The sequence below is a fragment of the Taudactylus pleione genome, unplaced genomic scaffold, assembly GCF_031769625.1.
Source record: "Taudactylus pleione unplaced genomic scaffold, aTauple2 ptg000040l, whole genome shotgun sequence".
Taxonomy (NCBI): domain Eukaryota; kingdom Metazoa; phylum Chordata; class Amphibia; order Anura; family Myobatrachidae; genus Taudactylus; species Taudactylus pleione.
The window spans coordinates 28,550,038-28,694,216 of NW_028284442.1; the positions used below are offsets into that span (position 1 = coordinate 28,550,038).

The window sequence follows — 144,179 nt, forward strand, 5'->3', positions numbered from 1 at the left end:
TTCTATAACAAGCTTTCAAAACTTGTACCTCCTTTTTGTGGCTTTTTTTTTTTTTTAAATTGTCAACTTTTTTTTTTATTATTAACTTTTTCTTTATAGTATACATTTGTAATCGCATTTAAAGATCGTAATAAGGTTTTTCTTTTATTTGTATTATGGTGCAGACTTGTGATTTGAAATAAAAACTACCTGGAATTAAGGAAAAAGTTAAATAAAAATATAAAGCAGCAGCCTGTGTGTGATCTTTATGACACGGACATTATCAGAACATACAAATGTTTTCTCGTCAGTTCTGTACATTGAGAATAGAACCAGTGTTCTGCAAAATTAGTCAAATATACAGTTAACAAACAAAGTGACAACAAGAGCAGCTGCTGAACACAGACATTCACCTGGATAGTTATAAATGCCATAAATATACTGGCAGAGCAGTACCAGAAATAGAGAAAGGCTAGGTTATTTGTCAGGATACTGTCTTATGGAAGATGTGATTACAATTTCAACTTCTTTAAATAGTCATAAAAAGCTACATGGATAGCTTACATAGAGCCTGCAGTGATGCATGATTACTATATTTAAATAGATTAAAGATCAATATACAGATGTCTCTGGTAAACGAACATCCTATTACATACCGCACATGGCCATCATGGGCATATTTACTAAAGTGAAGCTTTTAGAAGCTTGGAGATGTTGCCCATAGCAACCAATCAGATTCTAGCTATTATCTTCTAGAAGGTGCTAGATAAATGTTAAATAGAATCTGAATGGTTGCTATGGGTTAAAATGAAAGCTTTATAAAACAGAAAGTTTAAAACAAACCTGTGTTTATCATTATTCACAGTAACTTTACAGAAGTTACAAAAAAAACAAATGAGCAAGAAAAAGAAAAAAACACTTCATGTTAACCAATACACTTTGTTTAATCCGAAGTAAGTTGACACAAGGATTTTGTAGAGGCTTGTCGAGAACACTGCTGCAACACTATTGGTGTCTTGACGTCGGTATAAAACAATTGGTGTCTGAAAGGCAGGGGCGGCACATTTTCAAGTTGCTGGAAGCCATTGTCCAAAGATGTGCAAGTCATTCGTTATCATCAGGAGTCTGTGTCGGAGCCAGAACTGCTCTCCCGGCTAATTTCAATCTGTAAGGAAGGGAGGTTGTCCAGGCGGCTCTTCTTTTGCCGGATCTGTTCCTTCTCTTTGATTATGTCTCCCCAGGCTTTCTGCAGCACAGAGTCCTCCTCTTCCGCAGTCACAATGGCCTTCTCTCTCTTCTCTACGGTTTTAGCTTTGTCTTTCGGTGCTGTTCCCAAACGATTCCATAAGCTTCCTGCAGTGGAAGACACACAGCCAGGGGTCAGTGATGCCATGTTATGAGGATTGGGAATAAAACACAAATGCTTTGCATTTTCTCATTACTTTATATAATGTGCTTCAGTGCTGAATGAAAATGCGATGGATCAAACATATACAGATGTGTCCGCGCGCTACATAACGTGCGAGAGCCGTGCGACTCAGTAGTGCATCTTTTTGTGCAACTTTTTCCCTTAAGATGCATCTTATTCAGCGGTTGTGACACTAACGTAGCATTTCACATGTAGATACAGCCGCAGTCGCACACAGAATACAGGCATGCTGCATATCATTGTAATCAGCAGAAGCCGCTTGTACGTCCTCATTGCATTGCTTTGCAAATTAGACACATTTTAGAGGGAAAAAGTCGCACTAAAAAATGCTTGGCACTACCGAGTCGCGCCACAGCATGATGCAACTAGAAGGGCTGTTTAACACGCAAGGAGGCTAGATGTATGTGGACATATCTGTAAGCAAATCACTGCGTTCTATTAAAAATTATTTTGATAAAATAGATATGTACCATCGTCATATAATTAGCAACAGACAAAGGCAAAACAGACAATGTTGAACCAGTAACTCAGCTGAACCATTTGTAAAGTGCAGTTCTTGACACATTGAATATAGCCACTTCATGTACGGAACCACCAGTCACAGGTCTGAAGCCCGGTAATTCCCTAGGAAACGTGAAATCAATGATGCACCAATAGTATTATTTAAAAGATATGGGTTCTGCACAAACATGGCGGTCTTCTATGTGCATCAGTAGCTGGTACGCTATTAATGCTGCCTCTACCCCAGGACTAGGAAATAACTTAGGTGTATGTACTAAATTTTGGAGAGAGATAAAGTGGATGGAGATATAGTAACAACCAATCAGCTCCTGACATTTTTCAAACACAGCCTGTAAAATGACAAGAGCTGATTGGTTGGTACTTTCTCTCTCTCCAAGGCTTAGTATAAAGACCGCTTAGTAGTCGACATTGTGCAATGACGAGTTAGGCTGCGGGAGGGGAGGTTAGGGTTTAGGCTGCGGGAGGTTAGGGTTTAGGCTGCGGGAGGTTAGGGTTTAGGCTGCGGGAGGTTAGGGTTTAGGCTGCGGGAGGTTAGGGTTTAGGCTGCGGGAGGTTAGGGTTTAGGCTGCGGGAGGTTAGGGTTTAGGCTGCGGGAGGTTAGGGTTTAGGCTGCGGGAGGTTAGGGTTTAGGCGGCGGGAGGTTAGGGTTTAGGCGGCGGGAGGGGAGGTTAGGCGGCGGGAGGGGAGGTTAGGCGGCGGGAGGGGAGGTTAGGCGGCGAGAGGGGAGGTTAGGCGGCGAGAGGGGAGGTTAGGCGGCGAGAGGGGAGGTTAGGCGGCGAGAGGGGAGGTTAGGCTGCGAGAGGGGAGGTTAGGCTGCGAGAGGGGAGGTTAGGGTTAGGCTGTGGGAGGGGAGGTTAGGGTTAGGCTGTGGGAGGGGAGGTTAGGGTTAAGGCATAAGGGGGAGGGTTAGGCATACTCACTGCCAGAAGCACTTATCAACTGACCGCCAGACCGAGAAGACTTTGCTGGAACCACTGTATCCGCCTGTTAACAGGTTAGTCTCCACTTGGCCATCAGGGACCATTTATCAACATTCTAATCATGTCGACATTTAATCAGTGTTGACATGATGAGAGTCGACCTGGTCAACATCAACATTTTTTCCATGGCGACAAAATATACCACACCCGGAAACGCTATAGAAAGGGCGGACATTTACTCTCATTTTCTATACAGTACTAACAAATAGTTGCAATCTGATTTATTGCTACATTTACCTGTACAACAATATACATATATGTCCGCCGCCATGTAATATTTCTAGTTGTAGAGGAACCTACATCATCAGTCCTCAGTAATTACCCTTGTGACTTAGCTTGCAAGAATGGCACCAAGCACATATTCCAGGTCTTAACCAAATGTTTATAATTAATAGCAGATACCAATCACACCTATGTTCCAGCCTTTAAAAATGCCCAGAACCTCTAGTTACAGTCAACTAGATGTAGAAAATGGTTAGTAACCCTGCAAATATGGTGCACTCTATACTATCCAATACATTGAGCAACCTACAGGGAACATGCATAGAAAATATGAGATATGGTAAGAACTTACCCTTGTTATCTCTATTTCTACGAAGTCCATAGGGTTCCACAGGATACCTTGGGGTATAGGTGTGACGTCAGTCGCAGGGCACCAAAGAGTTAAGCTTTCAGCCTCCCAGGATGCACTAGGTCCCCCTCCTATACCCCGCCCCCGAGCCAAGGCACCTCAGTTAGTTACCAAGCCATAGGCCGGAGGAGGAGAAGGAAGAGAGAGAACAAAGATCTGGACACATACAAGAATCACATTCTCACCAGAGGGAGACGGAAAACCGGTGACCAGAGCAAAGCCCATCTGCAGCACAGGTGCGACAGGGCGGGAGTCCTGTGGAACCCTATGGACTTCGTAGAAATAGAGATAACAAGGGTAAGTTCTTACCATATCTCATATTTTCTACTTCAGGGTCCATAGGGTATCCACAGGATACCTTGGGGATGTCCCAAAGCAGTATCCTTTAAGGGTGGGGACGCTCCTGTGCAGAAAGGAGAATCCGCCGCCCGAAGGAAGCATCCTGAGAGGCGAAGGTGTCAAACCTGTAATACCTCACGAAGGTATGGACAGAAGACCACGTAGCAGCCTTGCAGATCTGAACTGCCGAGGCACCACGTCGAGCTGCCCACGAAGGACCCACAGACCTAGTGGAATGAGCCTTCAGAGAAGGAGGGACCGGTAGGCCTTCATGAAGATAAGCTTCAGAAATAGCCATACGGATCCAGGCTGCCAAAGTTTGCTTTGAAGCAGGCCAACCCTTTTTACGGAAGCCAAAGAGGACAAACAAAGCGTCCGACTTCCTAAACGAAGAAGTGCGGTCAACATAAGTCCTTAAGGCCCGCACAACATCCAAAGAGGCCTCACCCACGGAAAGACCCGGTGAGTTAAAGGCCGGAACAACTATTTCCTCGTTAATATGAAACTGGGAAACAACTTTGGGAAGAAACTCGGGCCGAGTGCGGAGCACTGCCCTGTTCCCATAAAAAACCAAGAAAGGGGGTCTACAAGAAAGAGCCCCTAACTCAGAAACACGTCTGGCCGAAGCAATGGCCAGAAGGAAAACAGTCTTAGCTGTTAGCCATTTAAGATCCACTGAGCCCAGTGGTTCAAACGGCGGTCCTTGGAGAGCCCTCAGGACCACAGCCAAATCCCAAGGCGCCACAGGTGGAACAAAGGGCGGCTGAATGCGGAGAACACCCTGCATAAAGGTGCGCACATCCGGGATTGTAGCAATCCTACGGTGAAACCAGACAGATAGGGCCGAAACCTGTACCTTCAAAGAAGCAAGGCGAAGCCCATGATCTAGTCCCGCTTGCAGGAAGGCGAGAATCCGAGACAGACGAAACTCCCGCGGTGCATAACCTCTCGGTCGACACCACTGGAAGAACGTATGCCACACGCGATGGTATATCCTCGCGGAAGACGGTTTCCGAGCTCGTAACATGGTACGCACCACAGAGCTGGAAAACCCCCGGGACCTCAGCATGGCCGTCTCAACAGCCACGCCGTCAAAGACAGCCGAGTTAGGTCCGGGTGAAGGCAAGGACCCTGAGACAGAAGGTCCGGTCGTAGCGGCAACCGCAGAGGAATGTCCACGGACAGACCCTGAAGGTCTGAGAACCAGTGCCGTCTGGGCCACGCGGGAGCTATCAACAGGAGCGTCCCTCCTTCCTGTTTGAATTTCCGGATTACCCGTGGAAGAAGGGAGACCGGAGGGAACAGGTATGCGAACCGGAACGTCCACCGGACGGACAGAGCATCCACCAGAGACGCCCCTTCGTCTCTTGTGCGAGACCCGTACACCGGCAACTTGTTGTTGTGCCGGGACGCCATGAGGTCGATTTCTGGAAGACCCCACCTGTCCACCAGTAGTTGAAAAACGTCCGGGTGCAGGGACCATTCCCCCGGATGAACGTCCTGGCGACTTAGAAAGTCCGCCTCCCAATTGAGCACTCCCGGGATGAAAACCGCTGATATGGCCGGAAGATTGCGCTCCGCCCAAACCAGGATCCGAGAGACCTCTACGAGAGCCGCCCGACTGCGAGTTCCTCCTTGCCTGTTTATGTAGGCCACGGTGGTAGCGTTGTCCGACTGGACCTGCACCGGGCGACCCTGGAGAAACCGCTGTGCCTGCTGGAGAGCATTGAAGACCGCACGGAGTTCCAAGATATTTATTGGAAGCTCCGCTTCTGTCGGCGTCCACCTGCCCTGGAACAAGTGTGGACCCGAAACTGCTCCCCAGCCCCGAAGACTGGCGTCCGTTGTCAACAGGACCCAATTTGGAACCCAGAACGGACGTCCCTTGTTGAGGTGGGTCGTCTGTAACCACCACGTAAGGGACAGGCGAACCTCCTGGGTGAGCACAATCGTCTGGGACTTCAGAGACTGAGTCAGCCCGTTCCACTTGGACAGGATCAGGTGCTGCAGAGGTCTGGAGTGAAACTGGGCGTATTCCACCATGTCGAACACCGACACCATGGAGCCCAGTAACCTCATCGCCGAGTGTAAGGACACCCGGCGGCTGTGCAGACAACTGCGCACCCTTGACTGTAAAGCAGAGATCTTGTCCTCCGTCACGAAGATCCTTTGCTGTCCCGAGTCCAATAAGGCTCCAAGATGCAGAATCCTCCGAGACGGGATTAGAGTGGACTTCTGCCAGTTGATTAGCCAGCCGTGCCGTTGCAGCAGTGCAATGGTCAGGTCCAAGTGGCGTAACAGGAGCTCTGGAGATCCTGCCACCAATAACAGGTCGTCCAAATACGGCAACATGCGGACTCCCTGCAGCCGCAGAGAAGCCGCCATGACCGCCATCACCTTGGTGAAAACACGTGGTGCTGTTGCCAGGCCAAAAGGTAACGCCCGAAACTGGAAGTGGTCGCTGCTGATTGCAAACCTGAGGAACTGTTGATGGCGCCAAAGAATAGGGACATGCAGGTAAGCGTCCTGTATGTCCAATGACACCAAGTAGTCCCCAGGTTCCAGCGCCAGAATGATGGACCGTAGGGTCTCCATCCGAAACTTCGGGACCCGCAAAGACTTGTTGAGTGCTTTGAGGTTGAGAATCGGACGATATGACCCATTGGGTTTCTGTACCAAAAATAGATTTGAATAGAAACCCTGGCCCCTCTGGGAGAATGGAACCGCCACTATAACTCCAGCCTGGAGCATAGTGTGCAATACCTTCCGCAGCTCCGTAGCCTTGTTCCGGTCTGATGGGAGACCCGTGGTGAAGAAGCGAGCCGGGGGTCTGTGCCGGAAGGAGAGGGCGTATCCGTGGGAAACCACCTCCAGAACCCAAGTGTCTGTCGTAGTAGTCGACCAACACTGGGCGAACTGTAGCAGGCGGCCTCCCACCCTGGGATCCCCCAAAGGGAGGCCCGGACCGTCAGGCCGCAGGCTTGCCATCTGGCTTGGGGGCCGGACGTCTGGTACTCCATGCCTGCTTCCGGGGCTTGACCGATTTCTTAGGGCCAGCCTGTCGAGGAAACGACTGAGGTTTGGGCCTGCCCTGGGCCCTAGATGACCGAAAGGACGATGGTCCCGAACCAGAAGGAGCAGCGGCCGACGGGAGACAGGCAGATTTGGCTGCCGCCAGCGTGGCCACAATCTTATCCAGATCCGGACCGAAGAGAACTTCTCCGGTAAACGGCAACGCTTCCAGACCTTTCTTGGAATCTGCGTCCGCCTTCCAGGATCGCAGCCACAAGGTGCGACGAGCAGCTACCGCTGCTGAAGAAATTCTAGACACCAGAGTACTAATGTCTAGAGCCGCCTCGTTGATGTAGGTGGCCGAATCACGGAGATTGCCAATCAACTCCGCCTGATCGGCCGGACAGTCGGATTCAAAAGAAGCCTCTAATGAATCCGCCCAGCGCTCCATCGCTCTGGCAACCCAGCAAATGGCCATAGCCGGCCGTGCTGCCCCCCCTGCAAGGGAATAAGCGGACTTCAGGCAGATTTCTACCTTGCGGTCCGTAGCATCCTTAAGGGAGGACATGGATGGCATCGGCAATGTGGCACTACGGACAAGACGGGTCACGTGAGAATCCACCTGTGGAGGGGATTCCCACTTCGCAAAATAATTATCCGCGAACGGATAAGCCACCGCCAGGCGTCTCTGCGGCTGGTATCTTTTGCCAGGTTGTTTCCACGCCTCCTCTAAATGGTCCACCAACTGACCCGAAAGAGGAAAGACTGTGGCATCGCCCTTCACATCTTTGAAAAAGGCATACTTAGATTTAGCCGCTGGGGGAACTTCGTCCTCAATCACCAAGGCTGTGCGGACCGCCCGAATAAGTCCAGGAATATATACTTTGGACTTAGCATCAGCGTCCTTAGTATGGAGAGGTTCCTGATCGTAAGGATCTAGAATCTCCCCATCATCAGACGTCCCTTCGTCATCCTCATAAGGAGCGGACAGAGACGCCACCGGCCTTTTATGAGACCGCATCACAGACTCCCCTTGCAACACATCCGACAAGTGCTGTACAGAACTCGTCAGGGAGTTAACCCACGCTGGCTCCTGAGAACCCGGGAGCGGGGAAATAGGGAGACTGTGGGGTACCACCAATTGTCGTGGGAACCCCTGCATGGGTGACGACACCACAGACTGCTGGGACAAACCCATCGGAGTAAACGCGGGCTGCGGAGCTAACTGGCCCACTAAAGCTGTTAACGCCTGAGCGAAACAAGCCCAGGGCGGCTCCTGTACCGGTGCTGTAACCGTAATAGGCCGCGCCATGGACAAACACTGCCGGCAAAGGCCCTCCGCGCTACCCTCCCCCTCCGCTAACGGTACTTTGCACGTGGTACACTGTAGCCGGAGGGGAAAATCACTTTCAGACATGATGGCACCACGTATGTGACCTCTCTCACCAATTAAGTATTAAATAGGCGAGAGACCACCCTGCAGCACCGCACCGCAAGGGCTTTAGCAGAAAGAACAGGGACAGTAATAAAGCTGACAGTTTAGAGAGAAAAGATTACAGGCAGCAGCGCTAGCACAGTCACATACAATGCAGAAAAATAACAATTCCTGCACTAACAGCGCTGATCACTCAACTACGCAGACACAGGGCCTGGTAGGACACAGCGCTGCATACACAGACCTGACCACAGCGGAGGAGAGGTATGCGGGGGGACCCAGACCACGATGCTTCCTTCCAGCGCTTCCAGCAGCGTTCACCATGCGTTCTGGAGAAGATGGCCGCCGAGGAGCAGAGAGGAGGCTGGCCTGGGGGAGGAGCGCTGCCACAGGACCAGTCGGCAGCATGCAGAGAGGGCTGTGTGCAGCGGGGGAGGCGCCGGCTGTGAGACAGGGAAGGCGCGCTCCCCTGGCATGCATTTAACCCCTGGGACGCCGCAGCGCTACCGCTCTGCTGCGGTCCGCTGTCCCAGGGGGTAGTGGAAGCGCAGGTTGGTCGCCTGGCTCCACGCTGCAGCCAGTCCCCAGGGAGCCCCCTGCCTGGGGACTTAGGACCATGTGATCAGCGGGGACCCACCGCGGGACCCCGCTGCTTACCTCTGTCCCCCTTGAATCCGGCCATGGTCCGGAGCATCTGGGGTCACCGCTAGCTGTGACCCCAGACGCCCACCAGCATCCCCGGATCAGTACCGGCGTTCTGGTACCGGCGGGGTGTAGGGAAGACAGCATGGACGTCAGGACTGACTGTCCATGCTGTTCATCCAGTTGTGCAGCCACAGCTGCATGAAGAATAAGCTTCAGGGGCTCTTCTAGCCCCCACTCCAACAGGTGCACCCGACTCCGGCCGGGCACCAAACTAAACTGAGGTGCCTTGGCTCGGGGGCGGGGTATAGGAGGGGGACCTAGTGCATCCTGGGAGGCTGAAAGCTTAACTCTTTGGTGCCCTGCGACTGACGTCACACCTATACCCCAAGGTATCCTGTGGATACCCTATGGACCCTGAAGTAGAAATGAACGTACAATACAGAGGAATCAAACCATTTTAGGAGCCTAATGCTTCCCACACAAGCAGTAGGATCGCTAACCTGTTTTCTTCTCCTTGCTATCAGAGTATAATCCTTTTCCATCCATTTGTTTTGGCAGACCAAGTCGGCTGTGCACATCAGAAACAGGTTCTCTGCGAGATACGGATATATTGCTTGAAATCTTCCTTGGTTCAGGCGAATGTGGCCTCTTCCCCAGTCTCTGCCGTACATCTGCAACAAAAGAACAAATTTACAAAGATGTCGTTAAACACTCCATTGCCATACAAGTCCCTGTAAGGACCTCAAATTGCAGGCTTCTAAATTGTTCCTTTTTTCTCTGTACATTCTAAAACAGCTTTTCATCAGTGTCTCCCAATGAGTCATTATATCAGTGCTTGAGGGCAGCTGGGGTAATTAGTGGTGCAGATTCTCTGCATGTTAAAGGCCCCCATACATCAGCAATTGTGCAATTTGCAATCGATTGTGTATAAAAATCTTTCCCTTTTTCAATCGATTATGGCAATTCTGCAATCGATTGAAAAAGGGAAAGATTGCAAATTGCACAATTGCTGCAATCAATTGCTGATGTATGGGGGCCTTTAGAGAATATATATATATACTAATGTAATAATAGTCACTGAGCTGGTCATGGAGTTTCAGTGGCCCGGGCTGAGAAGCACTGCTATGATCTTCTACAGCAGGGATGGGTAACCTCGGGCCCGGGGGCCATATAAGGCCCTGGAATCATTTGGTCTCTCCCTCTGAGCTTTTTCTGCTAGCCTCATCTGAATGAGCACCCAGCAGCCAGAATCTATGCAGCAGTGCCACCTGGAGCATCTTTAAAACGCTTCAGACTGTCACACCACTGCCCTTGCAGCTCCCCAAAGCATCCTCAGGATCCATCACTGTAATCACCTGCGAATGTGGCCCTGCCCCTGTGTGACATCACATGGAGGGGGTGTGGCCTGCACTGGGCATGCAAATAATGTTATATATATCAAAATGGCCCTCTGCAGAAAAAAGGTTCCCCACCCCTGTTCTATAGATATGCACATGTTGCCTGGTTACCTAAATGTCTGTCCTCTACAGCTCACATGTATCTATGACTTTTATGATGTGTTCAAATGGAGTCATAGCACCTTATAGCATTTAAAGTGATAGGTGTACAAACACATGGGAAGAGTAATGCTGTGAGAAGGGAATGGAGGAAAGCAGTAGCTACAGACTAACTCACTACGGATCGCAATTGCGATTGCAAAAGCGATTACTAGCAAGACTGGTACAATCGAGTACCATCACAGCCTAACGCACACTTACACAAGCTCTGACCTTACTCAGGAATTGATAACATCGCACGCTATGAGAGCTCAGGCTGCGTACGGCATCGCAGTGGCTAATTGATGCACGCCCCAGCAACGGCGTTGAAACACCCTGGCACGCCTGCGTTTCACCAACCCCCCCCCCCTCCCCCGTCACCACCCACAAACGGAACTTCCTGTCAATCGCTCTACGTGGATCGCAGTCCCGATTGCAGTGGCTAGTTCGCGCACATGTACTGCGATGCATACGCAGATCGCAACGAGCGGCCGATTGAATAATGCCCTACGTTAGATAGAGAAAGCAGCAGGGCCTCCATTAGTACAGTAGTGCAGTGGGGCTCCTGCAAAATGATTATGGTGTCAAATGTACCGAACGAACCAAAGCAAATAGCATAATGAGTTGGATATATGAAGACAAGAGTTGAGTCTACCATACATCATCCAGAAACAGTTTTGAAAATGTTTCCAGCACTATACAGACAAAAATAAATTAATCAAAAATAGGACACAAAAAGTTTCATTCTTCTTTCCACAGTAACTTTAACTTAAAAAAAATAAACAAAATAAAAATCAATGAACTCTCCTGAGTATAGAAATAATGAATAAATGTATTACATCTGGAGAAGGACAATTATAGGGCATAGAAACTAAGATTTATTTTACATTTAACTTTATTTTCATTTTAGTTATTTTTCTTAAGCTGGTAAACTGGTAAACTCAGTGTAACTTGTACCTAACTGTAATTGGCAGCCAGTTACAAGCAGCAGAGTGCAGTCAACAAAGAGCCAACCTTAGTTAACGTTGTCTGCTGTCAACACAAACCTAAGACCAATGCTCAGGAACAGATGAAGACCACACGGTACATGTATTACCATCACAGTCTTACCTGACTTTACTCCAGTCACTGCAGGTCTACTCGCTGTGCTCTGTCTCTTCTCCTCCAGTAACAGCCGGACATCAGCCGGCTTCTCAGAATGGGATTTACTTCCAATTCGGTTTTTCACGCTACTTGTAGAGTCTGACTTCATTGAGTTCCTGTACAAAAAAAATAAGGACGAGAACTTAATAACTAAGGTTATTTTATACCTCGGCACCCAGCTTAAATTGTTATATTTCGCCTTAAATAAGCTTTTCATTACTTTGTACATCTCAGTGCAGTGATTTTATATTCCAAGACAGATAAGCATTATAGGTGCGTACACACTTGCCGATTTTACTGAGCGATTGTACAATTAAGACATCGTAATCGTGCAATCGCGCAGTAATTGTGCACTATAATGTTGGAAACGATCAGCGACAATAGTTTGGCCCACTCTTCCTGAGCAAACTGCCCCAGCTGTCTCAGGTTTGGTGGGTGCCTTCTCCAGACTACATGTTTCAGCTTTTCCATAGGATGTATGATAGATAAGAGCTCATAGAAAGCCACTTCAGAATAGTCCAATGGTAGCCAGGTGCGTCAGGGCGGGTGCCCTGTGGATCCTATGGACTTCGAGAAAGAATTAACAAGGGTAAGTTTTACCATAACTCCTTTTCTTCTTCAGGGTACACAGGGCTCCACAGGGAGACAATGGGGATGTCCCAAAGCAGTTGTTCAAGAGTGGGGACGCTCCTGAGCTGAGAGTGCGCCTGAAGGAAGCACCCTGAGAGGCAAATGTATCAAAGGCATAGAACCTAAGAGAGGTGTGGATAGAATACCAAGTAGCTGCCTTGCATAGTTGTTCAGCAGAGGCGCCACGGCAGGCTGCCCACGAGGGGCCCACAGAGCGAGTAGAATGAGCAGATACTGTAGCTGGCACAGGAAGGCCAGTCTGCACGTAAGCCTGTGAGATAGTCATGCAAATCCAGAGTCTGTTTGCTAGCTGGCCATCCCTTCTTATGGAATCCATATAAGATGAAGAGGGAGTTTGATTTCCTAATGGAAATAGTGCGGTCCACGTAGATCGCAGTGAGCCACTTGACATCCACCGATTCCAAGGGTTCGAATGGAGGTTCCTGAAGTGCGTGGAGAACCACTGACAAATCCCACGGAGCCACAGGAGGGACAAAGGGAGGTGTGAACATCCGGTAGAGGAGCAATTCTGCGCTGGAACAAGATGGACAGAGCAGAGCCGTGCACTTTCAGAGATGCTAGGCGGAGTCCAAGATCCAATCCAGCCTCAAGAAAGGCAAGTACTCTAGAAACCTTAAGAACCTGAGGGTCATAGATTCTAGGAGCACACCATTGGAAATACATATGCCATACCCAGTGGTAAATCCTGGCAGAGGCCAGTTTACAATCTCTGATCATGGTCTGGACCACAGAGCTAGAAGGTACCTTAGACCTTAGGAGGGATGTCTCAAGAGCCAAGCCGTTAAAGAGACAGGCCAGGTCCGGATGTAGACGGACCCTGACACAACAGGACTGGTCATAGAGAAAGTAGAAGAGGAAAATCTATGGAGAGACTTTGAAGGTCCCTTCCTGTTTAAATTTCTGAACAACTTGAGGAAGAAGGGATATTGGGGGGGGGGGGGGGGGGGGGGGGAGGGGAGGGAGAAAGAGGTATGCCAACTGGAAACTACACCTCACAGATAATGCATCCTCGAAGGCCACGTTGGGTCCCTTCTCCTGGCTCCACACACTGGAAGTTTGTGGTTGTGTCTTGAGGCCATGAGGGGTCTACCAAATGTGGATATCTGGAAGACACCATTTCTTCACCAGAAGCTGAAAGACTTCTGACTGCACGCACATCGTGACGACTGCAGTGTTCATCCCAGGAATTCTGAATTGGGAAGCGTAATTTCTCAGAGATGGCGTTTATTCCATGTGAGAATGCGGGACACTTCTGCCATTGCTGCCCGACTTAGAGTGCCTCCTTGGTGATTGAGGTAGGCCACTGCCAGGCCGTTGGTGGACTGTACTTGTACTGGACTGCTCTGAAGGATATCCTGAGCCAGAGTGAGAGCTCTGTAGATGGCTCGTTGTTCTAGGATGTTGATTGGCAAGACTGCTTCGGGTGGAGTCCAGCTGCCCTGGAAGGAGTGCTGTCAGGTCACTGCGCCCCACCAGCAGAGGCTTGCGTCCGTGGTGAGGAGTACCCACAGTATTCGGGATCCAAAATAACAAACATTGGCGCAACAGGATTCTAAGCTGCCTATCTCTAGTCTGTAGCCACCAGGCTAGGGACAGGCGAACCTCCGGGGAGAGAGAAACTCATCATCTGGGATCTGAGCAGATGAGCCAGCCCGTTCCACCTGGAGAGGATCAGGTGTTGTAGGGGCCTGGAGTGAAACTGAGTGAACAACACCATGACAAAGGTGGATACCATGGATCCCAGGGTCTGCATTGCAGAGTGAATGGACACTCGGCGACTGTTTAGTAGTCTGCATATCCGATGCTGTAATACAGAGATTTTTTCTGTTAGGAAGATTCTCTGAACCGGAGAGTCCAGGAGGGCTCCCAGATGTACCATTCTTTGAGAAGGTGTCAAGGAAGACTTTTCCCAGTTGATCAGCCAACCGTGCATTTGTAGAAAGGCAATGGTTATTCTGTAGATGGCGGTGAAGAGTTTCTGGGGCGCTGAGAGTCTAAATATGGGAGCAGTCTGATCCCTAGAGCAGAGGGTTTCCATAAGAAACCTGGGCACCCTGATAAACTTGTTCAGAGACTTGAAGTTGAGGATAGGCAGATGAGACAAATTGGGCTTCTGAGCTAAGAAAAGGGTAGAATAATAGCCTTTCCCTCGCTGTGCAGAGGGGACCGGAATTATTACTCCTGAGAGCAGTAAGTACTAAATGGCCTTTTGGAGCAGCAGGGTCTGATGGAGGGCCTGTGCAGAAGAACTGCTAAGGAGGGGGAAGTCGCCTCAGGAAGGATAGGGCATATCCGCGGGAGACTACTTATCTTACCCAGGCGTCTGTTGTGGTCTGACGCCAGACCTGGGCAAATTGAAGAAGTCGGCCTCCCACCCTGGGAGTCCCAGGGAGAGGCCCATCCCTTCAGGCTGAAGGCTTGTCCTCAGATTTGGTAGGTGGATGTCTAGTAGCCCAGGTCTGTTTGGTCCTAGGCTTGGAAGCCTTAGTTGAAGCTTGATGCCTTGAAAAGGACAGACCTTTAGCTTTTCCTTGAGGAAAAAAGGACGGAAAGGATGATATCGGGGGCTTCGTATTATATGTAGAGGGCAGGAACGCTGTCTTGGAAGCTGCCAAGGCAGTCACAATTTTGTCCAATTCTGGGCAAAACATGATATCCCCTGAATAAGGCAGACACTTCAAAACCTTTTTAGAGACCGCATCTGCCTTCTATGAGCGGAGCTAAACAATACGGCAGGCTACTACAGAAGTGGCAGATGCCTTGGAGGCTAGAAGAGCCATATCCATAGCTGCTTCACCCAAATAGGAGGCTGCATCTCTAATGTGAGATATGTAGGACAGCTGTTCTCACGAAGCATCAGAGGGAAATGTCTCTTCTAGGGCCTCTGCCCAATTCTCAATGGCCTTAGCCACCAAGGCCACATCCCTAGAAGGAAGAGTAATAGCTCCTGTTAGAGAGTATATAGATTTTAGACAAGCTTCCATCCTTCTATCCGTAGTCTCCTTCAAGGAGGTTGCAGTATGGATAGGTAAGGTAGCATTTTTGACTAGACGTGTCACGTGGGAATCAACAGCTGGGAGAACTTCCCATTTAGTGCAATCAGTAGTAGGAAGAGGGTAAAAGGAACTTAAACACTTAGGCAGCTGAAATCTTTTACTGGGCATATTCCATGCCTCACTCATATGATCAAATAGATGATCAAAGTGAGGAAATTCTGGTAAAATTACCTTCTGTCGTTTAAAGGATGGCTGTTTTGCCTTAGGAGCAGGTTCGGTCTCTTCTATTTTAAGAATAGATTTTACAGCTCTTACGAGTGCAGGTATATTCAATTTAAAGGGGAGTCAGAGTGAGAGAGGTCTGCATCTTCTGCCTCCCCTGATGATAAAATCAGAATCTGATAGCTAGGTGGACTGGGAAGATAACACAGCACGCTTAGAAGGTAAGGGTCTCTCTTTTTGCAGAATTTGATGAAAAGCTGTAGAGGTATCATCCAGACTCTGCACTGAGGTAGAAAGTATGTCTACCCATGGGGAGGCAAAGGATTTTCAGGGAGTAACCTGCTGTGGCCATCCCATAGGGGGAGCTACCACAGTGACCGTTAGATGCTCCGCAATTTTTGCCAGCACTTGAGAAAAAGTAGCCCAGGGTGGGTCCTGAAGAGAGGACACCGTGGCTGATGGGCCTGGGTGCACAAAGACCATCCTGAATGAGGTCCTCTGAAGTCAAGCCTGCTGAGAAGGACTTACAAGACACCAGAGTGGGAGGAGTAGTCTGCTTGTCAGTCTTGCCTCTGCTAGACATAGCTGCAAGAATAATGTAACACACAATCTGGCACATTGCAGTGAGCAACTCCACTGTATGTGTAATATGGCACAGTGCAGTGCTCAACAGCGATATATTGTATGTGATAGCCCTCTCAAATACATGGAGATGTGAGGTACAATGAACCCCCTATACCTTTAGTATGCCAGGATTATAGTAGAAGAAAGGGAAAGGTATAAGCTGACAAGTCATTGAAAAAGAATACAGCAGCGCTAGCATAAGTGACATACAATGCAGAATACACAATATAACTGCAGTTGGCACTAAAATCAACTATACAAACCGCAGTGGCTGGTCGGCTATAGCGCTGTATAACCTGGCCCTTGAGAGAGGTATACAGGGAGACTGAACCCAGTGTTCCTGGAGACCTGAATGCAGAGGGGGCGGAGAGTGAGGGAGAAGCAGAAAGACCACAGTGGAATGGTGCCCTGAGCTGGGGGAGGGGCTGCAGGGAGAGTACCTTCCCCCCTATGCTGACTTTAACCACCGGGTACCCTGGCCTTACATATGCCCTCTGCCAATGCTTGTAATGCCCTGGTGGTCTAGTGCAGTCCCAGACAAACCGGTGTCCACATCAGCGCCTCTGGTCCGTCTCCGGAGGTAAGACTGCGCAAAGACGTGGGTCCCCGCCTTACCTGTCCCCTGGATTCCGGGCTGCAGTCTGGGGTCCGGGGAGCCTTGCTAGCTAGGTCCCCCTTAGAGCCCCACCGAGAGTACCTAGCTGAGTGCTGGTGTCACGGCGCTGCGGAGGGGTGATGGAGCAGCAAAGGACTGTCTCGTGCTGCTGCTCATTGCAGAATAAAGCTAAATTTAAATCATAAAAATAAGCTTGGGCTGCTTAATAGCAGCCCCGGTGTTCCAGTTCCTGCCGGATATCAACGAAACGGAGTTGCTCTCAGGCTGTGGGCGTGGTATAGGGGGAAGGACTGGAGCATTCTGGGATTGAAAAGCGTTGCTGTTGGTGTCCGGTCCTCCTAGTCCAACCTACACCCCATTGTCTCCCTGTGAAGCCCTATGGACCCTGAAGAAACTGGACACGTTTGCAGCACTTTTTATGTCCTCTGCAGCGACTGTTCAGCATCACAGGGACTTCCTGCAGAGTTTGTCCCCAGGCGACACTGATTATTCTTTGCGGTCAATGGACCTTGATTGTTCAGTAGGGTTCCGTAATGTTTACCTGGCACAGTCCTCCAAGAGAGGATACTGACTTCATGAATTTAGATGTTCACTTCTGGAAATGTCCTGGGCACTGCCTTACACAAACTCTCTCAACTACCCTACTTCCTTTCATAAAAATCACAGAGAGGAGGGATCTAATTCACCCAGCTTGAATCCTTCTAATTGTAGTGTTTAGTGTTCTTAACATTTCTATTCCTTCTCCTTTTTCCTAGCACACCTCGTCATTCAGCAGCCTGTCCTCCTAGACAGAGCTCCTGGGTTTCCTATAAGAACTCCTCAGGGCTTCGGCTGCCTATGTTGGTTCCACTCAATCTTCTGTTTATGTGAGGACACCTGTGAAATGTAACTGTTGCGTCCCTCCCTATGAGTTAGGGTGGGTTCACATTAGAACGATATCTGCACAATTCGCCGTATTGGAATGATAAATCGTGCATATAGTCTAATGTGTATGCACAATTGCGCGCTCCCACGGATGACATACCGTGCTGCACGGTCAAACGATATGTGTGCTGCTGTGCCTTTTAATAAAGGATGGAAAAAGGGATTGTTCAATTAAATTTTGTAGTGTGCACGGCCTTAAGCCGGGTTCGCAATTGGCCGTCGTTCTAATGTGTGCCTAGCCTTAAGCCACACATCGCTCAGTGTGTACCCAGTTTAGCTCTCTCTTAGGATACTGAAACCTGGTCATATATAACAACCAACTTCGCAACATTTGCGTCCAGTGTGCACATCACCAAGGTTTGATTAGACAGTACTTATCTGCCTCCCATGTACCTACAATATTCCCTAATGCCTTATGTTGGCAGCTTTGTGGAAAGGAGGGGAACTTCACTCAACAATTCTTAGAAATATCCGAAGAAATCTTCTCTTCAGAAAATATTTGATCTTATTTAAAAAGGTCTAATTTTCGGACGTCTTTTACAGTTATATTCTCTACTTCTTTGATCCCTTCCTCATACACCCAAAATCAGGAACGGTCATGGTGGATGCCCTACTGTGGAGAGAATGTGGTTCTCATATGAAAGGAAACCCATTGCGTGCGTTATTGCCAACACTATGCTTTATTATACTTTTTATTTTTTCATTGTTGTATAGTTGTTGGTTCCCAGTCCAGTATCTTACGTGAATTTTGTTCTATGGGCTGCCCTGCTCTCCTAACCTTCCCCTTCTCTCCTTATTCTCCCATCTGTAGGAACCCACATACTTGAAAGATTAAACTCCATATAAAGTCAATGAACACTTAGCCCCAGAAAAACATACGTAAAGAAGGTTTCTACCTGATGGTCTTCAACTGCGACTCCACTTCATCGGCATACATGGTCATCTTCATGCTCTTTTTCGGGGAGGGAGTGGAGATCATCTTTAGCTCCAAGTCGTAGTCCATCTCATCGGAGTCTGACGTGCTGGCTGCGGACCGCCTCGCCCCCTCCCGCTCTCGTTTAAAAGCTTGCAGCTCATCTCTGTACTCTACCACCACGCGATCATCTTCATCCATATCCTCTTCCTCCTCCTCCTCTTCTATGGGCTCCTCTGGAACATTCACCAGGCCTACACATCAGGCAAATATTCAACTCATCAGCCAAACCATAGAGGCCAAAGGCCATCACACGCTACTCACAGACAGTGTAAAACTGTCTTTGTAGAGGATTACTGCTGCAAATACAACACAGGGTCATACTGAGAAGAGTATTACAGTAAAGTTGCAATAGAACTTGTAGTGCTTTGAAAGAATTAAGTTACAACCAAATACAGAAAAAATTATGTGAAAGTACAACTGTATATAAACGATAAGTCTGTTAAATACAATGAAAAATCTGAGCTGTTTTGCAACAGTTCATGTTTTAGATCATGTCAGGGTACAGATATTCTTAGTTTTTTTTTTATTCTCCATTACCTGAATGAAGGTGCTGGTATGCAGGAGCATCATCTCCAATAAATGTCCTCTTTTTTGTCACATCTCTCTGGACGCGGCGAGAATGGTATCGCCTCTTCCTGCACGCAAACAGAATAACTCACTAACACCAGACTATTTCCTGTAGGCTTTGTAAGGTATCTACCAAAATTAGCGATTTAGGTTTAGAATTAATGACCTAAGATACAAACATGGTTTTTCCTAAAGTCCACAAGGCTTGGGCAACGTATTGCTCTACAAATCTCAGGATGCCCTCCCAGCTTCCATTCCCGCAACAGTTGGAAAGAGATTGCATTTTACTGTTGTTGGTCAATAGCATACACTGTAAGATGGTCTACTCCTAGTGGAGCCTATAAAAGTCCCTCATGTACCAAGAGTTGCTGAGGATTCCCTTCATGCCTCCGTAGTTGGGATTTCCATACTTCATGTAATATTGGCTCCTTCGTGCGGCTCCTAGCTCTTTCTTGTCATCTAAGAAACAATGAGCACATGAAGATCTCATGAACAAGTTATGGGGGCTTTCAGATTTCAGAGACAAAACGCAACCTGAAAGAAGGCTGCCAGATCCAATGTTCCCCACTGGACCATTAATATACTCAAGACAGGCAGAAAAATTGGAAAAAGGTTCCCCTAATTCATTCTGCTGCCCTGGCTCCTTTCACTAATCTTACTATTAAGATGATCCACATGGAATCAATAGTTTGTTACTGTAGAGATTATTTCCCTTCAAGCATACAGTGACATCACTTGCTCCTGTGTGAATCCATTTATTGTTCCTAATCTCTTGCATACCTTCAGTGGCAAATCTCATGTACAGTTGGTTTCCCTTGACCAGTTTCACAGAGGATCGAAGATCATTTTGCATTAGAGAGTCTTGCTCTGCCTGAGAGAGAGTGTCCATCTGTATGCAAAGAAATTAGAAATTCAACAAACCTGTCTAAAAGTAACCTTGCCACAAGCATATTTCAAAGTGAATAGTAGCAAACTATTGGGCAAGCAGTAGAGTAACCTGTTTTGATTAATTGGATCAAAATGTTTGCGATAAGCAATCTTATAAAGATCTATGGGTTTGGAAACTGAATACTTTTCTCTGATTCCTTTGGGGGACACTGGAGCAGGTGTGGGGAACATTTTTTTCCAAGGCCCATTTTGATATATGTAACATTAATCGCGGGTCCAGTGCAGGCCACGCCCCCTCCGTGTGACGTCATACGGGGCAGGGTCACAATCGCCAGTGATTATAACAATCCTAAGGACGCTCCAGGCGGTGCTGCTGCATAGATTCTGGCTGCAGGGTGCCATTCTAGGCACCCTGCTAGCCAGATGAGACTAGCAGACAATAGCTCCAAGGGCCAGACCAAATGATTCCGCATGGCCCCCAGGCCTGAGGGTCCCCATCCCTGGTGTAAAGGCTTTGGGCACTTATTCAATATATTATTGCTCCTTCTCTATAACCCCATATTGCAAAGAACTCTTTAATAAGAGCATAATCAGGGTGGACACTCAAAGGTCCCCAATGTTTACAGAGAAATGAATTTAACAAGTATAAAAACCCCATTTTCCCATTCATCCATTTGGGGGACACTTGACACAGCAGGGGTTTATGGTCTGGTGCTGCAGGACTTTCCATATGGAGGGTGGGCTGTATGGTCTGGTGCTGCAGGACTTTCCATATGGCGGGTGGGGTTTATTGTCTGGTGCTGCAGGACTTTCCATATGGAGGGTGGGGTGTATGGTCTGGTGCTGCAGGACTTTCCATATGGCGGGTGGGGTTTATTGTCTGGTGCTGCAGGACTTTCCATATGGAGGGTGGGGTGTATGGTCTGGTGCTTGGAGGGTGGGGTGTATGGTCTGGTGCTGCAGGACTTTCCATATGGCGGGTGGGGTTTATTGTCTGGTGCTGCAGGACTTTCCATATGGAGGGTGGGGTGTATGGTCTGGTGCTGCTAGACTTTCCATATGGCGGGTGGGGTTTATTGTCTGGTGCTGCAGGATTTCCATATGGAGGGTGGGGTGTATGGTCTGGTGCTGCTAGACTCTCCATATGGCGGGTGGGGTTTATTGTCTGGTGCTGCAGGACTTTCCATATGGAGGGTGGGGTGTATGGTCTGGTGCTGCTAGACTTTCCATATGGCGGGTGGGGTTTATTGTCTGGTGCTGCAGGACTTTCCATATGGAGGGTGGGGTGTATGGTCTGGTGCTGCTAGACTTTCCATATGGCGGGTGGGGTTTATTGTCTGGTGCTGCAGGACTTCCATATGGAGGGTGGGGTGTATGGTCTGGTGCTGCTAGACTTTCCATATGGCGGGTGGGGTTTATTGTCTGGTGCTGCAGGACTTTCCATATGGTGGGTGGCAGCATCATGGCTGGGATCCCTACCTGCGGTGCAAGGAGTGGGATGCCGCTGTAGGCGGCACAGAAAACAGCGTCTCCATAGGCTAATGTAAAGAGCCACAGACAGAAAGCTATATAGATGTCAGTCACGTTACTAGCTTGAATTGAAGGAGATTGAAGTACATGGAGAGCAGAGAGATCTCAGCATGAGGCACAAGAGGTGTCCGCGAATTCATACCGTGCTTACGACCTTCTTCACAGGCTCTTTTTCTGCATCACTAGGATTATCTTCATCCACTTCTCCTTCTTCTGTCTCATCCCCAGAGCTGTCATTGTATCTGTCTAGAGATACAGGAAGCAGAAGCATTTCAATAAATACGTTGTCTCTGGTGCATGGTAACAAATGAGACTAATGCTCCAGTATACAAATAATTGCACACACACATATTGACATCTACCTGAACAGAATAACCACCTAAACCTTAGCTTAATGACAAATTGCATCATAATCGTTCACTAAAAAAAAAAAAAAAAAACAAACAAGCGCATCAGTCCTCTGAGTAGTACATTACATTTAGGGATGGTTTCCCACCCCAGTGCATGAGAACATTGCTGATGAGAAAAACAGCTGTATTACAAACATAAAATGATGACCACTTTGGTGGGAAAATTTGTATTAAAATCCTCCACACAGCAATCTGGTCCGTCCAGAGGGCTATTAACGATAGACTGTGGCAGGTGCAATTAGTTGCCTATAATTCAGTACCAGATAACATTTTATTAATTGCATGAGGGGTACTAATGTATACATATTTAACTGGAAATTTTAAAAAATCCAAAACAATCCACCAAGCCTAACGTGCGATGTACCAAAGCTATTCACTTAAGCCTATTTCACACCTCCCGGTTTTGCCCGGCCGGCAAAAAACCAGGCGGAAGCTGGCCGTTTTTTTCAGGCACTCAGTGCCTTTCACATGCAGCGGCTTTGAGCAGTTTTTAATGTTTTTTTTTATTAATATTATTTATCTAATGGGTATGCGCAGCAGCAGCTGTTGTACAAGCCAGCCGGTGTGTTTAAAGGAAACATTGTTTCCTATACTCCACTGGCTTGCAGGGACAGCACGGTCACGGCACGGCAGCAGTCCTTCTCAGTGGATATTCCCGGCTGTAACACGGCGACCGTGCCGTGCGAAAGGACCCACTCGCTTCCATCTATCACTAAATTTCACACCATGCAAAAGAACACCCGGATTTTTGCCGGCAGGTGTGAAATAGCCCTTAGTGTGCCTAGACCGTAGTACAGAAAATCCCTCTGATCATCGCCTACGAACATTAGGCTAGACATACTGTAAAGTTTGTAACTTAAGGGACAACATATGTCCACCCGAAACAATGCTATACATTAGAGTAACAAATGGGGACCTAAATTTGCAGTAAGATATAGAACAGAATATCATTACCGGTTTTGGACTTGGCAGAATTGCTCTCTCCACCTGCTTTGTCCTTAGATTCTGATGGCATAGCGCTCATATTTATCAAGGCCCGAGCTGCGGTCACTTCATCAAGCCACACTACGTTGCCTAGATGGAAGAAAAATATCATGTGATGGCGTGAGAGGACTCAAATAGATGAATAAATATCAGATATGGTTCTGCACAGTAGTTAACAAAAATAAGTCACCAACAGGAATAGTTCCCAGGTGAGAATAGGGAGGGGTCCCGCACCTCACCTAGCAGTATTGTGGTACCCCCACAAAAAGAACTCACACTGTTTTGGGTTTAATTAGCCTTTAAAAGTGGTTATCTGGTTTTAACCTTGTCACTGCTAATTTCGATTAAAGACATATGTACAGGGCATTCAACTTACAAGAGCTGTCATCTAGCCATTCGATGTAGCCAGGAGGATAGGGTTTGAAGAAGCCAAAGATATCCTCTGTGCTCATGTCATCCACACCAATAACATGAATGGTCTCCAGCCGGAGTTTGGGGATCACTGCAAAACATGAGCCATTAACGCTTTCTATTTCTCTGTAATCGGTTTCTACAGCATGTTGTAGTAACTAATTATACCACTGAGACAATTATGTCATTTCTATCAGAAGACACTTTTCTCCTGAGACGCCCTAGGGAATGTGTAAGCCAGCTGAGTCCTGCACTGCACAATGTGGTACTGAAGCATGGTACACATTAATAAAGAAAAAGAAAAAAAAAAACACACATAAAATAAATTCCATAGGGATCACTTAGATCGGATTAAATCCAGTAGAACAAGTGTCACACGCTAAATCACCACCTACTAAACTTATACAAATATTTGTACACAGGGGAGAATTACTGCATGATATTACAAAGATAACAGCACAGTATTAAATATGTCACACTGACCATATCCAGGGAGATTAATATCACCAAGAGGGAAATTATTACACAAAGTAGATAGAACTGCGGTCATGTAATTACTAACACTCTAGCAATTTTCAAACACACACACATTATATATCTATATACACAAATACATATACACACAGTGTTTACCGCTAGGCTGTTTTAGCAGGGTGTAATGCCCTGCCCGATTTTAAAAACTGTATAATGTGCCCAGCCCTTATGGCGGCACCCTGCCGGGCCCTAGTGTACCGCAGATGGGAAAAGTTACGGTGAAACATTCACCGTCAGGCGAATAGATGCATCTTTTCACTATGCAGGGAGAACTTTGGGGCTACCCTGACAAGTTTGATCATTTTGTGCCATCACAATGGATTTGAGATTAAGCAAAGGAGATGCAATTGAAGTGCAGACTTTCAGCTTTAATTCAAGGGGTGAACAAAAACATTACATTTAGGAATTGCAACCATTTGTATACACAGTCCCCTATTTTCAGGGGCTCAAATGTAATTTGACAAATTAATAATCAGAAATAAAATGTTCATATTTAATACTTTGTTGAGAATACTTTGCAGATGACTACCTGCAGCCTGGAACCCATGGACATCACCAAATGCTGGATTTCCTCCTTTGTTATGCTTTGTCACGCCTGCGGTCTTTAAGTGAAATACATACTCAGTTGGTTTTGGGTTGAGATTAGATGATATACTCACCCATTGCAGAGTATTCCACTTCTTTGCCTTGCAAACCTCCTGGGTTGCTTTTGCAGTATATTTTCGGTCACCGTCAACCTGTACTGTGAAGCGCCGACCAATGAACTTTGTTGACTTGGCTGAATCTGAGCAGACAGTATATAACTATACACTTCAGAATTCTTCTGGCAGCTTCTGTCACATCATCAATAAACACTAGTAACCCAGTGCCATTGGAAGCCATACATGCCCATGCCATCACACTGTCTCCCCTGTGTGTTACAGATGATGTGGTATGCTTCGGATCAGGAGCCATTCATATGTTTATTTGTTCAGATTTTTTTTTGGCAAAGTCTAATCTCGCCTCTCTATTCTTGAGGCTAGTGAATGATTTGCACCTTGCGGTGATTTGCTCTTGTGAAATCTTCTCTTTATGGTAGACTTGGATAATGATATGCCTACCTCCTAGAGCGTGTTCTTCACTTGGCTGGATGTGGTGAAGAGGTTTTTCTTTACAATGGAAAGCATCCTGCGATCATCCACCACTGTTTTCTTACGGAGACGTCTAGAAATTTGTGTGTTGCAGAGCTCACTCGCTGCTCCTAAGGTTGCCGCTCTCTCTATGATGGATTATTTTTGTTATTGCAGCCCAAGGATACTGGTGTCACTTGCATTGAGAGCTCCTTTGACCACATGTAGCTTCCAAATGCAAATGTCACACTTGGGGGTATATTTACTAAAGTCAGAGTTTTCAGAAGTGGAGATGTTGCCCATAGCAACCAATCAAATTCTACTTTACATTTAATTGGCACCTTCTAGAAGATAATAGCTACAATCTGATTGGTTGGTATGGACAACATCTCCACTTCTGAAAACTCTCAGTTTAGTAAATTTACCCCTTGGAATCAACTGAAGACCTTTTGCCTGCCTAAATGATAAAGAAATAATGAAGCAATATATAGCTCACACCTGTCCATGAAACAGCTTGGTCCCTTGAAAAAGAGGGGGCTAAATATTAAATAGCTGTAATTCCTAAACCGGTCTCCAAATTTGCATTAGAGGTTTTTTTTTATTAACATCACCAAATAATTGACAGGGTGTAAAACACCCTCACAAAGCAAGGTACAACCAATATCAGAAAAATATACAATAGCAGCTTTACCACAATGACAAGAACAAAATAAAATCACACCATAGGCGCCAATTTTTCAGAACAGTTAGTGAGAATAACAGCGTAGAAAAGAGAAACAGAGGGAGGGAAGGAGAGGGGGAATCACCCAAGGAGTTGTTCATGTAGTTAATGAAGTCAAAAAGTGCCTTAATGGCCACCATGAACATTACTGAGCTAGGAAGAAGAATCTTTAAACAAGAGCCAGGTTGCACTAAACTCTTTCAATTTAGTACAGGACATCATGAGATCATCCATGGTCATATAGAACTCCAGGCTGGTGAACCATTCAACCAAAATACAGGTTCTGGACTAACTTCCTGGCCCAACATATACCTAGACAAAGATATAATTAAATTCCAAAGGGGCAAAATGCTACACAGTCCCATCAACTATGAAGCAGGCAGCCTACAGCTGAGGCACATCGCCAACAAGTTGCAGGAACCCCTGGGAACATTTTGGCTAGCACCGAAAGGGCATCGGTACCAGCTAGCAAGAACTTTAAACTGAGTCTCCACTACCGAATCGCTAACCGAACATGGCATGGTGATCTGGAAATCTTGTCCCAATACTTAGGTTCAATTGTATACCAATAGCTCTCTCCCAGTCAGCCGTGAAACGTGGTAGCATATAAAGTATCTTCTAAGAGGATTTAGTAGCCCAAGAGAAGTGTTGAGATCGATCCTGGGGTTGGCGAAGCGATTAAAAAAAAGGTAGGAAGTCTCGCGTATCAATTTGCAAAGTGTTTAATGGGACAGTACCTCCACATTTTGGAGGTGGGGAGGTCCCAAGTCATTCTGACCTGGCTAAAAGAATACGCCAGGTCATGACACTAGCTGGCCGATACACACAACTCCGGCCTTTAACCAGAGATGAAAAAGACACAGGGGTAATACCAGGGGGAAAGTCAAAATTATGAAAGAGTAGATCTGAAGAAACACAGGGTCATTGCCATAGCGATATCCATATAGACAGAGTCGGGCCCACAGTGGGGTGAGCAACAGAAGGGAGGGTAGGTAGCCATGACGCAAGCCCAAGGCTTACAGGAAGCTCATGATTTTCAATCCTCACCCGCTGTTTGTCTGAATCCAGTCTAGAACACCTTAGAACTCCATTGAGAGACACAGCTTCATAGTAAGTAGGAAAGTGGGGTACCTGGAAGCCACCTAAATGTCTATGTTGGAAGAGGACGTCATGTCGGAAATGAGGTAGTCGCTCACCCCAGACAAAATCCCTTACCAAACGGTTAACGCTTTGAAACCATCTACTAGGCACATGTATAGGGAGGATCTGAAGCAAGTAGAGCAGTCTTGGGAGTATGATAATTTTAATAATACTGGCTCTACCCAACCACGAAAACGTTCCGACGCCAGTCACGAAGCTCACCTCGGATCTTTGCAAGGAGGGGAAGGATGTTAAACGCCAACAACAAGCATTTCCCTCCTCTCACTTCACATTGAGAGTCTTTTTCATCTACTTTAATTTCTGACAGCAAAATAGTCCTTCCATTTTAGGGTGGTCTTCATTATACATAAATACTCTTGGTTGTTAATGGTCTGGGTAGATTCTGTGGGGTACTTTGCCGCCAGGTCCGTTAGCTCAGAGTCTAAATATATCTCACTGACGCGGACGTGCCACCAAAGCACCCCACACCTTTCACAATATTGGGACCAGTTCATTTATTGGTTCTCGCTATTTAAATGGTATATCCCTATGATGAAGTGAAAAAACCTATTTGTATGGCCTCTATGCCTACAAAATACTAATTCCTCATCTACTATTGGCTTTTATAGTTCTTAGAAGAAATATTATCTCCATCAATGAAGATGATTTTTTCCTTCTCTCTCATTTCTTCAATTTATTAAGGTACACGTGTCTCAGCCAAATTGCATTTTGGTATATTTGTTATGTTGAGTTTATTTTTATTCTTTGGTCCAGTTTATCAATTTTATTCTTATGTAAATTAAACATGTATTTTTACTCAATTCTTATGGTGTAATTGTATATTATGTGGACTGATCTAATTGGTGATTTAGTAGAACTACTTGCACTGACACACCTGTATGGCATCTATCCAATTAAGGTGGGGATCTATTTGTTTTCTTAGAGAGCGAGGTTCATGCCTTCTGATGAAACGGCCAAATTTATTCAGGCCGAGAAATGCGTTAAAGCACTCCACTGTTATCTTTGCAGAGTGGGGTTCTACAGTTTCACACTCTAGAGCTCTCAGAGATTGCCTTCCTGTACTGTAAACCTTTTATCGCTGCTGCGAATGTGTCACAGCTGCGGAGGACTCTGCAAGCAGTATTGCCTGGCCTGTGTCAAATGCATATACATAATATAGCCACCGCCATGAATAGTAGCGCTACCTAGCCAGCACCTCTGCCCTTCACTGGGAGACAGACGGGGCCACTATTAACAGGTATCGGCAGTGCTGCCATCCTATCCCTGACCAACACTTGCTGGGAATGAGATGTGGCAAATGCCCAGCAATGGGAGAATGACAGCGCTGCTTCGTTATTGCTGTTCTATATAGCTGGGAATACTATACGGCAACTGTTGACTGTCATGACCAGCACAATTTAATCTCTCAATTGTCATCATGCCCGGGTTTCTTTCCAAGTGCAGCGGTTACCAAGGGCAACAGCCTCTAATAAACGATGATATATTTATGTGAGTACGCCTAGCCGACATAGGCCCTCAGTCTAATTATATACTCTGAACATTGTTCATGGGTTTTACAGAGACAAATACGTAATTGTGTCAACTATTTATTTCAACAGCCATCCTACAGGTATTATCACTTGTGATGCTTATTAGTGTGAAATGGTTTCCTCTTTTGATATTGCAACAATATACCTTCTGCAGTCTGGAATATTAATCATTGATACAGTGTCAGGAGGCACCAGTGCTTATTTATTCGGTTTAAATTATTTTTATTTGGTATTGTAGAACCTTTTGTGAATATTTTTATTCATTGTGGATTTATTGTATTTTGTGAAATTATTTCTATCGTATTCTCGTTGCACTTCCATTCTCTTTCTTCCCGTTAGTGGAAATATCTTCCGATACACCTCAGATTGTTATGTCTGCCTCTATTATCCAGATTATCCATCCGCTTGGGCACGGCAGCAAGCATTGACACCTGACAAGCAACCACCTAAAAAAAGCCATTATATGATTCCATGGATACATCCCGAAAAATCCTCACACTGTGACACACTCACCTAGATGTGAAATATCTGATTTAATGTCCGCCAGTTCCAAGCGTATGGTATCATGTAGTCTGCGCTCCAGAGAATCAAAGTCCTGGCAAGTAGGCATAGATCATAGGAGTTGAAAGACTTGAGAGAGATTCCCCTTCTGTGGAAGCCTGGGCAGATCGAGGATAATTAGCAGGAGGGTCAAGGTCAGTAGAGGGTTCAGGAACAGGCGGGAGTAGGGAGCAGAAGTCCTCACTGGGGGGGCTAGGGACCTATCGGCTTAAGGAACTGGGGCATATCAGGTCAAGAAGCAGTTTGAGTGGAAGGGCAGGACTCTTTCTAGACAGAGGATCTTCTATTCTTCCCCATTATGTGTTAGAGATGACATGCTGACATAGAATGTAAACAGGCCTTCTGAATATAATAAAGACAAAGGGATGGGAAAACCCGCGCTAGGATTCTAGGGGGTTGTATGTGATTCGTGCTTGCTGCGGACCTTAATGGGAATACCCAACCCACTATGGAACATTAAGTACAATAATCAGATTAGGTCGGCGCTACACTGATGCAATATGAAAAATGAATTCCAATTAAGATGAATACACTACACAAAGTGATATGGATCAGCGCTACACCAAGTCAGCGCTGCACTAAATGTGATGGAGAATAAAATAAGTGGTTAACCCCTGAGGAAGGCTGTATAGCCGATATGCGTTGGGAAGACACCCGCTGTTTCACCAAAGAATATCACATACATCGCCGAGTCCCACTCCTGAAGTCTCGTCGCGTCGCCGAGTCGAGCCACCGTGAGGGAACTGCTGAGCCCGGGCAAGTGCACGATCTCACGAGAGTTCACTACCCGGAAGTCTCGCAGACCCACGGTGAGGACTTTGCTTCCCAGTCAGCGCGTGTATCCACGCGCGCTGGCAGTTATAGCAGAACGAGGGACTGGAAGGCTGAAGACCGATGAAGTGGACGTCGCCCACCCGGAGGTGAGCGGTAAAGGATGCTGAGGGTAAGTTTGTGCACCTGGGGGATACGGGACGCCGCCCCGCCAGACACAATCTTGCAACACCCCGCGTACATCAGACATTCACCATCTGTATATCAGAGAGACTACTGGTGACTACAAGTAGTCTACCATTTCAAAATACTATTAGAATACCTATTGTATACCCAGGACATTGATTAGATCATTATTCCAACTGATACCTACAGTCCTGGTCCATCCATAGGTATCTACATTCACTCACACCAGTGCACTTCACTTCTAAAAATAACATATAAGGGCATTGTGACCCTGATTTTTACAAATAAATATATACGAAGTATATTGGATTAAATCAGTCTGTGCAGCATACTTATTTTATTCTCCATCACATTTAGTGCAGCGCTGACTTGGTGTAGCGCTGATCCATATCACTTTGTGTAGTGTATTCATCTTAATTGGAATTCATTTTTCATATTGCATCAGTGTAGCGCTGACTTAATCTGATTATTGTACTTCTGAATATAATGACAAATAAAACAATTGTGTTGTATGCGTCAGGGCGACCTTCGGCCACATTATCCCATAATTAGAAAGGCTAAGCAACATGGTCACTAATTGTATGCGCTCAGATCAAAATATTCCATCTTGGGACCATGTCCAGGACAAGAGAGGAATACCACAAGTAGGTCAGGATAGTTAGTGATTCAGCAGACAGGGCCTACCCTAAGGAGGACTATGTGGAGGAATCCAAACAGCAGCAGAATAGTTGTAAAAGTGGATTGTTAAAAAGAATAATCTGTGTTAATCCAAAGACCTACTAGATGGCGCTGACAGAGCTCAGTAGACCATAACACAGTGTAGCACAAACTGTGAAATGTGCAATATATATACACCCTTGGACCATCAAACCACATCTGCAACAAATTTTGAGTGGCGTGGCACCTTCTCTGGACTGTAGAAAGAGGGGAGGTGGTACCCCAAGATACTCAGGCAGTCCCTCTGGTTATAAAGATGGCCCACACCTGGGTGAAGTCAATGGAAGCAATCAATAAGTAGAGCTGAAGCTGTTTATCCTGGCTCTCAACACTGGAAATGCTGGGGAGTTGCTGGGTAGCAATTCCCAAAGGTAAGGATTAATAACAAAGCAGCAGGGACAAGAGGTATCTTATCCAGCAGCAGCTGCAGGAGGTATATGTTCTCTCCGTGTGTCAGCTTCTCTAAGATAGCGGCCCTCCCAGCAGCCGGTCAAGAGCCTGGAGTATTATGTATAGTTGCAATATACTGCTGAGGAGCCAACAGGGCACTTATCCAGAGGTGGGAGTGCACACTGCAAGCTCCGGTCGCTGTGATTCAGCCCAGAAATCAAGGCCGCGGCTTTGCCAGAGATGCAAGCCTCAAACCGGGTGCGCAGCTGGGGCAGCGTCCTGGACCACCAGCGGAGTCACTGGGCATCAGGGGGTCTGTAGACTCCTTAGGGGGCTGGTTGAAGGTGAGGTAGCCCCTTTTAAATAGGCAAAGTAGCAGCATGGATGCAGAAGCATTGACGCTAAGCCCCCCTCCCTCCCCACCCCTTCCTCCAATTTGGTGAAAATGGCCTCAAAATGAAAGCGGATTTTGAAGTTACAGTTATACAATGGGTGGGGGAGAGAGCGAGTGAGACAGACTACATACACACAAAAGAGTGAGAGACTCTACATACTCACACAGTCTCCATTCTAGCACCCTGCACCTGTCACATCCTGTGCAGCTCCTCTCCCCTGCCAGAGGTGTTCAGAGCAGGGAGAGACTTCCCAGGCAGGAAAGAGGAACTGCACGGGTTGTGACAGGTGCAGGGTGCTAGAATGACAACTATACACACACACACACACGCAAACAGACATATAATAAGAATTTTATTTATACAGCACATTTCTCCAGCAGGACTCGTAGCTTGATCATTTGGCAGTAGGAAGCCTGCTTAGCTGTATTGCAATCTTTATGATGTAATACATCGTTTTTGTTTTTTAAATCATTACCACAATAAGTCATTTACCACTAATAAGGGTAGTGTTTCCATGACTTTCCATTACTAGCTTTATCAAAGTATCAGTGAGAAGTTGCACTGGAAAATAAGGCTTACAGAGCAACGTTACTCTAAAAGCAGATGGTTAGTAGGTGTCCGTTTTCCTCACTCTGAAATCAGTAGGCGTCATTAGGATTAACATTTCTTTTGTAACCCATCTATACTTTTGAAAATAAATTCTCCAGCTTGGTGTATTCCTGTACATTTTGTGCTTTGAAGCATAATATTGTCAGTACACCTTATAATCATGTGTGCGGGGTCCTGCCGGTGGTGACACTGTAGTCTCACTAACATGCAGGTTTATAAAAGCAACATTTCATCACTATTTTGTCCAAAATGCTTTACCTATATAGATGTTCTATGTGCAAGGTTACTAAGCAACATACCAGGTTATAGGTGCATTAGGAAGGACGATATTTACCTTTCCTCATAATCTCTAGGTCCAATACAACATTTCTCCGGTCCTCGCTGACTTCGGCACGGAAATGGAAACGCTTTGCCCTCTGCTCCTTTTTCTCAATAGCTTCCTGACAAATAAATACAAAAACTTATTTAGCTTTAAGATTCGGACATCACCCTGAATGCCCCATGTGCGCATTTAGATCTATAGCAGCTTCAGAATACAAATAAAATGAAAAATTTAAAAATAAAAAATTAGTTTCGACCTTTTTAAAACATTCAAATGACCTTCAACGTATGTTTCAAATATGTTCGATACTAAAGAATATATCAGCACAAACCACTACTGTAAGTGCAACGAAAATCAATTCTACATAATAGCCACTATATAAAAATCAGGTAACCGATTTATAATACCTATTATTCCAGCGTTAGTTGTGCCTGGCAGGACGCATAGATTTTACCAAACATATATGAAAATAGCCCTTGCTGGGATAGCTGTGCACAGGACGACTCACTATTGCCAGGCCTGCGTACGAGGCAGGTGATATATACACAAATATTTACATATAAAAGAGTATGCTAAGGGCCCCACTCACTACATGCAAAGACATCATGCCGATTACGGCTTAAATAACTCATGTCGGGCAGTAAACTCTGAGGCTTAAGTGTGATAATGCCTCATGTCTAAACACAATTACAAGCACTCATTTGATCTGTGGCACCCAAGAGCACTGATATAAGGTCTGTTTGATGTTCGTTAATGTGACCATAATTAACTAACTTCTAGACAATTTCTGAAAAACTGTGGCATCCAGACACAGTGATATAATACGTCCTAAACAGTACATTGATGTAAGGTGCCTTGATAGCACATAGTCTTGTTTGATGTTAATTAATTAATTATGGTCACATTAACTATCTCTAAGAAATTCTTGGAAAAACTGTGACATCTAGATACAGTAATAATATGCTCTAGAAATATATGTATTGTCTACAATAAACGCAATAGGCATATTTTTTGATATAAACAGTAGTGAATCAGTGTTGTGTAAACACCCAAAATACCTTAGTGGCACTTAATAAATCATTGTGCCACTCAGATGTTAATAATTGTGATTATAATGAATGGACTCTGAGAGATCCTCTCGAGAGATCCTCTCATATTAATGGTGGCTTCTAGGAGTGCTATTCTAATATGTTCTGGCAATAATAACACTATTCAAATTAAAAGAGTGGTGATCCAGTGACAAATAGAAATATCTGAGTAGCTTAATAAGCACTGATTTAACTACTGTGGCAACAAAGACAAACGCAACATATATAATCTTGATCTGTCCACACTCACTGAATAAGAGAGTGATGTTTGTTTAATCTTACGTCAACCCATATCTCCTGGTGACAAAATAATAAGCATGGAAGGATATCGCACTTATTTATAAGAGGATAGATGGGATATAATATGCTCTGTAAACACACATTGTGTTTGTGTTAATGGATGTGACTTATGTAATTATGTGAATTAATCACGAATTAATATACTTAAATAATCTTGTAGCACTAATAAAGACAGGTGTCACATAAGGAATAACTTATAACTGACTATATTGCCTGTTGGGAAAGGGACACTTGATGTAGTCAGTGTCAACCTATACTTCCCGTTTATTTAAATAAGCAATAAACAGATAATATAAATTGATCAGAGACATTCCTAATGCTGGCCATACACGCTGCAATTATCGGAACGATCCACCCGATATCGGCGGATCGCCGCGATAATTGTAGCGTGGGGGGGGCGACCGAGGGTTAAATATTGCTCGGTCGGGCATGCTGGATTGTCCAGCATGCCCGTCCGATGCGATATTTACCCGGTAACTGTCGGCCGCATCGGGCAATGTATGCCCAGTGCAGCCGACAGACAGACATTTCCTGTGTTCCTTCCTACGGAAGGAACAGGGAAAGGTCTCCTCCCCCGGGGGCAGAGCGCAGATGTCGGGCTATACACTGAGATTTCTCTCACAGTGTATGCCGCGGACATCTGCGGCTGGCAGCCGGCCAGATAAAATGTCTGTCGGTCTGACAGACATTTTATCTGGCAGTGTATGCCCAGCATTACTAACATCCAGAGTACAGTGGAGACAGATTGATACAATTGTTGCAAACACGGCAGAATCAGATTGCAACATTTTTGGATGTAACTACGCAATAGCCAAACTGCTACTATTTATTCAGCAGAGATCTGCTAGTAATCGCAAATGATATTCATTGGCAGCATAGAGCTATCATTGTGTTTGGGTATTATTGTCCATAAGATATAAAGAAATGAGACAACAAAGTATTTGGACAGTTTAATATAATATTATTTTTTTTTTTTTCTCTTATTTTTTTCTTTGAGCCACATATACATGAAAAGAATAAGAAGACTTCACACGTTGAATAACACAAACGTATAAACTATACCCACAGCAATAATCATTGATTTGTAGACAGGAGTATCTGCCCATTCAAGTGACATGACCCTTAGCATATTATTTTAAATTTTCATTTCTTTCTTTGAATCTATATTTTTTAATACTTCGCCGTCCATGATTTCTTAGAGGGACTATATTTTTAATATACTTAATAAAAGTAAATTTTTAGTTATTCATTATATAATACTCGATCAGTGCACCTATATACTACCTCTTTCCCTTTCTGTTACATCTATAACTGGTAGTAGGTAGCACACCTCCTTGACACATGAATTATTAAGACAGAATATCTATATATTTATATTCTCAAGGTGGTTATCGAGCAGTCTGTGTGGTGTTCTATCTTCATACTATATAAAAGTGTAAGAGAAGAGTTATATTTGTACACTGAACCCATTTGTTAAAAAGGAAAGGAAAGGAAAAAAAAAAAAACCCAAAAAAACTTAATATTAAGCTCTTAGAAGCTCTTAGGGGGCCTATTCATCATCACTTAAATACTAATTTTTAAAAATTATTCATGTTAAATTATAATTTAAGTTATAGACCCATATATCATTCATGTAGCACAGGAGATATCGCCGATATCTCTTAATTACAAACCAAGTGTTCACACTAAGCTGTTTTAGCAGCGTGCCGTGCTCTGCCCGATTTTTAAAGGGCAAAATGCGCCCTGCCCTTTTTAGCGGCGCCCTGTTAAAACAGCCTGGCCACTGCCGTCCTGCCGAAGGTCTGCAATGCTGTAATTGCTGCAAAGGGAGCATTCTTTGACGAAAGCACAGTTTGAAGGACAAAATTATTATTTCAAATAAAAATCATTATTTCTAACCTTGCCAATGTCTTCACTATATGTTCTATTAATTTTCCAACTCATTTGATAAATAAAAGTCAGTTTTCATGCAAAACACGAAATACCCCAAACTTTTGAACGGTAATGTATAATAATAAAATATATATATATATATATATATATATATAAACATACATACATATATATATACACATACATACATACACACATATGTATAGGGAAGTTGCACCTCTTGTCTCAAACTATTTTCACTTTTACTCAGCTACGCATTGGATTTTATTTATGTCTATTTAAAGTGTTTTTATGTTTGCCCCCAAAATAACCTATATGCTTTTAGTCTATGTCCTTCATGAATTTGTTTTTATCCATTGCGGCTTAATTAAATGCATGTGTTAATTTCAAAAGACTATTTTATGCATATTTGCACGGCACTTTGATACATATTGCATGAGAAGCAGATGGTATGCCAGGGAGGGTAAAATATATAATTGTGAACATTGTATGTATGTTTGCACATACAGAGTGGTTACATGATCAAACATCTTTCAAACATGCTAGTCGCTAGAGATATATACAGACAGAGATATATATATATATATATATATATATACATACATACACACTGAAAAACTGCACATCCAGCTTGCAATATACAACGGTGAGGTGCTCTACTAAGGGCCAACCAAATGGACCAAAATATAAACCATGCACATGGATGGGCACTCTCAATGCAAAAAAGTAGAAAAGTTTTATTTTAGCTCACATATTCAAAAGTCCATTGAATAATAAAAATATATATATTTATTATATATATCTCAATAGCGGTACTCTCAGGACTTGAAATAAATATGACTCACGACTCCACAAGGTCTGCGTTCAACATTTCAGTCGATGTGACTTATCAAGAACGTTCTTGATAAAAGTCACATCGACTGAAACATTGAACGCAGACCTTGTGGAGTCGTGAGTCATATTTATTTCAAGTTCTGAGAGTGCCGCTATTGTTCTGTCTACATGCTTGGTTGTTTAACCATTTTGAGGGCACCCAGGCCAGTATTGTTTCTATAGTGGAGTGCCAGCGTTATAATATAATATATATATACATACACACACACACACATATATATATATATATATATATATATACATACATACATATATATACATAGAGATAGATATACAGTCAGGTCCATAAATATTATAATATTGGGACAGTGACAGAATTTTCATATTTTGTCCTCTATTCACCACCACAATGGCTTTGAAATGAAACAAACAAGATGTGCTTTAACTGCAGACTTTCAGATTTAATTTGAGGGTAATTACATCCAAATCAGGTGAACGGTGTAGGAATTACAACGGTTTCTATATGTGCCTCCCACTTTTTAAGGGGCCAAAAGTAATGGGACAAACTAAACAATCCTAAATCTAACTTTCACTTTTTAATACTTTGTTGCAAATCCTTTGCAGGCAATTACAGCCTGAAGTCTGGAACGCATAGACATCACCAGACGCTGGGTTTCATCCCTGGTGATGCTCTGCCAGGCCTCTACTGCAAATGTCTTCAGTTCCTGCTTGTTCTTGGGGCATTTTCCCTTCAGTTTTGTCTTCATCAAGTGAAATGCATGCTCAATCGGATTCAGGTCAGGGGATTGACTTGGCCATTGCATAACATTCCACTTTTTAGCCTTAAAAAACTCTTTGGTTGCTTTTGCAGTATGCTTCGGGTCATTGTCCATCTGCACTGTGAATCGCCGTCCAATGAGTTCTGAAGCATTTGACTGAAAATGAGCATATAATATTGCCCGAAACACTTCAGAATTCATTCTGCTGCTTTTGTCAGCAGTCACATCATCAATAAATACAAGGGAACCAGTTCCATTGGCAGCCATACATGCCCACGCCATGACACTACCACCACCATGCTTCACTGATGAGATGGTATGTTTTGGATCATGAGCAGTTCCTTTCCTTCTCCATACTCTTCTCTTCTCATCACTCTGGTACAAGTTGATCTTTGTCTCATCTGTCCATAGGATGTTGTTCCAGAACTGTAATGGCTTTTTTAGATGTTGTATGGCAAACTCTAATCTGGTCTTCCTGTTGTTGTTGCTCACCAATGGTTTACATCTTGTGGTGAACCCTCTATATTCAGTCATGTATATGTGTCAAAGTCAACAATCAAGAGAAGACTTCACATCTACCTCCTGGAGACTGTTCTTGATTTGGTCAACTGTTGTGAAGGGGTTTTTCTTCACCAGGGAAATAATTCTTTTGTCATCCACCACAGTTGTTTTCTGTGGTCTTCCGGGTCTTTTGGTGTTGCTGAGCTCTCCGATGCTTTCTTTCTTTTTAAGAATGTTCCAAACAGTTGATTTGGCCACACCTAATGTTTTTGCTATCTCTCTGATGGGTTTGTTTTGATTTTTCAGCCTAATGATGGCTTGCTTCACTGATAGTGACAGCTCTTTGGATCTCATATTGAGAGTCAACAGCAACTGATTCCAAATGCAAATGTCACACCTAGAATCAACTCCAGACCTTTTACCTGCTTAATTGATAATGAAATAATGAGGGAATAGCCCACAACAGTCCATGAAATAGCTTTTGAGTTGATAGTCCCTTTACTTTTGGCCCCTTAAAAAGTGGGAGGAACATATTGAAACTGTTGTAATTCCTACACTGTTCACCCAATTTGGATGTAATTACCCTCAAATTAAATCTGAAAGTCTGCAGTTAAAGCACATCTTGTTTGTTTCATTTCAAAGCCATTGTGGTGGTGAATAGAGGCCAAAATATGAAAATTCTGTTAATGTCCCAATATTTATGGACCTGACTGTGTGTGTATATTATATATATATATATATATATATATATATACATATACATACACACACAGCGCATGTGCGAGATGTTAAAAAGGTACATGCGCAGTCTGAAGACAGGCTGGGAATATCAACTCAACAGCGGCAGATGAGGAAGTGTATCAGACTTCCGAAAAGAGGTCTTCCTCTGAGGAAGCCGCTCATATAGTAGGCGGGGAAATGAGTCAGAGAACAGACCAATGACTGCCAACCAGTGCTTATGTTCTCTAAAGCGTTGATGGATTTTGGATGACCATCTGGATACAGCTGCATAGTGGGAGTGCTGCCAGCAGCTGGAAGGACTTCTACATATCACATAAAAGGAGATCACCACTGGCATTTGCACATTTGCACTATTACCTACCATCAATTGGACTCTTAAATGGATTTAAGTACTGTTTAAAAGTACGGTTAATGAATATTTTAAACTACTAATAACTAATATACAAAGGACTGCATCTTGACACCTAAAATGATTAATCCTAATGTTGATATAAACATCAACATTTCCATACTAACCAGCATTTATATATTAACAAAATTACTAATCAGTAGTATTAAGAGCATTTGCTTTTGTGTGGACGTATTTGCAATATTGCCCCATGGTGATGTGGTTTTTATTTTAAAGTTACTATTTGCCAGCTGGTAATTTATTATTGTTCTTAATAAAATTATATATATTTTATTGTCATCAGCCAATCAGCGCTTCTAATTTTTATTTATTACGCAGAAAGAGCAGCATTTCGGAAGTGATAATTAGGTAAAAGAAGATCATTGAATTGGTCTGAAATATCGCTGTTTTACACAGGGAGTTTAATTCTACATTTTAACGTGATGAATGCGCCCCTTAGTCCTTAAGCCATCCTGAAGAGGTTTTCAACTCCAGTCCACCAACAGGTCATATTTAGTGGATTTCTGTAATCATGCACAGGTAGTGATACCCCTTTCACACTGCCATCAAGTAACCCGGGTTATTGCACATGAAAGCGCAGCGACCCGGCATTTCAACCTGGGTAACGAGCAGGGTTGAACACGAGTTCAACTCGGCTCGTGGTATGGTATGAACGGCATAGGGAGAGCCGGCGCTTGGAGACAAGATCATCTCTATGCATGCCGTCTCTCTTGCCAACTGATTACTTCCTCCCACTGCCGCATCCAAGATTTTGCCCGTGATGCTCCTCACCTTTGGAATGCTCTCCCTTCTCAGACTCTCCACAAATCTTCAAACAGGCTCTCAAGACCTACAGAACTACTTCATCAAGGCCTTCCAGCTCTCATCCTTACCCACCTCATGCGCTTTCCTCCCTATCTTCCCCTTCTGTGTCACGCCTGCCTGTCTGCCTCTCCCCTTTAGAATGTAAGCTCTCACGAGCAGGCACGTCTTCCCTCCATGTGCTTCTCTTTACATTTTCTTCTACTCTTTACTCCCCATAAGGGCACCTAACATGTGACTGCCAACTCCCTGCTGCTTATTGCGAGAGCTTAAATCGCTATTGCAGCAATGTATATATGTATCGTGTCCTTGTCCTGCACTGTAATGTACTGTAAGTTACTTGTTCACTTATTAGTTCTATGTACTATGTATAAGGCGCTGCGGAACACTTGTGGCGCCATATAAATAAAGGAGGATAATAATAATCTCCAAGCTCCAGCATTATTCCTGGGTCGATGCGTCAGTCTTAAAGGGGTCTCAGGCGGGTCGCACCCAAGATGGACCAGTGCACAAATCCTGGGTGCGACCCGCAATCTGCGATCTGAAAGGGGTATTACTCTATTTTGCTGGGTCAGACCCACCTGCTTCCACAGAAATCCTCAAAACATGTCCTGAACTTGATGGTTGAGAACCACGGTTTAATGTAAATATGGAAGGATGAATTTTCAAAAACTGTCATTTTGCACATTATATATTCTTCTTTAGTCCACTGGGGGACATGGGAACAGTGTGGTGCAGGCTCTACCCTTTGGAAGCTTAGAAACAATCTAAAAAAATATGAACTCCTCCTACTGGCCACACCCCCAGGTCATGACACTATACAGTTATACAGCTTTCACATCGCAAACCTTGCTCTAACCCGGGATTTTGAACATGGGTCCAACCTGGCTGCGACCTGGGTCAGACTCCTTTCACACTGCACCTTCGACCAGGGTTATTCCCGGGTTCGCCCTGTTCCCGGGTCAGCCCTGTAAAAGCCTATGAATGTCCTTAAAATGTTCAGGCTCACAAAGATAATATCACAAAAGGGAGCATAAGGGAGGCGTGGGGACTGCTCCCAGCATTGCAGGAATCACGGCTGATGGATTATTACTGTGTAGCCCTGAGTTCATGTGTTTGTGCTTTACGGCTGTTTGATTCAGCCATTGAGAGCATGATGCAGCTTCTGACACCATAGTGTACAGTTCACTTCTTCATCACTCTAATTAGCCATGACTGTAATGACAGTAGTAGTATTAATCCCTTTCAGACTGCCAGAAGGCTGCCTCTGCTGTTGTCTGCAGTGTGCTGCCTGTGTGTCTGACAAGCGAGACCCAGTAACATCCAATCAGCTGTGTTTGCCGAGTCCCGGGTTGGATAACCCAGGTAGGGCCTATTCACACTGCACTTCAACCCGGCTTGTTCCAGTGTTCAACCCTGCTCGATTGCAGGGTTGAAATGCCAGGTTGCTCGACCCGGAAATTAGTTTGGTGGCGCGTTCACACTGCACCTCGACCTGGGTCGACCGACAATATCCCGGTTTATTTTTGTGATGTATTAGGATATTAGTTACAAAAGGAGCACAGAGATAGATAACAAGCCAACCATAGGGAATACAAATAGCAATGTAATGGGAAAGCCCTGAGAACTGCAAATAGAAAATTTACATTTTGCATTGGGGCACAGAAAATGGTGGAACATTTCAAAGAGGCATACAGTATCAACAGAGAGGAAACAAACATGTGTTTCCTTCAAAAGACATTGATTATACACATTGGACTGTGGATAAAAAACAATCTGCTGAGTTGGAGAACATTCAAATATATGTTTGCTTTTTATAGAACGGTCAGTTTTTAATTGGCCCCATTTTGAGCATTATATGAGATTATAGTTCAGTCTGGTACCAGTAATTTGCAGTTTTTATGTTGGTGTGTGTATGTAATATATAATCGTGATCTACTTGAGAGAACAAGGACATATCAGGAGAAGACAATTGAAAACTATACAAATCCCTTAAGTCATCAGTATTTGACAAAATGCATTGAACGCATATAGTGTTGGACCGACCTCTATTGGGATAACGATATGCTGTCAAGACATCAGACCCTGTAAGGGGTAAGGACAGCAAAGGGACAACATCTACCCCAGGGTGAGGTCATAATTACACAAATATATACTCGTCATGTAAATAATGTTACTACTTTGTAATTGTGAGAGGCCTATTGCCATTTCGGGTGTCTTTTGAAGTTGGGGTTGTTATAGAAATCAGAAGAGAGAAGTACTAGTGCATCGTCCCTCGGATCCGTTTGAGAGAGAACTTTTAAAGACACACAGGCCCATACTTTTTCTAAATTGGTAAACATAGTCAATGGACATTAACCATCTACAACAGTGGCACCCCCTGGGAAAGCCCTTTTTTCCCCTAATATCCAACTAGATCCTGTGCCAACGAAGGACCATCCTTTGGGAAGCAGCCCAGCATTGTGTTCAGATTGAATATTAACTATTATTACATCACGCATATTTACATCTCCAGCAGTAAATAACCATTTAAGAGGTCTTCTTCTTGTCATGAGTCAAGGGAAGCATTAAGTCATTGCATGAATGTGCAGATTTAGGTTTGTATGGCAAGCACCACTTTCAGGGAGTCTAAAGCCACATCCCAAACATGCAACAGAGGTACCCAAGATGGATAAAAACAAAAAACCTGTAGACAAACACTAAATAATGTCTTGAATGAAAAAGGACACTAGATACATTCCTGGCAGATGTGATAAGGAAGACCACCTTTTATTTCAGCATCTCAAGAGGGATGTCGGAGAAGAATTTGAAGGACCAAGTTAAGATCCCAGGAGTGTGCAGGAGAGGAACATGAAGGAGCCACAAGGACCACACCTTGGATAGATGTTTGAGCGTGATGAAGGGAAGTCAGAGGATGCTGGAAAAGAATCATAAGCAGAGTCCCAAATCTTCAATGACTTAAGCCTCATACACAGAAATTCACAAAAAATTGGATGAGAAAGTACCTGGTTTTGTAGAACTTCCTTTCTTACCATGAGAAGTAGATACCTCAGACACTATGGCACTATCATGCAGACAACTGTTTACTTGGACTAATCATGGCTTGAATCAGAACTTCACAAAAAAAACTAAATCATTAAAGAAAGGAAAAGACAACCTCCTGTTTAATCCTCTTGATTGTCCTGTGGAGCCCTCACGTCTGGAATGCTTACCATCACCGACCAGACAGACTTGCATCTGTGGACATCAGGTTGAACATAGGGGCTAGTTTAAAGTGTCCTAAGCATCCACTAGGAGAGGGATGATTGCACATAAGTCAATGACATGTTCTATGAATCTGAAGTCTCCATGATCGTCTAGGTAGGCTATCCATGACCTCCACAGAGACGTTGTGCCAGAGTATGGAAAGAAGCATTGTCAAAGTCCAGTCCCAAGAAAGGATAAGGGGGGGGGGGGGGGGGGGCTAAGGGAGACTAATCTCTTCTCTTGCAAGACAACTGTGAAGGGAGGAGCGCTAATAATTCACCTGCTACGTAAAGTACACATTGCTGAGTGAGTTGGATGATTTTGAAGACACTAAAGCCCTCTATGAACTGCATGACAGGCTGGCCCGCACATGCTGGAGTTTGTAGCTGAGGCAGGAACAGTATTAGAGTTAGAAGTGGTCATCATAGGTTACAGCTATGCACAAGCAGTGCACAATATGTTTTGGTCAGAAGGCAAATTGGCTATGCAGAGATGACAAGTATCCTTACCAATACAAACGCGGAAATATTCCTCTCTGGGACAAGACCTGTTGCCTAGAAGGAGGATGAGCCACAGACATATGGAGAAAAAGGCTCCAAAAATTAACCAGATGTGGGAGAGAGGAGTATGAGAAACAGGGGAGAAAACAGGGTTGTTGGAGTCAAGAAGTGACAGAGAACCATCTGAATTTGCAAAACAAGTGCAGAGGAATATGATATAAGGGATGTAAGGTGACAGGTAATAATAGGTCCTCAAGAGAGCCCATCCATCAGGATTTGGCACAAAAGGTGCCAATGAGGAACAACTCTACGGTGTCAGGTGACGTGATTGCTGCTACATGCTTACAGCCAGTTCTGACATCAAAGTCCTGGTACTGCAATAAACATCCTGTAGCAAGGAGCAAAAGGGGTGACACAGGGCAGGACCAGCAGAAGCACCACAATGGAATGTTTGTAAATTCTCTCTAGTCTCTGTGAAAATAGCTTCAGCAGTCACTCCAATGGGGTTCCCACTGGTGGTCGTCTGAAGCATGCCAGCAGTTTAAACACTGGTAATTACTTGCCAGGGGACACCTGATGATAAGTGAACTCACCCTGGAATGGTTACAGAATGTTTTTAAGTAGCACAGTAAGTGCCAATAAACATGAATCTCTCTGTGAAAATGTTGCTAGGTTATAAATTTGCTAAGGTAGAAAGCATATATAGCGTCATTCCAGGGTGGTATGGCCTGCGTAACTATCAACTTTTTACTTACTTCCAGGAGGGGCGTCCTATACCAACTATTCCTACATTGTCCACTGTAAATCATGAGGAAATGTTACCTAGTAAGTCCGCTTGCAGAGCTCACCAATCACTAATGATGCCATGGTTTCTCTTTCCACCTAACCAACTGCAGCGATATTGGGCAACTGACTACTTCCCAATTTCAACTGATAATAAAGTGGTAGATCTCCATTAGGGATTTATAGAATATCCATGGCTAGATAATCCAGACACAGCTGCACCTTCCCTCTGAGTCTCCCACCTATAGCAGTCTGAATGAATCCAAATATTTTAAGACACATCTGGTAACTTCCCTAAGTAGATAATGTCTGGTTACATACTAATACTCAAAAGATGCACATAAAAACAAAATTGGAATTTAGTAATGATTGATATCCTCTTATGTAATGTGGTGGGAAAATTCTATCCACATGTATGAGATAAAACTCATTTGTTATTTAAATCTTAATATTACTTTAGTAAAATTGTCTGTCACTCGCGATAAATGAAAAAAATGTATTCTTAAATGTTTTAAGCAAACGGGGCTGAATACTATTCTATAGAAATGTAGCGCAAACATTATATACTTTCCTATTTCACTATTTTTAATACATTTTTATAAATGCCTGACATTAATGCTTCATTCAATCAATTCTGAAAACCCCCATCCACACTTAATAAGTCCACCCTGGCTCCAATGAGGAATTCTGAGCTGGGTACAAACTATACTTAGTGTTTCCGCTACGCTGTTTTAGCGCGGCGCCGTGCCCTGCCCCATTTTAAAAGGGCAAAAAGCAAACGGCCCTTTTAACGGCTCTCCACTACAACAACTTACCCTAAGCATTCGGCGCACGCAGAAGATCACTGATGTCACCTCCAGTGTCCCCCCTGCCTGCAGCCTTGCGGGAAGGCTATATACGATATATATTGTCAGCGTTGGTTTGGAAAGACCATCGTATTGTATGTATCCTGATGAATTTGGTGGTCGAACTTTCCCTTCAGATGTGCTGCACATCAGATGGGACGATGCAGTATAGTTGCATTAGACCTGCAATGATATATATCACACTGTCGTACAGTAGATCATGCAGTATTGTACGGCAATGTGATATTGTTACATTGCATCGCTGGGTTGCCCTTTACGGCTAAAGAGTTTAGGAGTACATAAATACTACAAATATTCATTAATTCCTCCAACTTCTAGTGCCATATAGTGGTTTATAGCTGCAGCGCACCAATTATATATTTGTTCCATGAAACAAAAATACAATAACCAGACAGAAATGACTGTGATATGAAATCATCTTTTCACAAACATATTCTGAATTTACCTTGGAATTGACATCAATTCCAGTGACAAAGGCCCCAGCTTTATTTTCGTATCGCCTGGCATTGCCCTAAAAAAAAAATAATTAAATGTTATACACTAGATGACTCAACAGCCATAAGCGTTAAGATCACAAGACATAACATAGACTAATGAGATGTTAAACCACATCCTGATAGGAGATCTCAAACCACTATAGTAAATATGCACAGAAATACAGGCCGCCACACAGTACAAGGTCTGTAAATATGCTAACTTTTTTTTTTTTTTTCAGAAATAACTGTAAATGTCATGCTCCAATTAAAGGGGTCAATCCAATTAGCCGCGATGATCTCAAGGGTGCGAGTCATTGCGGCAACAGACGCGTGGGGTGCGAGATGTGGTGCAGTTTCCGATGTTTTAACAGCAACTCACACACTTTGCGGCTGATTGGATTGAGCCTAAAGGGTTGATTCAATTATGTGCGATGTGCAGGCGATTCCCACGATGTGCTGTTGTGACGGCGTTGGAACACTGGCATCGGCACCCTCCATCTCCCCTAAATAGCTCCAATTTCGCCACTAAATCACAACAGTTACATAGGGATGATACTACGCATCACACGGGAACAATGAGATTTGCTTTGCTTCTAATTGAAGTGACCCCTAAGAAAAGTGATCGTCAAAAGGTGTCAATAGATAAATGTATCCCCAATTCCAGTACCCTCAAGAGCTCATGTTGAGGATTAATCTAATCATAAAGAAGTGAGATATCTATTTGGTTACTAATTATACCCCCCTTTCCCCACAGACAAAAATCCTTGAATCAGGAGATAGATGGGTGTACTGAGGACTGGAGTTGGGGAAATTCTACAATAGATAGGTGGCAGCTGTCTTGATGACTATAGCGTTCCCGCTAGGCTGTTTTAGCGGGGTGCTGCGCCCTGCCCTCCCTCTGGAGGGCAAAAAACGCCCTGCCCTCACCGCACAGCACACCGCTAAGACAGCCTGCAGGTGCCGTCTTCAGCCGTGACACAGTGTCCCACGGGCGGGGAAATTCACAGGCGATGACCCGGTCATCGCCGGTGAATAGACGCTGGGCGCATGCGCCTGGCATCTATTCTAAGTGTCAGCAGCGCTTGGGGGCTGCCGGGCGTGTCCGTAAGTGCCGGGAACTCCCCCAAGAGTGACAAAAAGGTGACGCATCTTATAGACATGCCCCCTTTTCAATGGCCACGCCCCTTTTCAGGTGCGCGCACCGACTGCCGCCGGAGCTAGAGTGAACACTAGACTACTGGGGGAATAGGGAGGCAACGCGCACCAGCTATTTCCTAGCCAGCTACTAGAGCTGCCTTTAGCCCAGGATGCTGGCAATTCTAAGTAGGGCTGCTAGATCACAGCAGGAAGCAGCAGACACATTACGTTTTATTGTGACAATCACAGAAGATTGTTATTCCTCATCTATACAGTTAACAATATATTTCCACCCAAATGGGATTTGTATTGTACAGGTTGAGTCTCCCATATCCAAAATGTTTGGGACCAGGGGTATTTTGGATAGTGGAATATTCCGTAATTTGGAATATTTGCATACCGTTATTAAATATCTTGGGAATGGGACCTAAATCTAAACACAGAATGCATTTATGTGTTATATATGCACAGCCTGCAGGTCATTTTATAGAATATTTTCAATCATTTTGTGGCTCACACAAAGTTTGTGTACATAAATTAATTTCATGTATGTTTCATATACACAGAACCTGAAGGTATTTTTATATTTTGTGCCTTAAACAAAGTTTGTGCACACTGAGCCATCAAAAAGCAAAAGGTGTCACTATCTCAGTCATGCTAAAAAAAAAAAAATCTGTATTTCGGAATATTTGGATAAGGGAGGCTCAACCTGTAATGGTTTTTTTTTTTTTTTTTTAACCAAAACTCTCTAGTGTAATCCCCAACAGTGATGTCACTAGACTTTAAATACTTAATTCAACCTATTATTGATAATATTTTCAAGCTTTACTTATATCAGGACTGGACAAAGTCAGGAACTAACAATACTGCAATAGCCTGCAGGAACCAACTGCAAATATTGTTTCATGTCCCCTTGCTGGCTAGAACAGAAGAGGGGTCTCTGTACTGCAATCACACTTGCTATAAGAGTGTCAAGCTATGGAGTTTAATGCAGACCAGTGATTATTTCCAATCTCACAATGGTGACAGTGAAAGTGCGTATCCACTAGCCGATTTTACCAGGCGATTGAACGATAACGACGTTATCGTTCAATCGCTTGCAAGTCGGGCATTTTAATGTCAAAAACGACCAGCAATGCGCGCGCCCGTTAGTCGATTTTGACATCTATCATCGCCCGAACATGGTGGTCAACCTGACGACGTTGGCACATCACAAACTGTGAAACGACGCACGATTACCATGTCGTAATCGTGCACTCGTTTAACAGTCGTCAAATGGATACGCACCTTAAGACTAATCAGTGTGTGTGGTGTGGTGTGGTGTGGTGTGGGGGGTTTAGTGGACCGAGGACAAAGTCTTGTTTCTGTACATAATCACATATGGAAAGAAACATTGGGCTGACATATGTCCAACACTCTAAAATGAGCCAACGCCCAAGAAAGGAAACGTGTTCTGGCCGTGACACCCCAATTCTGGGTGCCCAGACGACTGAGCGACTGCATGTTTTCCACCCGTGCACACGATACACCAAAGTGTGCTGTGTAGGCAGTCTGTATGTACAGTCATGATAAAAAGAAGGAACAAACTCTTCAAACCCGACTCTTTACATATTAGGGGAAAATAAAAAAAAACAGTCAGTCATGAAATTTGATCAATTGAATCTAAAGCGTCACAACACAATACATTTTACTTTGTCAATTTATTCAACTGAAAAAAGAATCCATCTGTGAAATAATAGATAAAGCTTCCATATCAATAAGTATAACAACTCTGTAGGAAATAAGCTAGGCCTTTCATTGAGTGGTAAACACAAGACCCTTCTCTCAAATTAAGAAACAAAAAAATAAACTAGGTTAGGTTTAGGGCACCCGGGGGGGATTTAGGATTAGGCACCCCCCCCAGGGAGGATTTAGGGTTAAATTAGTTTATACTTACCTATCGACGATCGGGATTTCCAGCACTGTCGGACGGCGGTATTTCATACAGATTCCGGCAGTAGGAAGCCTGCTTAGCTGTATTGCAATCTTCATGATGTCATACATCGGGGTTTTTTTTTAATCATTACCACAATATGTCATTTACCACTAATAAGTGTAGCGTTTCCATGACTTTCCATTACTAGCTTTATCAAAGTATCAGTGAGAAGTTGCACTGGAAAATAAGGCTTACAGAGCAACGTTACTCTAAAAGCCATGCGGCCGGCGGTATTTCATACCGATTCCAGCAGTATCAGTATGAAACACAAGTTTCTGGAGTATTAAGGTACATACACACGGTCAGATATGTCAGATGAACGATTGAACGATTTCAGCCTGTATTAAAATGAATGGAATCGTCCAAATATGACTGCAAAACACATCAGATGTCAGATATCGTTATCTGACCATCGGGAACGCGCATCGTTCAGACATGTCAGATTTTCCTTCAGATATGAACGATTTTTTAAATAATTATCATTCAGATCTGAAGAAAAATCTGACCGTGTGTATGCACCATTACCCTCTGGATAGACAAGACAAAAGTTAAATTGTATGGTCTCAATTGACATTGTCATGCTTGATGAACACCAAACCGCCTCTCAGTCCGAGAACCTCGAAATAAGCTTCAAGAAAGGTGGTGTAAGGGTGATGACTGAGTTTATTTTCAGAAAAAGGAGCGGGACGTTTTGCAATCACTGAATCCACCATGAACTCCTAGCAGGGTATTACAATGGAAAATATGAGGCCATCTGTCTGACAACTGAAGCTCGCCTGGACCTTGTAACAGGACAACAATACTAAGCGCACTACCAAATCTACAACAAAATGGCTGAACCCCCCCTTATCTCACACAGAAAAAATTAAAATACAAGTTTTTGAAAGGTCAAATCAGTCAGGACCCATTGAAATGATGTGGTTGGATCTTAGGTGACATTTGCCCATAAATGAATGCCTGTAAAACATCAATAAACTGAAGCAGTACTGTATTAGGAAGAGTGGGCCAACGTTCCTCAAAACACATCATTAGACTTATACTCCTACAGAAAATGGTTAGTCCACATTATTGCTGCAAGCTGAAGAATCAGATAATTCTTATAGGGCCCATACACCTACACGATCAGCTTCCGATCCGTTTTACATCAGATTACCCTGCAGTGCCATCGGCACATGTTTATTTTTTTCTTTGCACAGGATCAGACGTATGATCGATCCTGTGCTTCGCGCTCATTAGGGAATAGGGACAAACAGTCACTGAAATAACTGAATTACCACACGATGGATTGCATGTAAAAAATAAGAGTTATGGTATAACATACCTTTGTTAACTCTTTTTCTTCGAGGTCCATGGGGTCCACAGCCATTACGTTGGGGTATGAATCCCGGTCACCAAACAGTTAACACAAACTAGCTCTCTGCTCCCAGGATGCACTGGGTTTCCTCCTCATATACCCCACTCCCTGCCTCAGGTAGCCAGCTCGTTACAAAGCTCAAGCAGGCAGAGACAAACAAAGGGTAAGAAAGAAAAGACCCATACTTACGAGTCCAGACTCTCAAGAGAAGAAACTACGGAAAACCTCCCCCAGAACTACAGGTGCGTCTGGGTGGGTGTCCTGTGGACCCCATGGACCTCGAAGAAAAAAAAAAAAGGAGTTAACAAAGGTATGTTATTCCTTTCACTCATTTTCTTCTTCGGGGTCCATGGGGTCCACAGCCATTACGTTGGGGATATCCCAAAGCACTAACCCTACGGGCAGGGACGCTCCTGACTCTCGGAAGAGAGGAGAATCTTACGCCCGAAGGAGGCATCCTGAGAGGCAAAAGGGTCAAAGGCATAAAATTTGACAAAGGTATGGATGGAAGACCATGTGGCTGCTTTATATAATTGCTCAGCAGAAGCACACCGGCGGGCCGCCCATGATGGACCTACCGCCCTAGTAGAATGTGCCGTCACTGAATCCGGCACACGCATACCAGCCTGTGTATAAGCCAATGAAATTGCCATGCGAATCCACCTGGCCAGTGTCTGTTTATTGGCTGGCCAGCCACGCTTATGACAACCATAAAGCACAAAAAGTGAATCGGACTTCCTCCATTTGCTCGTGCGTTTAACATAAAATCTCAATGCACGGACCACATCCAGGGAAGCCTCACCTTGTGAGAGACTTGTGCCCTGAAATGCTGGAACTACTATTTCTTCATTAATATGAAATTTAGACACCACTTTCGGAAGATAACCCTCCCTAGTACGTTGTACTGGTCTATCTTGATGAAATATCAAGAACAGCTCCCGGAAGGAGAGCGCAGCCAAATCCGACACTCTACGTGCAGATGCCATAGCAAGGAGGAATACCGTCTTTGCTGTTAGCCACTTGATGTCTATTGAATTTAAAGGCTCGAACGGAGGAGCCTGTAAAACCTTCAGAACTAGAGTCAGGTCCCACGGAACAACCGGGGAAACGAAGGGAGGTTGAATCCTCAGACTGAAAGAGCTGACACCTGTACCCTTAAAGAGGCCAGGCGGAGCCCTTTTTCCAGACTTTGAAGAAAATCAAGCACTCTGGAAATCAGGAATTTATGTGGATCATACCATTTCAGTTCGCACCACTGAAAGAAAGTATGCCAAACCCTATAATACATACGGGCTGAGGATGGTTTCCGTGCCTTCAGCATCGTCCGTATAACAGACTCGGAAACGTCTTTTTTTCTCAAGACGGAGGCCTCAAGAGCCATGCCGTGAAAGATAGCCGATGAAGACCCTGTAGCAACAGATCCGGTCTCAATGGGAGAGGCCATGGAGTGTCTATGGAGAGAGACCGTAGATCTGTGAACCAGTGCCGTCTCGGCCATGTCGGAGCTATTAGTATGACGGTGCTGCCCTCGTTTGAGCTTTCTGACAACTCTGGGCAGAAGAGCAAACGGTGAAAACAGATATACCAGCTTGTAACGCCACTTTACTGTCAGTGCGTCTACAAACTCGGCTCTCGTCCAGGATCCATACCTGGGAACCTTGTTGTTCCTTCAGATCTATTTCTGGTAGACCCCACCTGTCCAAAAGGTTCCGAAAAACCTGAGGATGTAGGGCCCATTCCCCTGCATTTATCTCTTGACGACTGAGAAAATCGGCTTCCCAATTCAGGATTCCTGGAATGAACACGGCAGATATCGTGGGCAGATGAGTCTCTGCCCATACCAAGATTCTTGATACCTCTGCCAAGGCGGCCCGACTCCTCGTGCCCCCTTGATGATTTAAGTAGGCGACCACGGTGCGATTGTCCGACTGTATCTGCACCGACCTGCCCTTTAAGATTTCCTGAGCCTGCACTAAAGCTTTGAATATAGCTCTTAATTCCAGGATGTTTATCGGTAGCCAGCTTTCTGTCACTGACCACTTTCCTTGGAAAGTGTGTGACCCCGTCATCGGCCCCCAACCTTGAAGACTGGCGTCGGTTTTGACCAATGTCCAATCCGACACCCAAAAGGGGCGACCCTGTCTGATATGCTTTGTCTGCAACCACCAGGTCAGGGACAACCGTACCTCTGGAGAGAGACACAGCAGCTGAGACCTGATCATGCGATGATCCTTGTTCCAGTGAGACAGAACGAATTGCTGCAGTGGTCTGGAGTGGAATTGAGCGTATTCCACCATCCTGAAGGTGGCCACCATCGACCCCAGGACCTGCATGGCTACTAGAACAGATATCTGCCTGTTGCGAAGCAACATGCGTATTCGTGATTGTAAGGCAAGGATCTTCTCCTCCGGCAGATATATTTTCTGCACCACGGAGTCCAATCTCGCTCCCAAATGGCACATCTGTTGTACCGGACAGGGTGACGACTTTTGCCAGTTTATGATCCAGCCGTGACTGTACAGACATGATACTGTCAGCCTCAAATGATCCTGTAACTGCTGTGGGGACTGCCCCAGCAACAGGAGGTCGTCCAAGTAAGGCAAAATCCTGACGCCTTGGCGTCTGAGACATGCCATCATCAGTGCCATCACCTTGATGAATACCCGAGGGGCAGTGGACAGGCCAAACAGCAGGGCCTGGAACTGCAAATGTTCCTCCCCTACCGCAAAACGAAGAAATTTTTGATGAGCCTGTGTGATTGGGATGTGAAGGTAGGCATCCTGTATATCTAAGGACACCATATAGTACCCCTGCTCCATTGCCAACACAATCGATCGCAATGTTTCCATCCTGAACCCGGGGGCTCGAACGAATTTGTTGAGCTCTCTCAGATTCAGAAGAGGCCGGTATGACCCATTCGGTTTCTGAACCAGGAACAGATTGGAGTAAAACCCCTCTCAGAACTGGTTCTCTGGCACCGGAATCGCTACTTCTGATGCTAGTAAGGCAAGAATAGACTTCTGAAGGGCCAAAGCTCTTTCTGAACCCACCCGTGGGTTTACACAAAAGAACCTTTGAGGAGGAGTCCTCCAAAACGTCAGGGCATACCCTCGGTAAACAACTCCCCGAACCCAGGCATCCTCCGTCGTGAGGTGCCAGGGCTCTGAGAACCGAAGCAGTCGGCCCCCCACCCTGGGATCCCCCAGGGGGAGGCCGTCCCATCAGGTCACTGGTTTATCCTGGACCCTAGATCCTGGACGTTTGTTCTGCCAGGGCTTCCTGGGTCCTGCCTTTCTTGGTGGAAATCTCGCTGAGGGCTGACCTTTGGCCTTGCCCTGCGGCCGAAAGCCATGAAAGGACGCCGTCCTCAATTTGGACGAGGTTGCTGATGGCAAACCTGCCGTTTTTGAGGCTGCCATGGAGGATACAATTTTGCCCAGTTCTGGACCAAAGAGAACACCTCCTGTGAATGGAAGGAATTCTAGGGCCTTTTTGGACCCGGCATCTGCCCTCCAATCCTTCAACCAGAGGATCCTACGTGCCACCACGGACTCAGCTGGAAAGGATCCCTGCATCCAAGGCGGCATCACCCAAATAAGAGGCCCCTTCTCTAATAAAGGAGATCATATCCAGTTGCTCCTTAGAGGCATCTGGTAAAGACTCCGTTAGAGTCTTAGCCCACTCCTCAATAGCTCTTGCTACCCAGGCAGTGGCAAGAGCTTGGGCGGGTGGCCGTTCCTGCCAGCGAAAAAATAGATTTGAGACAAGTCTCCAATCCGTGGTTTCCTTCAGCGAAACTGATGGGATTAGCAAAGTGGTACGTTTAATCAGCTGTGCCACATGTGCATCAACTGATGGTGGATTCTCCCACTTGGCACAGTCCTCTGCTGGAAAAGGATATAGAAGCGCCATTCTTTTAGACGAATGGCTTATCTTATCCGGACGGACCCAGGCTTCCTCCATAAGTTCTGATAAATGTTCAGACTTTGGGAATTCTGCCTTAACCACTTTCTGGCGCTTAACAGGGGGGCTTTCCTAAGCGGAAGATCCCCTTCCTCAATATTTAACACCGATTTTACAGCCCTTATCAGAAAAGGGACATCGGCTACTGGGAAATGATCATCACCCCCCTCGGAGCTAGACTCCTGTGAAGAGTCCTGCGCTTGTTCCTCCTCGGAGGAGGCACTGGAGTACTCACCCATGTAAGGCGGTACATGGCGCCTAGATTTAGGCTGCTTTGGCTTGACAGCCTGAGGCTGAAAAACCCCCGAGGATGATTCCATAACCTTACCAGCACCAGGGTCCATCCAAGGCGGCCACATCATGGGCATAGGATGCATCTGCTGAGGCAAACCCCAAACCGGTGGTACCGGGGCAGCCAGCCGCTCCGCCACCTGAGCCATAACCTGAGAAAATGATGCCCAAGGAGGCTCAGGGCCTGAAACAGGCAAACTTAATTGGTGTGGTGGCTGTCTGACACAGTTCCCACAAAGCCCATTTTGTAGAAAGTCCTGTGGGGACAATCCTGCCTTGCAGGCTACACAGGATATCAGCTCCCGCCACCTGACCCTCAGACTCCTTAGACATAACACTATGCCACTGGTTCTGAGTGTATATGTGCTGCTTTCTACTCTCAACCCACACACCTGTAGCAAGGGAAGGGGAGAGACAGTGACAGTATATAGGAATTACAGTTCTTTTACTGTACTTGGTAAAGAACAAGATGATTTAATGATGTCTTAATGTGTACAAATTAATTTGTAAGAAGCCATTTTTTCCACATGACAATATATTTGCAAACAGAAATAAAATGTATGATAAAACTGAGGCATGCAGCACCAAAAGTGGGGAGGATGTGGGGATAGTATTAAGCCACATATTGCTCTAACCTCTGCTGCATCATAGCGTTACTGCAATATAAGGAAGGGTTCCCCAGGGAGGGCAGCTGAATAAATGAAGTCCCAGAACGATTACATAGCAAAATGCAGGCTGGCTCTCAGTCATTAGCATACAGCACAGCACACAGTAACTTCCTATGCTTTCTCCTGAGCCGCAGGAGCACAGAAAAACCTCTTCTGTGTTTTTCTTATACTGCCATAAAGCACTATATTATAGAAAATATATATATATATAAATAAATCAAGTTATCTTAACAACTACAGGTGTTTTTTTTTCCCCTTTTGATTAAATACAACATACTTAAATAGGATAAATGGAACACAACGCCTTAACTCCTTCATGACTGGAGGCAGTTTGCATTCCAATGACTAGAATATTTTTCTAAGCTAATTTTAAAAGGTTTTCTTTCCAGAAAAAAAAATATTTTGTAGTATAATTAATTTTCTTATATTATGAGCAATAATAAAAAAATTTCCAACATTGTACTCAGGGCCTGATTCAGCAAGGATCGCTATTGAGATCGCAGTTGCGATTACGCACGCAGTCTCAGTGCGAAAATATTCTAATGATTGCTATCGCAATGCAGTCTCAGCCAAACATAAGGACACCCACCTTACCTTACACACATCCGTAATACTTTGCAAGTCTGTGAAACTATCGGTAACATCAGGGCACCCCCCAAAGCGCTTTTTCATTTGCACTATGTCAGCGAGACAGCCGGACGTGTAAGAGACTAATATAACCATTTGCACTATGTCAGTAAGATGGCTGGGTATGTAAGAGGCACACTAATATAACCATTTGCACCATGTCAGTGAGATGGACGGGCGTATAAGAGGCACTAATACCATTTGCACTATGTCAGTAAGATGGCCGGGTATGTAAGAGGCGCACTAATAACCATTTGCACTATGTCAGTAAGATGGCTGGGTATGTAAGATGTGCACTAATATAACCATTTGCACTATGTCAGTAAGATGGCTGGGTATATAAGAGGCACACTAATATAACCATTTGCACTATGTCAGTAAGATGGCTGGGTATGTTAAGAGGCGCACTAATATAACCATTTGCACCATGTCAGTGAGATGGACGGGCGTATAAGAGGCACTAATACCATTTGCACTATGTCAGTAAGATGGCCGGGTATGTAAGAGGCGCACTAATAACCATTTGCACTATGTCAGTAAGATGGCTGGGTATGTAAGAGGCGCACTAATATAACCATTTGCACTATGTCAGTAAGATGGCTGGGTATATAAGAGGCACACTAATATAACCATTTGCACTATGTCAGTAAGATGGCTGGGTATGTAAGAGGCGCACTAATATAAAAATTTGTCAGTGAGATGGATGGGCGTATAAGAGGCACTAATACCATTTGCACCATGTCAGTAAGAAGGACGGGCGTATAAGAGGCACTAATATAACCATTTGCACCATGTCAGTGAGATGGACGGGCGTATAAGAGGCACTAATACCATTTGCACTATGTCAGTAAGATGGCCGGGTATGTAAGAGGCGCACTAATAACCATTTGCACTATGTCAGTAAGATGGCTGGGTATGTAAGATGTGCACTAATATAACCATTTGCACTATGTCAGTAAGATGGCTGGGTATATAAGAGGCACACTAATATAACCATTTGCACTATGTCAGTAAGATGGCTGGGTATGTTAAGAGGCGCACTAATATAACCATTTGCACCATGTCAGTGAGATGGACGGGCGTATAAGAGGCACTAATACCATTTGCACTATGTCAGTAAGATGGCCGGGTATGTAAGAGGCGCACTAATAACCATTTGCACTATGTCAGTAAGATGGCTGGGTATGTAAGAGGCGCACTAATATAAAAATTTGTCAGTGAGATGGATGGGCGTATAAGAGGCACTAATACCATTTGCACCATGTCAGTAAGAAGGACGGGCGTATAAGAGGCACTAATATAACCATTTGCACCATGTCAGTAAGAAGGACGGGCGTATAAGAGGCACTAATACCATTTGCACCATGTCAGTAAGAAGGACGAGCGTATAAGAGGCGCACTAATATAACCATTTGCACTATGTCAGTAAGAAGGACGGGCGTATAAGAGGCACTCTAATATAACCATTTGCACTATGTCAGTAAGAAGGACGGGCGTATAAGAGGCACTCTAATATAACCATTTGCACTATGTCAGTAAGAAGGACGGGCGTTTAATAGGCACTAATACCATTTGCACCATGTCAGTAAGAAGGACGGGCGTATAAGAGGTGCACTAATATAACCATTTGCACTATGTCAGTAAGAAGGACGGGCGTATAAGAGGCACTAATACCATTTGCACTATGTCAGTGAGATGGCTGGGTATGTAAGAGGTGCACTAATATAACCATTTGCACCATGTCCGTAAGAAGGACGGGCGTATAAGAGGCACTAATATAACCATTTGCACCATGTCAGTAAGAAGGACGAGCGTATAAGAGGCACACTAATCTAACCATTTGCACTATGTCAGTAAGAAGGACGGGCATATAAGAGGCACTCTAATATAACCATTTGCACTATGTCAGTAAGAAGGACGGGCGTATAAGAGGCACTCTAATATAACCATTTGCACTATGTCAGTAAGAAGGACGGGCGTTTAATAGGCACTAATACCATTTGCACCATGTCAGTAAGAAGGACGGGCGTATAAGAGGTGCACTAATATAACCATTTGCACTATGTCAGTAAGAAGGACGGGCGTATAAGAGGCACTAATACCATTTGCACTATGTCAGTGAGATGGCTGTGTATGTAAGAGGTGCACTAATATAACCATTTGCACCATGTCCGTAAGAAGGACGGGCGTATAAGAGGCACTAATATAACCATTTGCACCATGTCAGTAAGAAGGACGAGCGTATAAGAGGCACACTAATATAACCATTTGCACTATGTCAGTAAGAAGGACGGGCGTATAAGAGGCACTCTAATATAACCATTTGCACTATGTCAGTAAGAAGGACGGGCGTATAAGAGGCACTAATACCATTTGCACCATGTCAGTAAGAAGGACGGGCGCATAAGAGGTGCACTAATATAACCATTTGCACTATGTCAGTAAGAAGGACGGGCGTATAAGAGGCACTAATACCATTTGCACCAAGTCAGTAAGAAGGACGGGCGTATAAGAGGTGCACTAATATAACCATTTGCACTATGTCAGTAAGAAGGACGGGCGTATAAGAGGCACTAATACCATTTGCACCATGTCAGTAAGAAGGACGGGCGTATAAGAGGTGCACTAATATAACCATTTGCACTATGTCAGTGAGATGGCTGGGTATGTAAGAGGTGCACTAATAACCATTTGCACTATGTCAGTGAGAACCATGTGCAATCTGAATTCCAATAGGGTGGCACTCACGTCCACAATTCAAATCCACATTATCTTCCTTTATTAACAGAGCAACAATTTACAATGTATATATAAATTGCCAAGTTGTTCACATTTTGCCATATATAGAGAGCAGCAGCTCCTACGTCCTTGGATAAGGTGGTCCCATGCTCCAGTCCAGTGCCATGGATCATGTACACAACAGTGGTGGGACCAGCGCATGTGCACAGACAGACTTCTAGGAGAGTGGCAGGAGAAAGGATTCCTATTGGAACCACTGTCTTAATCACAACATGGCCCAAAATGGCAGTCCCAGGGGAGGAAGCACCGCCACTTGAGACTGCCTGTCCTGTGTGAGAATTGCACAATGAAGCCAGGGCACGCACTCACTGGGGTGGCGGATTTTACGGGGGGAACATATGGAGCTCCTAGGTAAACTAAATAGAAACTGCTCAATCAATGCAGATCATCTTACCATAAGTAAAATGAATGTAAGATTATGAAAGTAAAATCATCTTGGTATAATTTTATACGATTAAAATACCTATGTATTTCCCGATGTACCTTAATAATAGCTTTAGAAAAGGTTACTGTTACTTTGTGGTTACAAGATCGGTACTTTAATAAGACAATTATCTTGTGGAGATCATCTTGTTGTGTAATATAAAAATAGACACACTGCTTGTTTGGAAGATTGGGTAAATATACACTGGGACCAGGAGCAATGAAATATGTTTTTTTCGTGCTGTAGAACTAACTGATCACCTAAATATATAGCAAGAAACACTTTCATTTTATTAATCCACAGCAGCTATGAATTCTGTCTCACAGTGCTGGGGTCAGGAGATAGCTTCCCAACTATGGGGGTCATTCAGACCCGCTCGCGAGCGCAGGACGCTCGCAAGCGGGTCGATGTTGCCCCACTGCGCATGCGCACGACGGAGGGAGCTCCGTCGTGCACATGCGCGAGACCCGGATAGCGACGGGCTCTCCGTCGCTCCGGGTCTCGCACCAAAGGGGGCGTGCTGTCGATGTTGATTGACAGCACGCCCCCTTTGGTGGGCGTGCCGGGGGCGTGGCTGCCAGACGGAGGCGTTCCCATGGGGACGCCTACCGTCTGAAGCCGGCCCCACTGACATCACTAGTGATGTCAGTGGGAGTGATTTTGGCTGTGATAGAGCCAAAATCACTCCTGGGCTTGCGGCAGCGAGACCCTACCGCAGGGTCTCCGTCGCAAGCCCGATGGTCTTGACCATCGCGACCATCATCATGGACGCTCGCATAAGCTGTGGGTGGTCACCCACAGCTATGCGAGCGTCCAGGAGGACGCTCCATTTTCATGGAGGACGGCCCTGATTCAGAGCGAGCGCTCTGGTCAGAGCGTTCGGCTCTGAATCAGGCCCTATAGCCCTATCTGTGTCAAATTCATGTGATCTCCCAGTGTTGTCATGCGTTTCCTTTGGTGCTCTGCAATCCCCCCACACTCCAAAAATGTACTTTAAGTGGCTGCTGACTAAAATGAATCATTAGCCTGATAAGGAATTCAGACTGTAAAGGCAGGTACACACCTGACAGATATACAGTCAGGTGCATAAATATTGGGACATTGACAGAATTTTCATATTTTGGCCTCTATTCACCACCACAATGGCTTTGAAATGAAACAAACAAGATGTGCTTTAACTGCAGACTTTCAGATTTAATTTGAGGGTAATTACATCCAGATCAGGTGAACGGTGTAGGAATTACAACGGTTTCTATATGTGCCTCCCACTTTTTAAGGGGCCAAAAGTAATGGGACTATCAACTCAAAAGCTATTTCATGGACAGGTGTGGACTATTCCCTCGTTATTTCATTATCAATTAAGCAGGTAAAAGGTCTGGAGTTGATTCTAGGTGTGACATTTGCATTTGGAATCAGTTGCTGTTGACTCTCAATATGAGATCCAAAGAGCTGTCACTATCAGTGAAGCAAGCCATCATTAGGCTGAAAAATCAAAACAAACCCATCAGAGAGATAGCAAAAACATTAGGTATGGCCAAATCAACTGTTTGGAACATTCTTAAAAAGAAAGAGCTCAGCAACACCAAAAGACCAGGAAGACCATGGAAAACAACTGTGGTGGATGACAGAAGAATTATTTCCCTGGTGAAGAAAAACCCCTTCACAACAGTTGGCCAAATCAAGAACACTCTGCAGGATGTAGGTGTATATGTGTCAAAGTCAACAATCAAGAGAAGACTTCACAAGAGTGAATATAGAGGGTTCACCACAAGATGTAAACCATTGGTGACCCACAAAAACAGGAAGACCAGATTAGTTTGCCAAACAACATCTAAAAAAGCCATTACAGTTCTGGAACAACATCCTATGGGCAGATGAGACAAAGATCAACTTGTACCAGAGTGATGGGAAGAGAAGATTATGGAGAAGGAAAGGAACTGCTCATGATCCAAAACATACCACCTCATCAATGAAGCATGGTGGTGGTAGTGTCATGGCGTGGGCATGTATGGCTGCCAATGGAACTGGTTCCCTTGTATTTATTGATGATGTGATTGCTGACAAAAGCTGCAGAATGAATTGTGAAGTGTTTCGGACGATATTATATGCTCATATTCAGTCAAATGCTTCAGAACTCATTCAACGGCGCTTCACAGTGCAGATGGACAATGACCCGAAGCATACTGCAAAAGCAACCAAAGAGTTTTTTAAGGCTAAAAAGTGGAATGTTATGCAATGGCCAAGTCAATCCCCTGACCTGAATCTGATTGAGCATGCATTTCACTTGATGAAGACAAAACTGAAGGGAAAATGCCCCAAGAATAAGCAGGAACTGAAGACATTTGCAGTAGAGGTCTGGCAGAGCATCACCAGGGATGAAACCCAGCGTCTGGTGATGTCTATGCGTTCCAAACTTCAGGCTGTAATTGCCTGCAAAGGATTTGCAACAAAGTATTAAAAAGTGAAAGTTAGATTTAGGATTGTTTAGTTTGTCCCATTACTTTTGGCCCCTTAAAAAGTGGGAGGCACATATAGAAACCGTTGTAATACCTACACCGTTCACCTGATTTGGATGTAATTACCCTCAAATTAAATCTGAAAGTCTGCAGTTAAAGCACATCTTGTTTGTTTCATTTCAAAGCCATTGTGGTGGTGAATAGAGGCCAAAATATGAAAATGATGTCAATGTCCCAATACTTATGCACCTGACTATCTGTCGATCGAGGGATCTGCAGATAATGGTCGTTCATACACACTGAACGGCCATCATCTGCTTGTGTCCCGCCCCCCTCCTCGCGGTTGCAGCTGTGTGTGTACGGACGGTCTACCGCCGACCGTACACACTTATCGATGGACAGATGTCTGCAGACATATCTGTCCATCAGGTGTGCAGCACAGCCAATGCGATATGTTGTTGAACGTCTACATTCACCGACATATCGCGGGTACACACTGGCCGACGGGCAGCACATATGTATCTGTCAGTGTGTACCCAGCATAAGCTCCAGTGTTTGCAGGGGCTGATGTGGAGAACAAATAGTGGGTGGAGATGTACTAAGCCTTCAAAAGTGATAAAGTGGAGAGTGATAAAGTACCAACCAATCAGCTCCTAACTGATTTTTTTAAACAGCCAGTAAAGTGAAGAAAGTTAGAAGCTGACTGGTTGGTACTTTTTCTCTCTCCAAGGCTTAGTACATCTACTCCATGTGTATGAAACAGAATAATTGTCCACAACATGAAAACCGGTCTGGATTGTTTGGCTTGGTTATCAAACCTGTCTAATCTAATTCAACTAACTTCATGGTGTGAATGGAGGTCACTTACATACATTGTGCAGTGTATAAAAGAGCTCTGACTAACGGCCCTTCACTCATCCGCGTCAGCTGCACTATTGCGCAGTCCATCTATGGCCAGCTTTAGTCTCAGGTATATAATTGTCCTTCTAAAGGCAGGTATCCACTAGACGATATGCTCCATGAGCGATATCATCTAGTGTTTCCCCTGCAGTGATTTGCTCAATATCATTAACGACACTGAGCACCCACACTGAACGATATCAATCACGATATCTTTCAGTGATGTTACCCTCCCTAATCCCCGTACTTGCAGGACCTGACGATATCTTTCAGTGACGTTAACCTCCTTAATCCACGTACTTGCAGAACCTGACGATATCGTCAGGTTGCCCTGCAAGTACGGGCGATGAAAGAGGTCGTCAACAACCAGAGGGAGCGCGCATGGCTGGTCGTTGACGGCATATCCACTGGACGATATACGATATCGTTATCGTTCAAACCGTCAATTTATCGTCTAGTGGATAGGCGGCTTAAGACCAGAATCTATAAAGCTGCATACACACACTATTTTGTAAATGAACGATTTTAGTAAACTATTTTCATTCATTATTTCAAGGGAAACATGAACGAAAATTGTTTACTAAAATCCTTCATTTACTAAATGTAATGAACGATTTTTTTGAACTACAAACGATTTTTGCATATTCCCTTAATGAAAATCGTTGAGTTGGTCAGTCTGACTGAACTACAAACGTGAACGCGTATGAACAATAATCGTTCATCGTTTTAACTTACAAAGTGAACGATTTTTTTAACGATTGAACAATATCGCTAAAAAAAATCGTTGTGTGTATGCACCTTAAGAGTTTATATAATTATTTAATGAAGTTAGAAGTAAATAGCCAATTCCTAATTTGGTATTAGTGTGATTTTCCTTGTCCACTGTAACCTATGTGCATACTAGGCTCCAACCTTGAAAAGCAAGTGTGTGACAATCTCAAAACATATAAAGATCACGTTCAGAGAGTGAACGGTTACAACAATTTATCTTTTAGTTAAAAAGACCAGAATGCTTTCAAGTACTGTCGGATTATCAGATAACACACTAGTGCAATTATTAATCTGTCCACATAGTTCAAAATAAACAGTGTCTTATCATTGTTTTCAATTGCAGCAATCACAGCAGACAGGCCAGTCAGAAATGTTACAGCTGGCCACAAGCAAGGAGAGATATGTAAAACCTCCATGAGAGATAAAGTGAAGTTGCCCATAGCAACCAATCAGCTTCTAGCTAGCATCTATCTAGCAGTGCCTATAAAATGACAGTTATGCTGGGTACACACTGGTCGATATATTGGCTGATCAATTGACCAGTGTGTACAGACGATATGTCTGTGAACCGCGTCGTTCACAGACATATCGCATAAACGATCTGCAGATATATTTGTCCATCGGCAAGTGTGTGTACGGGTGGTCTGCAGACCGCCCCGTAGACACACAGAGGCAGCCGCTAAGAGGAGGGCGGCCCCACCCCTGACCCGCCTCCCTACCAGCGGGACCTGCTGCTGCCAGATAGATGATGACCGTTCAGTGTGTAGGAACGACCATCATCTAAAGATATAGCTGCAGATCACTAGATCTGCAGAAATCTCTTTACCCACCTTTAGAAGATCGGTAGCTATGGGCATCTTCTCCAGTCTCTCTCTTTCCAGGGTTTGATACAGCTCACACACTGATGTGAGAAGCATGTACTTATACATGGGAAAGTGGTAAATCACTTATTTAGGTCAGCTATTGCCAAATGCGGAATCGGTATGTAATGCCGCCAGACTAAGCTGCCAGAACCGTCAGGATCCGGACTGGCAAGTACCCTAACCCTCGCCCCCCCCCCCCCTAAACCTCCCTTAGCGGTGCCTAACCTCCCCCCGGGTGATGCCTATACCTGACCCTAACCTCCCCCCAGTGGTGCCTAACATCCTTCCCCGCACCCTAACCCTCCCGAGGTGGTGCCTAATCCTAAATCCCCCCCAGGGGTACCCTAACCTAACCCTCCCCCTCGACAGCTAAGCGCTAACATTGTTTGAGTATTTTTTCTTTTGTTTTCTGTTAAAAGCAGGAAATACGAGATGTGAAGAAACTAGAGTGGATTAAAGTGTACTCTCAGATGAAACTCATGCTTTGCTTCAATCCATCCTCATCTACCAGTGCAATAATTTAATGAGCTGACACGTAATAGTAATGTTTTTTAAATATACAAGTAAAATAAGATAGTATAACTACCAATGGAAAGCAGCTTACCACTTTCACGAGAGCCCTGCTTGGATTACGCTAGCCAGACACATTGTAATATGGATTTCTTGGCACAGACACTCCACCTTTCAAACGTGGTGGCCACGAACAACGCAACAGATCATTTCTGTGAATACATCCAGTCTGCAGATGACCACTATCCAACAGATCACATTAGGAGCAACAGGTCCAGATGTGATCTGCTCTCTCACAACCACTGGGAAGGGGCAGAGTGACAAGACAAACCCCTTAGTGAGTGCGACAGAACTAAGGAGACGTTAATATGAAGGTCTCAGTCATCTGGTCTCCCGGCCAGGTACAGAACATTAAGGTAGATGTACTAAGCCCTGGAGAGAGATAAAGTACCAACCAATCAGCTCCTACAGCTGGGTACACAAAAAACAAATATATTGCTCATTCCATTAAACGGACGATATAACTATAATGCATTGCTGGGTGTGTACAGTAGATGTGTCTGTGAACGACGTTGTTCACCGTCATATCTGATCTGCTGTGCAGCACAGTAGATGACCAATATATTTTTCCTTCAGATATATCGGCCATCTGCTGGTGTGTACGGGAGACCCGCCGATTGCCCGCACACGTGCTGCAGGGACCCGGCGGTGATTGACAGCTCAACTGGGTGGGCAAATTTAAATGCCCGTCCAGTTGACCTACCAAGCCCAGCACATCTGGCAGACTATCGGTAAACGTGTATCCACTTACCAATCGTCAGATCGGGCAGTGGGTCGGCCATTTGGTTGACCTAGTGTGTACCCAGCTTAACTATAATTTTTCAAACACAAAAAGGAGATGCACTAAGCCTTGGAGAGTGATAATGTACCAACCTATCAGCACCTAACTGTCACTTTACTGGCTGTGTTTGAAAAATGACAGAAGCTGATTGGTTGGTACTTGGTCGCTCGCCAAGACTTAGTGCATCTCCCCCAGAGTCTGTAAAATAACAGATGCTGATTGGTTGGTACTTTCTCTCTCTCTCCAAGGCTTAGTACCTCTCCCCCACTGTGTTGCAACAATGCCTACAATAAGAAGAGTTCCTGAACTGTGGTGTGCCTGCCATCGTCACATCTCTAGCCCTGGCTCCTATATTACTAGCACAGTATTAGAGTATGACAGTGTGCACCGTACTTAGGCAGAAGTGTTATAACACTACAGGGAGATTCCAACACCTGTCTTTCCCACCATGTACATTAATAGCCAACCCTCGCTGCTACACTGGGCCTGTTGCATGTCATCCTGGGATGGGAACGTGCAGTAATAATAATAATAACTGTATTTATTTGCACTCAGGTCACACACACTGTGCAGACACCAGGCAATGAATGAGCAGCTACTGAGACAAGGAGGAGCCAGGTGATAGACAGGCAATGGGGGGTCTAGCTAGACACATACACCAAGTAACCCCGGGGAGAGGGGAGATATAGCCCCGGCCCCCAGCACCGGTAACCACCGTCACACGTACCGAAACCACCTCGCGGGGAGACTTCTTGCCGGCCGCGGCCTCTACCTCCCCCTCTTCTACTTCCAATTCCACTTCCATGGGCTCCGGCTCGCTGCCACCACCAGCAGGTCCCGATTTCACCGACACCCGCAGCTCCGGCACAGCCGCCATCGCTTCAGCCAGACGCTGCTGCTGCAGCCGGAGCGGGCGAGTAGTACACACACAGGCTGCGGCGCTGCTCAGTCCTCCGCCCGGCGGTCATAGAGTGTCAGGGTGCTCTGGCTAGACGAGACGCCGCACATGACCCACAGGTGAAGGGGCGGCGGCCATGTTGGTTGTGGCGTGGTGTGTGTAGCCAGAACGTCCCTGCTGCGTGTATGTCACGAGGTGTCCTGTCTAACTGCACACAAGACAACGCCATAAACTCACCTCCATGATGGTAGAGCTTACTACTCTCTTATTGTAACTGTTACTACCCTCTTATTGTAACTGTACTACCCTCTTATTGTAACTGTGATCTATGTACTAACCTTTTTTTTTTTTTTCAAAACACAGCCTGTGACATTCACCAAATAGTGAAAAAGAAGACTCTTGTTTGGGGGCACTGCTTGCTGTGTTATCTAAACATTGATAAAACTTAACATTTATTCATAAGTCTTAAAATAACACACATTACTTAAAAGGACAATCTTATCAAGATCTTCATAGGTGCAATTCAATGCCCTGCTGCAATAATACAATATTTCAAGTAGCAGGTTGTTATAAATAACAATAAGCAGGCAATGATTCAATATTGCCACAATTGCGCACACCCGATCTCTTGTACTCACGCCAGAGCCAGTTCATACAATGATCTATATGTTAATAAACAAAACAATTATTCAAACTAGGAGGCAAATGGTGACATAGAAAGGATAATTGTAACAATGTCACATGCTTAGTCCACAGTTGCACACAGAAAATATATCACATTCTCATGCCAGAGTCCGCTCATCAATAATTCCAATGTTGGTTGACAATAGATGGGAAATCATCCCATTCGCCAGTTAGATGAAATAATTGGTATAATGACAATTGCTGAGTTAAAATCCCAAATGCCTGGGCTTAGGATGATTTCATTAAATTGTAAATATCATGAAGATATTTTTCTCCTTTGTAGCACATGTATATCAGTATTCCTCAGACCTATATACCAAATCATTCATTTGCCTTTTTAGGTTCATTGAGGATCAAAATAGTCTCTCAATTTTCTAATCACTAAAGACAACATTAATCCCATTTGTTATCAACGTGAGACTTACCCCTTTTACACCAGAGCAAAAACTTGTTTTTTTTGCTGGGTCTACCCGGGCCGCAGCTCGGTGTAAAAGGGTCCTTGAAAAGTGACCCGGCAATCTAACCCAGGTAGCTACCAGGATGGAGCTGGGTAATGGTGCAGTGTAAACGGCGCAACCCTGGTTATCCGACCTGGATCATGCCTAAAATGAGCTGATTGGTGGTTGTGGAGCAGTCACCTCCCACTTTTTATGACCTCACAAGTTTAGCAGGGCACACCCAGGTTCAGTGTGAACGGGGCTGACCTGAGAATAACCCAGATCGATGATGCTGTGTAAAAAGTGTCTGACCTGGGTTGGAAACATATCTGAAAACCCAGGTCGGACCCAGTTTTTTGGTGGAAAAGAAGTATAATAAACCTTTTACACCAGAGCTAAAACCCAGGTTATTGCAGGGTTAACCTGGGTAGCTCCTGATAACGCGAGGTGTTTTGGATATTATTTTTAAACCTTACTTATTATAAGAAGAAATGGAATAATTCACACCAATACCAACTTTAAAATAAATGACAATGTTTTACTTCAAAAGCAAATCAATTGTACATGTATTATGGTATTATTGTCAAAGCAGATTTACAATCCAAAAAAAACATTAGTTCAGCAACAGTAACAAAATGATCATGTGCAATGCCTAGCATAGACTCCCAAGGTGACAGCCAGCCCTGTTTATACTTACAGCCCAGCGCCCCGCGACTCTCTCGACCTACGATCTCTCCTGCTCAGCCCGACTGACCGACCCCTCCCCTTTTTGATCAATCTTTTATACTTTTTCCTCTCTGCTACTGACATATTCTAAAATGACAAATATTAATTCAATATTCATGCGCACTAAACATTTCACTAATTATATATTTTAATCATAACAAAACCCACAATCTCCTTTCTATGTTCTCAAAATACTGGTGACCGCATATAGGCCAAGGCTATCCTGATTAGCTCCCTCCTTGTTTAGCCAGATCTGAGACCTACTGTCTCCTAGTCTGTTCATACTCAACTAACCCATTATGCTGGCTTGCTAGAGAAGAAATGGTTTTGATCAGTTCTAATTTATACCTATTTCTGTAATAACATTTATACCTTTTTAGATTATACAATATTAAACAATAATAACTGTTGCTTCAGACACACACCTGCCTACTTTAGAGAGAAGGTAGACCTCATCTCTAGGCCTGAGGCCATTCGACACGTGACGGTCCTCCGCAACTTACAACTAATATATTCTGAATCATTTCTATGTACTCTTAATTGCAATGAAAATAATGAAATACATAAGCATGCATTTATTCGTGAATTGCTGAAGGAATATGTACGGTCACATATTCCGGCTTATCACTCCTTTGTGTAAAAGGGGACAGGGTTGGTACCCGGGTCGAGTGACCCGGCAATCCAAACCAGGTAACTTGCAGGGTTTAACACGGGAATGACCCAAGAAACCCTGCAGTGTAAACGGCGCAAACTGGGTCACGATGACCTAGAGTGCGCCACATGCCGGCTTCAGTGGTGCTTGGAGATGATTATAATAAATTGGGAATACTTCCAGCGCTCTGATATCAGCGCTATAAATGTAATTGCACTGGTTATTCTAATGTCTAATAGGGGAATGTGTTAAACTAGCATAGATCCCAGTACCTTTCCCCTTTTCTCCTCTATGCTATAGCAGCTTTGTCTTTCTTATCATATCCTCTGCTCTTTATAACACTGTGGTATCACCATATGATGCATTGGAGTTATCATATATTCTCACATTGATAACAAATGTGATTAATGTTGTCTTTAGTGATTAGAAAATTGAGTGACTAAATGCAGTGAAAATGAATGCAGTTCCTAAACTTTTATACCTTTTCCAAAACTTCCCGTACGAGTCCCTGTGCAGGTATTACAGTCCCTGCAAACTTTGTTTGGGAAGTTTATTTGGGGGGGAAAAAAACCATGTCTGAGCCGTTTGACTTTGTCCAAGTCTACGGATAATGGCGGTTTAGGCCTTCCTTTGCTGCAGAACTATTACTACGCCACCCAATTGAGTCATATCATCTCGTGGCGCTCTCCCCCCGGTACCAACAAATGGGTAGATATTGAAAGTGCTTCATCCTCAGATTTGGGTGTAGACTTTCTCCCCTGGCTACCACATATTCACAGGCAGGCCTCGGCCTACACTCATCCTATCCAATTTACACTGTCAACTTGGGACACGATTAATAGACGTTTCTCACTCACATCCTACCCATCTCCCCTAACTCCTCTTTGGAAACACTCTCTATTCCCCCCGGGTGGGTTGTTCTACAAGATGGGCCACACCTTGGCTCTCCCCTGGGATTACACGTTTTTGCATTTTCCTGGAAAGTTTGCTCCATCTACATTTGCAGACTTTCAGGAAAGCTATAACCTCCCCTCCTCACTTCATTACCCCTACTTACAAATTACTCACTTTGTCCATACCCAATGCCATTCCAGGAATCTCCGCCGACCTACCCCATTTGAACGTCAGTGCTTGTATTCTGTGGGATGTAAGGGTGCTATCTCCGTGTTATACCATTGTATTATATATAACTCCTGAACAACCCACTAAAGAAACTTTTGAAGTAGCATGGGAACGTGACCTCGGGTTACAATTGGACAACGAGGGATGGTCCCGCATCCGACAGCGGATTGCTAAAGCTTCCATTAGTGTCAGCATCAAAGAAACAGCTTTCAAAGTATATACATGATGGTTCTTCTGAAAGGTTGCACCATTTGTATCCACATTCTTCTGATCAGTGTTGGCGCAACTGTGGTATAGTGGGCTCTTTTTTCCACGTCTTTTGGGACTACACTGTGGTCCAACAGTTTTGTTCTATGACAGTTGATTTAATGTCAGAGGTTATTTCCTGTCCTGTTCCCATGGACCCGCTTGTACTTTTGCTTCATGAGCTCTTGCGTTCAGTGTCGAAGGCTGAGAATAAATTGATTGTACATATATGTAATGCCTAGAAATCACCTCAATTTCCTTCCAAAACTGCTTTAATCAATAGAGTACAATATGTTCCTCCATGGAATACATTACCTCACTTTTAAACAATACTGTGTCCGCATACCAACAAGTATGGAATCTTTGGTTTACTTTCCACACTTCTTCCCTGCCAGGAGCCCCTCTGTGATACTCTTCTTATGTCTCAGCATTGTCCTATCCTCCCTTGCTTCCTCCCCCATCATTTGTTTTCTTTTTCTTTATAGGTTTTCACATTTAATTTTTGTTTTCCCTAATTTTTCTTTTTATTTAATTTTGTTTTAACAAGGATATTTGATCCATTGTTCATTTATCTGATTATTTGTTGTCCTGTAAGAAAATGTAAAATGACTATATATTATCGCTATATTTGAAAGTACGATTGGTGGGATCCTCTGAGAGTTATCTTTTATTATATTTTTGTCTCTCACTTTTTGAAATTTGCTATTTGCTGAATATTTTATTGTTATGTAGTGTCTTTAAAATAAAAGATTAAACAAAGAAATTGAGAGACTATTTTGATCCTCAATGGACCTAAAAAGGCAAATGAATGAATTGGTATATAGGTGTGAGGAATACTGATATACATGTGCTACAGAGGAGAAAGATATCTTCATGATACCTGTACTTACAATTTAATTAAATCATCCTAATCCAAGACATTTGGGATTTGAACTGAGCAATTGTCATCATACCAATTATTTCATCTAATTGGCAAATGGGATGATTTCCCATCTATTGTCTACAAACATAGGACTTATTGATGAGCGGACTCTGGCGTGAGAATGTGATATATTTTCTGTGTGCAACTGTGGACTAAGGGCCTGATTCAGCAGTGCACTGCTGAACGCAGATTCCCGATGTTTGGGAATCTGCGCAGGCACCAGACCTGTTCTGCGCATGTGCAGAATGGGTCTGCGAGTTTGCTTGCAAACTGGCAGCAGACTGTCAGTGATTGACAGTCTGCTGCCGTTTGGGGGCATGGAGGGGACGGCGACAGCCTCCGTTATCCGAAATGGAGGCATGTCGCCGACGTTGGGGGGGTGGGAAGAGGCCAGGATTTCTGTCGGGTGACAGAGTATTCCTGGACTCTTCCTCTAAACTGCAGCGTGGGTCACCGCAGCCGGCCGATGGTGCACAGATTAACCGATGCTGCGTTGAACAATGCAGCTCGGGTTAAGTACTGCACAGGGAGCATCGTGATGCCTGAGTGCAGCTTTGCAATTACGATCCTTACAGAATCATGCCCAAAGCATGTGACATTGTTACAATTATCCTTCCTATGTCACCATTTGCCTACTATTTTGAATAATTGTTTTGTTTATTAACATATAGATCATTGTATGAACTGGCTCTGGCGTGAGTACAAGAGATCGGGTGTGTGCAATTGTGGCAATATTGAATCATTGCCTGGTTATTGTTATTTACAACAACCTGCTACTTGAAATATTGTATAATTGCAGCAGGGCATTGGTTTGCACCTAGGAGGATCATGATAAGATTCTCCTTTTAAGTAATGTGTGTTTAATGTTTGTCCAGCCTTATCTTAAGACTTAGGGCTCTATTTATTAACATTATTTTTACTAAAATAAAGTGAAAAAGGGTGTTTTCACACCCTTTTCACATTATTTTAGTTTCACCTGTAGTTATTACAGGGCAATTGGAGTAGAATTAGTAAAATTCTACTCCAACCCCCAGTATCACTTATTTTTAGTAAAGCAGATCGCATTTCCCATAATTGTAATGGGAAATGTGATCCGACCATAGTTACTAAAAATAAATTGTAAAAAAAATACCGGGGGAAGCCCTGTGATAATAACGCCACCTGGAGGTGGCGTTATCCAGGTTCTCCCCCGGTTACCGGGCTCCCACTCTGCTCTAACGGGGAGAGCAGAGGCGGGAGCCGGTACCAGTAATCAGCTATGTGGTCTAAGCAGACCGCAAGCTGATTGCTGTAAAAAAAACGTAAAAATTTTAGTTTTACTTACCTGAATCCAGGGATCGGTGATCGGGCCTCCGGTGATGGCTCCTCTCCGGTCAGCTGGTCTCCCATAGTGCACTGCGGTGTAATGAAGGGAGGGGGGGTCGCGGGAGGGGGGGTCGCGGGGGTCCGCGATCGCGGGGGGCGGGGTTTAGCGTCGGTGGGGGGGTAGTAGCGGTGGTCGGTCGGCGCATGCGCGGGCTCTTAGTTGGGGTATTTTTTCCGAAAATACCGCGACTAGAGTGCGGATGGGATCCGCAGGGACAGAGCTTTATCGCAAGCTCTGTCCCTGCAAGGGATTTATAGTAAATCCCTGTGATATTGCCTGAATTCGCAATGCGAATTCACTCGGTAATATCACACTACAATCCGCATTCAATATGCGGATTGTAGTAAATAGAGCCCTTAGGGCTCTATTTACTACAATCTGCATTAGTAATGCAGATTGTAGTGTGATATTACCGAGTGAATTCGCATTGCGAATTCAGGCAATATCACAGGGATTTACTACAAATCCCTTGCAGGGACAGAGCTTGCGAGAAAGCTCTGTCCCTTGCGAATCCCATCCGCACACTAGTCACGGCATTTTCGCAAAAAAATACCATGACCAGTGCCCCGCTCATGCGCCGACCATAACGGGGCTAAGCCCCGCCCCCGTAGTTAAGCCCTGCCCCTGCGATTGCGGACCGCCCGCGACCCCCCCTCTCCCCCCCCGCGACCCCCTCTCTCCCTTAATTATACTTACCTGCATGATCCGGGGTCCGGTGTTGTCTTCCATGTTCTCCGCTCAGCTGATCTCCCATCCTGCATCATGACCCGGTCAGCTGATGACTGGGCCGCAGTGCAGCATGGGAGACCAGCTGACCAGAGTGGAGTTATCACCGGAGCCCCGACCACCGGTCCATGGAGTCAGGTAAGTTAATTTTCTTTTTTACTTTTTTTTTTTTTGCAGTGTATCAGCGTGTGGTCTGTTTAGACCACATAGCTGATCACTGGGGCCGGCTCCCAGCTCTGCTCTGCCTTTTAGAGCAGAGTTGGAGCCCGGTAACCGGGGGAGACCCTGGATAACGCCACGTCCAGGTGGCGTTATTATCACAGGGCTTTCCCCGGTATTTTTTTACAATTTATTTTTAGTAACTTTGGTCGGATCACATTTCCAATTACAACTATGGGAAATACGATCTGATTTCTAAAAATAAGTGATACTTACTGGTTAGAGTAGAATTTTACGAATTCTACTCCAATTGCCCTATAGTAACTGTAGGTGAAACTAAAATAATGTGAAAAGGGTGTGAAAACACCCTTTTTCACTTTATTTTAGTAAAAATAATGTTAATAAATAGAGCCCTTATGAATAAATGTTAAGTTTTATCAATGTTTAGATAACACAACAAGCAGTGCCCCCAAACAAGAGTCTTATTTTTCTTTTTTACTATTTGGTGAATATTTTTTTGACTCTGGGGAGCACCACCAACATATGCTGGTTACCATTTGTTGTAATAAAACTTTTTCAGTTGGTTGCATTTGTACAAATTTCTACAATAAGAATCCTGAGCGGCTCTAACTCTTTTGTTTTCAAACAGCCTGTGACATGGCAGTTAGAAGCTGATTGGCTGGTGCTTTATCTCCATCCAAAGCTTAGTAAATAGACCCCTAAGTCACAAGAGGTAGATAGTTTTTTTTTTAAGGTACCGTATGCATATTTATTTTGCAGCAGGTATAAAGTTTGCTGAAAGCTGTTTGAGTTTCTTTCTTTGGGGTGAGCCCTAAACTAAAAAAGGGTAATTTGTGGTTCTCTTTGCAGGGTTGGTGGCTGATAATTGTGACACTGATAGCGTAGAGAAAAGAGGTGCTGGATCTTTTACTTCTACATGTATAGCTGGTCCTGAAGGGGATTAAAAATATATACAGTATTAGATGGTGTGCTCAAGGATGATAAAGTTTTATTGTTTTTTTTTGTGAAACAACAGAGACTTTTGACTATCCATCTTTACAATCTCTTTGCCGTGTTAGACGTGGTGGCGAGCTTCCTCTGTGGGTAGCTTCCTGTGTTATTTCTTATTACCCACCCTGCCTAGATTTCACAGTTTACACTACCACAATGTGCATATTTGCAAAGATTTCTTGGGCAATATGATGTTCAGAAACTGGATTACCTGGACAATGTGGTTGGGGTATCCCTGAAACAGTAGATGCCGTATATATCCACTTGCCCTGTCATTGTTCTTGTATCTGACTACAATCTGGATTGCCACCTACCCTGACCTTTGCCTGGACCTTGACCATTCATGGGTTGCCACCAGTCTTAACCTCTGTTCAGACACTGAGGGGTACATATACTAAACTAATAATATTTAGAATTGGAGATGTTGCCCATAGCAACCAATCAGATTCTAGCTATTATCTTCTAGAAGGTGCTAGTTACATGTTAACTAGAATCTGATTGGTTGCTGTGGGCAACATCTCCACTTCTAAAAACTCTCACTTTAGTAAATATATCCCTGAATCTTATTTCTTCTAATCTGATGCTACTAGTGTGTGCCCAAGATCTATTGAATACCAGTGTGGCCTCTAAGATAAAGAGGGATGCTAAAGGCTAAAACCATGACCATACTGGTACAATATTTTATACTGGCAATTGGTGTCTGGCATTATATTATAACAGGCCTACTCATATGGAGGCAAATCCTGTTCATGTTTTAAATTCAGGCTCTTACCTAGAACGTACAACATCTGTGTTATAGAGTTGCAGCCTAGGAATAGGCTTCTAGAGGTGCACAGATAGCTGCGGTTAGCATAACAGAACCCAAGGTGAAATTACACGATTATATTTTTGGGAAGTGTAAAACATTCAGAAACTTTAGGGAAAGTAGTAAATTGTGTTTCAAGTTATGATCTTGTACGTCCAGCTTTAGAGTAGCAGAGTCACTATAAAAATGCTATACCTAGTCATGAACTTAATAATCCTGCACTCCTATCAATGGGTGCCACTTTTTGTATCTTTAGACCTTCCCTAAAAGGGTGTATTTTTGCAATTCTTTGAAGGAAGAGTATAACAAGCTGGATGTGAGGGTGAAGGTAAGGACAAAGTCAAGGATGTCACCAAGCCAGTGGGAACAGGGGGTAGAGTGATGTCATAAAAAAGACTAGTGAAGGAAAAGTGACACTAGGAGGTTGAGAGATGATGAGCTGCATATCGGCTATGTTGAGCATTAGATAACATTGGAAAATCTAGGAGGAGATGGCAGAGAAACATTTGGAGATAAAGGATTACAAACAAGGAGAGAAGTCAGGAGGAGAGGCAGATTTGTGTTTCCTATGTATAGAAGTTTTAGTGTAGGATAAAAGAGTACTGAATATTTATCATGAGAAGTGGTATAAAGAGATAAAAACAGAGCCTTAAGGAAACCCAGCAGATAAAGGGAGTGGAGATGGGGATGTGTCAGTAGTAGAGACACTATATGAAAAAGAGATGAAGCACAGTGCTTTGAAGAATTAGGGAGTGAAGGGTGTTGAATAGAGGAGGGTGGACGACAGAGAAGTCTTGGATGGATTGTAGTACATAACTTTGAGATACAGTATCCGATACCAAGCGGTATTCTCAGGAGGATGGGACTCCCTATTTTCATTGGGAAGGGGGGTATTTATGGTGGCTGTCCAAAAGTTGACTCCTTTAAAAGCTTAATTTTCTATCATAAGGCAGTAAAAATGGATATCAGTGTTTCTAAAACATATTATTGAAGGATACTACTTAAAAATTAAGTGGATACCTGTTTTTTTCATGCTTTTAACCAAAATTAGGTGGAAAATGTGACTTTATAGGATGATCCTTCTTGTGTAGGTTCCCCTTTATGGGATATTCCTTGGTGTCTGTAGTTTCCTCTTTATTGAGTAATCATTACTTTGTGTAGGTTCCCCGTTATGGGGTGATTCTTGCTGTGTGTAGGTTCTGTCACACATCGTGGTCCGGGTCCCCATTGCCGGATCTGGTGGTGTCACCTTACTGCCATCTGTGACCACCTGCAGCATGTCATGATCGGGGCTGAGAGGCTGCGGAGACCTCGGTCCTTTCCGGTCCGGGCGCTCTGGCAGGGGTCGTCCGGCGGGGGTGCAGTCTCCTGGAGATCAGCGCTGGGCACAGTGACGTCCATCGGGAGGCATGTGACAAGGGTGAGACTGGCAGCGCTTCTGCGCTGTAATCTGATGGGCGCCGCCATCTTGGATTTGGGTCAGGTGACTGGTTGGGCCAATCCGGTTGAAGCATGGCCTGGGAGTTCTAGCAGCCAATCCTGCACTATCTGGTGGTACTTAAGGACTGTCAGGAAGTTCTTTAGTTGCCAGTGCAACGTCTTTTACAGCGTATGCTGTGAACTAGTTCTCTGTGCTCCCATTTGTCCAGTGCTTTGCCCGCAGTTCCAGCTTGTTTCCTCCACACTGTTTGTGCCATGTCCTGCCTCGTATTCCTCTGACTCCAGGTTGCCAAAGTGTGTTTCCTTAATCCATCTTCCGTTGGTGCTCCTGCCGATCCCGGTTCCTTGAGTTCCGCCGGAGTCTCCACAGTTGTTCTCTCACTCCACGTGCACCTACTATCAAGTCTGCTCCTTCATCCTTGCTATTCATGAGTTATACCCCTCTAAGACCGGCTGCATTTCAGTACCAAAAGGCAATTCTACGAACTTCATCCGACTCCACTCCGGGTCCAAGCTCTAGTCAAGGCGTGACACGGCATCCCTGAGACCTGTGGTCACTCTTCTGCATATGTGGCTGGCATCAAACTCCCGTCGGTTCCCACCATTCTGAACCATGGGCGCCGCCATCTTAGATGTGGTCACATGACCCGCTCTGCCAAACAGCTTCCAGCAACTGCAATCACATGTTTAGCCCAGCCTATCGGCACTTACTGCACCCTATTTAAAGCAGGAACCGCTGACTACTCATTTACAGAATAACTATTCTCCCTAGAGGTCAGTATCCTGGCTCCCGGTTCCGTTTACATCCTACGTCTGACCCAGTCATCATTCTCCAGTATTTGCTCCATAAGCATTCTGCCTCAGAGTGTTACAGCACATCTGCTTCAGTAATTACTTCACATGCATTTTGCCTCAGTGTGTTCCAGCTTCAGTGCTATCCAGAAACCCTGTATCAACATTGCTTCTCAGGATTGTGGGCCTGATTCAGACCCGGACGCTATGCTGTGCTCGCTCGCATTGAGCGATTTTACACAATCTGCGCATGCGTATGAGTCGCTATGCGTGTGCGCGAACCAGTCATTGCGATGGGAAAGTGCTCGCCCGTAGCCCGCAGTCGGGCCGCTATTTTGAGTGACAGTGCCGTTTGTGGGTGGTAATTGGGAAGGTGCTTGTAAACGGGGGTGTGGATGTGCGAACGCAGGCGTGCCCGACCGTTAGAACAGCGTTTAATGGGTGTGTATAATTAGCAATGTAGCGTCATTACACACATGACTGGGTTGTATATTAGCCTGAACTGCTTGCAATGTTGTGGTGGGAAAAGGCTACCACAAGCGCTGTGAGCAGCTCCGATGGCTCTCGATGTTCCCAATGCAGACCCGCTCGATAGATGCGTTCGCACGCAGCCGTCAGCTGCCAAAGTATGCAAATCCCGCGATCGCACGGCAAGGCATTATCAGGCCCACTATGTCTTGGCGTGCAATCGCGGTGTGGATTTAGATGCCCACCGACCTGTCTTAAGATGCCCACTTTCCTTTAGTGATACACGTCATCTCTAGGAAGTGTATTAAACAATCGGTAACATCGGACCCATACGCAGCACCTGTGGCTGTCCATACCCTACCGCAAGCACTGCGAGTGCTTCAGTGCGTAATTCAGCCATGTCACGCAGGGCCGGCGCTACCATTAGGCAGCTGCCTAGAGTGCCAGCCTCTTGAGGGCGCCACCTAACAAAAAAAAAAGAAGGATGTCTCTCAAAGAGACATCCTTCTTTTATCTGGTGCTAGCAGCATTCGCAGCCCGCGGGACTTAGCAGCAACCGCTATCCCTGTCACCCAGCGGGGCCCTTGCTTCCGGGATTTGCGTTCCACTGGTGTGCGCAACCTGGAAGCGGTCAGCCTCCCTGCCCTCCCTCCTAGCAGAACCGTGCCGTGGCAGGCCAGCGGCCTCCCTGTACCCTCTAATCAGTGGTGGAAGTGGCAAAGCACGGAGCCCGGGACTCTGCATATCCTGGGCCTGGCTGGAGACAAAAGAGGCAGCACATATGAGTGTGTGCCGGTCTGGGGTGCCAACTACCTATATATATATATATATATATATATAATGTACACACACACACATATATATATATATATATACATATATATATATATATATAGATATTTATATATATGTACATATATGTGTGTGCAAGCGTGGGGTGCCAACTCCCTGTATATCTATCTGTATCTATAGAAATAGATATATGTGTGTGTATATATAATATATATATATATATATATATATATATGTACTAGGTTGCTCCCTGTGCAATATGGGATGCTCAATGTGCTCTATGGCGGTCACTGAGATCAGATGTCTATATTTTATGGCTGCCACTTATCTAAAGAAAGCAGCATTAGGTAGCTGCGTATGGGATCACAGAGGCAGGATGTGACATACCCTGAAACGGTTGAAACAAGCCTGTGTTTTTGTCTTACACTGCCCATTGCCACCCCCAAAACGCTCCCTGCCTGTCAATCACACTGCGATTAATGACTCGCAGCATGCGCAAAGCAACTCAGACACATGCGCAGTGGCAAAAAAAATTGCTCTATTTGCAAAAACATTGGCAAAGAGTACAGCTCTGAATAAGGCCCCATGACAGCCCAGGCAGGTATTCTGGGCCTGATTCAGAGCCGGACGCTCTTTCAGAGCGCTCGCTCTGAATCAGTGCCCTCCTCTTTTTTTAGAGCGGCCTCCTGGCCGCTCGCATAGCTGTGGGTGACCACCCACAGCTATAGCGAGCGTCCAAAAAGATGGTCACGATGGTCAAGACCATCGCGGCCATCGGGCTTGCGACGAGACCATTGTGGTAGGATCTCGTTGCCGCAAGCCCTGGAGTGCTTTTGGCTCTATCAGAGCCGAAGGCACTCCCATTGACATCACTTGTGATGTCAGTGGGGCTGGCCCCCAGACGGTAGGCGTTCCCATAGGAACGCCTCCGTCTGGGCAGCCACGCCCCCGGCATGCCCACCAAAGGGGCGTGCTGTCACTCACCATCGACAGCACGCCCCCTTTGGTACGAGACCCATAGCGACGGCTTGGACATCGCTATCCGGGTCTCGCGCATGCGCACGACGGAGCCGGGTCCGTCGTGCGCATGCGCACTGGGCCAACACCGACCCGCTTGTGAGTGCTCAGCGCTCACGAGCGAGTCTGAATTAGGCCCTCTGTTAGTAACAGATTATAACAACTTTCTTCCAGCAGCATGACGGGCCCGCATGGGAGAAAGGGCGGTGTCATATAACTTTGCCTAGGGCGCCTAGAAACCTTGCACTAGCCCTGATGTCACGTGTATTATGATGCTGCGTCTTAATTGCACGCCTCTGAAACAGCGTTGAGACGCACAGACACTCCAGCGTTTGCACCAACACCCCCCGTTTCCATCGACCAACCCCTGTCACCTCCCACAAACTCATTCTAGTGAGGCGTCTATGTACAAGGGGCGATCAGTTCGCGATCGCATGGACTGGTTCGCGCACGCGCACTGCATCTTATACGCATGCGCAGATTGCAAACATCGGCAGGCTACGTGCGAACGCAGCCTAGTCAGCAGGTCTGTAATGGGCCCCCTGTTCCAACATCACCTGCAGCCTGATTCTATTATGCACAGCAGGCAGCTCCAGCATTACCTGCAGTCTGCTTCCATTTGTGCACATCACTCAGTTCTATCACCACCAACAATCTGCCTCTGCTTTGCTACAGCATCTAAGTCCCGCAATCCAACAGCCTGACACAGTCGTGCTGCCAACACTCGACTCCAGAGTTTCTTCAGTCTGTTCCAAATTTTCCTTATTGCTATCCCAGGTTATTCTGATACCTGCATCAGTTTTTGTTACAGCTGTGCTCCATGCCAGTAAGAGTTTATGACAACCACCAGGCCCCGTGGCCTCATAGTATTATCCCCAGTATGGCCCAGGCTGGATCAAAATGTAAGAAATTAACTAAGTGGTCCAAAGCAAATTTTTGAACCCGAGGCCAGAAGGCTCTAGCCATGGGACATTACCACAGACAATGATAGAGATTAGCATCGTCGTGGCAGAGAGGACATTTATGAGAGGAGAAGAATCCATTAAGAAGCCATGATGTGGAAAAATATATATTTTATGATAGATATTCAAAAATACATTTCTGTATGAACTTGCAGGGATAATGCGACAAGAATCAAACAGGTTTTAAAACCAATATGCTCACTGTGAGGTCAGGGAAGGATTGCAGCCATTCATGGGGTCTCCTGGCTGTGGCATTACAACCCCGCTAGAAAGAGTCTGGTGCTCGTTGTTGATAATATGGGGAACCCCTACCCATTTTGTCCCTCGTATTTCCATAACCATTACTGGCTCACTGAGCCTAGTGCTGGTTGATGAAAATACTGGGGGAACCCTACGTCTTTCCCCCCATATTTTCACAACTAGGACCGGCTCAGAAAAGCCTGGTCCTGGTTGTGCTTTTAGGAGGGGGGGGGGCATGTCATTTTCTGGGTGAGATTTTTACACTTTTATAGGTTGTTCTTAACACAGAAGCATGCACAGATCTCAGTGATCTGTGCATGCCTCTGTGTAACTTGCACCATGTAATGAAAGTCACATTACAAGGTGCCGAGTTGCGGGACAAACTCGCACACTTTAAATGTGCGAGAATGTGCAAGTTTGCCTTGCAGAACTAACTTACACCCTATTACATTTTGCTCTTGGTCCGAATAGGACTGAATTATCTGTCCCACATAATGCTGGGACTGACAATAAGCAGAGAGGTATGGAGCCAAAAATCATACTTCTCTACCGCCTGGTGGAATGTGAGGGGCCTCCTGAGGGTTTTATCTACCAAACAACCGATGGAGCCTATACCTCAGGATGAACACATTAGGAAAGGGTTAGCCGCTAAGCCATATTGGAACCCTGGATTTTGTACCAATGGAATAAAAAGGGTCCTATGTGCATTTACACTTGTTTTATGGTGTAATATGTGCCACAAATTAGTGGGTTCTCTCTCAGTCCTTGAGGTATCTCACGGTCCTGGAGGTGGAGGAAAGGAATGAAGCTACAGTCAGACAAAAAATTCCCTTCTAATATAGGGTCAGTATAAATACAGGATCCTTGCAATCAGTCGCGTGTGTCTTAAAATGGTGGCAGGAGTATAATATGTGAGGTTAAGGAAATTAGGGGGTCATTCAGACCCGCTCGTGAGCGGCAGTACGCTCGCAAGCGGGTCGATGTTCCCCCACTGCGCATGCGCACGATGGAGGGAGCTCCGTCGTGAGCATGCGCGAGACCCGGCGAGCGACGGACTCTCCATTGCTCCGGGTCTCGCACCAAAGGGGGCGTGCTGTCGATCTTGATTGACAGCACGCCCCATTTGGTGGGCGTGCCTGCCAGACAGAGGCGTTCCCATGGGAACGCCTACCGTCTCAAGCTGGCCCCACGGACATCACTAGTGATGTCAGTGGGAGTGATTTTGGCTCTGATAGAGCCAAAATCACTCCAGGGCTTGCAGCAGCGAGACCCTACCGCAGGGTCTCCGTCGCAAGCCCGATGGTCGCGATGGTCAAGACCATCGCGACCATCATCATGGACGCTCGCTATAGCTGTGGGTGGTAACCCACAGCTATGCGAGCGTCCATGAGGACGCTCCGAAAAAAGGTAGGAGGGCCCTGATTCAGAGCGAGCGCTCTGGTCAGAGCGTTCAGCTCTGAATCAGGCCCTTAATCCCTCTGTTAGATTTGGATTGTTGAAAACGAACTAGACCTATTTTATGACGCTTATGGTTCCAAATAAATTTGACAAAGATTGAATTAAGTTTCTTAGTGTCTGTCAGAGTAATCATTAGGGGAAGTGACTGGAGCATATATATCACCCTTGGGAACATAATTTTTTAGTAAATTGGCCCTACCCATTCTTAAAACCAAAGTTGTAAGAGCCTTAAAAATATTTGTGTGGTATAAGGAAGAGGGGTTTTTGGTTATCTGTACTCCTAAATATGTAAAACTCCCTATAGCTCAGGTAAACGACATATTAGCATGCCAATAGGGGCGGGTGAATCCTGATCTTAAATACAAAGCTACAGATTTCTCTAAGTTAATTTTAGATTCCTGATATTTTGTAGGGTTGGGTACGGGACAGGGTTAGGACACCGACACCTGTCGGTAGGTATCCTAATCCTCTCCCTAACCCTCCATGGTGCCTAAACCTAACCTCCAACCTAGTGCCTGTACCTAATCCTCCCCCTCCCCACACCCTAAACCTAACCCTCCCCCCTTAGTACCCAACCCTCCCCCTAGTGCCCCCTAGTGCCTAATCCTAACGCTAACCCTCCCCCTAACCCCACTACTTACCTTAGGGATGCCGACGTGGGATTCTGATAGGCGCCGTCATCCCGTGTGCTGGGATACTGACCGGATCCCATTTTGCTAAAATCCCAAAGTAGGGGCATTAAGTGCTGGAGGGAAGAAAGGGGATTAGACAAATAATGTGAAAAACCTGAAAATATCGTCAATTCACACATAAAAGTTGCCTTATATGGCTAAAAGCAATAAATATAGATTGACTTATTCAGATAGAGAGCGCTATATATATAAAATGTAACAATTTATTACACAATTAAGCAATAAAAATTAAATATAAATGAATAAAATACAAATTTTACATACACACATATAAAGAAAAAAAACTGTTATTGTGTTTGGTGTAATGGCTCACAAAGATACAGTATATATATATATATATATATATATATATATATATATATATATATATATATATATATATATGAAAAAATCACCTCTGCAGTAGGTGTCACTACGTGAAGTGCATAGTGTCCAGCCATATATAGCTCCAGCTCCACAAAGCAATCAGTAGCACCCAATAGTTTAATAAGGTAACTATAAAAACTTTCTTTGATGGTTTAAGCAGTTCCAGGTATAGTATTTACTGGTATTCAAAAAACGTATAATTGTCTGCACCACAATATTTGTTTGTAACCTTCAGATTGTATAATCAGTGTCCGTATCTCCACACAGTTCAATGTTGTATACAGCAGGTGATCAGCCTGAACTGTTTGAACAGACCGTATCAAAATTAGTAACAGTTTGTGTATCTGTTTCAATAATTCCACATCAAAGTCTGTGTATAAGTATACAGATACTATAGATAGCTCATCCACAGTGATATAATGGTAATAGCTTACCGCCGGCCGGCTAGAGAAGAGGGTTTAGCCACCAGTCTGTGTAAATCAGACAGGACTCTGCAATCATCGGACATGGACCTCCTTGCATTGTTTAGATCCTGTGTGTGGACATCAATTCCTTGCTGAAGCGGATTGTGGCTGGCGCATGAGAACAGTTTGTAGCAATCTAGGGAGACCCCTTACGCGTTTCTCCACTACAGGTAATGGCGCTTTCGTCAGAGGGTGAGTCTCCTGAAGATCCTACGAATGCTTATAAGCTTGGATCATCCAATAGAAATCTAATGGTGATTAAATCTCAGTATCACCTGTATGGGTGTGTCACCATACTTATAATGTTACTAAACCTTCAGTGGTAAAAACAACGTTTCTATTGTATATAAATTACATAGAAGTACAACTTCATAATAACACCATTAAAAAGTATTATCACAAGTGTATTACAGCATCGTTCAGTACATAAAATCATATTTAGTTTACATACAGAAGTAATCCAGTTAACAATAGAGAGAACATAATATATGAGTCAGTGGTCGAAGTGGGTCGGTATACGGCGGTATGATATACCGCCACTTCCCACCACCACTTAGTTTTTGCGGCAGAAAGTGTACCAGCACTGGGATCTAGTATGGGATCCCAGCGCTGGAACAGCAAAGTGTGGTGATGTGTCCCGCTGGGGACACATCTCTTTATCGGCGACGGTGCTGGCATGGAACCAGGAGCCTCGAGTAACGGGCGGCTGCGCTGCACTAGTAAGCAGCGGCACTGACAGCCAGAGCCAGCCAATCGCGGCTCACAGAGTGCTATCCAATGAGAATCTGCCAAGGGGCAGCTTCTCATTGGCCCACAGATCCGACCGGCCGGTGAGCTGGTCCGCGAGCCGGGATTGGATGCCAGCTCGTGTGGACGTTAAACTGCATTTCAGCAGGGACCTAATGCTCCAGGCCCCGGCTCCGTTCCAGCTGCAGTGTAGCTAGAGGTAAGAGGGGAGGTTGTAGGAGGGAATATGTTAAAGAGAGAGATGAATAGGCAGTTAGTGGTGTAGAGGGGTTTAGAGAGGGGGAACCAGTTAGAGAAAGGGACAGGGGGTGAGAGAGAGGGAAGCTGGCAGGAAGAAGTGCAGTAAGTGAAAGGTGCAGTGGCTGAGATAAAAGCAGGGGCTAAAAGGATAGCCGCGCTCACTATTCTGTGGTGACCGCACCGGGTGTCATCCAGTGCAGGACAGCCAGTGGAGTGAGGGTTGGGGGGGGTCTGGATTCAAATCTCCATACCCCCACCTCAAAATTCCCACTTCGAGCACTGATATGAGTTAAATATAGAGAGAACATCGGCATAGGCTGTAATTTTAATTTCCCGCAAACCCACCTGAATGCCCTGGATAGGTTTGTTGAACGAATCAGGGTTCTAGTGACAAATTAAAATGATGGGGGGATAAATGGCAACCCTGCCTGGTGCCCTTTCACATTGTTACCTCATTTCCCAGCAGTCCATTCTGAAAAAAATATATAGGTTCCCTTTTATGGGGTGATCTTTGCTGTGTAGGTTCCCCTTCATGGGGTAATCCTTGCTGTGTGTAGGTTCCTCTTTATGGGGTGATCCTTGTTGTGTATAGGTTCCCCTTTATGGAGTGATCCTTGCTGTCTGTAGGTTTCTCTTTTTGGGGTGTTCCTTGCTGTGTGTAGGTTCCTCTTTATGGGGTGATCCTTGCTGTGTGTAGGTTTCTCTTTATGGGGTGTTCCTTGCTATGTGTAGGTTCCTCTTTATGGGGTGTTCCTTGCTCTGTGTAGGTTCCCCTTTATGGGGTGATCCTTGCTGTGTGTAGGTTCCTCTTTATGGGGTGTTCCTTGCTGTGTGTAGATTCCTCTTTATGGGGTGATCTTTGCTGTGTGTAGGTTCCCCTTTATGGGGTGATCCTTGAAGTGTGTAGGTTCCGCTTTATGGGGTGTTCCTTGCTGTGTAGATCCTCCCTTATGGTGTTGATCCTTGCTGTGTAGGTTCCCCTTTATGGGGTGTTCCTTGCTGTGTGTAGGTTCCCCTTTATGGGGTGATCCTTGCTGTGTGTAGGTTCCTCTTTGTCACGACCCTGTCTAGTTGTCACCTTTTTGCCTTGAGACTTATCCCTGTCAGCTGTCCCATGGATCAGTGTGTGTAATTGCCTGGAGGATCTGCTCTGATTATTGCACCTGGTCTCTCCTCTGTCTGTGAGCACTGCTAGCCCTGATTGGAATCACAGGTGTGGTTCTGATTCTCAGAGCTGCAGAGATGAATACTCCATCTGCATGTTGTGCCTTCCACCACTCAGAATGCTACTGCCTGACCACCTGTCCGTATCCACCAATTGCTGCCAGACCCAGGGTATATATATCCTCCCCTCATAGCATTCTGGGCCTGAACATCTCGTCTTCCCGTGGTGTATGGTTCGTGCTGTTTCTGTATACGAATGTATCTCTGACTCCTGCTGACAGCAACCTCTGGCACATTCAGAAAACCTGTTACAGCTATACCTGGCAATCCAGTAAACCTGCTGGCAGCAACCCCCCCCCCCGGTGCATCCTGAAAACCTGCTACAGCAATACCTGGCCTGTGCTCTGCTGCTAGCCTTACCCCTGGTTGGTCCCTGGCACCCTGTAAACCTGCATCGTGTCACCCTGCCTTTCTTCCTGCTGTGGATCAACTCCTGCTCCTTTTACCTACCTATTACCTCCCTGAACCTAAATCCCAAACCTACCCATTTCTTCCTGAACCTGTAATTCCCAATTATCCAATCTAGCCTGCACCTGAGTTCCAACCTTTGTCACAGCATTTCCAGATCACCCTGTTTAACCCTCGTCTCAGCATTACCTGATTTCCCTTCAGCCATTGTCACATTATTCCAGTGCAGAGTCAAGTTCCTGTCATATCAGTTCTATCCACATTGTTCCAGTCCAGAGTCAAGTTCCAAGCTCATCAGTTCAGTCCACGTTGTTCCAGTCCAGAGTCAAGTTCTTAGTTCATCAGTTCAATTCAACAAGTCTTCCTGCCGGTCCCAGTCCGGTTCCTCCAGTTCCTGTCATTTATCATCAAAGGCAGTTTTCACTGCTACACAAGTCTTGTAAATAGAGCTATCTACATCACCCATGGTTCCGGTCCAGCCGGCCTCCAGAGAATCCAGTTCATCACCTGAGACAGGTAACTCACAAGCACCAATCATGACACCCTTTATGGGGTGATCTTTGCTGTGTAGGGTCCCCTTTATGGGGTGATCCTTGCTGTGTGTAGGGTCCCCTTTATGGGGTGATCCTTGCTGTGTGTAGGGTCCCCTTTATGGGGTGTTCCTTGCTTTGTGTAGGTTCCCCTTTATGGGGTGACCTTGCTGTTTGTAGGTTCCCCATTATGGGGTGATCCTTGCTGTTTGTAGGTTGGCGGTGTGCTGGATGAACGATAACAATCAGTCAGCGATATCGTTATGGGTATGCCTGCTTCCGTGCAGGTGTGTCGTGACACTTACCTTTTACACCCCGTTGCTCTCACCTTCAAGCTGCCAATGCTGCTCCTACCGACGGTCCTGGGACTCCGGTCTGACACAGCTGGTGACGGTCTACCCTGCAAGAGAGGTCGGATACGCTGAGTCTCCGGAAGGAACCCTGGGGCCACAAGATTGACAGATCTTACGGGGACCAGTAGATGGTCATCATTGGCACTTTTAGTATCAGACTGGCTACACCCACGTGCCAAGCACAGGGGTGCAACCTGAACGAAAGCGACCGGAAAGGGAAAAGGAAGAGGGAATAACACACAACAATTATACAACACACAAACACAGAATGCGCTCAACGAGTATGCTCTCGTCCCCTTGATGGCGAGAGGTCCTGATCCTAGCACCTGCAAAAGAGCCCAGGAGCCTAGCGCTGCACGAGAACAATGCCTGTGGCCTAGCGCCGAACAGGGGCAATACCTGCGGCCTAGCGTTGAACAAGAACAATACCTGTGGCCTAGTGCCGTACAGGAACAATACCTACGGCCTAGCGCCGTACAGGAACAATACCTGCGGCCTAGCGCCGTACAGGAACAATGCCTGCGGCCTAGCGCTGTGCACTAACAATACCTGTGGCCTAGTGCCGTACAATGGTAATACAGTGGATGAACAGTGGGCATGAGGGCCTAACAATGGGGGTACTGTGGCCTCGACCTAACGCCGCACGGTGGTAATAAAGTGGATGAACAATGAGGTATGGTGGCCTCGGCCTAACGTCGCACGGTGGTGATACAGTGGATGAACAATGGGCACAGTGGCCTAGCAATACAAACAAAGGGGCCTCACTGAGTGCTTACCTAATCAGCTGACTGCGTCCTGGACTCCCTCCAGTGACTATCCATCTCCTCCGGCAATGCCCGAGCACAACTCCCCGCTGGGCTGCACGCGGGGTGGTTAAATAACCCGCCGCATGGCCTTCTGTGGTTGGTGACGGGGCGGGCCCGTCGCATCGCCAAGTGGTGACGCGCCACACTACGTGGGCGCACCCGGCGATGCGGGGTCTGGTCCACGCCGGCGCCGATGGCATCTTTGGGCGAGGACAGGCGCCCTGGCCTGGACCTCCCACACTCTCCCCCTCTTTTCCTTTTGTGGTCCTCTCTCCTACAAGCCTTCCACTGGCTCCCCTTCCCCTTCAGAACCCAATTCAAGGTTCTCAAACTTGCTTACAAAGCCCTCACACATTTCTCTCCCACATCTCCAACCTCATCTCTCTTCACTCTCCTGCCCGCCCTCTTCGTTCAACAAATGCACGCCGCCTTTCATGCCAACTGATTACTTCCTCCCACCCCCGCCTCCAAGATTTTGCCTGTGCTGCTCCCCATGTTTGGAACTCTCTCCCTCTCCCCATCAGACTCTCCACCTCTCTACAATCCTTCAAACAGGCTCTCAAGACCCACTACTTCATCAAAGCCTTCCAGCTCTCATCCTAACCCGCTACTCCATGTTCCCTCCTCCCTGTCTACCCCATCTGTGTCACGCCTGTTTGTCTGCACCTCCCCTTTAGAATGTAAGCTCTTGCGAGCAGGGTCCTCTACCCTCTTGTGCTTCTCCTTACCTTATTTTCATCTACTTCTTGCTCCCCACTAGGGCACCTAACACTTGGTTGCTTATGCTCTGTTGCTTATTTGGGTGTCATGGTCACCAATGTAGCAATGTATATTATACCTGTCCTTGTCCTCCATTATATTTGTATTGTACTGTTAGTCTCTTTTTTGGTTATGTACTTTGTAAGGTGCTGCGGAACACTTGTGGCACCATATAAAAAATAATAATAACCATTAGATGGCCTCCTCAGTGTTCATGTTTGGACAGTTGCATTTGTTAAATTTTACCACTAGATGGCAGTAAATACATGAGTAATATAGCTGTAGCATTACTGTATCTGGAATAACATTTATTACAAGTTTGTTTTGTTTTTTGTTTTTTTACCATACAGCATACCACATATGACCCACAATGTATAGGAAGAGATTCCGCTTTCATAGTGTTCTTTAGCATCAAAAATAATTAGGGGAAGGTGGTTTTGGTATAAGATATTATTATTCAATCGAGGTGTACAACTACTATAAAAATTTTTACAATACATTATTAGAAAGTGTTAACACAGTAAAAAAAAATCAGATAATAGTAAAGTAGTAGCTAATTTGAGAATGTTTTTGCTGCAGCTTATGCAAATAAGGTCTAATGCAAAATGCGTTAAAAAACATGGAGATTAGCCTCGGAGAACGTTGCTTCGGCAATGTACAGAAAGTGCCAGTGTATTGTGCACTTGTCTACTCTTTTCATTGAATACGTCTGTCGAGTTCTAAAAGATCCAAACATGAGTGATTTTAGTACATCCCACCACTGTCACCATCCTGTAACCACACTCTGTTGAGGTAACAGTCGGCGTGCGGGATGCCGACGGTCTAAATACCGGCACTGAAATCCTGACAGGTCGTGATCCCGGCACCAGTATCCCGAAGGCTAAGTATGGGAGTGTAGGGGGAGCTTAGCGTTAGGTAGCGGGTTAGGTTTAGGCATTAGGGGAAGGGTTAGGGTTAGGCACCAGGGAGAGAGGGCTAGGATTAGGGTGCGGGGAGAGGAGGTTAGGCTTAGGCACTAGGGGGAGGTTAGCTATAGGCACCGGGGAGGGGTATGGAAAAATACGTACCTTGCATTACTGTCGGGATGCCGCTATCGGTATGCTGAACAGCGGCATCCCGACAGCCGGGATATCATACCCAACCCATAACAGTCCACAGTTTTACACCTAAATTTATGTCCCTCTTTTCTTCATTCTCTGCCTTTTATGGATCCCATACTGTATATGAGGCCAACTCCACCAGATAATTTATAATAAGGTAAATATACGCCGTCTGAATACTATTCGCTGAAATGCGCCTATTGTTCTTACATAGATGAACACACGCACATTCTAATTTTTGTAAGTAAACTGCGAATTCACTATACTTTTATGGGATTGTGGGTCTAGCTGGATAGAGTATGCAGGAAATAGCGTCACTTCAAAGTTCCATCTACTAACACTATATAACAACTTCCTTCATTAAACACTTATTTTTACCCCTACATTACTGTTTGTTCAACTGTCAGGAGACCAGCGCCGGTGCTGGTAGTGAGCAGGACTGCCATCGGAAATTGTGGGGCTTAGTATTGGCAAAAGAGGCATCTTTTCAGCAAATGCTGGACAAGGATAGCACTTCCAGTAGCAGGCCTGCTAGATGGTAGAGCCCTACGCCACTCTCAGGGGGAGGTTCTGACTCTGAGTGTTCCACAGGCCATGAAGCTAGCATCTCTGTCACCTGTGAGGTTGAGACTTCCTCAGCCCCGGAGGATTCTATGTATCCAGTAGCTGTGGAGGCTCTTTCAGGGCTGTTAAATCTGTACTCCTGGTTGAGAATTCGGAGCAGCCAACTAAATCCAAGGCCCCTGTATTCAAATGTCAGAAGAAGGCAGTAGCTGAATTTCCTTTGGCGCAACTGGGGAACCTCCTAGCGGAGGTTTGAGCTCGCCCCAATAAGCGCTTTCAAGTTTCTAAGCATATTGCTACCTTTTACCCTCTCCTAGCTGTGGATAGGACCAAGTGGGAGTCTCCTCCACCATTTGATGCCCATATTGCACATCTTATCAAGTCATCTCTTCTACCTAGTCTGAACACAGCTTCCCTTAAGGATCATACAGGAAGATAGGAAGCTGGAGAACTTTCTTAAGACCATATATATTAATGCTGGTGCTATTGCTCGCTCTGCCCTCTCATCCGCTTGGGTGGCTAAGGCTGTTGGTCACTGGGCTGATGCTTTGGAGGATGGGCTTACTTTGGGTACACATAAAGGAGACTTATTGTCTCTGGTGGGGCACGTTAGGGAGGCAGCTTCCTACCTTTTGGAGGCGGCCATTGATACAGGGGTCTTAACCTGTAAAGTGTTGCGGCTAGAAGTGCTCTCTGGTTGCATGCCTGGCGTGCAGACACAGACTCTAAGAAGGCTTTGGACTTACTTTTTGGTTTTGAATTGGCCCTCTGTGGCTCCTCCAAGATCCAGAACATCTACTTTTTGTACCTTTCGTCCACAGGGAAAAGCCAGAGGTCAACCTTTTTCCAGATACCAGGGTTCTTCCAAGGGTTCTAAGTCCTGAGGTAAGCAGTCTTGGTCCGCCAGACATCCTATGGCCAAGTCAGCGGACAAGTCTGCCTCATGATGAGGCGGGCCTCCACTTGGGGGACCCAGGTGTGGGAGGCCAGCTTCTGCTGTTTTTGGAGGTTGAATGGATACCACAACAGCGTTTCTCAGGGCTATGCTCTAACCTTTCAGAAGCATCCTCCAACCCAGTTTTTCTCCACTGGCCTTCCAGCAGACCCAGGAAAAGCAGGGGCTCTCAAGGAGTCCATTCACTCCCTCCTGGCCTTCAAGGTCATCACCCTGATCCCCCCCATCTCCATGAGGCATGGGTTTTTATGCCAATCTCTTTCTAGTCCAAAAGCCAGATGGTTTGTTTCAGCCCATCCTCAATTTGAAGATGCTGAACAAGTTCCTCTGGATTCCCAGGTTCCACATGGAATCACTTTGCTCTATTATTCTGTATCTTGAGCCGGGGGATTTTTGGCTTCGTTAGACATCCAGGATTACTACTTACATATTCCCATCCGAGTCAGCTACCAGTGCCTTCTCCTGGCCCAGTCCCTGGCTGTCCTGAGGAATCACATACACCTGACTGTGGAGCTTCTGCAGTCACACAGGTGTATAATTAATTGGTGAAATCCACCTTGACTCCTTCTCAGGAGATGCTCAACAGATCTTCCTTCCAGCAGACAAGATATTGGCTCTGCAGTCCAGGATTCGTGCTTTCCTCAGCTAGTGTCTCCCTCGGGAGGTTTGCTTCACTCTGCTTTGGTCGCTCCAGCACTCGCACCTGGACAGGGGTGGTCCTTTTTGAATCCAGTACTGAGTCTTACTCACCAGTGGGAGCCTCATGGGCAGCTTGCTGTGGTGCATCTGCAGAGCTTTGTAATGCTGCCACGTGGTCCTCTGCCCCCATTTTTGTCCGCTTTTATGCTTCTGACACCTTTGCGTCTTTGAACGCAGTCTTCGGGTGCACTGTTCTCAATGCAGCTCAGGGGCATCTCCTCCCATAAAGGGACAGCTTTGGGATGTCCCAGAGTGATCCCTGTGCTCCCAAGTGGAGGAAGAAGAAAGGAGATTTATGTTCTTACTTTTAAATCTCTTTCTTCGACTCCATAGGGAGCACAGGACACCCACCCTGAAGCACCCTATTGCCAGGGTGTTTTCTTGGTTGCCGGTTTTGCTCACCTATCCTATTTGTGTGGTGATGAGTTTCTGGCGGTCTTCCTTCTCCTTCTCCTTCGTCCCTCCTTACCGTGCGCTTGCTAACTAACCTGCCTGCTAGTGGCTGGAGGAGGGAGCATGGGCTGTTGGGAATTTAAGTTTAACTATTTGGTTCCCAGACTCTCCTCTCCAGGCTATACCCAGAGTGATACCTGTGCCCCTATGGAGTCAAATAAACATATTTAACAGGTAAGAACATAAATCTCCTTTTTCCAGAAAGCAAAATAGTGTATATGCATGTGCTTCCAAACAATGGCAGACTGGAACAGCAGCTTCTTTCCTGTGAAGACGCTGCTGCTCCTCCAAGTTTGTAATAGTTATTAGTGTAGTTCTGGGCTTTGATTTCACAGCACTGCAACACACTCTCAAGGAGACAAAATTGCACCTGTGGGGAAGGGTGTTCAACATGGTCGAGGCCCAAGGCACACATGCTTGCCCTGTGCAACATGCTCAGATACAGTAGGTAAGTGTGCATCTTCATCTGATGACTCCTCTCTAAACTCTCAAGGTAATACCACCATTTCTCACCTATGATTGGCTGAACTTGTCCAGTTCTGGGTCTCTGATTGGCAGGCTGACATCCTATATAGAGAGCTAGAGCAGGGAAAATGCTGCTGAGAAGTATGCAAATAAGGATGTCAGACCTGCCTACCTTTAGGCTGTCCCTTCCGGGAGGGGACAGCCTAGACGCTCTGTACACAGCAGGTGGGCGGAGCGGGGGGGGCGTGGCGGCTCAACACGTCATCATGGCCCCGCCCACCGCTGTGCAGAGCCCGTAATACAGGCACTGTACTGTGGGGGCGGGGCTTCGAGGACGCGATTTAACGCGAATCGCGTCATCTGATCCCCCGTGCTGCATACTAAGTGGCCGGCAACGGGGGGGTGCGGGATGGCTGCGGCTGGTTCCGGGAGAATTGCCTTGCCTTCTGGGTGGTCGGGAGCGGCACCCGATTTTCGGGAGGCTCCCGACCAAATCGGGATGGTAGGCAAGTATGAGCTCCATGACTAGGAGCTAAATTCAAGTCATGGCGCGAAAGTTAATAAGTTAAACTATGGGCCTGATTCAGAGATGTGCGCTAATGCTGCCACAAATATGCAAATGTCGCAGCCGTTGGGATTTGTATCGAGATGCCAACCAGCGACTTCACAAATCCAAACGAGTGCATTCAATGAATTAGCATCGGTCACAGATCAGCCCATAATCGCCCTTCTGAGTAACCCTATGGTTGTGCAGTTTGGCCGCGGGAACTAAAGGCGCGTATCCACTACACGAGAAAAATTAACGATTGAACGATTACGACATCGTTATCGTTCAATCGCTCATTAATCGTGCAGTAATTATGCCGGCAACAGCTAGCGATGCGCGCTCCCATTGGTCGTTGTCTGCATTTGTCATCGCCTGAACATGCAGGTCAACCTGACGAGATCGTCAGGTTGTGCATATTCGGGGATGAGGGACGGTGCCTGCACTGAATGACATTTCATTCAGTGTGGGCACAATATCCACTGCACAGAATGATGAACGATTACAATGTTGTAATCGTACAGTTGTTTCACTCTCGTGTAGTGGATACGCACCTTAAGACACCGGAGCCATTTTTACTGCGTACAGGATTGCATTTGCAGGCAGAGACACGCCCCAAAAAACGGTCACAACACACCTATGAGCAGGGTTTTGGAGCCCCTTAGTAAACGATCAGAACATTTAAAAACAAAACATTTGTTCCCAATTTATTCAGGAAATAACTTGAATGGTCTTTCCTCACTGCTTAGATTTATGTAAGCAACGTTGAGTTCCTGTCATGTTATAAATCCAAGCTTATATATCATACTGGCAGAGATGAAACACTGAGACTATGTGGGTCGGATTATGTCATCCTTTTCCAATAAATGCGTCTCAATCTGACAAAAAGTACAAAGCGTTCTATAATGATCAGATTGATGGCCTGCTTTAAACAGTAGCCATCAGATTTTAGGTCTTCCTGCCATTATTGAGATTGGAAATCCGGTTTATATATGAGCCTGGCACGAAGTCTTCATATAGGTAAAATCACGGCAGATGGGACGGTGCAATGAACCACATGGTGCTGTTACATGCAGCATTTAATGACAGATTGCGCCATCGTACACCGGATTGTGCAGTGTATATGGTGTGTTCAATATATCGTTACATTGCATTGCACCATTACTGGGTTGCACCATCTTATGATATGTATCAAGCTTTAGTTCATGTTGAAAGCTGAGCATTTAGAAGGCAGGATTACATTTACCTAAATTTGCAGTATATAGTTCCTATATAACCAATTGGAAGGCACAGTGTATGTGGCATGTGTTCAAGTGCTAATATTTATTTTTTGGATGAATACAATATCCTTCTCCACGGTCTAATAATGCATGTGGACCATTTCCTTGATGATTTACGGTAATGGCAACCTGTGTGTTAAGTGTCATAACTTCTAATTGGTTAATGGGAGCATATTAATGAATATTGTACCATTGAGAAAATATTGAAGCTTTTTTTGTGTGTTTGTCAGCAGAAACAGGGATATTGCTGCATATACACTCTCCATTATATGTTTATGGACAGCAAGGTCTCCTCATCACAAAGAGCAAAACATTGCACCTCTCACTGACATTGTTATCTTGCTGTAATGGGGTGACACTACAACACAGTAGAGGATCATGTGATTATTTGTGCAACGCTTCCTCATTTAGGGGTTTTGTAAAGAGCACCCACTGTTTATAATTTGTCACTTTTTTGGTTCTCCAGTATACAGAGTTGTGTAATGCTATAATGGTTCCCATCAACTGTACAACAAGAACTATAAGTGGCATGGTATGCTGTGACTTGTAGTCCAACAATAGCTGTTCCATTATACTTGCCAAATTATCACTCATGAGGGGGAGTCCCAGGTGAACGTTGCAGGGGATGAGGTGTGGTGCCGTAAATTTCGTCATTGAGCCCCGGAAGAACTGGGAGGCTGGCCTACTACCTCGGGGGATTGGGGGCCATATTTACTAAAGTGCAGGTTTATAGAAGTGGAGATGTTGCCCATAGCAACCAACCAATCAGGTTCTGGCAATTATCTTCTAGAAGTTGCTAGATAAATAAGTAAATAACATGTAGAATCTGACTGATTGCTACATCACCACTTCTATAAACTCACGCTTTGTGTGTGTGTGTGTGTGTGTGTATATATGTATATATATATATATATATCTGGGAGAACTCACAAAATTGCTGGGCAGACAAGTACGTAGTTCCATTACCCTGCTCTAGATCGTCAAAATATTTCTTAGAATAAGAACTATGAAAAGGACAAAACAATGGGGGAAATGGACTGTTTTTACTGATGAGGTTTTCGCAATGCATCAATTACACATGACCCCGGCTGTAATGAAGTCAATAAGAAACGCATTAAACATGTTTAAAATGAGAATGATAAATTTGGTCCCATCATGGGAATAGTGCTGGAAATATCAGCAGAAGGCCCCAAGTATGTACTGTAAGCAATAGCATGAGCTGTACCAAATGTTATGTTTACCTCCCAGGGGATCCAAGCATTCATAGCACAATATAAAAAAGAACAAAACAAACTAATTTGCCTGAATATATGCAGTGAGGTCATTGATAGAACACATGCAATACATAGCCCAAAATGCTTCAAATTTATACCCATGCATCCAGATAGCTCTCCCTATGTTTCTCAAGGTGTACACGTTCTCTCTGTACTTGTCTAGCTATATTGGATCTACAAGCTCCAGCATATTGGGTATACATAATCTCATCTGCTTGAAGTTAAGGCCAGGGCTGCTACAGGGTGATATTCTGCCCTATGCTGGTCCCACAACCAAACCAAACATCACAATGAGGGAGCATGCCACCCTGACAGGAGAGAGCTGAGAATCTGAAATGTCCCAATGATGCTCCGGGTGGCACTGAGGCAGCGACCAGAGTCTCCTAAGGCACCCTGCAAGCCAAATGCTGGTGCCAACGGGAAGCAACTGTGCCGACCCTATGCTCTGCACCCTGGGCAGCAGTACCGCTCGCCCATCCCTAGTTATGTCCCTGGTTATGACTAAGTCAATTTCTCCTCAATCAAGTTTTAATAAAAATACTGTTCTCACATCTTGTACGGCCACTCTACTTCGAGGTCCCATTAGCAACAATCAGATGTCCACTCAGCTCCCTAATGGGCTGATTCAGTGTGTTTTGTGGATGTATCTTGTGATTTTTAGCATTGCGCTTGCTCAGTAGCCGAGCATATGCAATTGTGATGCAGATTTGTATATAATTTAGTCGCATATCCACTTGCGGCTGAATGAGCGTGACTGGGTGGCAGTGGGGTGTACGCACATAGGCTAAATGTTCTGAGGGTGTGTTGTGGGCGTGCAGGCAGAATTGCGGCCTTTGCTGAGTCCTGCGTACGCAGAGATCCACCTGATTTCAGACAGATCTTTCGAACCAGGTATTGGGTTGGTGCAAGTGTTTGCTGATACTTCCACAAGCAGATGGATAGAATAGACATGTACAGATGGATAGGATAGACATAGGAGTGAATATCTGCATTTATTTCCAAGCATGCAGTGGAGCCGCACTTCCCAATCTTTCTGCTTCAGTCACAGAGGTCAGAGAAACATGTGTAGACCGTCTCAGATCCAGGCAGTATTCGCTTGGAGAGTACCTATTTGTGAACCTCAAAATGAGCAGAGCTTGCACTGAAGTGAAAGGAACCTTGCAAGAGTGGGAGTGGATGTGTGAAAAGTGGGTGCGTTTGGTCAGATCAGAGTTGAAGTTTGGGTGGATTGGGCAGGGTTTGGGTGGATCAGGGGTGCAGCTACTTCCATATCTCCAGAAGGATATTAATACATTAGAAACTGTAAAAAGAAGGGCAACTAAAATGGTGCAAGGTCTACACCACAAAACTTACCATGAAAGGCTAAAAGATCTTAATATGTATAGTTTGGAGCAGAGAAGGGAAAGGGGGAACATGATAGAAACGTTCAAATATATAAAGGGTTTTAACAAGGGAAAGGAAGGAGACAGTCTTCAAAGAAAGAGAAGTGTTAGAACAAGAGGACATATTCTGAATCTGGAGGGTGGTAGGTTCAGGGGAAATTTGAGGAACAATTACTTCACAGAAAGGGTAGTGGACAAGTGGAATAGCCTCCCATCAGAGGTGGTAGAGGCTAAGACAGTAGAGCAATTTAAACATGCATGGGATAAACATAAGGACATCCTTCAGAAGAAGTAAGAATCAATTAGGGTTGAGGTAACAATATGTTTAAAAATGGGGAAGACTAGATGGGCCAAGTGGTTCTTATCTGCAGTAAAATTCTAATTGTAAGTTTCAGCTTAGTTTGTCCCATTTTGTCTTTATAAATGTTGAGAGATATAGCAATAGAGGTACAGTGAAGGTACAGCTTTACTATAAGATTCAGGGGCCTACTCATCATCGGAGACCGTATTGCTCCCGATGATGAAGTATCCACCCTCAGCAGGGGATACCTAACACCAGAGCAATTCATCATTGCTCTGGTGCAGGGACAGCTGCTCCGAAAAGCAGCTGTCCTCGAGATTTGTGGCGCAGCTACATAAGTACTGTAGCTGTGTTATTTACCTGTCACCGTCGCCAGGTTCTACATATGTGTGACCCTAGGAGAAGTGTGGGCAGAGGATTCGCATGAACAGAGCATTCTCACAAGCTCTGCCCACGCATGGGATATTTGATGCATTTTTGTGATGTATTAATATATCTCACAATGCCAATTTAGGCAAGCTTATCACATCCCATCCGCATCTGAGATAGTGGTGTATAGGGTATCCCCTTTAGCCTTTCCTACAGTCCATTAGTATGGCATTAGCTTTGGCATTGGTTGCATAGCTGGAAGTCTGGCCCAGCCTTTTGGAAGAGCCCTGGCATGCTAAAAGTAAACCTAGGTGTGCAGAAAAAAGGGGTGCATTATGTACATGTAACATTCAATCACTAACCTTTGTAGAAAGACCCGGTTACACCTCTGCAGTTGCAACTGGTAACGTGACTGAAATGCATCACCTGTACTTGCGTACACTTGGTCCTGGAGCAGGATACATCAATGTCTCAGCCCCTATGTGTTATGTCATTTGACTGACTTGGTATTTTTTATGAGCTTGGCATTGTACAAAGCGATATGGAAAGAGCAGTTTTAGAATCCACTCTGTGCTTGTATTAGACTCCATATGAATTGCTGTTACTGTCTTGGAAGTAAAAAGTCTGCAAGCAGTTATATCTTTGTGTTGTTGGAAGTGTTGAGAGATGCGGCTGGATCTAATCCGTTCTGTTGAGAAACAGCATGTATCAGGGTAATTGGTGCCAGTGGGTTCCTTGTCTCGACAGGCCCCTTATATGTTCAGATGAAAGGGAGGGGGGGTACTGAGTGGTACAAATGCCCCGGATATTGTTGCTGAGGGAGACAAATGTCCGCTCTGTGCTGCACACAGTCATTTTTTAGTTTTTCCCCTGGTGGGGGCGTGGCCATGCCTACCTGATTTGGCCACGCCCCCAGTACCCAGGCCCCGTTCATCTCTCGGCGGCCTTGTATATGTCACCTCCTGAATTTCCTTAATGACGCCCCTGCTTGGAGGCATGGTATACTGGAAAGGAAATGGAAATCGTGGTCTGCATACTGGCACCAGATGTTGCCCTGAAATAGCTGACATACTGTATAAAATACAGCTATGTGATGCTTTTTATTATGGCATTCTGAAAATACTACAAATAGCATTTAATACATATAACTGAGGGGAAATGACTGTATGAATGATGGCTGCTGTTTAGCCTTTCCATCAACTCATTGATGCATGCTGGAAATCTGGCAGTCTGTGTGCATGCCCCCCCAACCCCACCCCCCTTCCCTCAAAAGAAAAAAGTGCATTAATCAAGGTAATAAATAGAGTCTTAGGTCAATGATATCCCACACTGGGCATCTGCCAATAGTAATAAAGTCAAGATTAAGTAAGTGGAGACACTGAACTGTCTGAATGTGATGGATCCTCACTTCTCGCACCAATAGTATGGCTAAGAACATCCTCATTGGACACTGGGTTTACTTGTGAGGGAGCAATAGAAGGTGTATAGACATGGTTGTCACAACAAGAATTGGCATGGATAGTGTAAGTAGGAAATAGGAGCCTAACATGCTGAAACATATCGCTTTTACATCAACAGTTCATGTCTGACCTTTTAGTAATGTAGCATCTGCAGAAGTAGTGCTCATTTATCAGGCTTGGTGAAGTCATCAGATAGGATCATTGGAAATTGTATTATCAGGATTTAATTGGGAAGCACCTAAAAAAACTCAGCCTTCCAGCTATATATAACACAATACTGTATTTACTTCCTTCCTCATATTACTGAATAAATCTTGTGCAGATTATTCACAATTAAAGTTTTAATTTTTTTAGGTCTCTGGAAGTAAAAGAGTGTCCATCGTACTGGTACTGTTACAAAATCATAATGAAAACAGCATAACATCATACTTGCCTACTTTCCCGGGACTGCCGGGAGTCTCCCGAGTAGGCAAGTCTCCTGGAATGGCCGCTGGCCCCCCATGATCCCCCCCATGACCGCAAAAGTGGGTAATCCGGGGTGTGATGACGTGATTTGCGATGAATTGCGTCATTGTAGCCCCGCCCCCTGCTTTATAATGCTGGTAATATCAGCATTATAAAACAGGGAGCGGGGCCGCGATGATGCGATTGCGCTGGCACGCCCCCACTTTAGCCACCACACCCCCCCTGCTGCACCGACCTGGCAGCCCCCACCCGGAGGTAAGTATGCATAAAATGAACGAATGGTTAAAAATAAATCAGAAATAAATATAAACTGTATATGATACAAATGAATCACCTAACAAGCTCTTAGGTGAAGAATCTATGTATGATCTAGAACGGCAATATTAGTCTCCAGTGCATATAACTGATTTAATAAACAGTGTCTCAGGTAGTTCCCAATATTTTAATAGATATGTATCAGAGAAACATCCACATAACAGGTTTCCTTATTTAACCTCCTAAGTCAAGTATAAAGTTCAGTCAATACTTAAACAATAGAATTGCAAACATATGTCCTCTCATTAGGTCCTGGGTTCCATGATCCCCTGGGAGTGTGGCTGGGTAAAGAGATGTTCGCTATCAGAAGTTGCCATCACAGACTGACGGGCTGCACCATATACATCTGCCATGTGGAATCGTCATTGGAGCAATGTAGGTAATGGAAATAGGAAGGGCAACGAGTTTCATTCGCTGTGTGAACTATGTCAAACTTCTTGTTTCTAACTAGATCTCTATATCAATCAACCAAGGGATAAAGTACTGTCTCCGCCCACATAAACCAGAACACGCAAATGAAAAGCAAAATAGATGGGTGAGGGCCTGTACACACTTACCGCAAGGGAGTGTACAGCACAAGTAACAGGAATGTGGCAGTACAGCCACACGCCAATCGACTTGTTCTGAGGTCTTCTGGGCTGCAGAGGGAGACTCCAGTGTCCACAATACAAGTGCTGGTCCAGGAAAGGTGAAAATACCCTATAAAAAACAACAATGGAGAGCGCTGAACAGAGATAAATAATTTAATAATCTAATGATCAATATCAAAAGACATACAATGTAAACATTCAATAAACCATAAAATGCAGTATAAATAAAATGAATCCCAGACCAGTTGGTATGGCACCTTAATTGATAAAGAACAAGCAGTCAGTATGCAGAAAGCGGCATGCAATCAACAGCTGATGAACAAGCAAGTAATGGGCTGCAAAGCATGTCATACATCTATATCCAGCTCAGCCAGCATAAATAAGTCAGAGGGTTAGTAGAAAAGAATAGTCTGCATGCATATGTAACTCCAGCTAATGTGCAGTTAGTGATGATTCAAACAATGAGCCACGGAAAGCCAGGGAACTTGTATTTATGTTAAATGGCAGTGAGTTCTTATCACCTATGTTTGGTGAAGCTGTATGCCGGCGTCCTGGCTAATACAGCTGCGGGGTAACTGTCCTACCTCTCTACAGATCCGGACAGCGTGTGGAGATTCTGCCATCTGGAGAGGAGGCAGAGAACCACGCTGCTCACTGTGTGCCCGGCGGTGCAGACAACGGAGGGTAGAGATGGAAATGGTGCCTCCGTGTATGGAAGTCCCGGCGGCTGATAGGACAAAGCAGCGTGTCCATCTGTATGCTCGCTGGAGCAATCGGGTGCTCTTGAATTGAGATAAGTGTAATTATACTTACTAAATGTATGCACATTACTTATTCTGAAAACCAAATGGTGTTTTACATACTACACTATTAGCGCCTTCTTGTCTTGTTTTTATATTTTATCTGCAGATCCACTTTCTGGCAAGGATCATACAAGAGGAGCAGCTTTATCTCTGTGTTCTTTGTTTTATTTCTTATTTTTGGTTACTATCTAATCTGCTTGTGTATTATGCCTTTATTTGTAGATCGTACTAAGAGATCCTTAAAATGACAAACAATATTTTCAGGTGCATTAGGTGTTGTAGATGAGTCAGAACAGGGTGATGTATTTAGTCTTTTAGCTACTATGGAAAAATAGGCAAAAAAAGAAATCCGACTTTGGTATGATATCATTACCTTAGAAAAATATATTGAAGTTAAACGAGTCCCTAGAGGTCTTCATTTACAAAAAAATCCCACTTTTAGTCCTAATAATGAAGAATTTGCTAAAAAGTGGAATATGATACTAGAGGACTGTTCTTTAAACCTAATTTCACTTATAATAGTTGAAAGAAAAAAAGAACTGGTTGCCTTAGACAATCATTTGGAAGAACTTGAGGCAAAAATTGTCCCTCATCGTAATTCAGAGGAATTTAATGAAGAAATTAAGATCAAAAAGATTTAGAAAGTTTGGAGAATGAGATAATTAATAGGAAGAAAAAGAAGTTTTATCATGATAAAATAGACTATGAACTTAATAAAGTTAGAAATTGGGCTACTAGTAGCCAAAGAAATTCTTCTGATCCTTATGTTAGTTACATCAATAAGAACTCTTCAAAAACAGTAAGATTTACTAGAGATTTCAGACGACCTAATATGAGACACAAATATTCTACTGATTCTCAATTAAGTAATGAAATACCTGTAAGAAACAGATTTGATGTATTTAGATCGCCTTCAAAATCTCCCCCCACTAGATCTAATTTTTTAGGGAGGGATTATCATCGTTCAAATATGCCCCAGAAAAAAGAAACTTTACATCAAAGACTAGATTCCCTAATGGGGTTCAAGAAACAATTCAAACAGTATCTAGACAAAGCAGAAGAGGAAGTGGAAAACTCGCCAAAAAGAGGGCCAAATTGGAACATGCAGAATCGAAGGGGAAGGGGATCTTTAACCTCTCATCAACATTATCTTCCTCACAGACCCAACTATTAAACAAAGGCTTAAAATTGTAGACATGTAGACAAATTCAACTTATTTGTTGACTTAAACAAGTGTACCCGCAACCTTACACTACAGAGTAATTTTTTGAAAAATCCTATTCCTAAATTAGATTATCAACCTAATAAGAAATCCATAGTATCATTACCCTCAAAATACTATCCCGTCGAATCTAGGAGTAGTCATATAGACATATTTTTGACTCTGTAAGTGAGGATTTTAGGAAGTTGAAATTGAATAAAAACAATAGAGGTGACAATTTAACAGCACAAGAAAAAAAGGCATTAAAAGATCTGTCTCAAGATCCACCAATTGTTATAAAAAATGCAGACAAGGGGGGGTGGTTCTGCAAGATAGGTCTAAATATATTGCAGAAGCCAACAAAATTTTGGGTGAGAAGGATACATATTGTAAACTAACCAAAGATCCTACACCCGAGTTTCAGGCTGAATTATTCATGCTGTTATATAAGGCAAACCTGGATGGAATTATAGATCAAGATGAGTTTAATTATTTGTATGTCCAACACCCTAAAATGGCAACTCTTTACCATATCCCCAAGATACATAAAAGCAGGGACTCCCCACCGGGGAGACCTATAATCTTCTGTGTGGAGTCCCTCACTTCAAACCTTTCACATTATATAGATCTAAAATTGCAACCTTATGTTAAAATGTTAACTTTATATTTGAAGGATTCTACTGATTTACTGAGGATATTGGGAAGACTTGAATGGAATAATGACCTATGTTGGATAACAGTAGACACCCAAGCACTATATTCCTCAATTCCACATGAAAAAGGAATATCTGCCATTAAACAGAAATTCGATCAGGATCCTAATTTAAGCTCAAAAGAAAAAATCTTTTTGCTTGATGGCATTAATTTTATTTTGAAACACAAATTTTAAAAATTTAGAGAGGAATATTTTATACAATTAAATGGTACTGCCATGGGCACAAAATTTGCCCCTGCATATGCCAACATATTCATGGGCTGTTGGGAAGAGGAAGTCATCTATAACGATCCCAAAATCTTTTCGAATGTAAAGCTCTATAAAAGATATAAAGATGATTTAATTTTTATCTGGAAAGGTAACATGCAAAGTATTGAAAATGTGTTAACACATTTGAACAACAATGATAGGAATTTGAAGTTTACTTACAAGACAAATAAGTCTATCATAGATTATTTAGACATTTTGTTGGAAATAGGTCCTAATAATACCATACAAACAAGTACTTATTTCAAGGAAACTGATCCAAACAGCTATATACCTATAGATAGTTGTCACTTGAAATTGTGGAAAGAAAATGTACCTTATTCTCAATTTATGCGTATTAGGAAGAATTGTTCACAGATTGGTTCATTTGAAAAACAATCTGCCTTTATTAAAGAACACTTTTTAGAAAGAGGATATAGCGAAACCAAATTAGAAGGAGTGAGGTCTAAAGCACGAAGCAAGGACAGATCCAATTTCTTTAAGGATAAAGAGACTATTCTATACAACATTAAACCTGGTCCCAAAATGAGACCTTTTGTGACCCAATTTAATGTAGAAAACAAAAAAATAGTAAAAATTTTGAACTACCATTGGAAACATTATTAAAGGACCCAATTTTGGGCCCTCATTTACCAACAAGACAACAATTGGTCTACAAAAAAGCAAGAGCGTTAAAAACGATGCTTACTCCAAGCAATTTGAAATATAACATGATAGAAAAATTGGTTAACCTTAAACAAAAATGGCTGTTTCCCATGTACAAACTGTATGGTATATAAACATATGGATAAACATCCATTTTCCTGTCAATTAGACAATGGCAAACAATATATGTTAAAATCTACAGTAACATGTAATCCTACTTATGTCATTTATCGTATTACATGTGGTTGCAGTATGGTTTACATAGGGAAAACCAATTCAGGAACATTTGCACAACATCCGCAACAATGTGTCGAACCATAGTTTACCAAGACATTTCACCTGTACTCACAGTTCATATCCACAGTCGTTGAAATTTACTGTACTAGAACACGTCCCCTCTTATCATTATAATAGGGATTTAATTTTATCCAGGAGAGAATCTTATTGGATATATGTATGCAATTCACTTGCCCCAGTAGGATTAAATGAGGAGATTGATACTGTATCATTTTTAGGTTAGTTTATATATATATTTATGTATTTAACATTACTATACATCAGTTTATGTAGTATATAATTATTTTTTAATATTTTGTATTATGTTGTATATGTAATGTATTTTATGTATTTTATCAACATTGTAAGTATGTACATGTTGTGTTCATACACACTTAGCACTTCACCACTTATCACGTTTACATCATTCACTTATTACATAAAGGGCAATTATTATAGTTTAGGGTGTGCAATCTAGGGCCCCTCCATCTATGTATTCAATTATTATAGTTTGCCTGATTTTTGCCCTTACTGCCCCACTTCCTGTGGCTTAATCCCGGACTCTATACCGGACATTAAAAAAATGTAGATGCTACGTTAGTTCTGGTATGGGCAATGGATCACTATCCTATATGCCATCACTGCCCTACTTCCTGTTGTACATTTCCATAGTTGACATCCGGGAATAGCAGTTATACTCTGCGTCACATCCGGTAGATGCATCCTGTATTACTGGCGTCGCATCACTTCCGGTTTTCAGATCACTGGCGTCGCGTCACTTCCAGTTTTCGGAGGACGCGCTGTGACTCTTTAGACTCCTAATTGGGTCTTTACATAGCTGTGTCATGAGACACAGCGCCCTGGGTTAACACAAGTTTATGAGCTGGCAGCCTCTTATAGGCTCTTTGGGACTCATTAGAGTCTTATTATTCCATCAGGTGTATCACAGCTTATTGTAACAAACACATTGTCTTCACAATTGGCGGCCATATTTGATGAGCCTGATTTTTATTATTAAATGAATTTCAACATGTACAACTTGTTTAAAATCATCCTTTTAATATGACTGTTTCTTGTTTTTGATAATATTAATGCTAAATATTTTTTTATCTGTCTGAAAGTTCTTATATATATATATATATGTTTTTTATATATGGTTCCATTACATAAGATCAGCCATTTTTTTGTAGTCGTGTACTAACACATATGATTACAAATGTCATTTTTCTGTGAAAGGGAAATAATCACATTAATGCTTTAGTAAATTAGTAGACCTATTTATGCATCACAAATGGATCAGGAACCTATCCCTGAGGAAGTTTGGCTACAAACGAAACGTGTTGAGGGCTCCTGTCTATGATCTTTCAAGTCTACACCCCTGAGGCATTACCACGGAGGTTTCCTGAATTCGGTACCATTCAGCTGGAATACTCTGGATCCCTGGTTGGGGTGAACTGTCTTTGATTGATATTCTATAAGCCAAGTTACTATCTTGTACATGTTCTTAATCTTATGTTTTAATTGTAAAGTTTGGATATGCTACCCTATGAATATCTCTTGGTTTTTGTCTTGATGCTGGGCTATATTCTGATGCTGGAAATCATATGGAAGTCATGTCCTGATTCATCATAACTTTGGTTGGAATTGAGATAAGCGTAATTATACTTACTAAATGTACGCACATTACTTATTCTGAAAACCAAATGGTGTTTTACATACTACACTATTAGCACCTTCTTGTCTTGTTTTTATATTTCATCTGCAGATCCACATTCTGGCAAGGATCGTACAAGAGGAGCAGCTTTATCTCTGTGTTCTTTGTTTTATTTCTTATTTTTGGTTACTATCTAGTCTGTATAAATATTTGTATTATTAGCGCATTGAGGGTTTGTGATTTTATTTTAGGTTACATATAGTTAAGTGTTTCACTGCAGTACATGAGTTTGTGAGTTCAAGTTCCCTGCATGTCCTGCTGAGCATTGTGTGTTTATAATATAGGATGATTTAACTGAAAGATATTATTGACAAGTTGTACTTTTACATTGTCTTGCTACTAATAACTCACAAGTTTTTGTCTAAATACAGTATAGGAGGTTTGGTGTTCAAATCCCTTGCTTGGTGTATTGTGTATTTGAATACAGGGGGATTAAGTCAGTGATGGCTCCTATTATTATTGTGTTGCAGGTGCACACTACATTATTCAATATAACTATACTGCTAAATGTATAATTTAGCCAACTATGGTTAAAGAATTTATTTAATGTATGACACATTTGGATTGGAGTTTGAATTCCCTGCAGGATAGGCTGTGTCGAAGCCGGATGATTGGCTGAGACCAAATCTTAAATTAATATCGGGCGACGCCATCTTGTGTCGCCCCTGACGACACCATCTTGCGTCTTCAGCACGAAACCATTGAGTACGATGCTATATTAGATTACTAGCGTCTTGCAACTGCTTTGCTCCTGCACATTGTTAAAAGTCCTACCATAACCCATACACACATTACATAAAACATATAAAATATACAAGACGCACAGCGCACAGTTGCTCTGTTTATCAAAGCACAAAACACATAGACGCACCACGCATACTAGCAACTTTACGCAATATTCTCACACTTACACACACAATAACTTATAAAAAGGTTCCTCCACATTAAGCTTAATATTAGAGGTTTTATTAGCGAATACTTATATTGTAAAATGTAATGTATACGATATTTAAGGTACATAAGCTAGTAGACCTATCATGTTTGGTACCATTCTAAATCACTGTTTATTTGCAGATTTCTGGTTCTATCCACAAGGAAATTGCATCATGCGTTCGCAAGATATGAACTATATGAAATTAGTGGTTAGAATGTAAAGCTGTATGTAGTGTCTTTTATTAGTTTAAACCAGTTCTTCAGCAGGAAAACCACACAAAGCAACATCTGAGGAACTGAGACATACCCCCAGTGATGCTATATGAACTGTCCAATGACCTGCATCGTACCAGAATGTCCAGGAGCAAGACCCAATGGAAACCTGTTAACTAGTGTCTTTGTTCTGTAAGGTATATAGCCTGCTTACTGGTTACAGTATACAGCCATTCTTCTTGGATGACCACAGGCTTCTGGATAGACGACTGTTTACTGGGACCAGTGCGCATGCGTATGTATCGGCTTGTACCTTTTGTATTTAATTGGCTTTTGCGCTAATTGTGCTAGATCAAAGCGTGTAACTTTCTTTTATTGCAATAAGAACTTTTGTGCTTTGGAACCACAATAGAAGTCTGGAAAGCAATTATTTCTTATACATCTTGTATCGCTAAACAGCAACATTTTGAGTATATAGATTTAGGGGTATCGATAGAAGTGACGTGTGAATTTCCATACAGAGAATGATGCACACTTGTATGTTTTCATTTTAATTATTTTTGTATTGTAAGAATATAGACAAAGATCTAGGAGGAGTCAAAATAGAAAGGACAGGGGTCTATATTAATTGTTACAACACCCCCCACCCAAAAAAAAGCCCTCTTCCACTCTGCTTTCTGGTGCTCTGCTTAACTGGATGGATGTAAGACATGATGTGACATTATGACATCACATCATCCATACTGGGGGAGGCTGGGAGCCACTCGAGGAGCCAAGAGGAGTACCCCAGGAGCGGGACAGTGTTGCTGAGGTGGGCCTGATTGCATTAAATGCCACAGTTGATTTTTAGTCCCAGTCCATCCCTGGGCCTGAATATAGGATCCTATTTGCAAGGTGAATCCAGTGGGGTTACCAGTGGCATCACCAGGGGAATTCAGACTGTACCGGATGACACCATGCGAGAGGTTGACACCAAAATAGCAGAGCTCCACTGCTATTTTGATGTCACCCCCTCCTATGGTATCATGGGGTGTGACAAGCGGTCATGCCCACAAAAGTCAAACGCCTGGGAGCGTGGCTTTGCTGAAGTCCACAATGGCACACTGGGTTACACCAACCCCAGTGACACCACTGGGGTTTACTATGACAAATTATCTGTCACAAGCTGCTGCACTGCGAACACAGGGCAAGGCGAACGCCGTGCAATCGTTTGCTGAACTCCCCATCAGTTGTCAATCATCCCTGGCTTTATCCGCACTGGACCCTGTGACTATTTCCTGTGGGTGCGAAGGCTGCTCCGAAGCCGGTGATAGCGTTGTTTCATGTTTCCGGTTCTGGCTTAGTCTCCTGTTTGTTCAGTCGAGTACCCAGTCCTCCTGTCAGCTTTGATTATCCTGCTGTTTGTGTATTCCAGGCGGCACGGTCCGCATACATACTACCTGCCGTTTGTGTCATCCAGGCGGCACGGTCCGCATACCAATTTCCTGCCGTTTGTGTCATCCAGGCGGCACGGATTGCACTCCTGACTCCAGAGTGCGCTATCTAGCATCTAGCTGTTTGTGTCAACAAGGCGGCACAGGCCGCACTGCTGCACTCAGAGTACGCAAGACAGTGTACTACCATCTGTGTTAATCCGGCGGCATAGGCCGCACTCCAGCATCCAGGGTACGCAATTCTGTGTACCACCGCTTGTGTCAACCAGGAGGCACAGGCCGCACTCCTGCTTGCAGAGTACACAATCTTGTGTACTGCCGCTTGTGTCAACCCGGCAGCACAGGCTGCATTCCAGCTTCCAAAGTATGCAATCTTGTGTACCACTGCTTGTGTCAACCCGACGGCATAAGTCACATCTCAGCGACTACCAGCCTGCAAGGCTGCTTCACGGCCCAAAGGCCGCATCTTGTGTGCCGCACTGAGAGTACGCAAGACAGTGTACTACTGTCTGTGTCAACCCGGCGGCATAGGCCGCACTCCAGCATCCAGGGTACGCAATTCTGTGTACCACCGCTTGTGTCAACCCGGAGGCACAGGCCGCACTCCAGTGTCCAGAGTACGCAATCTTGTGTATTGCCGCTTATGTCAACCTGGCAGCATAAGTCACATCTCAGCGACTACCAGCCTGCAAGGCTGCTTCACGGCCCAAAGGCCGCTTCTTGTGTGCCACTGCTTGTGTCAACCCGGCGGCACAGGCCGCAATCCAGCGTCCAAGGTATGCAATCTTGTGTACCACCGCTTGTGTCAACCTGGTGGCACAAGCCACACTCCAGTGTCCAAAGTACGCAATCTTGTGTACCACCGCTTATGCACCTGGTGGCACAGGCCGCACTCCAGCATCCAAAGTACACAATCTTGTGTACCACTGCTTGTGTCATCCAGGCGTCATAAGTAACATCTCAGTGACTACTAGCCTGCATAGCTGCTCACGACCCAAAGGCCACATCTTGTTCTACGGCCCACAGGCAGCTTCTAGCCAAGCGTTACCAGCCCTCAAGGCTGCTTCATGGCCCAAAGACCGCATCATAACGTATGGCCCACAGGCCACTACCATCCAAGGCCTTCCAGCCCACAAGGCTCCTTCACAAACCAAAGGCTGCATCTTACTATATGGCCCACAGGTCGCTACCAGCCAAGAATAATCAGCCCTCAAGGTTGCTACACGGCCGCAGCAAGCCAAGTTATCCAGCCCTCAAGGCTGGTGCTGGACTGAGTTATTGAGGTACCTCTATCCTTAACATTATCTAACTTAGGCCTAAAAAGGGAACTATCAGTTTAACTGCATATCATTCACTATGGGTGCTTGCTTTTGGTGGGAAAACAGGCATTTTTGTTGGGCAAAGTGGGCATTGGTAGTCGGCTAAGATCTGATGCCTCTAAGGCAAGGGATCACCTCACTGGTGTCTAGTGGAGCACTTGGGCCAAATGCCAAGTACATCAATGTGGTAGCTAATCCTAGTGTGCCTCAGAAACTAGGCACATTTCTAGTTTGTAGAGATGCTTTCAAGAGCGAAGAGCAGACGTGCACTGTGATATATTATGCGTGAGGTGGATTTATTCAGGATGCAAAAGAAACATCTGTACCAGTAAATATAATAATATTATATCTCCCCTTTAGACCATAATCATTGTATAATTAATTAAATGAGATCATTGACAAGTGGCTACTCCCTGGAGAGCAGTTATGATTACATTGCAGGAAAATAAAGACAAGGCTATTCATGAAGATTGTCAAGCAAGGTAATATATGAGGTCGTACGTGATATCCCACACGGGCATCTGCCAATAGTGAAAGCGTTAAGATGTCACAGGAGACAGATATAAGATCTGCACGAGTGTGATTGATTCTCATTTCTCTTACCAATAGTATGACTCATTGGACACTGGATCCACATGTCAGGGAACCATAGAGGGTTTATGGACCTGGTTGTCACAACAAGAATTGGCATGGACATCGTTAGTAGGGAACAGAAGCCAGACACTTCTGGGGAAAAGAGAATAAAGTAAAACCTAATTTTTAAAAATGTATATTAAAATAAACTATCCAAATCGTATATTCTAAAAATAGCATGAAGTTATGTTGTAATGCCTTATTAGGATAGTAGGCTGTCAAGGTGATGTTCTATTTTCTAAAGCTTGTTTGTATATAAACTGCCTCCATACTTCTAAATCAGATTAGTTGAGAATAAATAATGTGGGAAATAACAGCAGTGTTCATCTAGCACCCTGCACCTGCCACAACCTGTGCAGTTCCTCTCTCCTGCCTGGGGTGTCACTCTCTGCTCTGGTGCTTCTAGCACACTCTGGTCTGTATCTCTGCAATTTGATGTATCAGCTGAGTGTGCTAGAAGCACCAGAGCAGAAAATGACACCCCAGGCAGGAAAGAGGAACTGCACGGCTTGTGACAGGTGCAGGGTGCTAGAATGAACACTATAATAGACAACCTGAACTATTTCAAATTGTATTAAAAATCATTTAGAGCAAATTAGCTAATATTGATTATTATATTTGATGGTGTTAAACTACTTCTGTCTTTGTAGAACTGTTTACAGTCATCTACCTCATAGGGGTCTGTTTATCAAGGCCCCTCTAATAATGAAGATTTTCTATTCTGGCAAATTCATCATTAGTATCAGCAATTTCATGTTAGGTGCAAGAGAGCCGTCAGAAACAGGTATTCACTTCATGACTCGGAGCTGGACCAGCCTAACCTGACATAGCCTGTGCTGGTTAAAGCTTTGCAGGGGAACTTCCTGGGCACATCTCTAGTGAAGTGGATGGGGCTGGGCATGATCATGTGATTCACTGTGAATTGCAGCAAGCCGTGCCCCTGGTGGCATAATGCAGCAAATCAGACTTTACATCACAGAGGCTGCAAATTGCTGTGCTATGCCCCTGTCCTTCCCAACTGGACATCACTGGAACTCCTAGAGTACAGGAAGAAAATCTATGTAGGTATGCTTTAATACCTGAAGAGTTATATCCAATGGCGGATTTAACCTAGGGACTGCGGTTGCAGCCCCCCTCGATAAAATCCGCCAGCTCCAGCGAGTCTGTGCACTGGCTTCACTGGTAGTGGCTTCCCAATCACACACAGGGCAGTATTTTACAATAGGAAGCCACTCCTCTGTCTTTCCAACAGCCCTACCTGGCTTCTAGGGGCAGCAGCTGATGCAGTCCCTAGAAGCAGGTGTTTGTGCACATGCACCAGTCCCAAGCTGTTTGTGCGCATATGCCCGTTCCGGAGCCTGTCAGATCCATTGTGCAGGCGCCGGGAATGTGCACACTCCTAGTGCACATAGACTGGCCCTGGAGCCTGCCATATCGCTTATGCAGGTGCCGGGACTGTGGACGCTGCTTGTGTGCATGCGCCAATCCTGGAGCCTGGCAGATCCATTGCGCAGGCGCTGGGACTCAGGGCTGCAGCACGAGCATTCCACCTCGTCCATGGTAAGAGCCGCCACTGGTTATGTCACAGAGAAATATAATGGATCTGTAAACTAGATGCTATAATAGGATAAAATGAGGAAGGTCTCCTTTAAATACTGTTTTTTGTAGGTATTTTGTATTTCTTTTGTTAGCCCATGTTACCAATGATTTGATATATTGCACTAGTGTCATTTGTAAAATGTTGCTCTTTGTATGAAGTGTTCTTATATTTGAACAGCAGTATAATTCTAAATACACTGCAGCTTCTTTTTGTGGCCCTGCAATGTGTAATGTATTCATCTATTGATTTGTCTATTGTATGATTATATATTGTGTGACAATGCTATTTCTTTAAAATTGTATGCTCCTGTCTTTCACGCCATGTCCCAGGTAATATTTGTTGGATGGTTTGGAGTATAATGGTGATGGGTTCGTTGTTGTATTGTTGTAACATCCACCTTTGGAAGGGAGCCCCAATTCGCAAAATCTGCTGTATGCTAAAGATCAGGGCCGTAACTAGGGTAGTGCGACCTGTGCCATGGCACAGGGCACTGCAGGGCAGGGGGTGCTATTCGTGCCGTCAATTTTTTTGTTTACTATTATTCTCGCTTGTAGCTTCCTCTTTTATCCCCAGCATCTCCTGGCCTCCCCTATCTCTACCCTGGCCCTTCCCCATGAGGCCATGGCCGTTTTTCAGGCGCACTATCTTATGTCCTTATTTAAAAAATGGGGTGGGGGCTCCAATGCTCTCTGGCACAGGGCACCAAAAAGTCTAGTTATGGCTCTGCTAAAGATAACAGGATACCAAGTTTGTCAGGTGGCTCATATATTACCCCTTCCATAGGGAATACAGTCAAGATGGTGCCAGTCCCTGGCACAGACTCTTTGCATGGATTATCCTCCTCATTCATTAGATTATTACTTTAGCTATCGCATTCGCCTTTCAGGCAGCTACAATGGGGCTTTCACTGTTACCTTCATCCAACTGAGGTTGAAGAATTTAAGATGTTTTAGGAATAGGTCTTACTCCTGTACAAGTATTTACTTGCTATATAGATACATAGAAAGTGTACATTATGTCATTTGACAAAGAGAAATAGATGGAGGGTATTTATATATCATGCATATATAATGGGGACACAACTATTAAAAATATTGCCCTGGATTATCTCCATAAAACATACTACATTTGGATTATCAGACAAGAGTTGCATGCAAGTCTGTTTTGTGGACAGATCTTGATATTCTTCTCATTTCACATTGCTCCTTTAGCAGAGCATACGCAACTTTGGACAACTATGAAGAATTCTAAGTCGTACACATCTCAGCTGCATCTGTACTTGTGTCTGAATGGGTGGCATTTAGACGTAATTGTGAGCTATTCAGAGGTGAGCGTGCATAGACCTCTGTCCGATATTGGGAAGATCGATTACATTTTATGGGTATACAGGTGGTGCAACCAACTTTGAATGCAGACGGAGGTCCATATTTATATTTGGAATAATATGCTAGCACTTTTAATCATTTGTCCACAAGATGTCACTGTTCTTTCAAAAAAACAATTATTATTATTATTATTAATAATTAATAAACTTTATTTATAGGGTGCCACAAATGGTCCGCAGCACTGTACAGAGGGCAAAATAATAAGACAGTACAGGGTAAAACAGTAAAGTACAATACAGTAGACAAGTAACAATTAGCACTACAGATCTCAACACAGCAACACATGTGAAAGTGGTGCAATGTAAATATTCAGCATAAGCTGAAACCTGTTGCTCTTTGCATGGGCGCAGATAACGGGTCTAGGTCATAGTAGTTGAGTTCAGGGGCAGAGAGCCCAAGGAGAAGGTGTAGAATGTAGCTGGTGTGCAAAACAAGTAGGTAATTATCTAAAGATGCGTACACACTGGGCGATAAAGTGGACGACTGAACGATAACGATATCGTCATCGTTCAGTCGTCCACTTTATCGTCCATTTTTAACCCCAAAAAGATGAACGATAACGACGACGCGCGTTCCCGCTGGTCGTTCGTCATTATCGTTCATCGGGCTGACATGCAGGCCAACCTGACGATCTCGTCAGGTTGCTGCATGTCAGGGAATGGGGGAGAGAGCCCAGCGCTGAACGATATAGTTAATTATATCGTTCAGCGGCTGTGCTCAATGTCATGAACGACATTGAGCACAGCCTGCCGGGGACAGCACTACACGATATCGCTCAGGGAGCATATCGTGTAGTGTGTACGCACCTTTAGTTAGGTCTAAAAAGGGAACTATCAATTTAACTGCATATCATTCACTATGGGTGCTTGCTTTTGGTGGGAAAAAAGGTAATTTTTGTAGGACAAAGTGGGCATTGGAAGTCGGCCAAGATCTGATGCTTCTTAGACAAGGGATCACCTCCCTGGTGTCTAGTGGAGCACTTGGACCAAATACCAAGTGCATCAATGTGGTAGCTGTCACAATCCGGTGAAAGTGATCCTCTGTGGAGGACGGTGAGCGGGGGGGTTCAGGTGACTATCGGAGTGACTGTGGCTAGGTCTCCTATTTGCGGCCGAACCCAGGTTTGGCTAGACCTGCCCAGAGGCGCGGAGTCTAACTCACTTGGTGGTTTTCTCCAGTGACCCCTCCAATTGGGATTTGGTTTTCCGCTGCACCAAGTGAGCAGGTCGCGGCCCTCTGGACAGGTACCTGGGAATGGCAGAAGACCGGAAACTATATTACGTTAAGTTATTGCTAGAACACTGGAGATACACTGGAACACAATTAGAAATCCTGATCACCAGCTTGCATGAGATTACTGAGAATGTACTAAGAATCACTAAGAAATCCAGGAGCTGACTAGCTCAGCAGCTCAGGGAGATGTGGACACAGGCAGATACTGGAGTTTGCTAAATATGCAGGAAACACAAACATATACTGGGGATTGCACATACAAGAGTAGAGTGGACTCAAGGAATATATTGGGAAAGCTAGAAATGTGGTACTGGACAAAGGCCAAATACTGGGAGAGCTAGAAATGCTGGTACTGGGCAAAGGCCAAATACTGGGAGAGCTAGAAATGCTGGTACTGGGCAAAGGCAAAATACTTGGAATAATTATATATGCAGGTGCAGATTGCACAGACAAGACATATAGAGAAGATAGGCATACACTGGGAGAGTGCTAACTGCAAGTGCAGATGTGCACTGACAAGACACAGAGCAGATTGACACAGACATGTGCTGGGGGGTCCAGCTGTGAGCTAATTAATACCAGCAGGTAATCTGACACTTCAGTGATACAGGGTAATAGCCACAGGAAAGCTGCAATAGAATTAGCAGCACATATACAAAGACACACAGGGAAGGGACATGAAACACTGAAGGACTGTGATAAAGCTAAAGTCTCAGAGTAAGGTTTAGCATGGAAGCTAATACAGGAAAATGGGAAACTGAGCAGGCTGAAGCAACACGCTGAAGGATTTAGCACAGAGCAACCGTGGGAGTAACACAGGCACTTGGAATAACGAAGTTGAACAGCATCTTCCTGAAGTTCTGGGGGCGGATTTATACCCAGGGGTAGCAGATTATTGGAGCACAGCATCAGCTGACTGAGATCATGCTACCATTGGTTAGGAGGACTGTCACATGAGAGGCTGTCATGGCGGCGCCCATGATGGGAACTCCGATCCCCAAAACACACAGCCGACCATGGAAGTCCGCAAAAGCACCTAAGGTAGAATACTCAGCATCTCACCCCTCACTGCACCAGGCGTCTGACCACAAGGAAGTCAGGGGAAGCCGGCACGGAGGTAAGAGATAGCCCATCCTAGGCTGAACCCTGACAGTACCCCCTCCTTTTAGGGTGGGCACCGAACACCCATAAAAGCTCAGCTGGAACTCCTCAGAAAGACACAAAAAATACTTGAAAACACAGGAAAGTCAAAAATCTTTGAAGACATAAGATGTTTTTGAAGATTAGAAGAACAAGGTACACAACTACCAAATGGTCTCTCAAACTTCAATTGGGACTAAATAATTGGAAAAAATGGTCAACTTGTCATAGAAAGGTTGGTCACCAGGAAGTCATCGACTCTTCTTCTTTTTCCGAGACTTTTTCGAACCACTAGAAGTAGAAGACTTAAGTTGCAAAGTGTCTTTCACGGGAACTACCGAAATTATTTTTTCATCGTACTCAGGATCGTAGTCAGAATCTGTATTATAATTAATCATCCTTATGCCTCCTTGAGTCTTATCCTTCGGGACAGGTTGTTTTTGAACTGGATCTTTTTGAGAAGGACTCAAAGAAATGCATCTGAGCTTAATAGCAGAGGGTGGTACCCCAGAACTTGAGACTTTGTTGAGATGAGTATCCTCGAGAGAACTGTAAGGATAAGTTGGACCAAATTCTTTAATGACTGCCGCAGTAAAGGCTACTAAATCTGACAGCATCGGATCCTTTGAATCATAAATAGGCTCAAACCAGTCCCAAGCTTTACCTCGGAAAGATGAAATTATAAATTTTACTACATTAGTAGGCTTGATTTCAGACCATGGAGAGGATTTCATAATAGCGATAAAATAATCCAAAGCATAATACTGCGTTATATCTCCATCAAAATAAATGGACATAGAAACATCAGATGGATCCTGAGGTATACCTTTAAATGTAGTGTTAGCATCATCTTGTGAACCTCTTAATGGATTGGGCACTAAAACATTAGACTTTGATACAACACTAGAAGATTCTTCCTTGAGTAAAGAACCAGAGATCTTTCCTTGGGATACAGATTTTGAAATCCCTTTTTGAGATTTAAAACTTGAGACTTTCCCCTGGACTATGAGACTTGATACCCCCTGCCGGGGTACATAACTAGAAACCTCCTCTGGAGGTATGATGCTTGAACCCCCATCTTGGGGAGTAACACTTGGAAACCCTTGTTCTTGGGGTACAAGACTTGAGACCCCCTCCTGGATACTTGAACTCTTCTTCGGAAATGTAATACTCGAAATCCCCCCCTGGGGGATGGCACTAGGAATCCCATCCTGGGGTGAGACACTTGAAGTCCCCTCCAGGGGAATAACACCACGAACCCCATCTTGGGGCATTACACTGGGAACCCCGTCCTGGGGTAAGACACTTGAATTCCCCTCCTGGGGTATAACACTGGGAACCCCATCTTGGGATGAGGCACTTGAATTCCCCTCCTGGGGTATAACACTGGGAACCCCATCTTGGGATGAGGCACTTGAAATCCCCTCCTGGGGTATAACACTGGGAATCCCATCTTGAGGTATAACACTTGGAACCCCATCCTGGGGTGAGACACTTGAGGTCCCATCTTGGAGAATAACACTTGAAATTCCCCCTTGGGGCACAACACTGGGAACCCCATCCTGGGGTGAGACACTTGAAATCCCCTCCTGGGGTGAGGAAACTGAAACCCCCTCTTGGGGTGCGAGGCTTGAAACCCCCTCCTGGGGTGAAGAACTTGAAATAAGGACTTTCTCTTGAAACGTAACACTGGAAATCCCCTCCTGGGGTATTACACTGGGAACCCCATCCTGGGGTGAGACACTTGAAGTCCCCTCTAGGGGAAGGACACTAGGAACCCTCTCTCTGGGTAAGAAGCTTGAAACCCCCTCCTGGGGTAAAGAACTTGAAGTGAGGATTTCCTCTTGGGGCGTGACACTTGAAATCCCTTCTTGGGGTATAACACTAGAAACACCCTCCTGGGGGATAGCATTTGAGGCCCCTTCCTGGGAAACAAGATTTGAAACCTTCTTTTGGGGTGAGAGACTCAAGGCCCCCTCCTGGAGTACAGAACTTGACACTCCCTGTTGGAGTATGGGACCTAAAACCCCCTTCTGGGGAAGCTGACTTGGCTTTTCCTTTCGGGGTACGCAATATGAAACCCCCTTTTGGGATGCAAGAACACAGACTTCCTCCTGGGGTGAGTGGCTCAGAACCCCCTCTTGAGGTATGGAACTTGAGACCCTTTCTTGGGGAGTAACACTTGAAATTATGGTCCGCTCCTGGGGCATAACACTCGAAACGAAGGCCTCCTCCTGGGGCGTGAAACTCGAAATGAAGACCTCCTCTTGAGGCGTGTAACTCGAAACGAAGGCCCCCTCCTGGGGCATGAAACTCGAAACGAAGACCCCTCCCTGGGGCGTGAAACTTGAAATGAAAGCCCCCTCTTGGGGTACAACACTTGTAACCCCCTTCTGGGGTGAGAGATTTGAAACCCCCTCCTGGGGCATGAAACTTGAAACGAAGGCCCCCTTCTGGGGCGTGGAACTTGAGACCCCCTCTTAGGGTGCGAGACTTGAGACACCCTGCTGGGGTGCGAGACTTTGGACCCCCTGCTGGGGTATGGAAATTGAGACCCCTCCTGGGGCTACCGACTGGAGTCCCGTATTGGGAAAAGCAGAATCCGGACTGGGACCGGAACAGGCAGAATCCGGGCTGGGACTAGTAGAAGTGGAATGAGTAGTGTCCCTGACTTTAGAAGGTTGAAATATCCTCCCAATATTTCTTAGACGAGGGTTGAAGCATCTTGTAGCAGGGCCCCAATCGAAAACCTGAACTTTCTTTTGCTTAGTGGACATCACCTCCTTATCTGTAACTGAAGAAACGGGAATCACTGATGGATGCTGGGGAAAACTGAAAACACAGACATTAGGAGTCACACACTTGTCACCACTTCTCAGTGGGTGCAGAGTACAGTCCTTAAGAAAGTGATCGTCATAACCGCAATATAAACACAGATGCAGTTCCCGGCATCGCTGACGATCAACCTCAGTAAGTTTAGGGCGCAGGTAACTTTGATGCTTTACTTTAGTTTGCTTGGAAAAGCTGTTAGTCAAGTCAGGAGTAGCACTAGAAAGCTTGGAAATAACTTGAAAAAGTTTGGGACGGAGATTTTGTAGCTGTTCTAGAAGCCATTAGAAACTCTTGAAAGGTTCAGGGTCACGAATATCAGGAAATTGGTGGCCCCAACGGACACTTGAGAGGTTCACTAGCTTGCACAGAAAATTTTTCATCTGTAGGGGTAATTGAAACTTTGGAATGAAACTGTGGAGAATTCACTGGCGGAACTTGTGGTGTGTCTGGGGGCAAAGCAGCTAGAACTGAATGAATAACCATCATTTGACTAGAGAGTTCTTGCAGCTGCTGTCTGACAGATTGCAAAGCTGTCTCCTGTGCAGACACACGAAAGAGTAATCCTGAAAACCTGCTTCAACCTGGAACCCGGCGGCTTGCATATTAGGCTGTTCAAACTGTCACAAGCCGGAGAAAGTGATCCTCTGTGGAGGACGGTGAGCCGGGGGGTTCAGGTGACTATCGGAGTGACTGTGGCTAGGTCTCCTATTTGCGGCCGAACCCAGGTTTGGCTAGACCTGCCCAGAGGCGCGGAGTCTAACTCACTTGGTGGTTTTCTCCAGTGACCCCTCCAATTGGGATTTGGTTTTCCGCTGCACCAAGTGAGCAGGTCGCGGCCCTCTGGACAGGTACCTGGGAATGGCAGAAGACCGGAAACTATATTACGTTAAGTTATTGCTAGAACACTGGAGATACACCTGAACACAATTAGAAATCCTGATCACCAGCTTGCATGAGATTACTGAGAATGTACTAAGAATCACTAAGAAATCCAGGAGCTGACTAGCTGTCCGCAAAAGCACCTAAGGTAGAATACTCAGCATCTCACCCCTCACTGCACCAGGCGTCTGACCACAAGGAAGTCAGGGGAAGCTGGCACGGAGGTAAGAGATAGCCGATCCTAGGCTGAACCCTGACAGTAGTTAATCCAAGTGTGCCTCATGAACTAGGCACATTTCTAGTTTGCAGAAATGCTTTCAAGAGCGAAGAGCAGACGTGCACCATGATATATTATGCGTGAGGTGGATTTATTCAGGATTCAAAAGAAACATCTGCACCAGTAAATATATTAATACTATATCTCCCCCTTTAGACCAAAATAATCATTGCATAATTAATTAAATGAGATCATTGACAAGTGGCTACTCCCTGGAGAGCAGTTATGATTACATTGCAGGGAAATAAAGACCTGGATATTCAAGATTGTCAAGCAAGGTAATATATGATGTCGTACGTGATATCCCACACGGGCATCTGCCAATAGTGACAGCATCAAGATGTCACAGGAGACAGATATAGGATCTGCACGAGTGTGATTGATTCTCATTTCTCTTACCAATAGTATGACTCATTGGACACTGGATCCACATGTCAGGGAACCATAGAGGGTTTATGGACCTGGTTGTCACAACAAGAATTGGCATGGACATCGTTAGTAGGGAGCAGAAGCCAGACACTTCTGGGGGAAAGAGAATAAAGTAAAACCTCCTTTTTTTTATTTATATTAAAATAAACTACCCAAATTGTATATTCTAAAACAGCATGAAGTTATGTTGTAATGCCTTATTAGGATAGTAGGCTGTCAAGCTGATGTTCTATTTTATAAAGCTTGTTTCTATATAAACTGCTTCCATACTTCTAAATCAGTTTAGTTTAGAAATATATAATGTGGGAAATAATAATAGCAGTGTTCATTCTAGCACCCGACACCTGTCACATCCTTTGCAGTTCCTCTTTCCTGCCTGGGGTGTCGCTCTCTGCTCTGGTGCTTCTAGCACACTCTGGTCTGTATCTCAGCAATTTGATGTATCAGCTGAGTGTGCTAGAAGCACCAGAGCAGAGAGTGAAGAAAATCTGACAGGAAGAAAATCTATGTAGGTATGCTTTTATACCTGAAGGGTTATGTCCAGTGGTGGATTTTACCTAGGGGCTGTGGTTGCATCTCCCCTCAGTAAAATCCGCCACCTACAGTGAGCCAGTGAGTCACAGGCAATGGCTTCCCAATCACACACAGGGCAGCGTTTTACAATAGGAAGCCACTCCTGTGTCTTTCCAACAGCCCTACCTGGCTTCTAGGGGCAGCAGCTGATGCAGTCCCTAGAAGCCGGTGTTTGTGCAGATGCACCTTTCCCAAGCTGCTTGTGCGCATACACCGGTCCCGGAGCCTGTCAGATCCATTGTGCAGGCGCCGGGACTGTGCACACTCCTAGTGCGCATACACTGACCCTGGAGCCTGCCATATCGCTTATGCAGGTGCCGGGACTGTGGACGCTACTTGTGTGCATGCGCCAATCCTGGAGCCTGGCAGATCCATTGCGCAGGCGCTGGGACTCGGGGCTGCAACACGAGCATTCCACCTCGTCCTGGTTATATCACAGAGAAATATATTGGATCTGTAAACTAGATGCTAAAATAGAGTCAAATGAGGAAAGTCTCGTTTAAATACTGTTTTTTTTTGTAGGCATATTTCCTTTGCTAGCCCATGTTACCAATGATTTGATATATTGCTCTAGTGTCATTTGTAAAATGTTGCTTTTTGTATCAAGTATTCTTATATTTGAACAGCAGTGAAAACTATAAATATGCTGCAGTTTCTTTCTGTGACCCTGCTGTGTGTAATGTATTCATCTATTGATTTGTTTATTTAGTTGTATGATTATATCTTGTGTGACAACTAGAGATGAGCGGGTTTGGCTCTCAGAGATCCGAACCCACCCGGATCCAAGCCGGCTCGGGTTTTCCCGCCTGACTCGGATCTCAAAACGAAGCAAAACGTCATCATCCCACTGTCGGATTCTTGTGGGTTTTGGATTGTATAAAAGGTCCCATGACGGCCGCCATTTTCATTACTGTTGTGGAGAGTGAAGCGGAAGGAGGGGGCTGTGGTTGCTGTGTATAGGGGCTGGCTACTGTTGTCACTTGTCAGGGGCTGGCTGCTTAATGTCCATAGGGGCTGGCTGGCTGTTGTCCATAGTGGCTGGCTGGCTGTTGTCGGGTCCATAGGGGCTGGCTAGCTGTTGTCCATAGGGGCTGGCTGGCTGTTGTCCTGTCCATAGGGGCTGGCTGTTGTCCATAGGGGTTGGCTGGCTGTTGTCCTGTCCATAGGGGCTGGCTGGCTGTTATCCATAGGGGCTGGCTGTGCTGCTGTGTTGTCCAGGGGGTGCTCTTCACCCCCAGTGTAAAAAAAATATATTTTTTTTGTTTGTGTGCACGTTAGCCAAACTTATCAGCAATGTAGCTGCACAGGGGTGCTGCCTGTATCATTTATCAAGGGGCTGCTGCCTCGTTCAGGGTGGTCTCCCCACCCAAGTCCCCCAAAAAATTAATCCAATCAATCAATGTGTTTTTTTTTCTGTGTGTGTGTGCGCATTAGCCCCAGTTATCAACAGCAATGTAGCTGCACAGGTGTGCTGCCTGTGTCGTTTATCAAGGGGCTGCTGCCTCGTTCAGGGTGCTCTACCCCCCAAGTGCCAAAAAAAAAATTAATCCAATCAAGCAGTGTATTTTTTGTCTGTGTGTGTGCGCATTAGCCCCACTTATCAACAGCATTGTAGCTGCGCAGGGGTGTTGCCTGTGTTGTTTATCAAGGGGCTGCTGCCTCATTCAGGGTGCTCTACCCCCCAAGCGCCCCCCCAAAAATTAAACCAATCAATCAAACAATCAATGTGTTTTTTTTGTTCTGTGTGTGTGTGCGCTTTAGTCCTACTTATCAACAACAAGATAGCTGCGCAGAGCTGCTGCCTGTATCGTTTATCAAGGGGCTGCTGCCTCGTTCAGGGCGCTCTCCCCCCAAGTGCCAAAAGAAAATTAATCCAATCAATCTATGTGTTTTTTTTCTGTGTGTGTGTGTGCACATTAGCCACACTTATCAACAGCAACGTAGATGCACAGGGGTGCTGCCTGTGTTGTTTATCAAGGGGCTGCTGCCTCATTCAGGGTGCTCCCCTCCCGAATGCCAAAAAAAATAATCCAATCAATCAATGAATGTGTTTTTTTTTCTGTGTGTGTGCGCATTAGCCCCACTTATCAACAGCAACGTAGCTGCGCAGAGGTGCTGCCTGTGTTGTTTATCAAGGGGCTGCTGCCTCGTTCAGTATTCTCTCCCCCCAAGAGCCAAAAAAGATGAATCCAATCAATCAATCAATGTGTTTTTTTGTTCTGTGTGTGTGTGCACATTAGCCCTACTTATCAACAACAACATAGCTGCACAGGGGTGCTGCCTGTGTCATTTATCAAGGGGCAGCTGCCCCGTTCAGGGTCCTCCCCCCCAAGTGCCCAAAAAATATTAATTCAATCAATCTATGTGTTTTTTTCTGTGTGTGTGTGTGTGCACATTAGCCCCACTTTTCACCAGCAATGTAGCTGCACAGGGGTGCTGCCTGTGTCGTTTATCAAGGGGCTTCTGCCTCATTCAGGGGTGCTCTCCCCCCCAAGCGCCTCCCCAAAATTAATCCAATAAATCTATGTGGTTTTTTTTCTGTGTGTGTGTGCACATTAGTCACACTTATCAACAGCAACGTAGATGCACAGGGGTGCTGCCTGTGTCATTTATCAAGGGGCTGCTGCCTCATTCAGGGTGCTCTCCTCCCCAAGTGCCAAAAAAAAAAAATCAATCCAATCAATCAATCAATGTGTTTTTTTGTTCTATGTGTGTGCTTGCGCATTAGCCCTACTTATCAACAACAACATAGCTGCACAGGGGTGCTGCCTGTGTCATTTATCAAGGGGCTGCTGCCTCGTTCAGGGTGCTCTTGCCCCCAAGTGCCAAAAAAAATGAATCCAATAAATCAATGTGTTTTTTTCTCTGTGTGCGTGTGCGCATTAGCCCCACTTATCAACAGCAACATAGCTGCGCAGGGGTGCTGCCTGTGTTGTTTATCAATGGGGCTTCTGCCTCATTCAGGGGTACTCTCCCCCCCAAGTGCCAAAAAAAATTTATTCAATCAATCGATCAATTAATGTGTTTTTTTTTCTGTGTGTGTGTGCGCATTAGCCCACTTTTCACCAGCAACGTAGCTGGGCAGGTGTGCTTCCTGTGTCATTTATCAAGGGCCTGCTGCTTCATTCAGGGTGCTCTCCCAAGTGCCAAAAAAATGAATCCAATCAATCTATGTGTTTTTTTTTTCTGTGTGTGCGCATTAGCCCCACTTTTCACCAGCAACGTAGCTGTGCAGGGGTGCTGCCTGTGTCGTTTATCAAGGGGCTGCTGCCTCATTCTTGGTGCTCTCTCCCCCCAAGTGCCAAAAAAAATTAATCCAATCAATCAATCAATCAATCAATCAATGTGTTTTGTTTTCTGTGTGTGCGCGTTAGCCATGACATCACAAACACCTCAGCTGAGATTTGCATTAACATTTTCAAAAGGTGAAAATAGAGGATATGGTTAAAAAATGGAATAAAGCTGCTAAAACTGCATTCTCTGATTATAGTGTCCCTACTTCCTACTCATGGCCCCTCTACCTGAATTTCAGCAAGTCAGAGGGGCAACTCCATGCAACTGTATTCCAGAGTGCAGCTGTTCCTCCTGTAGCCCACGTCAGAAGATGTGTAGGGGCCTGGGTGTGGTGATATGGACTAAAATGGAGCTCACATCCACTAAAGTGGACAATGAATCCCCAATCTAACAGGGAGCGCAGCTGTAATTTATACACAACACAGGATGGGATGACGATATAGGTTTGGGGTGATGGTATAATCTGGGGTGATGTATACATTATCTTTTTCTCACAATATTAATTTGTCCCCGTTGGAATCCACCATTACAGGTGACTCTGTATTTTTTGCACATAATTCACGGTAAAGGTCTTTCTCATAGAATTTGTAATTCATTTTGATGGGCATCATCTTTTCCACATTTTGGGGAAGTAGTCTTAGGCCGATCACTGACAAGGTTCCCGGCTGTGCTGAAAACTCTTTCTGAGTGCACACTGGAAGGTGGGCAGCTCAAGTAAAGCAAAGCCAGTTTGTGTAAGGGCCTACAAATTGCCTATTTTTCTTTACATCTCTTCAGATCTGTGTCCGTTGGGAAGACTAAACAATGTCTTCATCCCTTCTGGGATGAAAATCCACTCAAAGCAGCAGGCATGGTGCTCAAGAATTCTCAAGAAAGACACAACGTAAGACTTAAACCTTAAATCTGAAATGTTGCATTTGCTGCTCTGTTCCGCTTCTCCACATATCTGCTCTGGTTAAGTGGACAGTGGGTACAACGGCAGTTTGAAGGCCACTAAGTGTGAGCATGTGGTAGTGAATATAGATTTTAAGATCCATTGGGGTGGGGAGTGATGTGAATGGATAAATAAAGCACTGCGGAATATGTGTGCTCTTTATAAATAACTGTTAATAATCAATAATAAAAAAATAACTATTTTTTTTTTTAACGTCCCTGTACAGGTTGGCGAAATGCTTTTCATGTGGAAGCTTTGCAAATGATTATTTAATAGTCAATTGTTTTGGAAAGCAGTAGCACTCTTCCTGGTCCCGTTCTAGGATGAAAATCCACTCCTAGCAGCAGAAGCAGGGGCAGGATTCTCAAGAAAGACAGAACGTAAAACCTTAAGGGGTAAATTTAATTTATTAAAGTGAGAGTTTTTAGAAGTGATGTTGCTTGGCCATAGCAACCAAGCACATTCTAGCCATTATCTTCTAGAAAGTGCTAGGTAAATGTTAAGTAGAATCTGATTGGTTGCTATGCTGCCCGTATCTACTACATTTGTTTTGCCCTGTAACAAGCTCCTGCATGTGCCAGTGTCCGCAGCTTTATTTGATGTGGAGAGATCAGATAATCATCGGTACAGAGATTTTTGATAAGTCGCGGCCGCGCTTATCCACCTATCTAATAATTTCTGCATCCTTTCCGGCTCTGATCATCAGCAGCTAACTATTTCACCTGCAGCCGAACAGAGCATTTTACCACCTGATCCGTACAGCCGAGACATGGAGGTTGTCTTTTTCTCCGGCTAGCTGCCTCCACCGTACTAGCCGGATAGAAAGCCGTGCTGTTCACATCAGCTGTCGTCTGTGACTTTGAGGTTGGTCAGTGTTTATTTTTACACTATGCGCCCGACGGGGTGACACCTTGACTTTTACTATTCACCAACCACCTCTCTACATTGTAAATCACAGACAGCGTATTATTGTGGACACTTAAAAAGGATACCCTTATTGCAGGCTTGCGGTTACAGTGTGCAACAATAAGTTATCAACAATCAAGTGGTTAAACACCTTTTTCTGATACTACTGAACCTTTTTTACACAATGGTTGTTGCTCTATAACTTTCAATACAGCAATATTTGCATAATTTATATTATTAGTGAATCTATTCAATATAGATACACTCATTGTGCATTACGTGCTTTTTATTGTTCAATATATGCCATCTTTATATGTGTTTTGTAATACTGTTGATATTTATTCATTATAATTCTCAGATACTCTTGTGGTTAATTTTAGTGGTTCACCAAGTCCATCCACCATCCATTTACTTATAGGTATAATTTTTTGACATCTATATATTTATCCTTGGTGTTTTTTATTTTTATTTTTTATATTTTCTATTTAATAAATTATTAATTATGTCTGTATATTAGCGCAGTTTTCTTATTTGTTCATAGTGTTGTGTTGGGTTGAAGTTTCCCCTTTATTTTAAACTGCTGCAGCTACAGATATTACAAGTGTTATTCAAGCGTCTTGATACTTTTTTGTCCTCTGGTTGCTATGGGCAACATCACTTCTAGAACTCACTTGTAAAAACTTTCACTTTAGTAAATTAAATTTATTCAGGCTCAATCTTAAATCTTGCCTACATATCTTTGCTGGTTAAGTGTCAGTTTGGAGGCCACTAACTAACTATGTTTTTTTAATGTCCCTGTACAGGTTGGAAAATGCTTTTTACTGTGGAAGCTTTGCAAAGGATTATTTAACAGTCAGTTGTTTTGGAAAGCACTACTAGCAGTCTTCCTGATTCCCTTCTGGGATGAGAAAATCCACTCCCAGCAGCAGCAGCAGGGATGGCACTCAAGGATTCTTCTGGGGCAAGGACTGATGTGAATGAGTAAAATATATTTTTGTAAATGCCTCCCCTCCTCCCTCATAAATTTACTTCGGAATCAAAAAGTGAAATAAAATTTACTACCAATCAACTGTTCCTGTCACTTCCTTCAACTACATACATACTCCAACTCCTTCAGGCCTCTCTGGAACAATAAAAACATTTGTTTCCTGATGTGCCATGTTGGAAGTTGAATTGCCACGTGTTTGTGCCGCCCACTGCTACCGCTTAGCTTAGTCAGCCAGCTAGCTTGGTGCAAGTTTTGCGCCTAAACTGGATATACACAATATAGTGAGCTGTGAGGTGGTCAAAATTGTCTGGAAACGAGTGGAAATAAATGTTATTGAGGTTAAATATACTGTAGGAACAAAAACAGGCCCATTTTATGTGATTTTATCTGTTTTTATGATTTTGTAAGAAAAAAAAATAAAAACAAAAAACACGGAAGGGAGGTTTTGGCAAAACCAATCCAGATCCAAAACCAGGGGAAATACAGATCCAAAACCAAAACACGGGGGTCGGCACACATCCCTAGTGACAATGCCATTTCCTTAAAATTGCATGCTACCGCCTTTCACGCCGGGAAGCAATCGGGAAGCCGACTGCCTAAATACCAGCAGCCGGCTTCCCGACTGTCTTATCCCGGCATGGGTGAAATGCCGGGCGTCTAGATGTAGACGCCCGCATTTCCCCGACGCCAGGAGACCGGCGCCCGGCATCACGACCGTAGTGATGCCAGGCGCCGCGAGCAGACAGCCGTGGGGGGGAGGGTTAGGTTTTTGGCTCCCGGGGGGGACTTAGGGTTAGGCACCCCCCCGGGAGGGTTAGGGTTAGGCTAGGGGGAGGGAGGGTTAGGCACCCCCGGGGGGGACTTAGGGTTAGGCACCCCCTCGGGGGACTTAGGTTTTAAGCAGCGGGGAAGGGGGTGGTTAGGGCTAGGCACTTAGAGGGGGGATTAGGGTTAGGCACTTGGGGGGGGAAGTTAGGGTTAGGCACCCCTAAGGAGGGTTAGGGGGGTTAGGTTAGGTAAGCAGATACTTACCTAGCCACGATTGGGATTTCCAGCACTGTCGGGCTTCCGCTGCTTCGCACTCTGCTCCTGTCGGGCTGCCGCTGACGGCCATGCGGCCGGCGGTATATCATACCCATTCCTTCACGCCATGTCCCAGGGTAATTTTTTTAATGGTTTTGAGTATAATGGGGTTCATTGTTGTATTGTTGTAATATACTCCTTTGGAAGGGAGCCCCTATTCGAACAATCTGCTGTATGCTAAAGATAACAGGATACCAAGTTTGTCAGGTAGCCCAGATATTACCCCTTCCATAAGGAATGCGTCAAGATGCTGTCAGTCCCTGGCAGAGACTCTTTGCATGGACTCTTCTCATTCATTAGCTTGTTATCACATTCGCCTTTTAGGCAGCTACAAGGGGCTCTCACTTTTACCTTCAGCCAACTGAGGTTGAAGAATTTAAGATGTCTTAGGAATAGGTCTTACTCCTGTACAAGTATTTACTTGTTTATAGATACATAGAAAGTGTACATTATGTCATTTGACAAAGAGAAACAGGTGGAGGGTATTTATATATCATGCATGTATAATGGGGACACAGCTATTAAAAATATTGCCCTGGGTAGCGAAATCTGCACTTAACGCTATTATCTCAGAGAAGATCGAGAAATCCCTTAGAAGGTTAAATCAGCGCTTTTATGAAAAAAGCAACAAGGCAGACACCTTACTAGCCAATCGCCTGAAGGCTCGCAAATCTCTTCTGGCAATTCCAGCACTCAAGGATCTCTCTGGATCTCTCCAATATAATCCAATTAAAATTAACTCTATTTTTAGGGAATATTATACTCACCTTTACAATCTCAATAATAATGGCCCTCCTCAACCCGACCCATCTATTCCTACTTCTGATTATCTTTCTTCTTGTGCCCTACCTCAGATTGATTCTGTCACTGCTGCGGATCTTTCTCTCCCTATAACTGAAAAATAATTAATTAATGCCCTTAAAACCCAGAAACCCTCAAAAGCACCAGGTCCAGACGGGCTTCCCTTTTCATATTACAAGACTTTTCAAGGTTCTCTCACTTCCCATCTTGTGACCTCCTAATCATGTTTTTGAGGGCAGCTTCTTTCCTGCAGATACCACTAGAGCCAAAATCACGGTCATCCCAAAGCCAGGTAAGGACCCCCAACTTGTAACTAATTATCATGCAATATCCCTTTTAAACACTGACCTTAAACTTTTCGCTAAAATCCTAGCAAACAGATTAAATCCTATCCTCCCTTCTCTCATCAACCCAGATCAGGTGGCTTTGTGCCTACCCGCCAAGCACTTGACAATACCAGAAGAACAGTAGATTTAATCCATCACGTCAATACCCTTCAGCTCCCCTCTCTAATCCTCGCCCTAGACGATGAGAAGGCCTTTGATAGGGTCTCTTGGCCTTTTATGACTGATACTCTACTTGGCTTTGGCTTCAAGGGCAACTTTCTCCAAGCAATTGGAGCTCTCTACTCCAATCCTTCCACTTCTGTTTTAGCAGGAAGCCTTCTTTAAGACCCCTTCTCTATCTCAAATGGAACCAGACAGGGGTGTCCACTCTCCCCACTTATCTACACTTTGATTATAGAGCCTCTAGCCTGTAGGATTAGAGCAAATATTGATATCTCTGGTATCTCTATTGGCAATTCCTCATACAAAATCTCTCTTTTTGCCGATGATGTCCTCCTCACCCTCACCAACCCTTTGATCTCTCTCCCAAATCTTTTCCAGGAATAATCTCTATATGGTCGCCTGTCTGGTTACAAGGTAAACCACGATAAATCTGAAGCCCTACCCATCCATATCCCTAGTGCAACCCTGGACCTCCTGCGTCTTAATTTCACTTTTGCCTGGAGAACAGATTCTATTAAATACCTTGGAATTCACCTCACAAAAACTTACCACAGTTTGTACAAAGCGAACTATCCTCCCTTATTCCGTGCGATTGAGAAAGATATTTTTCGTTGGTGTACTCTTTTTATCTCCTGGATAGGCCTCATAAACGCAGTAAAAATGAATGTTCTTCCCAAACTATTATATCTTTTTTAGACACTCCCCGTTCTTGCCCCCCCACCCCCCGTGTTATCTCTTCTCTTCAATCACTCTACGGTAAGTTTATTTGGAACAACAGAAGACCTCGTCTTCGTAGGTAGATTCTTTTCAAAAGTTCAGTAACAGGAGGTCTTGGCCTTCCATCATTATCTAAATACTACCAAACCTCCAGGCTCAGTCAAGTGGCAGCTTGGCACTCCCCCAAAGGCACCAAAAGATGGGTTGACCTGGAATCTGAACTCTGTAAAATCACTTTCGTTTCTGACCTCCCCTGGCTTCTATGCATACACAGGCCCCCATCAGCTCTCTCAGTCCCCTCAGTCGCTCTCACTTTGTCTACTTGGGACTCACTTTCTTCTAAATTTTCTCTGTCTACCTACCCTTCGCCCCAAACCCCCCTGTGGAATCATCCTTCCTTTCCCCCTGGCAACTCACCCCATATGGTTACTACTTGGTCAGATATTGGCATTACTCGTTTTCGTCACATCATTGGTAATTTTGCTCCGCAAACGTTCACCGACATCCGCGAGAAGCATTCCCTTCCGCAAACCTGTTTTTATCAGTATATCCAACTCCGGAGCTTTGTTACCTTATCCCTCCCATCCTCTAACTCTGTATGCAACACCACAGCGATGGAATGCCTTTGTATTTACAGTCCTGCTGATAAAGGTCTCATCTCTCATATATATCATACTATCCTCGTCCAGGAGCGTCCACCTCTGGCGGCTCATGAACTTTCTTGGGAACTGGACCTAGGTATCTCTCTGGGTGATGAGACTTGGGAGGCAATCCGCCTCAATATATCAAAATGCTCTATCAGTGTTTCAATTAAAGAGAACTCATATAAAGTGTACACCCGATGGTATTTTGTGCCAGAACGTCTCAACCAAATATTTCCCGCAACTTCCAACATGTGTTGACGAAACTGTGGTCAAGTAGGTTCCTTTTTCCATATTTGGTGGACATGCCCTAATATCGTTCCTTTTTGGTTGCTTGTTCAATCACTTATGTCCTCTATAGTTCCATTATGCCCCCCCCCCTCTCCCCTGCTTCATTGCTTCTGTGCACCCCGGTCTGCCAGTTATCCAAGTTTGACAATAAATTGATTATGCATATTTCCTGTGCGGCCAAATATCAGATCGCTAGGACCTGGAAAAACCATTCTCCTCCAACTCAACAGGAGCTCCTCAATCGTGTTTGGTTTGTGTCCAAAATGGAGTACACCACTAGTCTCCAAAACAATAACGTGGACAAGTTTCATAAAATTTGGTCCCCATGGTATAGGTTCAATAATGCGACCCTTCCTGGTCTATCTTAAACATTTATTCCCTACTCTGGTGTTAGTCTAATATTCTTAATATATTTATTTACTCTAATTTATTCATTTATTTTCTCTTATGCTACCCCCCTTCTTTTTTATTTTTATAATTCTTTTTTTTCCTTTCTCTCTTTTTTTTTTCACGGCTCGCTTCCCCTCATTTCCAACCTTTTCCTCCCCCTCAACCAATTTTTGTCCATCACTGTCTTTCTGATCAGCTTTTGAGTTCATTTATTAATCTGTTACGTCTGTTTATAAGATTTAAGCTAATAATTTGATATATTTTATATGATATCTGGAGTTTTTGTTTCTAGCTCCCATAATTAATACCTTGTTGTTTTTGTTTTTTGTTTTAAGTTTATTGTGTCACATTTATTTCTATATGTTTAATAAATGGAAGGAAAGAGAAAATGACAGAAATATATAATATAGTCAGCTGGTTTGAAGAAGTTTATTTGTACTCTTCTTGTCTCAGGCTGTAACATTTGACTGTTTCTGTCACACGCTGTAACATTTGACTGTCTCTTTTTCTGTTTTTTTTGATGATTCCGGATGTATCTGTCTGTTGCTGTTTTATATTTCTTGTCTTACAATTTGACAAATAAAAAGATCTTAAAACAAAAAATAATGCCCTGGATATCTCTATAAAATACACTAGATCTGGATTAACAGACAAGAGTTGCCCGCAAGTATGTTTTGTGGACAGATCTTGATATTCTTCTCATTGCACCTTGCTCCTTAGCAGAGCATACGCAACTTTGGGCAACTATGAAGAATTCTAAGTCATACACATCTCAACTCATACATGTCTATTCTCCCGATTTGGCCGGGAGCTTCCCAAAAATCGTGTGCCGCTCCTGGCCCCCCGGAAAAGTAGGCAAGCCTCCCGACTCCTCCAGTCCCCCCGGCAATGCAGCCACAAAAACCTGCAGCGGGGGGGCTTTTGATGCGATTTGCACTGAATCGCGTCATCATGATCCCGCCCCCTGCTTCACAATGCTGGAAATCTCAGCATTGTGTACTGGGGGCGAGGCCAAAATGACGTGATCGTGTGGCCATGCCCCAGCTCCACCCCCAATTGACATGTAATGTGCCTGGCCCTGCCCCTCTATGCCGGCCCCGCCCCCCTGCTAAGCCCAACTGGCTGCTCCCTCAGCCAGGATGCCGACAAATATGTCTCAGCTGCATCTGTACTTGTGTCTGAATCGGTGGCATTTAGATGTAATTGCGGCTATTCAGAGGTGAGCATTGATATACCATTGTCTGATCTTGGGCAGATCTCTTACATTTTACGAGTGTATAGGGACGGAGCAGCAAACTTTAAAACTTTGAATGCAGATGGAGGTCTGCATATATTTTTGGAATAATATGCTAGCACTTTTAATGATTTGTCCACAATATGTCACTGTTTTTTAAAAAAAAACAATAATAATAATTATTATTAATACTATTATTATTATTATTATTACTAATAAACTTTATTTATAGGGTGCCACAAGTGGTATGCAGCACCGTACAGAGGGCAAAATAATAACACAGTAGAGGATAACACAGTACAGTACAATACAATAGACAAGTAACAATTAGCACTACAAATCTCAACACAGCCACTGATGGAAGGGGTGCAATGTAAATATTCAGCATAAGCTGAAACCTGTCGCTATTAGTGTGGGCCCAGATAACGGGTCTGGGTTATAGTAGTAGATTCCAGGGGCAGAGAGCCCAAGGAGAAGGTGTAGAGCAGTGATTTTCAACCTTTTTCAACTGTAGGCACACTACGCAAGATTTTAAAATTGCCAAGGCACACCATCCAGCTATGCGGCGTGCACGACCAATGAAAAACACACACATTGGCTCCCACATAAAAAAACACACACTTTGGCTTCCACAGTAATAAAACACATACATTGGCCCCAAAAAAATAACACACACATACATTGGCCCCCACAGGAATAAAATGCACATACATTGGCCCCAGAGAAATAAAACACACATACATTGGCCCCCATATGAATAATGCACATACATTGGCCCCAGAGAAATGAAACACACATGCATTGGCCCCAGAGAAATAAAACACACATACATTGGCCTTAGAGAAATAAAACACACATACATTGGCCCCCACAGGAATAAAATACATTCATTTGCCCCCACAGAACAAAAATAACATTGGCTGGCTCCCACAGAAACAAATAAAACGCATTGCTCCCACAGGAAAAACAATCACATTGGCTGGCCACACAGAATCAATAAAAACCACATTGCTCCCCACAAAAAAAAACATTGGCTGACCCCTACAGAAAAAAAACAACATTGCTCCCTCCCAAAAACAACAATTCACACTGGCTCCCACATTAAGAATAAATATAAAATTTTTGGCATCTACCAGTCCCTCATCGACTAATACAGTGCAGAGCTGTCAGCACAGCAGAGTGGAGCGGGCAGGAGGGCTGGCTGGTGGAGCTGGCTGGCTGAACGGGCTTGACCTGTGATGTCACACCGCCGTGTCTACAGAGGTCATGGCCCGGGCACGCCTGAGCTTCCCAGAAGAGCTCAGTGGCAGTGCTGCCCGGACCGCACTGCAGTACTTAATCTGACTGATGACTCTGACGGCGCCGAACAGGGGTGCTGAGAGGGTGTGTGTGGAGGGGCAGTAGTGGATTTCCCACTACGCACGTAGTGGTGCCACTGACTTGGGATGGACTGTAGGCTTCCCCACTCCCCTGCATTAGAGCCGCAGTTCCTGTTTTGATGTAGCACCAGTAAGGGGGTGTTATGTATGGTGATTTGCATTCAGGGGGTGCAGGAGAGGTTAAGACTACCTGCCTAATTGCTGTCTGCCGGGAGGCTTTAGCTTTGGGGCCAGCCAGCCACGGTCATCGCAAAGGGGGCGGAACCTGAGCCACCAGTGACACTTATGATATCTGTGCAGAGCCGCCTATGCTTACTGCCCATGACCAAGAAGGCCAAGGGCAGATGTGAGGTAGGATGGCCAATCATTTTGTGGCTAGGAGTGGCCTGACCCCTAAATCCACATCTAGTAGGGGCAGGTACTAATTAGCCAGGCCTGGGCTTGTTGGAGGGACCCGGATCAGTTGCTGAGGGAAACATCGTCTCCCTTTGCAGCATGCAGTGCCGCACTTGTTGGAGGGACCAAGTGAGGGCCCAAGTTAGCTGCTGGAGGGGGCATTGTCCCCCCTTTATAGCACTGCTGGGGGGGACAAATGTTCCCCTTTGCAGCGTGCAACGCCTCATATAGTATTTAGAAAAAGTTTTGGGTGGGGGCGTAGCCACACGTCCCTGATTTGGCTGTGCCCCCAGTACCCGGGCCCTTGTCAGTTCTTGACAGCCCTGCCCACACCAGCCCAAATGAAATCCCTGCCCACACCAGCCCAAATGAAATCCCAACAGACCAATTGTCAATTTCTGGCAAAGCCAGGAGGACCACATTCTCCTTTGACCTCTGAAATCTGCAAACATTGGGACTATAAGGATGTAAAGTAAAAGATGGTTTGTTTTGTACTGAAAAAAACAACAATTTGTTATTTTAAAACAGGAAAAAATTAAACATTATTGCAAGTCAATTAACATACATGGTACTTGCAATTCCAAATATTATGTTTCATTAATGGAAAGCTCTAATCTGTATATATCAAGTTTAATAACCAATAGTAAATAGTAAATTTTAGTGGAAAAAAAAAATCACTTTTGTACTTCTTCAAAATGTAAAGTAAATATGTTGAAGTTTGATTTTCTCTGCTTTTTTTGATTTTCTCTGCTTTTTTCTTAATATTGTTGTCATGCTCCTGCAATCTTGTTTATAATTTACTATACATTTCCAAAATGTATTGTTGATTGCAAGGGCATGTAAAAAATATTTTAAATAAATCACTTATTTCATTTGTCAGTTTACAAAAGATAATATCTTAAACTGTTCTTGGGGATTGCTAGAAAAAAATATATATTTTCTTAATAATTATAAATAAGAGCCTTGAAATTCTTCTTAAGGAACAAACTGTTTTATTTTTTTCTTTGTAATGCTTGGGGAGTCAGTGCATTAAGATAGTGGTTCTCAAACTCGGTCCTCAGGACCCCACATAGTTCATGTTTTCCAAGGCACCTAGCAGGTACACAGGTGTATTCATTACTCACTGACATATTTTTAAAGATCCACAGATGGAGCTAATTATTTCACTTCTGATTCTGTAAGGAGACCTGGAAAACATGCACTGTTTGGGGTCCAGAGGACCGAGTTTGAGAACCTGTGCATTAAGATATATTAAGACAATTAATTGCTTGAGGTTTTTAGCTCACGATAACACAATTTGATGTCTTTTAGGTAATATTTCTTGTAACAGTGGATCTATCTGTAAACTATTCCAGTTTTTATTAGGACACTTTTTTTGGTTGCCTATTTTATCAGAATGTAAAAACTCGATCTACTGAATTTGCACTTATTATTGACTCCAAGTTTAATTCCTCCAGATAAAAATTTTCAATAAGCCATTTTTTTCAAAAGACCAAGCTGAAAAATGTATATTTAGATTTAGTGTAAATATATATATATATATATATATATATATAAATATATAGTTCCCACACTTGAGACCAGTAGCATACACCAGCGTACAAAAATTCAGAGTGCTCGGCAAATAAATAGTTGCAACAGGAAAAAAGAGCCAGCACATCTGTTATGCAAAAGACAATATTCTTTATCCAGGAATACTAACAAAGTTCCAAAAAAGCATGAATTCCATGAAATAATCAGCAAAGGTATTGGCAATGGGTCATGGCATAAAGGGATAATCATCAGTGCGATCCATATTAGCAGAGCATATCAGCCACATATTATCAGGCCACATAGCATACTGATCCATGCAATCACAAATCCCCATGCAGCATAGCACGCCCAAAAGTATATACAGTATATATATATAAGTTTACGATAGCTTATAAAATACGAATAATAGTTAATGGTATGGTCCTTTAAATGCTTTTCAGTCATTAATTTATTTTTAAGAATATTAAATTAAGGATTTAAGCTAAATCATACAATTTTTAAAAATTTAGGATTTAAGCTAAATCATACACATTTTTCAGGAAGCCCAAGAACAAGTCTTCATTACATCCCAAATCAATGCAATATTATTGATGCATCTGCCTTAAAATCCAAGCTGAGCTGAAAATACATCAAATAATATTTTCTCCTGTTTACAACATCCCATATACAGAATAGCAAAAGATTTTGCAAAATTGGTTCCCATGGCTGTCCCAAAGACCTGGATAAAATAGGTCAATGTAAAGAAAAAACTTAATTAATTGGCTTGTATATCTAACTACTTTAGGGGCCTTTTTATCCAGAATGTGGGACAAAAATAAATCAGTTATAAACATTTTTTGTGCCCAGTCTTACTACAGTGGAGGTCTTGCTGACATACTGCTGATGGAGCCGTGGCCCTGATTCAGAGCCGGATGCTCTGACAGGGCGCTCGCTCTGAATCAGTGGGCTTATTTTTTTTATGGAGCGGCCTCCTGGCTGCTCGCATTGCTGTGGGTTACCACCCACAGCTAATGCGAGCGGCCAGGATGATGGTCGCGATGGTCAAGACCGTCGTGACCATCGTGCTTGCGATGAGACCCTTGTGGTAGGGTCTCGTGGCCGCAAGCCCCAGAGAGCTTTCGGCTCAAACAGAGCCGAAAGCTCTCCCACTGACATAACTTGTGATGTCAGTGGGGCCGCCCCCAAACGGTAGGCATTCTCATGGGAATGCCTCCTTCTGGGCAGCCACCCCCCAACATTGACAGCACACCCCCTTTGGTGCGAGACTTGGAGCGACGGATTGCCCGTCGCTATCCGGGTCTCACGCATGCGCACAACGGAGCCGGCTCAATCGTGCGCATGTGCTCTTGGCCACCATTGACCCGGTTGCGAGTGCTCATCGCTTGCGACCGGGTCTGAATCAGGCCCCGTGTCCCAACATACCACTGTGCCAAATGAGCAACACTTTCATTTTTTTGCTCAATTAAGCCTTATTTATTGCCATAAGGACTGTCTTTATCATGTTAGCCACCTTATGTGTGTGAAGCTGTTTATTACATTTTTCTGAGTGCTCCTAGACATGCACTTCTCTGATGAATGGTTATATTGTGTTTATAGATGTAGTTACTACAAGGGGCATAACTGTAACTTTACTGGTTCGAGAGCAACATTTTGAATGGGCCCTTTGAAACACATGCACACACATATAGCGGAGGCACAGAATTCCAATAATGACAGCCAATGCTGTAATACTGGTGTCGAAACCGAATAATTGGGTAAGACAGAATCTGTTTGGCAATCAGGAAAACCTGCACGACGCCATCTTGTGAATGGCAGCAAGACTCCATTTTAGAAAAGAAAGCTTACACAAGCGCCATTTTGTCAAAAATACATAGTACACAATCCACAGTGCAAAATTGATAAAAGTAATAATTTTGCTACTCACAACGCAAAGTTGCTAAAAAGTAACACGAACAGCTTTTTAATAATCTTCCCCAACACATACCGACAGTTTTCAGCACACATAAAAATGACTTCCCAACATGATAAAATCTCACAGCACTATTTTGTAAAAAAAATAGATAGTCAGCCTTCCCTCAAACGCATGCAGACAGTGTTTAACACATAAACACTAACTTATTAGCATTTGGAATCCTATACAAAGCCCATCCTGGAGAAAATCCCTATACCATAACATGACACAATATACCGTGGTGCTATGAGCATTTTTACATAAGAATATATGAGCTGTGGCAATTGTAATGTAGCCTAGCTATGGAGCTACACAATTGAGTCCATCCCCACAACCAAAACAAGCAGAATAAAGAGTGAGGCTCCGACTGCACTGCTGGGAGCTTCCACCCTGTATGAGAACTAAATTCACTGTATAAACACATTTTGCAATTGCAGTTTAAAAACATCAGAAAAATGCATGTGTGCTTGTGTGTATATATATATATGTATATATATATGTATGTATGTGTGTGCATGTGGCCCATCATGCATGGACTTACGTGTATAATATCGCACACAGACTTATATTTGAAAAGTAGCAAAATTCCCTGCAACTCATACACACAATGTTAAACAGAACACAGTCAGCTTTTTAGTGATCCTTCCCAAAATCATACTGGCATGGCCACACACACACATAGATGCCCTTCCAGCTTAGTGCTGCTCGCTGAGTGCCCCACCAACCCTCAGACGCACAACGCAATTCAGTTCTGTTTCTCCCCGCATACATACATTTAAAAGCAATGGTCCCGTAATGCAAAAAGGATAATTATTACTTGGTTTAGTCGCAATGCTAGCATATAAAGAAATTAATGTTTTCTGTAACTATGGCTTAGTAAATGACAATTGGACCGTGTTTGGTGCCGTACTGATCTACTTTGTTCCCACAGCGTTCCGGTGGCATCGGTGAGAAGATCAGAACATGCGGCTATGAAATCTGAATCTTAGAGAGAATAACTTCTTGAAATGTTGTATGCCATAGTTAGATTAGATTTATTATGCAGCGGGAAGGTGAACACAATCAGGCTGTTAGAGGCTGGGTTGTGTCTTTGCACTGACCTATGAATTGTACCGTAATGGAAGAAGCAAGAAGAGGAACCAATGAGAACCTGCCAACGTATTCTATTGTATTGCTTATCCCAGTACGGGTATATATGTGAGTGCTCTGAAACAAGATGCCAGTCTGCGGTGTTCCTGTTATGCTGTTCGACGGAGGTCTCATTATTGATGCCGGTATCTGGTCCCAGAGCGCACGCGTATGTATTGACTGTACCTTATGACCTAATGTTTGTACAATTTATTTTGCGCTCATTGTTAGATCATAGTGTGGTAACATCTGTACTTTTACCTGAATAATAATCTTTAGCGCGTTGGACCGCTATTCAACTATCTTAGAGTTTTATTAATGGTATAATTAAACACAGCGCTAATTAGTGACATCTTGTGGTTTTAGAAGGTATAGGCAGGTTTTGTCTTAGAGGTTCTAGGCAGGTGAATCTTAGAGGTTTATATGCAGGAATGTACTAAAGGTTTATTTACGATTCAACAGTTGGGGGTTTGTAGGTTTATCACGTTATCTGATACACGGTAACACTCGGTCAGTTCTCTCTCAGCAAAAGGGTGGAGGCGCCTTTTGAGAGACGCATTAGTCTTTCATTACCACAGTGTTGCTGAGAGCGTACTGCCGGTTATTGTGTAGAGGAAGCTCTGATCAGAATCCAGGGTCAAGGAGAGAAAAGTCGTTTTCTCTCGTTGATAAAAGTTTAGAGGGAGTCGCATAATAGCGTTAAGGTAATAACACGTGGGCCTGGTCGCATCACTGTGTATGCGACTAGTCGCACAATTGCGTACATGTACTTCCGGTTGTGCTGCCACGTGTTTGAACAAAGCCATTGAGGTTTTCATATTTTTTTCTATTTCCAATATCTGGGTTAACGTGTATTTTTCTGCGCAGGAAAAAAGTGTGTAACAGTGAATACTTGTTGAACTAAGTATGATCCTTAAGGACTAGGTGCAAGGGTTAGACTAGCCGCTCAGTAAGCATCTTTACCGTTCTATACACAGTAGCAGGTGTACATGTTGTCTTTGTTGTAGAGAGGTGCGTGAGAGTAGCCGACATACAAAACTCTCATAGGTGTGGAAGTTGCCTTACTAAATCTTATCCGGGTGTGGAAGTTGCCTTTTTCAAATATTATCCAGGTGTGGAAGTTGCCTTACTAAATCTTATCCAGGTGTGTGGGCGCCGCCGACTTAAATCGTCCACAGGTAAGTGAAAGTGTCTTGATTGTCTTTCACCGGCTTAAATCTTTATTGAAAAGCGTAGGATTTTGTCTGCTAATGAAAGCTCCGATTGGATTGGCCCATCGTATTATGCATGCTAACTACGGTACTTATGCAATAAGGTATTGTGATGTATGGTTTAAAATGCCGATGATGGGTGTTAGACCGTTTCCCAGAATTGGTAGTTTTGATAAGGATGTATTAGATAATGTCCAGGATCACATCAGTTTGATATGCTCCCGAGAGAAAAAGGTCAAATATTGTGAATGTTTAAATTTGTGGCAGCATGAAGGGGATGCGTGGCTTAAAAATGTGCAAGCGACGCAAACTAGCGTCGCGAGAGCGCATTGCCAGAAAATACATCTGCGACGCTAAATTGCAATACGGGCGAGCCGCAAAATGGCGCGCATGTGCGGCAAGGTAGCGTTGTGGAGAGTATTGCCAGCAGTTCACGCTCACCTCCCCCACCTTATGTGGATGGAGGTGCAAGTACAGTTACCAAAAATACCCATAAAAATTTAAAAAGGCAATTTGTACCCTCTCTTAAGCAACCATAAAGAAAATGTTTATGATGTGGATGATGAGCCTACTGTAATGTCTGCCATTTCCCATGCTGTGCAGATGATAGATGCTGCATCACCACAATCACGAGTGGTGCCGCCATCTCCATCGGTAACAGCAAGGGAAGTGCTAACACCCTCTGCACCGGTAGAGGAAGTTGTTAATACCGTACATAGCAGCAACAGATTAAACCCCCAACCAGGTAACAAGGTCAAAGGTAGCAGCGCTACCGGTCTGCATCCCATTCGGACAATAACTGTTCCGAATGGAAATGCAGATGTGAACGGTGTAGTGCCCACGTGGGAAGTGGTAATGCATTGTCCTTGGACAAGAGCAGAACTAAATTCCATCATAAATGATTTCCCCGATCCCAAAAAGGAACTAGCCAAATGTCAAAGATTTTTGAGGAATTTGGGTAGTTCTCATGAGCCAACTAATAAAGATTGGCGTGTGGTGTTAAGGGCCTGTCTACCACGCAATACCGATGTGACAAAATTTATCACGGATTGTGTATTGGATGGTGACGTTCCCTTAACAGACCAAGTAAACCAAGGTAACATTTCCCGCATTGTAACTCAATTGGGTATATATTTTCCAGTAGTAGTTAACTGGAACAAAATTTTCACCATTAAGCAGAAAGAGAGTGAGACTGCAGAAGATTACTGAGATCGGGCTCTGCAGGCTATCACCCAGTACACTGGGATAGAGGATATTAAAGATAGCACTCACCACAGGGGGATGATAGTTACGGTACTTGTGGACGGTCTGAAAGAGAGTTTAAAAACTCGGGTTCAGACCTCACAGCCTGGCTGGCGGGGACTTACAATAGATACCCTCATAGAAACCGCCATTGAACATAATAAGAACATCTCCAAAAAGAGAGAAGCCCAGAGCGAGAAACTAATGGCTGTCAGTATACAAGCTCTGGAGGGAATGACGTTAACATCACAGCCAACAGACACACTTGCACTTGCACACGCACTCACTTCTGAACAAGTATGTGCTCTCACTAACCCCACTCAACAACAAACACAACCCTATCCCACTAACCCGATGCAACCACAGGTCCCAGGCTATCCACCAACTTCTTATCTCCCACAATATCCTTACCCTCCCTATCCTTACCCATATCCACCACCTTTACCCTCTGCGCAAACCTCACAACAAAACATGTCTTCACCTGATACACGAACCTGTTTTAACTGTAAACAAACAGGACACTTAAGTAGAAACTGTACAGTAAAAAGGAGTAGGGATCCCGCATCAGGGAAGACCTAGATATCCCCATAAGGGATATGCACAGAGGCCAGCAAATGTTCAGTAGGCACCAGCTCCAATTGTAGCCGTAAATGCGTTATTGGAGAATGGTAGCCAACGCTAGGGGTCAGGTCATACCTGTAGTCTACAGATGGTCAGGTTAACGGGAAGTACTAGGGAAGAACCGGTCATGATGGTTGATGTAGCTGGTACTGATTATGCTTTTCTTGTAGACACAGGGGCGACCAGGTCAGTGCTAAAATCTCCCGTTAATTTGCAGGTGACCAACGAGACAGTACCAACAATGGGTGTAACAGGTAAAGTGGAACATTATCCTTTAACAAAGTCCACAGAGGTTACTATTGGGCAGTTGCATACCAGGCATTCTTTTCTCCTGGCTGCTGCGGCTCCTACTAACCTGCTGGGCAGAGACTTGTTATGTAAGATGGGATGTGTTATATATTGCACCCCTGATGGTGTATTTTTAGATATCCCAGAGAGAATGGAATATGAGGTGCGGGATATGTTAGACACTCCTCAAAGGATAATGTATCACTCTACAGTTTTAAATGAAACTCCATCACAGGTAGATGAAATGTTGTCCCTAATTCCAGATTCCCTATGGACTAAAGATGGACAGGACACTGTGGTACACAATGGTAAATTTAAAAAGCGGAAGGCAAGTCCCTAAAATTCCCCAATACCCACTAAAACAGGAGGTAGAGATAGAGGTGTATCCCATAATTGAGCGGTTAAAGCAACCTGGAAGTCTAAGGGATGTGGGCAAGAGCCCTCTGGACTCTGGAGGGACGGACAAGGTAAGCCGGTGGCACCTAAGGTGTATTACCCAAGCCTGGCAGAGGCAGCGCACGGACTGACTCACTTGGGAAAACAAGGTATGTGTAAGTTAGTGAAGGCATATTGGTGTGCACCAGGTTTTTCTTCACAAGCAGAAAAGAGAGCAATGTCCTGTCTGACCTGTTTGAGGAAGAACATAGGGAAAAAGATCCCTACCGAACCATCCCACATTCCCCCGACTGATGGTCCTTTCCAGGTAATACAAATTGATTTCATCCAATTACCACCCTGCAGGAATCTCAAGTATGTGTTAGTTTGTACCGATGTATTTTCTAATTGGGTAGAGGCATACCCAGCGGCCACTAATACTGCTGTAATCACTGCTAAAAAGATTGTACAGGAATTTGTATGCAGGTATGGTATCCCTAGAATGATTGAAAGTGATAGGGGTACCCATTTCACCGGGGACGTCTTCCAGATAATGTGTAAATTGATGGGTATTGATAGCAAACTCCACACCCCATATCGACCCCAAGCCAGTGCCAAGGTGGAGAGAGTGAACGGCACTATTAAAAACAAATTAAGTGAGATCATGGCTGAGACTGGATTAGCATGGCCAGAAGCACTACCTTTGGTCCTACATAGCATAAGGACCACTCCTAGGCCTCCACTTAATCTGTCCCCATTTGAAATACTGTTTGGTAGACAACCTCATTT

General features: G+C 44.4%; 1 protein-coding gene across 3 annotated transcripts; it reads right to left on the bottom strand.

Annotated features, from left to right (window-relative positions):
• Window positions 1-232: 232 nt before the first annotated feature.
• On the bottom strand, window positions 233-66,325 carry NCBP3 (nuclear cap binding subunit 3). 3 transcript variants are annotated; one of them, XM_088455062.1, is made up of 13 exons: window positions 65,978-66,325; window positions 45,641-45,706; window positions 32,467-32,572; window positions 23,415-23,540; window positions 23,009-23,128; window positions 21,787-21,890; window positions 20,007-20,115; window positions 19,586-19,685; window positions 19,197-19,294; window positions 18,580-18,832; window positions 11,618-11,766; window positions 9,473-9,643; window positions 233-1,332 (listed from the first exon to the last, which is right to left on the bottom strand). In XM_088455062.1, the coding sequence occupies exons 1-13, from the start codon at window positions 66,125-66,127 to the stop codon at window positions 1,097-1,099; spliced, it is 1,788 nt and encodes a 595-aa protein (XP_088311188.1). In that variant the 5' UTR covers window positions 66,128-66,325; the 3' UTR covers window positions 233-1,096. The 3 variants fall into 3 exon arrangements, with proteins under 3 accessions (XP_088311188.1, XP_088311180.1, XP_088311197.1); XM_088455054.1 differs by having other exon boundaries at window positions 18,580-18,850; window positions 65,978-66,324; XM_088455071.1 differs by lacking the exon at window positions 45,641-45,706 and having other exon boundaries at window positions 18,580-18,850; window positions 65,978-66,323.
• Between the last annotated feature and the right edge of the window lie 77,854 nt (window positions 66,326-144,179).

Coding starts and splice junctions, on each gene's coding strand:
- NCBP3 (XM_088455054.1), bottom strand. CDS start 66,127: ATGGCGGCTGTGCCGGAGCTGCGGGTGTCGGTGAAATCGGGACCTGCT. Junction 19,295..19,585: donor GGAATCCTCAGCAACTCTTG/GTACATGAGGGA, acceptor GTTTGCGTGCAG/GAAGAGGCGATACCATTCTC. Junction 18,851..19,196: donor ATACCAGCACCTTCATTCAG/GTAATGGAGAAT, acceptor CCTGATGTGTAG/GCCTGGTGAATGTTCCAGAG.